The sequence below is a fragment of the Carassius carassius genome, chromosome 39, assembly GCF_963082965.1.
Source record: "Carassius carassius chromosome 39, fCarCar2.1, whole genome shotgun sequence".
NCBI classification, from domain to species: domain Eukaryota; kingdom Metazoa; phylum Chordata; class Actinopteri; order Cypriniformes; family Cyprinidae; genus Carassius; species Carassius carassius.
The window spans coordinates 25,882,452-26,026,630 of record NC_081793.1 but is presented as its reverse complement, the minus strand read 5'-3'; the positions used below and the strand labels follow the sequence as shown (position 1 = coordinate 26,026,630).

Sequence of the window (144,179 nt, the reverse complement as noted above, 5' to 3'; positions counted from 1 at the left end):
ATCCCCTCCTTTGACCCATGATTTATCTGTTTGTGTATCAGAGCCAGTGAGCAACGGACATTCATCATAATAAAAAACTGCGTTAACGCGAAATAAAATAATGAATACTTGCCCCAGTCCTAATATATATATATATATACAGGTCCTTCTCAAAAAATTAGCATATTGTGATAAAGTTCATTATTTTCCATAATGTAATGATAAAAATTAAGCTTTCATATATTTTAGATTCATTGCACACCAACTAAAATATTTCAGGTCTTTTATTGTTTTAATACTGATGATTTTGGCATACAGCTCATGAAAACCCAGAATTCCTATCTCAAAAAATTAGCATATCATGAAAAGGTTCTCTAAACAAGCTATTAACCTAATCATCTGAATCAACTAATTAACTCTAAACACCTGCAAAAGATTCCTGAGGCTTTTAAAAACTCCCAGCCTGGTTCATTACTCAAAACCGCAATCATGGGTAAGACTGCAGACCAGAAGGCCATCATTGACACCCTCAAGCAAGAGGGTAAGACACAGAAATACATTTCTGAACGAGCAGGCTGTTCCCAGAGTGCTGTATCAAGGCACCTCAGTGGGAAGTCTGTGGGAAGGAAAAGTGTGGCAAAAAACGGTGCACAACGAGAAGAGGTGACCGAACCCTGAGGAAGATTGTGGAGAAGGACCGATTCCAGACCTTGGGGGAGCTGCGGAAGCAGTGGACTGAGTCTGGAGTAGAAACATCCAGAGCCACCGTGCACAGGCATGTGCAGGAAATGGGCTACAGGTGCCGCATTCCCCAGGTCGAGCCACTTTTGTACCAGAAACAGTGGCAGAAGCGCCTGACCTGGGAAGCAGCACTGGACTTTTGGACAAATTTTGCATGTCATTCCGAAATCAAGGTGCCAGAGTCTGGAGGAAGACTGGGGAGAAGGAAATGCCAAAATACCTGAAGTCCAGTGTCAAGTACCCACAGTTTTATTTTATCAAGGGCAGGGTCAATGCAGCTAGCTATCAGGAGATTTTGGAGCACTTCATGCTTCCATCTGCTGAAAAGCTTTATGGAGATGAAGATTTCATTTTTCAGCACGACCTGGCACCTGCTCACAGTGCCAAAACCACTGGTAAATGGTTTACTGACCATGGTATTACTGTGCTCAATTGGCCTGCCAACTCTCCTGACCTGAACCCCATAGAGAATCTGTGGGATATTGTGAAGAGAAAGTTGAGAGACGCAAGACCCAACACTCTGGATGAGCTTAAGGCTGCTATCGAAGCATCCTGGGCCTCCATAATCAGAATCAGAATCAGAATCAGAAAGAGCTTTATTGCCAAGTATGCTTGCGCATACAAGGAATTTGTTTTAGTGACATAAGCTTCCAGTAAACAGACACACAACAACACACAGAAAAAAAAAAAAAATTTACGGGAGAATTACAAATTGGCAAATAAATAAGTGTATAAACGATAATGGAATAGGATTGAGTGAGATGCAGAAATGTTCTAGGATGGAGGGGTAACAAATAAATATAAGGATATTGCACATTTTTGCATAAGCATAAGTTTAAGTGGGAAACATTTAACTGTTCATGAGGTAGATTGCCTGGGGGAAGAAACTATTCTTGTGCCTTGCTGTTCTTGTATTTGCGGCTCTGAGGCGCCGGCCAGATGGCAAAAGTTCAAAGATGGGGTGACTTGGATGTGAGGGATCCAGAGTGATTTTCTGAGTCCTTTTCCTCACTCTGGATGTGTACAGTTCTTGGAGGGTGGGCAGGGGAGCACCAATAATCCTTTCAGCAGTCCGAACAGTTCTCTGTAGTCTTCTGATATCTGATTTTGTAGCTGAACCAAACCAGACAGTAATTGAAGTACACAGGACTGACTCAATGACGGCTGAGTAGAACTGTTTCAGCAGCTCCTGTGGCAGGTTAAACTTCCTCAGCTGGCGAAGGAAGTACAACAGGAAGTACAACCTTTGTTGGGCTTTTTTCACAATGGAGCCAATGTGATTGTCCCACTTCAGGTCCTGAGAGATGGTGGTTCCCAGGAATCTGAATGACTCCACTGCAGCCACAGTGCTGTTCATGATGGTGAGTGGGGAAAGTGCAGGGGGGTTTCTCCTAAAGTCCACAGTCATCTCCACTGTTTTGAGCGTGTTCAGCTCCAGGTTGTTAAGACTGCACCAGACAGCCAGCTGCTCAACCTCCTCCTGTCACCTCAGCAGTGCCACAGGCTGATTGCCTCCATGCCATGCCGCATTGAAGCAGTCATTTCTGCAAAAGGATTCCCGACCAAGTATTGAGTGCATAACTGAACATAATTATTTGAAGGTTGACTTTTTTTTAAAAACACTTTTCTTTTATTTTTCGGATGAAATATGCTAATTTTAAGAGACAAGCATTTTGGGTTTTCATGATCTGTATGCCAAAATCATCAGTATTAAAACAATAAAAGACCTGAAATATTTCAGTTGGTGTGCAATGAATCTAAAATATATGAAAGTTTAATTTTGACCATTACATTATGGAAAATAATGAACTTTATCACAATATGCTAATTTTTTGAGAAGGACCTGTATATATATATATATATATATATATGTTAACACCAAGCACGATAACTATATCAATAGTTTTCAAATTTGCTCTCAATTAAAAAAGAATAGCAGAGTCCACACCACAACTACTATGTAATGATACAGCGGAACAATATCATTGGACTCACTTTCAGAAATTTTAGATGATGAACAATAAAAACATTGACAACCAATCATAAACTATCCTGCTTTAAAGAGCTTAAGCATTTAGGAAAGCAAAAGGAAAGGTTCCATACTTGGAATTTGTGCTCTGCATTTAATCCATCCAAGTGCACACACACACACACACACACACACACACACACACAGTGAACATACACGCAGTGGGCAGCAAATACTGTGGCACCGGGGAGCATTTGGGGCTTCGGTGCCTTTCTCAGGGGTCTTACCTCAGTCGTGGTATTGAATGTATTTAAAGTGGCAGACCAGAAAACTGCAGGGTGAATTTATAAGAACAGAACATTATTGTGTGTTGGTTTGAATGGTAATTTAGTTTACATTTTGGGTGTGAATGGGCCTTTAATCTGCAAAATTGATACATTTGTCCACTTCTAAGTCCACAGTTTTCTAGATGCTGGTTTGTCTACTTGTCTAAATATAATTACTCTTAAAGATTTCTGACAATGTTTCCCATGCTAGCCATGTTTCCTGCTAGTACTGTATGTCTCTGAGCCCTACCTGAGAGGATAAAGGTACTCTAGAGGTGTTTAAGTGATATCTAGGTGACACAAATGGTATATTCCCCATTTATCTTTTCATAATAAAAGTGCCACAGTGTGTTAGTGTTGTCTTCTCGGGTTAGCGCTGTGGGAAACCCCTGAGGAACCAGCCTGAGGGAGGCCTTGGCAGGACAACACGCCTGGAAAACGTCCATGGCTAGAGTGTTGGTAGGCTTCGCACAACGCTGCCCTATTGAAACAACAATGACTGACAGGAGAGCCAACGTGATTGTTAATGTGGCATATGAGATTGCTAAGAGGAAGCTGAGGGGAGGCATTACACAAATCCAACAGTCATCTTAGCAAGACTTCTGAGAGCACGGGAGCAGGAGCTCACATCAACATGAATACAAATCATCTTTGCAAGAACAGTCAAATGAGTGGGAGATAAAGAGATAGAGGAGAAAAGACAAGAGAGGACGTCTGTAAGGTGGTTGGGGACAGAAGAGGAAGACAAGAATTAGGTGAGTGTTTGTTGAACAGTTTGTAGTCGGGATGGAACATGTGGTGCAGCCGGGGCTCAGCTCCCCTGAAATATAGAGAACAAAATATAGTTCTCTATATTTTCCGGGCACACTGCCCGGAAAATATAGAGAACTGAAGGATGAGACATGGAGTCCCTTTGGTTTGAGTAATTTTATAAAAAAAATAAATAAAGAACAGACTCCTGAACAGAAACCTGCCCACCAGTGAACACATTATATATTCTTTCTGTGTCCCAACTGCAAATGGCCCGCATATAGGCTAATGAATGATGTTACTTGATGGATGAATCAATTATTTTGATTATCAATGGTTTAATGATACTTGCTGGTTCCTTTGCACAGTTTTGTTGTTGTTTTGAATCAAATGTCCTTCAAAGTTAGTCATCATTTTATGTCATATTCATTCAAGTCAGTTTTTCTTAAATGTCATGAAATGTGGTTATGCAAAATATAATGATTATTGATTTTAAAATGTAAAATATTAACATTTGTATTTATGTTTATATAATATATTTTTAAATGATAAAATGCAATAATCCATATTTATTCATATAACATATCCATATTTTATCAATTTTCATTGGGATTTGAAATAGACTTAAAAGATAGTATACAAATGAGCTAAGATTACAATTTTATTTATTTTTTTTATTTTTTTTTGGAAACCATGGTTTATTTTTTGTGTAAGATGTTTTGCTGCTCATCTGGACAATTTCAGCAGCACTCTGATAGTGCTGGCATATAAAAATCTTCACACGTCACTAAACACAACCAAGATGAAACTGTCAGTGAGAAGATGTTAGAACTGTGTTAAACGTTGTTGACAAAGAGTGTTGTCTGTGTCAAATGATTCGCATTGATCTGAAACTCTAATGGAAGCAAGAGTATTTTGTGCCATGTACAGCACCCTTTCAGCATGCACTAGTTTAAGCTCTTTTGTACCATATAGGTTTTATTGTTCAGAATAGTATGCGGTATATGAGATTCATTAAGAGCCACTGTTTTTACACTAAGGGTTAGGGTTAGGGTTCTCCCTATTTTATTAAATAATGAAGCCCATAAATCATTGGATAGTTGATCATGTGGTTACCAGATCTGCAGTGAATTTAAAACTGAACAGATCAAGGCAGAAGTTAATTGTGCTATCTTCTTAAAAACACTTGCTTAAATAAAATATAAATTTACTCACTCTTTTGTTTACAACCAACACATATGCCAGCATATATTGTTGTTAATGACTCAAAAGTGATTAATTAAAATGACAGAATATTTAATAGTTTCCAGGAAATTCTCTTGACATGCAAACTCTCAAATATGCTCATAAACAGAACACTTTTGAAAACCTGTTTCCCATAAATTGGAAAGGCAGACACCTTTCCAAACTGTTGCATTATGGGAAAGGCATTAAGGGCTCCACAGAGCAAGCAGTGGCAGGAGTCCACCTTTGGTAATTGCCACAACAATTTTCAGCTATAATGATTTCAGCCGGATTGAATTTGCTTCTCCAAAGAATCTTCCATTACATTCAATGAGATTATTGAGCCAGTTTAGTTGTATTTTTGTTTTGTGAAAATGAATATGCTGCAAAACCACTGCATGCGAGACATTACGCCTGGAAGCAATTGTTGCCATGTTCTCTAATGTATGTGCATAGGGTAATGCAAACCACAAATCTATCCAATCAGCTTTTTTAAATATACCTTTTCAAAGGATAAGAGATGATACAATTTTAACAGGATTTTTAATGATTGGGTTTTTGGAAAACGTCCATATAACACCATTGTTGACATTCTTTATTGGCAGGTCTGTGTTTTTAAATCATATTGAAATTACTTTAATTTTTTTTTTTTTTTAAATGCTTGGTTATGTAGGGGTATATAGAATGTCAATAAAAAAAATACAGTAAGGAATACAATTTTAAAGCAGCCAGATTAATATAGACCACATGCAAGTTGTTGTGATTTTACAATTGTACTTATAGACTTTGAAGTTGTGCAGTATTCCCATGTGATGCTTTAATGGATAATAGTGTAAAATGTTTTTGAATCAAAGCATCTTGATGAGACATCTGTACACCTCTGACTTTATGAATAATTCAGTTTACAACCTTGAATGCAAATGAAGGTGAATGATACCAAGAGTTTCCATTTCATTGAATGTTCCATCTGGATGGGTTTTTGTTTCATTGCAGCTTTTAAATGTCATTACAAATAACCTTCCGTGCTGTTATTGAAAATGTAATGTGCATGAAATCCCTGAAAAATATTTGTCTAATTTTATCTAGCCAACAACTGTTGAGATTGTGATTCTTTGAAAGCATGCAGACCATCAGACGCAGTTCTTCATCTCCTGTTGATCTAATGGTCAATTACTGAGTCAGAATCTCCTCTTGGACTGTTTAAACTTGTCAGACTGAGGTCCAATTATTCAGTCCATCAGAAAACCGCTGTGAGGGGGCCTATTTCATTTAGAGCGGCTTTGAAGGTTCTTTTGATTATCCCATCATATTTTGGCAGAGATTAAAAACATTCAACGAGAATGTTCAGTTCAACTTTCTTCATGTGTTTCTTCACCCAAAAATTAAAAAAATCATCCAGTGTTGATTCATCTTGAAAGTCTTTCACTTTAAATTTAGATGCAAAGACAAGTTCCTTAAAGCTTCATGAAAGAGTTTTCCTGATTCAGAGAGTAATCTTAACTTCTATTGTGTGAGACATTGTGAATCTCACTGGGTAAGTAAACGTTACAATCTGTACAAAATATGATTTAAAATATGACCTTAAAATATGACCTGGTATAAACTTTGTTGTATAACCAACTGCAGAAACGTTAATTCATGTCATGTCATTGGTTTAATAGACATACAATGAGAATTGAGAGAGAGGAAATGAAATATTCATAATACAGTGGAGTGGTAATGTGTGTGTTTGCTTGTTCATATACAGTAGTTGGCATCTAAATAGTTTATTCAATATAGTTTATTGTATTGGACTTTCATTTTCATAATTATCACTAATGGTAAGCCATTTTTAAATGCTCCTTGTGAGTCTCGTGGTTTCATTTCTTGAATGAGTCTATGTTTTTGAACAAAACAATTAAGTGAAAGATGTTTGGGTGCATCATTTCAAATGCTTTGATTAACCTGTTCAAGTCTTAGTGTTTTTTTTTTTTTTTTGGGTGAACCAGGTTAAAATACTTTATATTAGATTTCTCTCTGGAATCTGGAGGGACCTGACATATCGTCTCCTACTAAACAAACTCCCAGTTTGTGACATAACACACTATAGCTGGAGAGTAAGCAGAATATTAATCAAGAAACTCAAACTAGCAGTCCATCCATCATAGCATGACAAATAACAGAGGGAGAGCACAGATGATAGATAGATAGATAGATAGATAGATAGATAGATAGATAGATAGATAGATAGATAGATAGATAGATAGATAGATAGATAGATAGATAGATAGATAGATAGATCTAGCAAAAGCAATTATTCTTTTATTTTCTTTTATTTTTCCTCAAGTGGCCACAAAAAATGGTGCTTGCAGTGTGTAATATTTGTATACTAGTGCTTTGTGGTAATTTTTTATTTTATATTGTTTTATTATTTTATATTATATATTTGTTATTCATTTATTTAGATTTTTTTTATCTGATTTGTAATTTTATTAGATTTTCATTTTTGAAAAGCATTTTGATAACTATGAACATTTGGTTTCTCTGAAAAAAACTGCATATATCCTCTTTAAGATCCGGGAATGTGTCATTTGAGAACCTCCCTAAAAATAAATGTCCTCTACAGTGGACAAATGGTAATTGTTGTTCGCAAGAGAATCAACACTTTCAACAGAAGTTGAGTCTAGATTGAATTGATATATATTTATGATAATAATATAAAGAGCTTCAGTGTAAAGCAGTGAATCAGTCTGTTTAGCAACAGCTCACAACAGTCTAGTTTTCTCCACCAGCTCATAAGCAGTCTAGTTTGTTTCCACCTCGAAGAGATCTGACTGAGGATGGTGGGAATAAACCGTGCCAGCCACTGTTTTGGCTGCTTGCACATTGTAAATTCATATACATTGCTGATGTTCAGTCGGATATATGAAGGAGCATGAGGTGGTTTTCGACTAACCAGTCCACTGGTTTTATGAACCTCATTACACACTGCTGTTTATGTCCCACTGAATAGAAATATTGTCAGTGTGAAAACGAGCACATCTGTGCCAGAGTAAATGCTTTCAATGGGATTTTCTCACGAGAGAAGCTGCTATCAGTTTTATCTTCGGCAAGAATACACTCGGAGCTAATAATAGCGTCTTCACTTGAAGTTAATAATAGTGTTTTCCGTGGTGCTGTCCTTGTATTTATTGACAAAGGTACACGGTTCAATATGCTTGCTCTTGTGTGCTGAGCATCATGGGAAATAAGCTACACAAACCAGACTTCAACACTGCAGATCTATTCCTGTGGAGCATTTTTTGAGCATTAGCACTTCCATTTATTTAGCATGTAACTATTTTATTTGTGAGGAACAATGTGGGTTTATATAATCTAATTTTAGGGATTTGTTTTCTCATCTAATATGATCTGCTCGGGGATAGAGCTAAAAGTAATTAGTAATGTAAACCAGTTTGCCTCTAGTTTTTAAAACCTAAAGTCCACATGCTAACCACCCAGGCAGAGAGCGACAGCTGGGCTGAGACAAGAGCTGAAAAAAACCTTTGAGGCCAAACAGATTGCCCACAGATAAATAATTACATCTTGTACAAATAATGAGCCCAGTAAACTGAGAAGCCGAGCTGCATCACCAATGACAAAAAGGAGAAATGAAACAGTGTTGTGTAGCTGCCTTTCTGGTAGGCAGGGAACCTTCAGAAACAGTAAGCAAAACACACAGTGTGACATTTCAGAAAACTGCATGCAAACAGTTTATAAAGTGCACTTTGGATGCCAAAAAATTGGCACATAATACCAGTGAGTAAAAACGTTTAACAGTTGGACAACCGTTCAACCCGTATTTGGACATCAGATCAAGCACGAGTAATGTCCCTTTACTTTGCGAAGATAATTTAGACATCATGTTGCAGCTCTTGAAGCTACCACAATAACAACATTTGCATGAAAGTAAAGACTTAATATTCTTTGATTCTCTGAACGCAAGAGTGAGTGCAGCCAAAGTAACCTGAATTTGCAAAGCTTCTGGTGTCATTCGCTTCCAGTTATATTTAGCTGTACAAAACGTCTCATGTTGGTTGATATTGAAACTGGAATTCTCATCATATTATTTTAATGTAATGTTGTAATTATTAACATGTAATGTTTGTAGCGCATATAGTTTTACTGTTTACTGCACTTTGTTATTCTTCTTACAGCTAGCAGCTAATTAAGTCTCGCACATAAAAAAAAAAAAAAATATTGCCATCAAATTGTTTTCTTTTACAATGATACAACTTTAAGTCAGATGGATAAAAAAAAAACATATTGGTTTTAATTAAAAGTAAGATGATTGTCTTTTAGCTAACTGCTATTTGGTCAGACAGTATAGTCTTAATATAATGACCGTTTACGCAACTGGCCCCAGGACTTTTGGAACTCTGTTTTATGTAGTAATTCAAATGTTATCAGTAGAGCTTGAATTTAATCTGGTACTGTACATTTCTACAAGATTATATTTATTATAATTTTTCTGTTACTTCAAATAAGCATGGTCAGCTGCAGCATTTCATTCTATAAATGCATATTCACTGTGGTGCAAGAAACACTATCTTGTTTTTGCAGAGTAACAGCAACATCTTTGCCTGATGTTCTCTGTATGATCCCAGTTGTCTTGCAGCCAGTGTCACCAAAACAACCTGAGCAAGAAAGATCTATTGCAGAGGAATGGGTTTATTATAACCTGAATGGAAATATTTTGCTGGAGGGTGTATCTTTTGGCTTATTTATCTTGGCATCTGCACAAATCAAATTAGTTTAAATAAAATTTGCCGCAGGCTGTGTGAGAGGCCAAATATGCTAATGCACTAGCATGAGCAAATTGTCTTTCTAAGGCAAACCAGAAATGGAATTACAATTCGACTTGACAGATTGGATTGGAGGACCATTTCACTTGCTATGGTTTCATCGGTTATTCAACCTTTAGCAATGGGACATGATCCAAACTGATATTTTAATTAAATATTAGATTCTGACCAATTGTCTACAGCGTGGGTGCCAACTGCATAATCCGTTCATAACATTTTCAAAGACGTGCAAGTAAAGGGAGCATTTCCTACCAGGGCTGTCACCAATATGCACAAGACGAAAATATTATGTGTAGGCTTCATCATAGATACACATTTAGTATATGTATATGAAATAATTAGGCAATAAAAATATGCATGCTCTACTGTTTGGGCTATAGGAACGCTCAAGAATATCTATATATATATATATATATATATATTTCTGTAGCCCAAACAGTAGCGCAAGCATGAACTTCTATAAAGTCTATTTCATATTTCATCATAATATTATTTTTATTTAAATTAAAAATTAAATTAAATTAATGCATTTAGTAGACACTTTTATCCAAAGCGACTTACAGTGCATTCAGGCTATCAATTTTTACCTATCATGTGTTCCCGGGGAATCGAACCCCCAACCTTGCACTTGATAACGCAATGCTCTACCAATTGAGCTAGAGGAACACTATTATTTAGTGTTAAATTACATTTTCATTTAATAATTATATACTGTATATCTATAATACATAGTGTATGATTAATGCAATTAATGACCAATAACATCTGTGCTCAAGGACAATGAAAGACATTAGCACAGATCTGAGAGAAGGGTCAGTATGCAGATGGTTAAGAGCTCTATTAGAGATTCCCAGCTGGATCACATATTCAAATTTCCCTCTACTCCAGAGAAAAATAGCAAATATATCATGATGCATTGAAACCGCCTGTCCAGCAGTAAAACATTTCTCTCCATATTGAATAGGTTGATATAACAAGGTTGTTGTTTTCATGTAATCTCAACAACTGCTTTGGCAATGACAAAATGAGAGTGAGGGCATGAGTTCTACCCTGACACTAAACGTCTTGTTAGACACAAAGATGGATTGTGCTGCTACCTTGCATGCTTTCTGAAATCCTCAAAGGTTACTGTAAGGTTGCTTTTATTAAAAACCTGCTTCTTGTATTATTATTTATTTTTATTTTTTTTTATTATTGAACAAACAACTGCTGTGTACTGCAAGGCAGTTTAGCTGCGTTGACCTTTTAAAAAAGTGGACACCTGAGGCTGCTGGATTGTGTTTATATGTAAGAGGTTTGGTATTAGGGCACACACACATGGTATTTTTACCATACATTTCTACATGCAGTCTCTTTTAAACTGTGTGTGTGTGTGTGTGTTATGCTCTTTTAACTTTTAATATGTAAATGTAATACACCAAGGACATAATGTATGTGCATCCATATCTTTTCATCACACAAATCTCTAATGATTTCAGAAGAATATAGTTTTGATATTTTATGATTCTTCAACTTCGTTATATTTACTTTGCTTTTGTGTTCTACAGAAGATATCAAGGCCTGCACAGGTTTGGAATAACATGAGGGTGAATAAATAATGACAATTTGTGGGTGAATTGCTGCTCTAAGATGCAAAGATGGAGCTCTTGGGACCAACATTATTTTTAAGATCTTGTTAAAGCATCACAAGCCTACTGTGAGTATTTACCCAAGACACTCTGTCCAACTGAGTTGATAGTGAAGTAAACAGCATGAAAACACATATGTTTGTTAAAAATGAATGATAATATTGATACAAATGGCTTTTTTGAATTGAAAATTAATTTTTTATTGTTTTATTTTTTTACTGTCCCTAAAAGTAATTCAGCATTATTTCTCTATATTTATCCCTCTTACCTTGGCTGAAGGTCATTTTGCAGTGCACCTGGAAGTCTGTGCTTTTATTTATTTTTTTACTGCGACAAGGAACATCTGTGAGACTCAGACTATCCCTACAGAAGTCTGTGGGTTGTCTTTGCTAACTAAATGCCTGTGGAAATCAAGTAATAAATAGTTAATTTTGTTGGTAGTGAAGGTTTATGCTGCAGGCAATTTGTAACTAAAGTGAAGAGCTCAGAGTGAATCATCCTGATCTGCAGCCGAGACTGACACAGAGCAGAAAAAACATGCCACATCTTTGCCAAACACCTTATCACCACGCTCCATCTCTCTGTTCTAACACTGAAGCATCAAAGAGAACGTGTGTATTATCATATTGGCTAACCCTAGACGAAGTTCTGTAAGATTTTCGTCCAGACTGTGGAACCATTGGTGTACATGTCTGTATGTTAGACACTGAACACTGTGGAAGGTCTACTTTACTTCTTGTATATTTATTATTATTATTTTTTTCTGTGTGTGTGTATTACTATGTATGTGTTTTGTATTGTAGTATGGATCCCTCTGGGTCTGGAAATAAAGTTTAAAGTAATTATGCTCTACTGGACAGAATACTGTTTTGTACATGTGTTCTGGCAGCTGTGGTCTTTCAAAACCTGATTTGAAAGATGCTCAAGTTGTTTGTTCTCAATATCTGGAGTCAGAAATGTTTGCATCCCAGAGTAAAGCTGAAGTGTGTCATGTCTGTGCCACTAGCAAAATAATTATGAGTGTTTTCACTCATAATATAGTTTTCCCAAACTATCTGCCTTTGTTTAGCCAAACAGATAGTCCCACCACAATGCCAGTGTTGTTGTGATGTTCTGGTAGTGGTGTTCGACTAACAGCATCACTTTTGCATATAGAATAAAATATGTTTACATAAAAAATTGCACACTTCAGCATATAAATGTAGGACAAAACTACTTTAAGGTTCAAACATTAAAGGGCTAATCAATGTGAGTACAAGGCTAAAAGCTGGACAAATGAACTTCACAGAATATTGTGAGAAGAAAGCTAATTGCCTCATCTCTGATTAGATTTCCAATTATTCTAAATTGTAATATTAGATGGCAGTCTTCTCTACAAACAAGCTGTCCACACTACAAATGAACAAACTTCACAAGTGTCACATTTTTGATCTTGTCAGTTTGAAAATGAGTGCCAAATTAAAACTCCTTTTTCCCAAACCCTATAGAAAACATCACCACCCATGCAGAGAACTAACGAAAGTTGTGTGGTGGGCAATGTTCACTTTAATTTTGTGGTTAAGATGGAGAATTCTGCCTTAATTTTACATAAATTCATTAGTGAATTTGGTGCTAAAGAAAATGCACACTATTCAGTCTTAGTGAATTTCCCTCTTTGTCTTTAGCAAAAATAAATAAATAAGGCTGAGCACATTAAGAAGGAATTCAACACCAGTAACCCCAGAAAATATCATTTAGTGTGTCTGTCTGCGCAGTTCACACCATTTCTGTTATCTGTCATGCTGTCCTGAAAAGAGCAATCTGGGCAAGCAAGTGTAACAGTGCTGGCAACAATCTGCCTTTTCTTGAGCAGGTAATTAGGAAGTACTATTTAGATCTCTTCTCTAGTGATCAGTCTGGCTCGGCTGACTGCCATTAGTCCAAACCTGGTCTTGCTCTAGAGCAGGGGCGTCATTAGGCCCTTTTTAGGCTCCTCCCCTTATCTGAGTCTGCTTGGATTTAGCGCATTTTTCAATCTGCAGGGGCGCCGAGCAGAGCGAACATCAGAGAGCACAAGGTGTGTGTCGTGTGTGCGTGCATTTATTGATAGATTGCTAATGCTATGATATTACATCTGCATCGGTGCAGTTCTTTGTCATAAATGCATTGCAGTTTACATAATGTAATGTTACTGGAGCATTGGGAGCACACGGGACGGCTCGGTTTCTCATCCAATACCAATACGTTTCGCTGCGTTCACCTTCAGCCCTTGTGTGATAGTTGTTTTTTATTCCTACAAAAATAAAGTGATTAACACCCATGAAAACATACTTTAGATTCAGAAAACGATCATGATTTATTTGCATTTACTTTTTAAAATTACAGACATATTATTATGTATTTTGACATTACATTATGCAGCCATGCACAGAAATGATTAAAGACACACATCATTGTCTGAAAGCACTAGATGGCCCAGAGAGAGAATGTGGAGTTATTTTGTTTTGTATTATTAAATAAAGTTTTGTATTAAGTAATAATGAATCAGGAGGAGTGTCATGATACATAAATTAGAGTAAACGTAGAGTAAAGGGATTTTTGATTTTCTTGATTTATGCTATTTATACTAGATTTGTACTTGATTTATAGAAGTGGCAAATTGATAATTCGTGTTGTTATTTTTAATAAATATAGAACAGATTAATCATATTGCCAATAGACAATTACATTAATACATGGTTTGTCTATATTCTTAATGAATATTAGCTGGTTAGTTAAAATACTTAAAATGACATCAATTTTCATGGGGTGACTTTATGAATATCCAACCGTATTGTTGATTATAAAAGCTAAAAAACAAAAATAATTTATATTTTTAATTGTAGATGGATATACGACATTTTTTCTTGTCGTGCGGGAGTAGGTCTGCAAATGAGCAACAGTCAGGTGAGAATAGAACGTAGACAGCCTCTCACACACACAATACCACTGTGTTCCCAAGATTCATTTCAGTCATTGAACCCTGACATTGTTTTAATTGTCTGCCAATTTCCCTGTACATTTTATAAGAAAAAGCAGTGGTATCGTCAAAGGAAAAAATTCCTATCTGAGGTTTGTATGTGAGCATAGAAATGCAAACAATAAAATGTTGTGTTTGTACTGGAAACATGTGTGCGTGTGTTTGTACAGTGAATGAATCAGGAGGTCTTCATTGTAAAAAAAAAAAAAATCGACATTCCCTATTTTCTAGTGGTCACATCCAATAATTATTTTTTTATTACAGTGTTGTATATGGCTCAGTCAGTACTCCTACTCCCATATATGAAATACAGGGAATACAATAGAATAGTGGATTGCAGTAAGGTTAGTAGCATACCACCCTACCCTAATAGTCAAATAATATTTTTTTAATCATACCCTTATTGGGGGCTGAGCCCCCCTAAAATCCTAGAATCGCCCCTGCTCTAGAGTTAAAGATGATAGAAAAAAAATCATTAATCATCTAGACTGAAGCATCATGCATCGTCCAGGGGACATACCCGAAGACTGAGGAGAGAAATGCTGCTTGTTAGGGAGTTCACACTCAAAACTTTTTTTTTTTTTTTTTTTTAGAAAGATTCTGATTGTTCGAATGTAAACAACTCCAAATCAGGGTTGTGCAAATTTATAATTTAAGAATTTGTTTACTTTCAATTAATGAGCATAAATTTAAACTGAATTGGCTAAACCCATATGAGTTTAAAATGGAATTTGAATGGTGGAAGCAGAAATGTACTGAATTGCCAAGAAATGTATCGCAGTCATACAACAGGAACTTCATTAGTCCAACACAAACTTAGCAACTAAATTTAATTACATTAAATAAAAATTACATTAATTTAAATGCTCATTACCATTCAAAAGTTAATAATACTTTTATTATAAAAAATATAATTAAAAATACTTTTATATAAATGGAGCTTTGGTTACCATAAGAGACTTTTTTTCAAAGACATAAAAAAAAAAAAAATCTCACCAACCCCAAACGTTTGTAATGTGTAGAAACCTGTTTTCTATCTAAATTCAAATTTAGGAATTTATTTCTGAATTGTGGACAAGCATGTTTTAAATCTTGTTGTCTTGTTTAACCTTTTATTTCAGAAGCACATTTTAAAGTCCTTCAAACTTTACAGCTTTGTCATTATAACCTCCTGTCCCCAAAGTGTCACATCTGTTCTTGGGAGTGACCTTTTCCTTTCAGACACAGAGCAAGTGATGGAACATTTCCCATAATGCCCCCATAGCTGCTGGACTGGATTTGGCAAGATCTGTTACAAATGAAAGTGGCCAGTGAACCCAAGAGCACAGAGGTGTGCAAGGTCACGATGCTGTGAGAGAGGGAGGGCAAACAGAGTTTATTATCTTTTGTCAACCTCAGAGGTGTTGTTTAAGCAATATCACACGAGCAAGAGTGCTGTTTGTTTACCGAGTGTCAGCAGCGCCAGTGATTCAGCCATCGATACAAGGTCGTAGTTCAATAAACAATCGATTAACTTAGGTTTCAGACAAAATTTGCCTTTAGTTCACCTTTTCTTTGCTAAACTAAATATATATTTTAATAATAAATAATAATAAATATTATAAAAGAAGAACGCCCTACTCTAGGCATTCCTGAATGAATCATTGTGTTTGAACAAATCAGATGAGCGAATGATTCAATGATTCTTTTAAATAGTTCCTGAATGAATCAGTTGCTGCTTTGCAATTCGCAATATCTGTCCTAAATAGTATTTGTAATTAGAATTAGCATGTCCCAAAGCTTGCCGGCTATTCTGCTACATACTCAAACGATTGTAATTTTTCTTCACAAAAAGAGTACATATTTTAGGACATAGTAGGCGAACTGGGATGTAGTAAGTGTGTTTGAACGAGTTGGTTGAATGAATGATTCACTCATAAGGACGATCACTTTTCGCCACCTACTGGTGTAAATATGTAACTTGCAGACAAAGTCGATGGAAAAATCCTTACTAACAATAATGATGTTGATAGAGGAACATAACTAATTGTTATAGCTATTCTGTAATCCCGACCAAAACCTGACGGAGACTAGCATAATCAAGGCATAATAGAGTTATCATTCATATATTATTCCCCCAAATACTGGTTTACGAGTGGTTATGAACGAATGATTGAAACGCATTTGTCCGTGTTTCATTCCGTCTCGAATCACGCTTGAGAAACAGTGTCTCTTCCACGACTCTATACACTTACCTTTTTTTTTTTTATCTCAATCAAGACTGTACGACTTTCAAATACACGGTTTGACTGCTTCTTACATAGAAAGGGCGACGGCACACCACACAAAAATTAATTATCATTCATGTTTTCATAACCGCTGACCAAATAAAAAAAAGAAACTAAAATTAAATCAGAGCAAGGGGGCCCCCTGGTGTTTCGGGGGCCCTACGCAGATTGCATATTTTGCATATAGAGAGGATAGGCTCTGGCTGAAAATATGTTCTTTACATGTTTCCCAGAATCCATATGAACCACATTGCAAGTGTCCTTTATGACTTTATGACTTATGTTCAATGTGAATTGTGCTTTAAGTTGTCTGATGCCATGTGAAAGTTTTGGGTGAGGAACAGACCAACATTCAGTATTTATACACTGAAAATCTACCTTTATAGTGGTGTTTTATAATTAATTAATGTATTTATTTATTTTTTTGGAGGTTGACAGTTCATTGTCATATAAAAAAAAGCTTGTATGGGTTTGGAACATTGTGAGAGAGAATTAATAATGACATAATTTTGATTTATCGGTAAAGTATTCCTTTAAACAGAGTTTCTTGATCTGGTGGATGAGAATATGAGTATTATTATTATTATTATTATTTTGACATGTTTGAAATGACAAGGTATAAAGTGGTGAGGACAGAAAGCCCTGGAGGCATCAGGTTGGTATCTCAATACTCTCAATGTACTGAGTGTTTCTGTCAGGTTTCTTTCTGAAATTCTGATTTAATACCATATATGCTAATACTACAGCAGCACATTGTGCAACGAGATGTTTCTAACAACATAACAACAGAAAAAATATTTAGCTGTACAGGATTGGAATGTGTTTCTAGTTACAGTACCCTGCAATCAACTTCATATATATTTAAAAATGAAGCTCTGATGAGGATTGTTTTCTAATTTTGCCCCTGGGATCATTCAACTACGGTTTTTCTATATGAGTGCATGACCTTCTGGTACCTTACATAGTTGAACAAAGGAACATTTTATCTTCCAGGCTGTCTAGCTGTAGATTTGTACAAATCAATACTAATGATGAATTCCTTTGGTGGTGCCAATATTTTTTCTCCGATCATTTGTCATCTAGTAGGTGATTTGAAAGATATGAGAACATAATAACACTGAGCATAAACGTTTATAAGGTTATTTTTCTTTCATGCATGTGAATCAAGTAGGCCGTTGTTGGATGTTAGACATTGATTCGACCATTAGTAAATTCAAAACATCAATTCGCCCTGATAGAACATTCTGCAGTGCAAGAAAATAAGGCAAGAGAGCAAGAAGGAGGCAGTGCATATGCAGAATGTGGGGAAATTTTATTCACTGTGTACAGGGCTTGTCATAAATATGTGGTTGAAGGACTGCGCTGTTACTGCGAATGTAAACATGCTCTCTTTTTTAATTATATTACGGAGAACATGATTTTTCTTGCTATTTTAAAGGAACTGTTCACCCAAAAATTTACTCATCATCAGGTAATCAGACGAGATTGTTTCTTCTTCGAAACAGTTTGGTGAAATTTAGCAGTACATCACTTCACCAATGGCTCCTCTGCAGTGAATGGGTGCCGTCCGAATGAAAGTTCAAACAGCTGATAAAAACATCACAATCCACAAGTAATCCACACCACTCCAGACCATCAATTTATATTTTGTAAAGTAAAATGATGCGTGTTTGTAAGAAAAAAGTCTATCGTTTGCTTTATAAATAAAAAATTATGTCCTGTCAGTCGAATATATATATATATATATATATATTTTTTTTTTACTAAATTTACAACATTAAATTGGCCTACCTTAACAGAGGTCATTTAAATATCTGTCACCTACCTCGACTAGTACTAAATGATGACTTCAGGGCTAAAAAAAAAAATACAAATGCAGGAAATACGTGTTGTGATAATTTCATTTTACTAAAAGTGACTGCATTTATGGTTGACTGCTGCAGTTGCACATCTTATTCAGTATGTATCTAATGTCTGAATATGTAACAATACCATGATGCTCTTTGGTCAGCTAATCCCTTTAATGTGTATTAGTCAAAGCCTTTAGTAATTAGTAATGCCCCTTATAAGACGTATCCTCTCTGTTTTAGGCTGAGATGTTGGTGCTGCGAGTTTGATGCTAAGAAACTGTCTGTCTGTCAGTTGAAAAACAAAACGAAAATTCTTTGATGAATGTACTATTAATTTGTTCACATGCAGTCATAGTTAACGGTGACTGGAGCTTTTAAACATCAAAAAAGGTCACATAAGCATCATAAAACTATTGTAAAAGTGCTCCATACAAGTCATTTGATAGCTTTGTATGAGGAGAAAGTACAAAATTGAAGTCATTAATCACCAAAAATGTTGACATCCACAATAGCTTGACATTCACCCTAGCTGCCTTAGTTGAGTCAGTTCTTTTAAATGAACAAATTGATTCATTTCACAAAAGTAGTCTGAATGATTCATTCACACAAATGGACAAAAACAGCTCACTGGAAGAGAAGGCTTCAATTGCAGTTTTTTTATTTTTTTTTATCGTATGGCTTCAGAAGAATTGAAATATAGTGCACGTCTTGTGGATTACCTTTTTTTTAATGGGGCTTTTATACCCTTTCTGAAGGTTGAATTATTTATTCACTGTAATTGTATAAAAAAAAAACTGTACATTCTTAAAATTCTGGCCTTTTGTGTTCAGAATGACATGGTGAGTGAAAATGAACAGTATTTCATTTTTCAGGACTGTTCCTTTAATTTTGTATGTTGTCATCTAATGAAAAAGTATATTCAGTATAGATACAAAAAAAAAAAAAGGAAAGAAGAAAAGCACTGTGATTAATTACCATCTCACTGAGGTTTGACAGTCTGGGTTATGTGACAAAAAGTTCTTGGCATGTTTTGTGTGAGACAACATTTCTTGGTCGTAGCCTGTTTTCTTCCCTCAATGATGTATGTATCCAAGATCATTGCAGGCTGATTTAAATTCCCAGCTTCCTCCAACACGGTTCCTCTTTGGATTAATTTCCATATTTTTCCTGCAGGGCCCCATATTGAAATCTGCCAAGCATCCTCTGAAGCAGTCTAGCTGAAAAAGACTTAATTATTTTCTGCACCATTCTGTCCAGAACCTTACAGCCTGCATCCAGCAGTCATTTATTCATCCATCTCCTAGTTTTTCATATAAGCTTGTTTATCTGTGTTCAAAAACAGCCCCCTATAAATTTGTACCTGATTAGAAACATCCTCAGATTCACAGTATGAAAACTCATATTTAATAGTAGAATTTGCTTTAATAGCCTGTGAAATCAAAGATAGAACAGTACTCCTGTATGGAGGTTGATTTATTTTCTGAAACATTCACAGGTTTTGGTAACAATTTTTTGCTTAACAATTTGTCATTTTGGCCTTAGTCAATCCTTAGAAATTATTTTAAAACAGTTATAGATGTCTCAATCATTTCTAGCACTATTGAATAGCTTTCATTTGTACACAGTGCTTTTATGAAAAGCTTTTTAATATCTGCTTATGATGCCGTTTGTGTGAATATATGTGTTTGCATTTGACGGTGAGCTTCTAAAAGCTCTACAATAAATGTAACCGCATTTTTCTCTTCTGACTGACTACACTTTCCTTCATGTCAAACAATATGCAGCGCATTTTTACCCTCTTGTTTCTGCACTGGTAATTATTATTGAACATCTCTGCCACAAAGGAAATGCATTTTGCTTTATGCCTCTGACATGAATTGCTACAACATGACAATTTTGCTGAGATGAAAAACATTCCAGTAGTTCCTCACACTATCAATCTTTGGATGTCACATCTACCTGAGAATAATGTATCTCTGTCTAGTCCTCTAAACTTGGTCAGTGAGGTGCATGAAGTCAGAATGATTACTTGCCAATGAGACATTGAATACGTTATAAACTTTGAATGCTTTCCGTTTGCATTTGAAAACATTCTCAGTAGCCTTTAGCAATGTATTTCACCTCAAAATATTTTTTTTTTACTTGTATAGAAAAGAGCCTCACGAAAATTTCCACACACACATAAAAAAAAAAAAAAAAAAAACAATGACAGCAACCTCATGTTTTGGAATGCTCCTTTAATGTAAGTTAAGTCCTTAGCAAGTTCAGGATTATCCAGTCTTACAGCACTCTCTGCCGCATTGTCAATCATTTACTGAGCAGCAGGCAAAATGTGCAGCATAAACATGGTGTACTAGTGCTCATTATGCACTTGATTTACTATTTTATAATTTTTTTTTTTTTTTGACTCACTGCTTTTGATAATGTGGCATTGAAAAGAAAGAGGTGCAGACACATAGCTAAAATAAACTGAATTATGCAAAGACAAAGTGATTGTTTTACATATTAAATGAGCAGTAAATAGTATTGCGGGACTGCAAAATCTGTTAATTTTACCGCTTTTAAAATCTGGTAATTTTACCGCTTTTTATTTTTTAGACTATTTTAAATTCCTACAGTGGCAAATATCACATCTTGCATGAATATTGGTATAAACTTGCATTTTAACATTGAAACAAATACAAATATATTTATTATATCTGGTTGTAAAGATGAAGAACTTCAGGTGACATGTTACCTAAGAAGAGCGACCACTTATAAGTAGCTGTGTATGTTTGAGAACCTGAATTTAAATGCAGTAATTATGTGACAGCTGATTGAGTTCCAGGTGCCTCATTCAATATTCACAATCCAAGCACCTTGCCATGATCAAAGAGCTCTAAATAAAACTTGCAGCAAGTGGATATATGCGTTTCCTATTTGCTCAGTTTATCTTCTCAGTGGAACTCACACTAGTCAATGTAGGACATGTCATGATTGAAGTGAATATTTGATAGAGCATCACAGAGCAAATCCAGAATGCATGTGATGTTCTGAACTGAACTTGCATAAGGAAATACATCTACAAGCGCAGAAAAAAAAAATCAGTTTGACTTACCTTGACTTAGTAATTTTTTACTTATTTCTTATTTTGTTTTTTATTTTTTTTAAGTAAACATTTACTTTTATTCAGCATGCATGAATTAAATAGATCATATATGCAGTAAAAACATTCATAATGTTACAAAATAATTTTATTTCAAATGAATGCTATTTTGAGTTTTCTATTCATCAAAATATTTTACAGTTTTTACTGTATTTTTTAATCAAATAAATGGTCTGACCAAATGCAGTATATTCTTTCTACTCACATTGTATGCCAATGATACATTTTACAATGAAATATTGTATTTAAAAATAAAATAGCATTTTCACTATAGTGTTCTCAGATATATTTAGCATTTTCTAGCAAACATAGCTGATAAATGTTTAAATAAATAAATGTATGACACAAGCTCTTTCTTTTAGTTCTTAAGGAGTCCCTTGAGAAAGCAGTTTATGGTCAGCCTTGTCCTTGTGCGAATCACCTGTAAATGATATATTAAACTAGCGTATGGAATACACATTTTACACATATTCCCTATAGACAGAAGATTACTTTTCCCCTCCACCTGAAAAAGTGCCAAGATTTGATTAATTAGTCATTGAAAGTGGCACATCTCCTGCTAGAGAGAGCAAAACCCCAGCCAAATCAGCCACTGACAAATGGGAGAGGTGACATGAAGCTTTAATTGGGGATGTGGTGAATATTTCAAGAGTCAGGGAGCCATTTGCCACCCTGCCAGATTGGCCATTACAGACCACAGCTAAGATATTCAGAGAAGCCAGAGTCTTTTTTACCTCAGACAAGCATACAGAAGGGGAAAAGTGAGGTCTACATGTTTAAAAGCATGGTTGCGTGTTCAGTGCTGCTGCAGATTTTGAGAGAGAAACCTGTGGTGCGCGCTGCAGGTTATAAGAGCTGTCAGTCATGCTGTGACCTCTCCTGTGCACTTATATAGCACTGATATCTAAAAGAGTGACATGGGTGTGATGTTGCATTTTTCTAAATATGTCATTCCACCCATGTGTTTTTGGGTGCTTTTGCTCTCTGGCTCTGTCTATTATTCATGATCGCTGTATCATGTGCCTGGGCTCTAAGTATTCTTAGTCAGTGTTCGTGGGTGAGTCATGTTCCCATTGCGGGAAGATGACCATCGCAGTGTTACAGTCGAGACTTGAGTACCTCAAACGAGGTGTAGTCCCTGATCTAGTTCCTCCTCCTTGAAGAGACTAATTTATCATGTGGCCAGGGTGACATGAGGATTACAATGAGGGCTTCCCAACCGAGCACGTCTCTGTGGGCCCCTCGGTTCTCTACTACATCTCAAGCTGTGGAGTTTTGGGATGAGGTTGCTGGTCCTTCTGAGGGTCTCTTTCGAGGCTTTGGAAGATGAAAGGATGTCAGTCACATTGGAGGGTCAACTAGGCTCTGAGAATGAAGACCCGTACCTCCAAGTAAGGTAGCATTTCCCTAGTCAGACCCAGAGCTGACTGCTATGCTTCCCCAGGCCACCAAAAGCGTCGGGCTTGAGTGGAAGCGTCCACCATCACCCTGACGCCTTGGGCTGGAGCTCACTCTTCTTGGAGTGTTGCTTCTTTCTGGGCTTTGATAACAGACATTTGTAGAGATGCGGGCTGGGTGACACCTAACACATTTGAGAGATTTTGCATTCTCTGTGTAGAGCTGATGTCCTTCCATGTACTTCAAGGTACTTTCGTTTGAGTGTTCCAACCTAAAGACCTTCTGCACCTATTCCAGGGCCACATCTGTGTTCAAGATTTTAGGACCCTTTGGTGATCCAGGCGATCAGCATCCTATACAGTTCTTCATGTTCAAGGCGGTTGAAATGGATTCCTACTCCTCTTCTAACTGCATTGTTACCAGCACAACCAGAGTCACAGGAAATGCTCACTCGACCACAGAGAATATAAATATCACTTATTTAAACCTTTTCCAGAGACCATGGCATTATTGCATATTATCAGTATATGATTTTCTAATTTACATTAGATGTTAAATAGCTGGTCAGTTAAATATTATTTTTATTTATTTGTTTGAGGCATAATAAGTTATTTTCATAAGTTTATCTTTTCATAAGATAACGTAACCCTGCTATAGCAATACCCAACTGAATCAGTTGCATTTTATCTTATGCACTTTATTCCTTTTTCATTTATGGCATTCACTGTGGGGCAGAATTGGACTTGTAACCCGAAGGTTGCAGGTTGGAGTCTCAGTGCCAGTAAGACTTGTAAGTGGGGGGAGTTAATGATCAGTGCTCTTCCGTCCTCAATACCCATGGCTGAAGTGCCCTTGAGTAAGAAGCTAAACCCCCAATTGCTCCCTGGGTGCTGGAGCAAATAGGTGCCCACTGCTCCGGGTGTGTGTTCCCTACTCACTGCTGGGTGTGTGCTCATGGTGTGTGTGTGTTCACTACTGTGTGTGTGCACTTGGATGGGTTAAATACAGAACACAAATTCTGAGTAGGGGTCACAATAGTTGGGCACACATCACTTTACTTCACTTTATCTTTCTTATCTGATGTACTCAGAGGCGTCGTGCCCATTCAAAGTGAGGGGGCACGTGCCCCCTCAGATTTCTGAGCCAAGTGGATTTTAAATGCAGCTTCCAAATGAAAAAAAAAAAAATTGCAGAATAATATTTTTTATATATTTGATACAATCACAGCGGTGTGATTAGATCGTTCAGTGCACAGCATCAGCTGCTAAATTCAAATCTGCGTTCGCTGGCTGGCGCTGAGCCAGAGACAGACGCGTTCGTACAACGCTTCATGATAACCAATCAGAAACTATTCTGTTGCGCTTATGGATGCAATGGCCAATGGGAGACGTCCAGAAGAGTCATCACTGAAACGCTGTGTTTTGTTCACTTGCTCGCTGACTGAATTATTTAGCGAATTCTCTCATCAGAAACAATTAAAAGTGCAGATGTGCGTACGAATGTAAGTAAGATATTCGTTTCATAATGTATAGTGCTTCAGTGATTTTAATGGGAGTTTTTGAGAGTGCCTGAACTCTGGCTAGACTGAATGAAAATGTTTTTTGATAATGTAAATGTTCTTTACTCTCTGTAAAATGAAAGTGTTAAAATAAGTATCTTACAATATTGTTATTAAAATTTACATTAAATGAAAATTCAGTCGTATTAAAAATATTTTATGGCATGATATGGCACTTAAGTAAAAAGTCAGGTTTTTATGTGTAGTTAATAGATTACACTACATTTCCATATATTGATCAAATAACAATCTATAAAGGTGCAAAACGCGTTTACCTACACATATTTGAGAAACGAGATATTTCCTGATATATTAAGCATGTTTGGAATTGTTTTGAATAAAGAGGAAAAAAAATAATAAAAAAATAAGCCTATATCAGTTATACAGTGCTTTCGTAGAATGACTTATACTCCCCCCCCCAAATGTGCCCCCTCAAAAATCATGAATGCATGACGCCCCTGGATGTACTGTACCTGTAACCACACCTTAAGTGACACGTGATCCAAAATTCACTCCACTACCCATCACTCCACTATGGCGAAAGCAAAATCACTACAATGCATATTTTTGGATTTTATTTTTTTTATGATTATAAACTAACATTTCTGGTTTTTAAAAAAAAAAAAAAAAAGAAACCAATACAGATTGTTCTCTAATGTTTCTTTTTAGTTTCTATTTTTATAAACACATATTAACCTTCCCAGAAAATTCAGAAAACCAGGCATTGAAATAACTTAAGGCAGTACATCTCTCACTCATTAATGATGTTCATATGCATTCATGTTGTGCATTACTAAATGTATTTTATAGGTTTAAATAGACAGTGTCTAACGATTCTAATCCAGTGAACATTCTGAATATGAATCGTTTTCATCAATGATTATTATGTTGCATTCATATATCTCTGAATATTTACAACAGTCTAAAAAAGAAGCCAAACCCCCCGCCTTCACAAGCCTCATTATACAGTGATAAATTAAAGACCTCCAACTTAGTGTCCCTTAAAATGAAGACGCTTTGTTGGGCTGACTGCTGTTATTATTCTAGCTGACAGTGCATTGGTCATTTAGCAGACTGAGTTTTTGCCAATTCACGTCTGTGTGCAACTCTTGCCAGTTGTCAATTCATCAGCCGACTATTTGCATATGCAGAGCAAGCAAGACAATCTGTCCCAGACCATTTTATAGTTGTAACAATAATGGTGAAACGCAGCTGCTAATGAAACACTATTCAATCTAATTTTATTAGTTCAAGAAAGAAGTCCAAATGAGACAATAGTGCACTTTGTGGAGTCATGGGGCTGTAGTCAGCACATGTGCTCCTGATCCATTACCCTGCTCCTGTTTCATGAATTTCTGTCATTTGAGGCTAAACACTGAAGTTGCATAACCCCAGCTGTTTTGAACGATTTTTCACTTTCTTCTTCCTTGGAGACCCTGTGGGAGTCTATGGTAGAGCATAGATTTGCATGCTGCAATGTGAAGTTTGGCACATTGATTGAACCCTTCAGTCTAGAAGCATTATTTTTCATGTAGAGTTCAGCAAAGTTGGGCACATATATAAAATCATTTATTTACTGGCCCAGTGTGTGTGTGCTACTTGAAGATCTTGTGCCATTCTCTCAGTAAAGCACACACAGTATGTAGGCTGACAAAACATTCATATAACCATTTGTTTTTCTATTACTGCTCACCTTAATGGACCTGAATTCCAGTCCTATGGGTGAACTAACAACTATATTTGCTGTCTACTGTCTGCGATGTCTATCTGCAGTCTGTAATGGTCCATAAAACACACTGTAAAAAAAATCTGTGACATTTACGGTAAAATACCAGCCGCTGTGGTTGCAAGAACCTAACCGTTAAAAACATGGTAGTAAATTTTTTTTTTACAGACTTAAACTTAAATTCACAATAAAATAATGTATTTCATTAACTGATGTAATGTCAATAAACCAGCATACTGAAGCAGTAATATCTATTTTGAACCAATGTAATAATGACAACCACCATGATGATGAGCAAGTTACATGATGAAAGCTCATCACAAACAGCTCTTCCACAAGAAGAGTGACAAGACTGCGATATATATATATATATATATATATATATATATATATATATATATATATATATATATATATATATATATATATATATATATATATATATATATATATATATATATATATATATATATATATATATATATATATATATATATATATATATATATATCCCCTCTTATCTTGTGGATATATATATATATAGTGACGAGTCAGCTGCCTCCTCCCTAATTGTCACCGGCACCCCGTCCTAAATCGCCGCCCTTCACCAGGCTCCCGACTGGAGTGGGTGTGTGAGAGGAGGGGCGCTGGACGAGTCAGGGCTGGCGGCGTGTGATGGGGCACACCTGAAGGAAATGGAGCCTCATCACCGCCGCTGTTTAAAAGCCCAACGCGCCTCTCCTCGAGAGACCGGTCTCTTCCCCGTGCATGCACACTGGTGTCCTCGTGGGTCCAGGAAGGGTGCGGTGAGGGACTCCCGCGCCACTGGAGATGTGAGCTGCCGGACCCGTGATCCGGATTGGAACCGCACCTGTTTGCACGGCCGACGGCGGGCCAGGATGCCGGGCCGTACATCCCCTGCCAGCGCCGCGGCCAACGAGAGAGATGCGGCCGCTAGAGGAAGCCGCCGCCCCTCGCGTCCCGGGCCGAAGAGGGGAGCGCGCGCGGCCGCCGGACTCCGCCCCTTACCTGGACCCTTCCTCTACGAACACTGCCCGACCCACACGAACCCCGCAGCACGACGAGGACACCAGATTCCCTGTTGCTTTGGACACTCTTCCCCCTTTGGCCACCTTTTACCCCTTGTTTCTTTTGATTTCTGTTAATAAAAGCCTCTCCGAGGCCTGACGCCACGCCCACTGTGTCTGTCTTGTGCTCCTCCCAGTGACAATATATATATATATTAGTGGAGGGCCGTTATCGGCGTTAACGTGCTGCGTTAACGTGAGACTCTTATCGGGCGATAAAAAAAATAAAATATCGCCGTTAATCTATTCTCAAAGTTGGGTTGGGAGCTGAGTCTATACTAAGCAAGCTATGATGACTTTCACCTAGATATTTTATATAAACGACTGGCTGAGGCCAGCCTAAAAAGATGCTCAGGACGGTTGACGGGCCACTGCTGCGCATCGTCACAAAAAATGATATTTTTCACATGTTTTTAAGCCTTACCGCTTGTCGATTTAAACATTAAAGCCTCCAAAAACAAGACGCGGAAAAGCTGAACAGAGTACAGAGTAGTGGTTACTCACGCGCTGTGTTCGGTGCGCACGAGAGAGATCGAGAGCCGTGTATCACGGACAGTGACACTGAACCGAGCTCTCTTCTGCGAAGTTCTCCTCGAAGTCCCTCCTGCACCTGAATGAACAAATATAAATCGCAGTGAACAAACAAAAAGATATGAAAGAGCCCAATTCAGTACCACGGTGTTCTGTTGTTCAGGGCTCACTAAGAGAAAGGTGTCTCAAAACGTTTGAACAGCGAATTTGTTTATTTTTGCTCTTGTGCTGACAAATTCATACAAAATATGTCAAAATATCCACCTTGGAAATTATGCTCGAAAAAACTGTCAGTTATTTCTTAAGTGAAAGTAAACAGTTGAGGACAAAAATGGGATGTGTATTATATTGGATGCGTTCATCGTCTCTTAAAGTGACGGCGCCTAATTTAGCTACTAGCTGCTGTAATGTTAATCCAAGAAAATGAAAGAAAATCACTCACTGCTCTTTACTGAATTACTTTGTAGTTTTAACTGTCAAACCAAAAATTATTCAGACACCAGATATAATTTTTGATATATATAGCAAAACTGTAATAATGTGAGAAGGTGAATGTGGCGAGTGGGGCGGGGCCGAGGGACGTGAGAACACGAGTGAGGCCGGCAGTGATTGGGCAAATCAGTGGCACCTCCGGCCCACCTCCGGTCTCGAGTCCCACGTAGGAGATGGAAGGATATAAAACTGGTAACGACGACAGTGAAGGACGAGAGAGGACCAGGCCTGGGCTTTTAGTTGTGTTTTGGTTTTTATTTGCACGCACCAGTCGTCCGTGAGGGGCTGGTGCACTGTTTTGTGTTTATTTTGTTATTAAAGTTTCATTTGATTGTCCGCCGGTTCCCGCCTCCTTCTTCCGGATGATTACGAAGGTTCTGTCATTACAGTGAAGGTGAAGGTGTCTGAATAAATGTAGGTTTGATTGTATATTTCATTTTTACATTGAAGACTATCCAGTGCTATTTTACATTTAATTATTTGGTTTCTGTACCTTTACACCTACAAACTTGAAAAAAACTTAAACATTGTGTAAATCGAACATACAAATTAAACAATTTCAAACAGGGCCCACTGGTACAACCTTCACCGGGTCCCCGCTGACCCGAGCTACAGCCCTACTCACGCCTGTTTCACACATACTCCGTCTGCAGTGCGTATGCAGTCCGTGTGCGTTACGCAGGTGGTGCAGCACGCCTGCAATGCAACTGGAATCCATTAACATGGGTGCGTAAAAAAATATGCAACGCATAAGCACTGCAGACGGAGTATGTGTGAAACAGGCGTAAGGTTGTTTGCACCTTGTGCAATGTGGAATTAGTTTACAACTTTTTCAAGCACTTTGTGATGCATTTTGGAATCAGAAGATGAGCCCCTTTTCTAATACACCACCTAGCTTGATAAACCCCTTCACAAAGACTTACTGTTTCGGCAGAATTCGAGTTTGCCATTTTAATCTAGATTAATCTAGATTAATTTCAAGATCACAGTGAGATTAATCTAGATTAAAAAAAATTAATCTATGCCCACCACAGAGATGGGCATATGTGGTGGGCATAGATTCATTTTTTTAATCTAGATTAATCTCACTGAATATATGTATATATGCCTGTTGTTTCTAATATTTTAGGGTCCCCTTTGGTATAAATCTCATTCTGCGTTCCCCACAGTAAAGAAGACACAGTCAGGGGGGTTCCTTGTTAGAACCCCCCCCCCCCCCCTGGGGTGCAACCTCTAATGCTGGGCCCTTGAAATTGTCCTAATCTTACCTCCCGTTACAGCGGCCCTGGTTGAAGGTTCCCTTCTCAAACTGTTCAACACATTTTCACTGCACAAATGTACACATCTCTTGTAATGAGACACATTACTAAAACATGTTTTTTTACCGAATCTGTAGTTTTCCACCAAAATAAAAGATCAGCTGGTTTCAGTCATAAAGGTACAAGGGTTTCTCTTGCAAGTGATTTGCATTTATATGCAAAAATACGCCAAATTATTTTACAAAAACCTTACAAATATTATTGTATTTGGATTGTTCTACTACATGTTTTTAACAATACATCCATGCATACTCTGCAAAATAAAGTTTGGAATTATTTTCATCTGTTTTATACAGTATGTTTCCAAAATAAAACTGCTGTTTTACAATTTTGCGCATGTGGTAGTTTAATAAAGTTGATTGTCAATCCATTGCTGCCAGTCATTTGATTTTTAGCCTTTACCATGTACTGTGTTGATCTAAATGCAAACTAGGATATAATTGAACATACAATTGTGTATTTATACAAGGTTTGACGGTGAAACAACGTCATGTTATCAACGTTGATTAACTTTAAAAAATCAACACCTCATTCAGCGTTAATCTAAACTCTCCAGAACGATCACAATTCACCCGCGATGGAGGTAAGATGGTGAAACAGCTTTGCGATTTCAACAGTGAATCAACGTCGCGATTTCAACGGTGAATCAACATTGTCATTTCAACTTTGATCCAATTTGCAAAATCGAGAGGTAATTCAATGTTGATTCAACCCTGGTACCTGACGTTGCCGGCTGGGAGGCCTTAGAAATATTTACTGTTTAATAACAATAGCATGAAAATGATCCTTTGTGTAAAGGTCTTCTTTTATTTTTTGATGAGTAGACTGTAGCCTAAGACTATTCAACATTTTGAAATTAACTGACTGTAAATGTTTTGTTATGTTTTTTAAAGATGTTACAATGTTATATCATAATGAAATTGTTGTTTTACTTCCTCATTTTATCTCATTTTATCCCTTTTCACCACCTGGCAGTAGTTTCGCGAATGATTTTAACACGCGACTGAATTACAGTTAACGCCGCGGCACCGTGGTGGCGGTAATCAATTTACGTTTTTTTTTCACTGTAAATTATACAATGACTTTTAATTTTTCACAAAAAAACTAAATTTTAACAGTATTTTACTATAAAATTGCATTAAATGTAATTATAGTTATTCATTGTATATAGTATGGAAACTTACTGTTAAAAAATGAATTAACATGTTTTTCTGTAGCATTTTTACAGTCTTTTACTGTTAAAATCACAATATTATTTTTTACAGTGCATCCCAATTCACCAAAGAGCATTTCCAAGCAGCAATTTCCCAAGATACATAAATGACACACCATGGACAAAGAGATACACAATGGATCAATGGACAGCAGCCCCTCTTTGCCGACAAATGGACATTCAGGAAGCTGTTAGACAGCAGGAAAATCTCTGGTAATTGAGTGAGAAAGAATCCAAGCAAGCAATGTACCACTGAAGATTCCTAACTGCCCTGTTACATGAGTTCTTACCAGAACAAGACAACACAGTACAACATATAGAGTGGGTTTTTTTACCATGCACTCTTACACTCTTAAAAGTAAAGTTTCCAAAGAAGAACCTTTATTATTAAGAGTGTGGTTGTTCTGTGTTGTTCTTCAAGTGGCGTATTGCCTTTATAAAAAATAATGAAGTTTAAAAACAAAAGATGTTAGCTTTAGAGTTGATAATATAGAGTTGAAATCACAATTAGACAATACTGTCTTCAGAATCATTCATACTTGTGAAAATCAGCTGAGAATTGAACAAATAATTATAAAGGAAGATGGGAATCATGCCTTAATGTCAGTTTATCTGGTCCTTAAGGGATACATAAGATAACTTCACTCCACAAATAGTTGTCAAAAGCACCTCAAAATTAGTAAGAAGCAAGTATTGAATTTCATTCAGTAAATATGATGCAGGGCCGCATAATCAGCATTCCACAATAACCTTAAAATGTGGCTCAACCAGTCAGAATCAAGAGTCAGAACTATCAATGATCATCTGTTAATAACTCAATAGGCTACTTAAGTCTATGAGTTACCTTAAGTAATATCAATGTAAATAGAGTAGAAAGAATTTCATGCCAGAACTGTTTGTTTCATAATCTAATGTACATTTTAAATGCCTCAAGTGAGTCCTTGAGAAATCTTAAGCTTTTCAGCCCTGTACTTTCATATCAGACATAAGCTCTTTTTATAAATAGTTTTTGTGTGCAGTTTATGATTCATATCTACTTTCTATAGAGAAAATTGTACTGTTATTTTTCCATAAGGCACTAAAACGTTTTTCTGCAGCTATTTGTGTTGATTCATCAGGAAATCATATACTGAGTTTTGAGAAATTAGTGGGGTTAAACAAAGGTTGCACTCACAAATTCGCCCAACTGAATGTTGTCTGGTAATCTTATGAAAGAATGTTTTGGTAACAGTACGCAGGGAACAGAGATATAACGTGACTTGTACCCAGAGGTGGGTAGTAACGAGTTACATTTACTTCGTTACATTTACTTGAGTAATTTTTTGGGGTAACGAATACTTTTCGGAGTATATTTAAAGATGGGTACTTTATACTCTTACTTGAGTAAATTTTTGGGGAAAAATCTGTACTTTTACTTCGTTACTGTGGGCGACGCTCCTCTCGTTACTTTATCTTAATGCAATAAATGTTATAATGCTTCAGTTTATTCCAAACGCGCCGTCTACTTTTCTCTGGGCAATGAGCGATGCCCATTCGCGAATGATTCATTCTTTTGAGTCAATTCTGTTCAAAGGCTTGATCAAACCAATTGGCAAACGAGTGAATTGGTTCATGAATCAGTTTGAATGAGTCGTTCAGTTCCCTGCCGCACGCGCTGAGCGTCTGAAGTGGTTCACTCGGAGTTGTAACTTTTAAGAACAGAAAGAGCGTTGAAAACATGGCTGGAACTGCACTGAATTGAAATCTGCAAAGGTTATTATTTGCTAGCGATGGAGATCCTTATTAGATGAACACCGCGTGAGCTGTCTACTGTTTAACAGGTAATAACTTGGGCTACATTCGATTACAGTACACGATACCACTGTGACATTAGTTTGTTGTACGTGTGTGGCTTATAACAGAGGGGAGTCAAGTTGAATGCAGCTTCCAAAAGACAAAAAATAGCCGATTAAGATTTTATTAATTTTAATACAATCACACTGGTGCAAGTACGTTCAGCGAGTCATATTATCAGCTGCTGAATTCAGATCTGTGATTGCTTGCTGGCGCTAGCCAGAGATAGATGCGTTTATACAGCGCTGCGCATTATAACAAATCACACATGATTCTTTTGAGCTTATTAAAGCATTGGCCAATCAGAGGTGTTCAGATGAGTCATCGCTGAAATGCCTGTGCTTCCTTCACTCGCTCACTGACTGAATACCTCTTTCTGGCGAATTCTCTCGCAGAAACAACAAAGTGCAGATGTGTGTACGAATCTTTAATTAAGATATTGATTTCACAGTGTTAACAGTTTCAGTGATTTTAATGGGAGTTTCTGAGAGTGATTGAAATCTAGACTGTCTGTGAAAATTATCTTTAATAATGTAAATGTTATTTGCTCTCTTTCTGAACAATGAACGATTAGTAGTAATATTTATATCACATTAACTTTCAATGTTAAATTCACATTTAATATAAAGTCAGTCGTATTAAAAATATGTTATGGCATGACACCTATGTCTGTTACTTAAGTAAACAGACAGGGTTTTATAATAAATTACATAAATTGGAGTAAAGGCTGATGAAATATATACATTTATACATGCACACATACATTACATACATTTTATCTATATATCTAAATAAAAATAGGCTCAGTATATATGACCCAAAGTAACTAGTAACTAACTACTTGAGTAGATTTTTTATCCGATACTCTTTTACTCTTACTCAAGTAACTATTCAAGACTAGTACTTTTACTTTTACTTGAGTAAATATTTCTAGAAGTACTTTTACTTTTACTTGAGTACAGTTTTTGGGTACTCTACCCACCTCTGCTTGTACCTGGAAATAGTCCCTCTCTGGATGGAAGAATCAGAACAAGGAGTGTCTGTTTGTAAAGTAAGTTTGAAGGTTTTCAGTTTTAAGTAGTTTTAAATGTTTAAATTTTTTTTGAAGGCAATACAGTCTATCAGAAGAACAGACATAGAAAAACAGATCACTAGGCTACCTAGGGTGGTTGCTAGGGTGTTTCTAGGCTACCTGGTGTAGTTGCTAAGGTATTGTTAAGTGGTTGTTAGGGTACTTGGGGTGGGTATTAAGCTGTCGCTCTGAAGTGGCTTATGTACCTGGGCTGGTTGCTAGGGTGCTGCTATGCGGTTGCTATGATGTTCAGTGTGGTTGTTAGGTTGTTGCTATGTGGTTGCTAGGGTAGCTGGGTTGGTTGCTAAGATGTTGTTAGGCGGTTGCTAGTCTACCTGGGTTGGATGCTTAGGTGTTGCTATGCGGTTGCTAGGGTATCCAAAGTGCTTGATAAAGTGTTGCTTCCTCCGCGCAGATAAAAACCAGCATGGTGTGGTTTAATTTCAGGCTGCAACACAGGTCAGATTGTCCAAACATACATTAAGTGTCACTCAATTTCTACCGATGCATTATTCACTTAACAAATCACAACCAGAATACCTTTGGCAATGTTACAGACACACAAGTCCAGACATGGTCTAAAATTATTGAACTGTCATGCTTGAATTCATTTGTCCATTAACAAGTTTGTGTAAGTTTGTGTAAGATGTTGCATCACACTTAGCTGTAACTGATTTCTCTGAATAAGTATAAGATTTTGTATAGGGATCAATCAATCAATCAATCAATCAATCAATCAATCAATCAAATGGAATGTTACACAGAGGTTAGCTTATAATCATAAAAACAACAATACAGGTTATCTAAAAGATTATTAGTTTATAAATAATAATAATAATAATAATAATTTACTTCCCTTGTGGATTTTTGTAAGTACAGTACGTATCACCATTCACTTTCTCTGGATAACAACATCTTGTATATTCTGCAGAAAGCGTTGGATTTTGTGTTTCATGGAAGATATGAAATAAAAAGAGGATTAAATGATGACAAAGTCCTCACACTGGTGATGTCAGCCACTGCTAAACAATGATTTTCTGTGAAAACCGGGTCATTTTTACCGGTATCAAATAAGTCATGTATTGTGCATCATGCTGTGTGCCCTGCCTGTTTTTAAGATAAGCTATAATGAGAGTTATTGCATTGGGATGTGTCATCTTTAGAAACCTATTGACATCGCAGTGATTGCTGTTCATTCAATACCATGTATTCTCTCTGATATTGATTAAAGTACTGAATGTTCACTAATTAGCATTAAGTAAACTAAAATTAGCCCAAACAGAGTCTGCTCTATCAAACAGCAATTTGCTAAAGATTTATCAGCATTCGGAAACACAGAACGAGCAGTTTGGATTGTTTGATTTGATGTTGAAGGAGCATAATTGTCCTCTTTAAAGTCGGCATGAAAAGTCTAGCAGTTCAAATGTGAATTGATCTCTTCCTGCTAGTTATAGCATGAAATACACATGAGTGAATATCAAAATGTATATTGTCTCAACAGTGGAAAGACATCAATACACCATTTTCAAGTACTTTCCCGTCTGGTTTGTATGTTGGACGAAACGGCGGATTCAGCATTGTCACATCTATCAAACTCCCAACAAAGTTGTCATTTTTTATTTCATGGTGACTTTAAGATCTATTTTACACACAAATCTTATTTGATTTGCAGATCTGAACTTTAAGACTATCTGCATGTAAAGTTTTAAATATAATATTTATTTATAATGTGTTTATAATATTTATTTGTTTCTGCTCAGACTACAAAAGCATTTTTAAATGCATGTTTGAGAAAAGCCTTTGTGGCATGGCAGAGAATCTGGAGAGAGCGGAGCTGCATTTGCACGTTAGAGGTCATGGATTCATGGTGCCACAGGGGTAAACTAGAGCTTTTTGTGACAGGCATCGGTATAAATGCGAGAGATATCAGTCTTCAAATGCTTCATAAGAATGGCCACAGGTGTATTTGTATCATGTATTTGCTCACAATCAATCTGACATTTCTAGAAGTAGAAACAAATGGTTGACCCTGAAGGTATGAAACACTGAAATCTAGTTTTTGCAGCAGCTTCTCATATATCACTTAGTTTATATGCCTATCTTGTGTCTCTCTCTATTACGAAGTCTTATACTGTATGTATAACTTATTTGTTACTTATTGCAAACAAGTTTAACTCTAAACTATTTGAGTATAATCCAATGAGAATTTGTCACTTATGTATCATATACATTTTACTTGATAATATTATGTTGAACTGACAAAAGTACAGCTCCTAAAATGTAATGCAGCTCAAATGTATAATTACAAATCTTGCTTTATTTGTTATGGTTTTATTATTGCACCATATTTACTGTATAAGTAAATTAATTAAGTATTATTTATTGAACGTTTGGAAAAGAGTTCATATTTTGTTTTGCTAATAATAACTGTATACAGTCAATGATGGCTGATGTGGTTCAGAGTTGAAAACCATTAATTATTATTCTAAAAGGGGCAGAAATGTCATGCGGGTGCGGAAAAATATAGGGTATTTTACTTATTGTTTTTACATATATACCCCCTTGGAAGAAAGAGCACATCAGATAGCACTGAGGGACACTTGCAGTCTTTATTGTCCTTATGCTGTGTGGATTTTTATAACAAAAAAGCAACGATGCATGCCAAAACTCCTGGAAGAACCTGTGCTCTCGTAAACCACAGCAGAGAGTTTCTTTAGTGGACGGAGCGACCACCAGGTGGTCCACAGCCTAAACACACCTGCTTGCCAAAATGAGATAATTCTCCCGTAGCCACTAACAAACGAGCGACTCTGCACTCTCAAGAATATTACATGGGTAATAGTTTTGGGATCACCACATGTACATAGTGCCAACATTTCTACTAGTTTTTCTGAATACGTTTGAATTTCACACTAATTAATGAATTCATATTATTTTTATTTTTTTAAATCACATTATTTTATTCATAATTTCACAATCTTATTATTCAAAGATGTTTATTTTTAGTGGTCCTTGCACAAAGCATCATTATTTTTGTACAAATATTACATCACCACTCTTTTCATTATTGATAGTCCTTACTAAGGAACAAATGGGAATAGTGCATCACATGTACAATAGATATTAAAGAGTAGTTCAAAAGTAGTTCAAAAATGAAATAAATTAATAAATATATATATAAAAATGTCCCAAAAATGAAAATTTGACCCCCTGGCCATCCAAGATGTAGATGAGTTTGTTTAGCATTACTTCACTCACCAATGGATCCTCTGCATTGAATGGGTGCCATCAGAATGAAATAAAATACATTTGTTTAGACCTTTTTTCAATTCTAAACTTTGTTTGATCTGTGCATATTTCTCAGCTGATTCATACGAGACAACATTTTTGCTGGAGAAAGAAATATCATGGATAGAGGACTCGTTTGAAGTTAAAAATGTCTGACTGACGGATTTGTAATTATAAACATTTATGAAGCTTTTCACTTCATAAAACGTTAACAGATTAACTGGAGTGGTGTGGATTACTTGTGGATTATTGTGATGTTTCTATCAGCTGTTTGGACTCTCATTCTGACGGAACCCATTCACTGCATTGGTCCACTGGTGAGCAAGTGATGTCATGCTGAATTCTTCAAATCTGTTCAGATTTCAGAGAAAAAGAAATCATCTTGGATGGCCTGAGGGTGAATATATTTTCAGCAAATGTTCTGTTTTGGGTGAACTACTGTATTCCTTCCATGATATCTCAGATCTGCATGTGTTTTGATGCAACTTGATTTACATTAAAACAGGTGAATATATATATATATATATATATATATATATATATATATATATATATGTATACATATATATATATCGCACCATTTTTTTCATTTAAATGTAAAAAGTGGCAAATTGAAAAAAGTGTCTGCATTTCCAGAATTCCTGTCATTCGTTAGTTTAGATGCCTGATTTCTGCATCTTGATCAATATTGATTGAGATACATTATCACAAGAGTGCTCAAACCAGTTTGCTCTCATTTGAACTTCTTTCTTTTGTCCTTTCTTCCCTTTCTGCATACCTTCAGATGGGTTTGATTCTAAAGCACTCATTTTCCTCTGTTTTCAAGAGATACACGCTTGCATCAGCACATTCGATGCCAAGTCTAATTAACCACCTGACTCTTCATTTCCTCCAGTGAGCCACACGTTTGAAATATTCTAAAGGAGGATTGTTTAGTTAGTGTTTGAGCTCAAGGATGTTTTAGTATGGATCATAAGATTTATGATCCAAAGTATGGATCATAAGATTTATTTTTATTTATATTTATATTTCAGTTAATAAGTCATTCTTTAGATTGTTATGACCATTTCCCACCCTATTTCTTGCCCTTAGAATTAGGCCTTTTTAGCTGCTGCTATACTCTCTCATCTTAAATGAGATATTTGCAGGCTGCAGGTTTGCCGTTTGATGTAATATGGAATTGATTTGTAATTTTCCATCCTACACTGATAGCCTCTTTGTAAAGGTTGCAAGGTTGGGTGTTCGATTCCCCGGGAACACATGATAGGTAAAAATTGATAGCCAGAATTCACTGTAAGTCGCTTTGGATAAAAGCGTCAGCTAAATGCATTAATATGGTAAACTTCTACAGCAATGCCCTTCCAGTCTGGTCGGGTACTGTATAGTGATCTCCCACCCTAAGCTTTCCCTCCCTGATCCCACAGTTTCATTAATGGATAGGAGTAGACACATGCTTGGAATGAAGCCAGAGAGCATGGATGTCCCGTAGAGCCATAATGGAGTTTACTCCCCCATAAAACAGTTTGCCAGCATACTGTCTGCTGTCCCTGTGCTTATTTATAGCTGTGTTTCAATGAGGTGACACTGATGGAGAAGGGCTGTTGACTTTTCCTCAACAGTGAGTCGGTTCAATCAGCCTGTGTGAGGCGCAGAGGGAATGCGGCACTACTGATGGCAAGAACACACTCCGGCTCCGTCACCCGGTAAATGAGCACTGGGCCTCAATGCCAGTAGCCAAATTCTCCATCATTCCCCATGTTTGGACCGCTCCACTGCTGTGAGAGACATAAGTCAGAGAGAAATACATTTATTTGGTTGAAATTTATACAAGGGCATTTTTTTCATGGGTTCAACACTTTTTGATTTGACAGTTTAAGAGGAAATAATTTTACAATATATTTTGAATATTGATGGTTGATAATATTTTACTGCGAAAAAAAATTTATTAGGAACAAAAAAGTGTTTACTTATTTATTATTAAAATACAAAACTAAGCGATGAAAAAATCTACTATATATAAAATATAGTAAAATACATTCTAAGTTGGTTTTTAGTTGTATAAGATTTTTGGATGTTAATGTTTTTGAAAGAAGTGTCTTATGCTCACCACGTTTGAATTTATTTGATGAAAAACAGTGAAAGAAGTAATACTCTGAAATAATATTACAATTTAAATTCACTGTTTTTAAAAAAGTTATGTATTCCTTTATTTTAACATTAACATTCTAGAATGCTTATTGATGCTCATGAAACATTACTTATTATCAACGATGAAAACAGTTGTGCTGCATAAAAATAATAATAATGATAAAATAAATAAATAAATAAAAAAACAATTGTGGAAACTCTGATACTTTTATTCAGAATTATTTGAAGAATAGAACAGCATTTATTTTAAATAAAATATTTTGTATTATAAAATTTTGATCATGATGCTTGGTGAATAAAATGATTTATTATTAGTATTATATTGAACACTATAAATAAAAGACAAAATGGAGAAATTTCTAGATGACCAATCATTAATCTTTATCTCTAAATCATTAAATTTAAATACAGAGCTTTGAGGCTTAATGTTTTTTTGTGGAAACCGATACATTTTTAGAAATATAAATATGTAGCTGCAGACTACAGTACATTGTCTTTTTATGAAAGTACATGATTCTCTTGATCCCATCCATCCAAGACAGGCTGAACAGTGACCGAATATATAAAGTTGTCTCTCCAGCATTTCTACTGCATGAAAAAGGTTTCAAATAACCACTGGGATATGGATAAAAAAATGCACGTTTATTTTCAGCCTTATTATCATGTTCATTAAGTATTCAAAAATATTTTTTTATATATGTTAATAAATGTTTTTTTTTTTTTTTCTAGTATTAAAATAATGAGGGTGCTGCTGATGAAGCAAACACAGTGCTTGTTGTTGGTTATTTGAGCTTTGCGGGAAATAAAGCTGAAAACAGGCCACAGCATTAAACCAAAGAGCTTCACAAAAGATGCCCAATGTCCTTTCCCAAATCCAGCATGAAGATACCAGTCCAAACAACATGAATTTAAGAAAAGTCTATATTCAAAAGAGTGATCATTTTAATTATGCTTATGCTTAATTATGACTGAGAAATAGTTTGTGTTAATGTGTCAATTGCTGACGAATGTCACTGCAACAAATGAAAATGTATCAACATTTAATTAGTCGCATCACATCCTAATTATGGCTTAAACTTCTAGGAACACAAATTAAATTGAACATGTTCAGCCTACATTTTCTTCTAGCGTGTCAACGTTAATGAAGAAACTGGATAAAAATAACATGTTTTCTGTTGGCAGGGAGATTGTGAGATGATTGGCTAGAGGTTGTGTATAATACATGTACAGTAAATTTTCAGAAATGTATTTAATTGGAAATCACTTTTATTTACTTTCCCACAATCTATGTTTCAATATCAAAAAGCAAAAAACAAACAAACAAAAATTGCAGATTGAAAGACCTTAATGGAGGTATTACAGTAAAAAAAAAAGACATAAAAGAAAACTAAAAATTTAAAACAAACATGAAAACATACATACTTTTTACATGCTAACAATATAGATTATGGCCCCAGGTTCAGAGTAGTCACTTTCCTTTTTGGTTGATGCTCCGTTGTACATACAGTATGTCTTACATCCAAAAATCATGTATTTTCATACATTTGAAATATCTTGGATGTTTTGAATGTTGTTCATTTATCTGATTTCAATATCACCAAAGTAATCTCTCTGGTTAAAATAAATTATTTATTGAAACTGCATGAAATATTTTTCAGTGATCTTATGATTATAATCATATTTTTGCATGGTATGCCATGTATGCTATGGAAATAAAAAGGAAAATGACTTTTTATTTCACAATTTGGACTTTATTTCAGAAATGCAAGATATGATCTCAGAATTGTGTTTTCATTTATTTATTTATTTATTTATTTATTTATTATTGCAGTTCCTAGTTTACATCTTGCAATTTCTAAGTTTACAATACAATTCATTATTATTATTATTATTATTATTATTATTATTATTATTATTATTATTATTATTGTCATGGAATAAAAATGGAGAAAAAAAGGGTCATAGCAATGTTTTAGCTCACAGTTCTTATTTTTTCTTGTAACTGTGAGTTAAAGTCTTGCAATAATAACTTTCTTTTTTTTCTTAGAAGTGTTTATATCTCACAATTCTGACTTGAATTCAGAATTGTAAGATAAAAAGGTAATTGCTGACTTATCTTATTTTGCAAGCAAAATAATGTTTAAACTCAATATTGCTGAGCCATGAATATGGTTTTTAGTGTATATAAAAGCTTACAGAAAATGTAAAATTGCATTTCAACCAGAATAAATAAAATAAAACAATTTATTTAATCATACTTAAAAACAGCTACATGAATTGAATGCAGCCAAGACATCTAAACAGTCATTCCAATTAAATTTACTGTAAACAGAATCCAATTGCTCTAACTTAGAAATAGAAATAGTTCACCCTAAAATGAAAATTTGTCAAATATATAGGCCATCCAACATGTAGATGAGTTTGTTTATTCATCGCAACAGATTTGAAGAAATTTAGCATTACATCACTTGCTCACCAATGGCTCCTCTGCAGTGAATGGGTGCCAATGGGGTCCAAACAGCTGATAAAGATCTCATAATAATCCACAAGTCTCTTACAAACATGCAGCTTTTTGCTTCAGTACATTAATTAATGGACTGGAGTGATGTGGATTACTTGTGGATTATTATGATTTGACTGATGTTTTCATCAGCTGTTTGGACTTCCATTCTGACGGCACCCATTCACTGCAGAGGAGCCACTGGTGAGCAAGTGATGTAATGCTAAATGTCTCTAAATCTGTTCTGATATAGAAACAAACTCATCTACATTTGGGATGGCTCGCGGTTGAATAACTTGTAAGCAAAATTTTATTTTCGGGGAAACTATTCCACCCAAATATTACAGCACTTCACAGAGCTGTACATAAATTTTCTGTAAAAAGTATGACTTTAAATTTTTACGATATTGTGACAAATTTAATGACTATAAACCTTTAGACGACATTTGAAAAATTAAATCGATACACAACACCACTTACTGATTCGCACAGATGCTGTGTAGAATCTGTCTTACTCTGACAAAATGGTTTCACTTCTACGGTCACTTTTAACACAGCGCCAGGCAAGTCAACACTTATTTACAATTATTAGAAAAAAAACATTTTCCACCTGTGTGCACAGGTCAATGGCTTTAGATACTTCCAGTGAGTCAACCTCTGTCTTTGTGTTCAGAGTTGCGATTTAGTAACCTCGTTATACTCAAATCAGGGAATACTAGCTTCAATATGAAACAGATTCATATACAGATTTCATTCCCAAACCGCTGCTCAGATTCTGCTGGTTCAGTATGGTTCCATTTGTTTGAAAGTCAGTCATTGAAAAGCAAACTGCCCTTTTGGTTTGGTCATATAAATGGGCAGGTGGTATCACTGTATACGCTGTGATAAACAGTCACAGGAAATCAGTTCATAGTACTGTGGAGAGTTCATAGCCATGTCAGCAAACACTCATCTCATCTTCCTCAGACGAATTCTGTTCTCTTTGTCCCGCTTCTTTAACGTGCCAATGAACTGGGTGAAAAACAGCTCCTGGTCTTTCCTCTTCAGTACCTGTTTAAACCGTGGATCGTTTCCATACTTTTCTGAAAACTCTTTGAATGTCGACCTACGAAAGAGGACATCAGAATGAGATCCTTGATAATCATCAGTTCCACTATTTTTCAGCTGTAAAATGTCTGATTGCAGCTGTTTTCATGGGAAGACTTTGAAAGCTTTCTCAAAAGGTGAGACCCTGCATGTCTTCAGTCTGAAGTGCAGGTGAAAACACATTTTCCCGCCCAGAGCATTAAAGCATTAAAGCACAATTTCAACAAGAAACACTCTCATTTTGATGCATTTGTTATCTTCTGAAATCTTTAACTAAAACCTTTTTCTAGGGGATTGCAAACTGGTTGCTATGACTTATGTAAGATGTTCTAAACACTTATCTATATGGTTGCAAGGGTGTTCTGGCTGGTTGCCATGGAATTGCAAAAGTGTTCTAAGAAGTAGTTGACTGGAGCAAGTTGAGTTGCTAGCATTAGAGGTTAAGGGTATTGCAAGTTTAATATTAGCATTAGGGGGTTTCAAAAATCTTGCACACGTGATGTCACGAGGCACACTAGCAGAATATGCTAAAGGATACAGTCTTTAGTGTCCATGTTAGTTTTAGGAAATGCCAGTTCAAGTCCTGCTTGGGGTGAGTGGGCGGGTTACATTGGTGCCATGACCCGGATATAGGGGGGTGAGTATAATTGTAGCCAGCTAGTAAGAGATGTGCAGGTAAACTTTACCTCCTGATATCAAGAGGCACAATAGAGACTGATGCTTTAGGCTTTGATCTTTAGTGTCCTTGTTAGTGTGCCCAGTCTGAGGTCACATGGAGTGAGCGTGGCGTGGCGTAGCGTGGAGTAAAGCAACATTTTGAACAAAAAGCGGAGAAAAATACTTTTTTTGTCATACTAAATCTGGATCAGATTCAGAGTGATGATCAAAACATAGACGGAAAAAATCGATTTCATCAACGACCCAAGTTTGCACAGTCCTAGACCAATTCCTGAGACTGCATTTTATTTAGGCAGTTTTGATTTATATGCTTCGTAATGCCCCAATGATCTTGTTATTTTACACATGCATCTGCTTTCATATGCAATCCCTTGTTTTGGTTTCTTCTTCACTGTGTTTTGATCCAGAAATTCAATACTCTTTTCAGAAGATGTGTATAGCGCTTCTTACTGCATATCATTAAAAACACGGAAAGCCAGAAAATTACGGCAATGGTGGGGGAAGAAGTTAATGCCAACATATACATATATGTATATCATATTTCCAACTTCTCATAGTCAAATATTTAAGATGATCTCTTCTTAAAAATATATTGCTTTGTTTCAATTACAGGAGCTGCGAATGTGGTAATATAAGTGCATTGATTCACTTCTCTTCAGTTCCTTTCACTATAAATGAATCAGGTACAGAACAGAGTAAAAATGAAAGACGTGTTCTGCTAAACCTGCAAAGAAGAAACTTCAAGAGTGTTAATCCCTGTGGCATGTTTGAATTCACTTCTGTGTGAGACCTTTAACAAGAAACAAGGTGAAACAAATACACAAAACCAAAGAAATGAGGACCCAAACTGCAAAGACCATCAGTTATTAACACCTTTGCTGAATAAATAATCCACTCTAGAGATGGATTTTATTAATGCATCAGCAAAAGCAGTCACACTTACGTAATGTAAACTCACCTGGATGTGATTTTTGATTCCTCAAGCAGTTTTCTGTACTCTTCTTTCGCTTGCTGGAGTTTGCACTTTTTCTCCTTGTGCTCCTCTTTCATTCTTGCTTTGACAAACTGATCATAAATCTGAGGAGAAAAAAAGTAGTATTGTCAACTAGTACAGATTTTTCTATGTGTGTGTGTCTGTGTGTGTGTGTGTGTGTACAGGTGCCACACTGAATTGAGGCTTTCCTCCATGCCACACTGAATTGTGGCAGTAATTTAAGCAAAATGAGCCCATACCAAGTATTGAGTACATGTACAGTAAATGAACATACTTTCCAGAAGGCCAACAATTCACTAAAAATGTATTATTATTAATATTTTTTTTTTAGATTATTTAATTATTATTATTTTTCTTATGAAATATTCTAATTTATGAATTGGTGCGTTTTTGTTAAATGTGAGCCAAAATCATCACAATTATAAGAACCAAAGACTTAAACTACTACACAGTCTGTGTGCACTGAATTTAATATGCAAGTTTCACAATTTGAGCTGAATTACTGAAATAAATGAACATTTCCACGACATTCAAATTGATTGAGATGCACCTGTATATATATTCATATGTAATTTATTATTTATAATATCAATTATTTAATAAATGTATAAACTGGGGCTGATAATTTAACACATTAATTAGATTAATTATGGAGAAAAATAATGTGTTAAAATTATAAAAATTATTATTAATGCTTGCCTCACCCCAGACCTATGTGGATCATCTGCCATTTCATACAGTCGATTGATGACTAATATGAGGCAGGGCAACTAATTACTGTATGATGGAGCCTAGAAAATGTTAAAATTCAAGATATGGGGCAAAACACCCGTTTGAGATTGTGTCTCTCATATTTACATCACATAGTTAAGAAATATCACAGGAGCTGTAGGCTAAGTGCAATATCACACTAGTGCAAATGTGATACTCATCTTATACAACAGTTCATTAAGAAGTTAATATTGTGTTATTCTAGACACAATGTTGTCTGTTTTGTCTAATTTTGCCAACCAAAATATTAAGACAAATCAGAACTGTTCAACCCCGAGCAACCCACAGCGGCATTTCATTTCCACGTTTCGAACGAATCTGGTGAACCATTTGGCATGTTGAACCATTCGTCTATGCGTTGGCTTTGAAGTGGCGCTGCACAGACCGATCCATGTATGACATCAAAGCGAGAGCAATTCAAAAGCGCAAGGAGTCGTCTGCTCATAAGCTCTTGCGGTTCTTTGATGTCACACACCGTTCGTTCTGATGGTGATGATTGGCTTCAAGTCGAACAAACCTAATGATTCAATGAACCATTCATAAAGAACCATTTACCTCACTCCTAAATGAATCAGACATTTTGAACAAATCAAATGAATGAATAAATGACTCAATGACATAACCATTAAGTCATTACCACCACCTACTGGCAGTTTTATTATTTAGAGTATCATTCCATTAAAGAATTTCATATTTTCACAGTAATAATAATACAATTAATAAAATAATTTATTAAAGTTATAGTTCACCCAACCAAAAATGACAATTATGTCATCATTTACTCACATGGTCCAAAAGAGTATATGTAATACATTTTATCAAACAAAATATTTCTTGCTGAACCTACTTTTTGTAATCTCTGTTTGATGCTTTGGACAACAATGACTTTAAATTATCTTATAATAATTTAAGTAAGTAATTTATCCAAATTTGATGTGCAATTAATTAGATTAATTAATCACCACATCATGTAATTAATTAGGTTTTTTTTTAATTGCTTACCAGCCCTATAAATACATATTTTTAAGATATTATTTTTAATTTCAATATTTAATAAATACATATTAAATATTTAATAAATATTAAAAATTTACAATATATAAATTTTCAGTGTGCAAGTCATCCTCGATACAAGACATTTGGTCTTACCACCATCTATTAGTACTTTCAAAACCATAGTAGGTTTGTCAGTGGAAATGTAGAGTTAATGAAGTTTGAAGTTCTGTTAATAATTGAGGTTGATTGAGGCTGATGTGAAACCTTTGTGTCATACCTGCTTTCGTTCTTCTGGACTCAGCAGCAGGTACCGTGGATCAAATACAATTTTGTGCAATTCTTTCTCCCAGGTGGAGAATGCAGACACCTGTTCAAAATACACAGGATGAATGATCCTCATCTAGAACAAACACGTCAGTTATGCCACTTCATTTCAAGATTCACAGTGTGTACAAATATACATAGTCTGTGCTACTTTGTTTTTAATTTTTAGTTTAGGATGAATGGTTGCATTAGCTTTTATATCCTTTTTTTTCTTTTTCATTATCATCACTGGATTTCTCACCCCTCTTTCCAGAAGCATGTCTCTGAAGTGGCCGATCCGGAGCTCCAGCGGCACAACCATCTGAAGAGATGAGCCGTTTTTTCCTTCACACTCAGCAGGATGGTCCAGTCTTTAAAGGAATGGAAACACAACAGCTCTGATGTGTAGTTCTGTAAATATTTTGTCCAATACACAAAAAAAAATGATGTAGAAACTAAATTGATGTTTTCAAAAACAATTGCAAAAAACAGCAAGTAACAAATTGAATTAAACATGACAATTTTAAGAAGAAGAAAAAATAAAGATTTTGTTGTACTCCAATAATCTTCAGATATTACAGATATTTTTTTACTACATTGATTCTGCACAGACTATTACGATAGTTAGTTTATAACTCACTAAAAAATCTTCAAATATTTTGAATCAAATATTGTGTGAACTAAATATTCATGGCATTTCAGCAATTCTTACCGTGCCTCGTTGCTATCATAACTTTTTATCATACACTGCAAAGTTTGGACATACTTTGTTTGTTTTCATCATCGAAACTTTTTGATCTAAAGGCTTATGACTAAATGCTTGAAGTATTGATGAAAAGCATTAATCTATCTATCTATCTATCTATATATATATCTATATATATATATATATATATATATATATATATATATATAAAATGTAAAGTGTTTTCTTGTCTCCACAGACATTTGGGAGTATTTCAAACACCCAACTGTTCAATTTAAATGATCTCCAAGTATGCCAAGTATCTCTTGATACAAGATCCTCCTCATCAGTTAAAGCAGATTAAGATTTGCTGTCATATTTTACATGGGCCGATTCAACTTACTTGTAGCGCTTGTTCTTTGAACTACCTTCCTCTTCATCATTGTCATCATCGTCAGCATTTGAGCCATCGTCTGTTGATGGAACAGAACATGCTGTAGAGCAGTACTGTATAAATCCAGGCACTTTACTAGGATTTAACATTGTAAACAGATTATCAAAACAAACAAGTGATTAATTAGTAAAAACACGTAACAAGTTTGAAAAGTTTTATTTTTGCACATAACTCCAGCTTTTCTGTATTGATATGCCTGGCTCGTGCCAGATTGTTAATCCGAAAAGCACAATAAGAACTAATTTACTCGAACAGACATTTTTAAACTTTAGACGCTGAATAGATTAAGGTCATCAATAGATAACCTCCATGAAACAGCTATGAAACTAAATCAATAAAGATGAAAAGCCTTCTGGGAAATCAAGTCAACCGTATAATAACTTCCAGACAAGATCCAGACTAATTCAATATTTGCAGAGCCGCTTCATTGGATTACTCCTTTTAGTTAATCCACGAGAACACCAGTTCTGTAGTTGGTGGGTGTATTAAACTTTTGCTTGAGCATCATTATCACACTGTAAGGATTAGACTTTCAGCCAAGTTCATCACTTTACAGACTGTGCTCCTGTATTTCATATCATAAAGTCGTGAGTTACACTTCACTGATTCAGCAACTTAATCTGAACATAAATGGGTCTTTCCTCGAGGCTACAGACGGGCTTTCCATCCTGATCTCATTAGTATTTGCAGGTATGCTACTGTTCAAAAGTTTGGGGTCAGTAAGTTTGAATACTTTTATTGAGAAAGGATTCATAAAATTGATCAAAAATGACTGTAAAAGAAGAACTTTCTGTTCATCAAATAATCCTGAAAATAATTATTTCCACAAACATATTAAGCTGCACAACCGTTTAATAATAAATATTAAATGTTCCTTGAGCAAATAACCAGAATGATTTCTGAATGATCATGAGACACTGAAGACTGCTGAAAATTTAGCTTTTCCATCACCGTAACAATTACATAGTAATTCCTGTTTATTTACATATATTTTATATTTACAAATAAAATGGAAAACAGTTATTTTAAATTGTAAAAAAAAAAAAAAAAAAAAAAAAAAACATAATATTATGTTTATACTGTATTTTGTCAAACAAATTCTTGGACAAAGAGACTTCTTTCAAACAATGCGAGTCAATCAATCAATAAATCAAACTTTTGATGGGTATGGTGTACAGTATATATATATAAATAATTTGTTTTAGTAGATGTATATATTTATTTATGTTTAAGTGCATTTACATTTTTATACATTTGGATGCATACAAAAACAAACAATGTGAACATATGCAAAGCATCTGAAAAGTAAACTCTTTTACCGTACAACAGTTTCATGGAATATGCAATTTAATCACAGGTTGATTTGTTTTCATGAGACTGAATTAGATTTTTTTTTTTTTTTTTTTTTTTTACACAGTTTACACATTTACTGAACCTTCCATAACAGTTTTTGTGTGATTTCTAAATACGTTGATGTTTCAATTATAATTCATACTTGCGGAACTTTTAATTAAATTCAGCTATATAAAGACTTTGTCTGTGCCATCTGGATTTCATTTATAAATAAATTTGCAATTAAACGGATCAGAAAACACATTGCCTGCATACCAATTTGTATATTATTCATTCTAAATGCTATCTAAAATTTTAGCAAATTGTATATTTAAGAGTGTGTTAAATATGCCTGAATGGTCTACTATTTCTGGACAGAGTCTCACCTAAAGAGTCTTTCTTGCGTTTATGTGGCGGGTCCTCGATGATTCGATTGAGGTCTCCACGGTCTTTCAGATCCACTGGTTTCTCCCATACTGACAAATGCATGGTGGGATTGAAGAAAAACACCCTGTCATCGCCTGTCCATACTACACACCTACAGAAAAGAGAGAGATGCTGTCATGCATTTATATAGTCACATACATGCAGGAACACAATCCGACAGACTGTTCTCACAATGACTAAGAAATCCTGATGATGAAAAACAGTCCCAGCACGACTAGAGAGACCCAGAGAGAGGATTTTGGGTCACAAATGGCAGCTGAGAAAGACTAGATGGGCTGAATTTGACCATTTGATTCAGAATTTGATGTATTTTTTTGTCTTCACCAGCTCTTTTTTTTTTTTTTTTTTTTTTAGGTCGTAATCATCCAGGAGTTACACAAGATTTTTAATGGATAAAATCCACAATACAAGCCTACAAGCCTATTATACATTTAAGCTTTATGTCATAAATCCAAAAGTAGCCAATATTTCAGACTTTTCGCACTAGATATTCTTTCCTTACAGTGATAATTTAAGACCCATTTCAGGCTTCATTCAGGGCATGTCGGATAAAGTATTCATGGATTTTGCCATGGTCTGTGAGGTAATTTGATACAACCTCATGCCAACCATGACAAACCAATCCTGACATTTCATTTTGCAACCCCATCGCATCAGGGAGATCGGCAGTGCCTTCCTGTTCCATAAAACTGACCCAATGATATAAATTAATAAAAATCTTTGAAACGGATCATCCGCTTTACTCATATGCATTTATTCATAGTGCAAACATATGGCTGGCACTACACTCATGCTTCATTTGTCTTTCCATTTATATTGCAGGGATTCTTGTGTTTTAAAATCATTTCCATGCAACCTCCATATAAAACAATAACTACAAAATTAAGTTTAGAGGCAAAAGCTCTACCCAAAGGACCATTTTATTGCTTAGAGATTGTTCTTTTTTTGCTTTGGAGATGCAAAATATATATATATATATATATATATATATATATATATATATATATATATATATATATATATTTTCCTTCTATTCAGACTTACAGTACTACGCTGAACAACTATAAGGTATCTGTATGTCAATTGCCCCCAAAAATGCAAAACATCATCATTTTGTGCCATTTCTGTCCACCTTTAAGTTTATCTTGAAGTTAATACCACAAAAAAACAAAGTAAGAGAGAGAGAGAGAGAGAGAGGGGGAGAGAAATAATAAATTTGTGACCATGGACCACAAAACTTAAAGTCTTAAGTAGATGGGTTTTATTTGTAGCAATAGCCAAAAATGCATTGTATGGGTCAAAATCATTGATTTTTCTTTTATACCAAAAATCATTAGGATATTAAGTAAGGATCATGTCCCATGAAGATGTTTTGTAAATCCCCTACTGTAAATATATCAAAACTTAATTTTTGATTAGTAATATGCATTGCTAAGAACTTCATTTGGGCAACTTTAAAGTTGATTTTCTCAATATTTCTCAGATTCCAGATTTTCAAATAGTTGTATCTCAACCAAATATTGTGCTAACAAACCATACATCAATGAAAAGCTTACTCATTCAGCTTTCAGGTGATGTACAAATCTCAGTTTAGAAAAATTGACCCTTATGACTGGTTTCGTGGCCCAGAGTCACATTTGAAAAGTGAAAAGAGATGTTACCTGTGTTTACAGGCAGTGTACTATGAAATATATATATATATATATATATACACATATATATATATATATATATATATATATATATATATATATATATATATATATATATATATATACCACACAAAAAAACAAAACAATAATTTATTATTATTATTTATTTTCTTATTATTATTTTGTTTGTTTTATTTAGTTGTCTGCATGTGCTGTGCAGATCATAAACAAGCTGCATGAACAGGGTAGTCTGATTCGCAAACATATAAGTCTCATGAAATGTTACTTGTGAGTGAATCAGAAACATACAGCCCAACAAACCTAGTTCGATTCTCAAGCATTTGACTTTTATGAAACGGTACTTTTAAGTGAATCAAAAACAAAAACATACAGCACAACCAGCGCTGTCCAGATCACAAGTTAATATACTTAATCAAGAACACACTTCAGCGTAATCAGTCTAGTTCGATATGTGATGGCTCTTATGACCCAGTGTTATTTAGGGAATAAAATCATATAGAACAACCAGTGCAGAACTACTTGATCAAAACATACAGCACCTCCAGTTCAATTCCGTTCACGAACAAATGGCTCTTATTTTATTGGCAAATTACTCTTTATTTTATTTATAAAATCAAGATTTTTGCAATATACCAAGGCTCCTTGTGCAATTTACAAGATTAGCTAAGTAAACAAACATTTATAATTGGGCTATGCCTATATTAATCAGAATTGACTTGAACATTTGAATGCACAAGTCCTGACTGTGATGAAAGTTGAGGACAGAGGAGGGTCATTTGCTCCTTTATTTACCACAGGAAACTAACCAACATCCCTATCTGGATAATCACACAACAGCTCCAATTCTGGTGTCATCAACCATCAGCCAGTTTGTGTGAGTCAACAAAAGCTGAATGCGAGAAGCCATGACGCCTGCTGGGCTTCAAAAATGTGTGTGTGTGTGTGTTTTGCAGTGAAAAAAAGCCCACACTGCTTTGGCAGAGAACAAAAAAGTAAGTCTTGCACAACACGTCGCCCTTATGCAGGTTTTCGATTGGGTGTCAGTGTATCTGTTTAGCTCTGGAGGTTTGCCATGTGCACTTCTGTATTTTATTCAAGCATTACTGTCATCAAGCAGTTATAGAGTGGCATGCATCTTTTAAATAGTGCTAAAGCTGCTGACATTTATGACAGACTAAGAGGAGATAAAACAAACAACTTTGTCAATATATATGAACAATCTGGCTATTAAACTATTCCAAAACACATGAGAAAATAGCACATTTACAACAGTAGTATTTGAAAGTGTAGGTTGACACAGACAATTGCAAAAAACACAATCGATCGGTCATTATCTTGCTTGCAGAGAGTCATTTATTAGCAATAAAAATGCATGAAATTGATGGTAAGCCATACAATCATATTTGCGCAGACAAAACGGATAGTTACCATGGTGACCCAGGTATAGGCGTGGATGCAACTGGCCGCTTGTCTTTGAACGAGCTGTCCTCATCCATACTGACTTTAAAAGGCTCATCCTGGACACACATACACACACACACACACACATACAGAAATGATGTGTCAGCTTGACATGAGGGCATATAATGTTGTCTGAGTGGTCTTGTGAGTTTTTATACGGGATTCAGGCCAGATTCATGACCAGAACAAGAGTCAGGGCCAAAAGCATCAAACAGCGTTCACAATTGAATGAGTAAAACAGAATGTTTTAAGGAATTTTTTAAAAGTTTTTATTCTTATTCTTATCATTATTATTATTATTATTATTATTATTATTATTATTGTTATTGTTATTATTATTATTTCAGATGTGTGTGTGCTGTTAGTTAAAAAGAAAATATTTTTTGATGGTATTAAGTATTTTATGTATAAAGTAAAATATTAGATGAAAAACACAAAACTTCTAAATTTGCGCGCACACACACACACACACAAACATACATATATTATACATAAAATAAAACAATACCATCAAAGGTTATACATTAAGGAAATCAAGAAATTATTTTCTAATCCTGTAATTCTGACCAATCCACAGTTTTACAACAGTACAAGCAATAAGAAACTTAAAGGTTTCAGTAAAAATAGCTCTAATAATCAAATATAGTTTGTTTTAGTCAATACTTGTGTGATTTATGCATTTTCATGCTTATCAGAGTATCATATTTTTATCTTAGTAATATATGCAGATTGTTTGAAATCACTTCTGAAATCAAGTCAGTTGATTCAGTTTGGCAGCAGACAGTGAGTCTTTAAAATAGAGCGCATATGTTTTTTTTTTTCTACTCTGTAATCATTCAGGCAAAGTGAATCTCAATTATCTCACCCTAAACATGGGTTACAAGGCTAATGATAAAATATAGTGCTGATTATCCACCTGATAAATGATGTAGATATGCTCAGTCTTGAACACACACTCAGAAAACAACCAATTACCCAGTCCCTGCATGACCGAATGATGCAAATGACTGATTCTCTGAATAAGGTCAGGCAGCAGGCTTGCGGTCAAATGAATTACGGTTCTGGGGGAATTTTGTTAATTAATCTGGCTGAGAAGATTTTAAAAGCCGTCACCTACAGGGACTCTATGGCAAAGCACACTTCAACAAAAGCGATTATTAACTCAAACTTAATTGGACTCCAAATCTGATTGTGCCCACAGTCTGACCTTTTTTCACAAATCATTTTGATATTCTTTCTGCCTCTAAGACAATCCAAAACAATTTTCATGAGGACCAAAGTCTGGCAACGGACAAACAGAATGGCAATTTATGTTGATGTAGCCGATATCATGTTTTTAAAAATCAACTACAGCTAATAAGAGAAAGATAAGGATTACAAACCTCAGCTTTTGCCTTTGGGTTTGGATCACGGTGGAGCACCAAGGCGTCTGTGCAGGATGGCTTCCTCAATTCCAAAATCTTATCTGAGGACAGATAAATGCTCAATATCCCCTGATTACAAAATTCACATTATTTATTCAAACAATCAGTGCCTCATTAATAGTAAATTTAATTCAAGTAAAACATTAATAGGAAATTCATGTTCACTTCATCTACAATATTAATCAAATGGTTCTGGCATCCAAATTAATCAATGAATTCCCATAATGAAAACATTGCAAATCAGGTTAGTGAGATTTTCATTTTTCATTTTGTCTTCTGTTTTAAGCTGAGCTATCATCAAGGAAAGAGGGGTGCCTTCATTTGCATGTATGAATATAGGCTGTGTGTTCAGTTATAAGTATGCTGATTTGTGTAAATTACAGTATTCTTCACTGATTGACTGCTATTCTTTAGCTTTCTGGTACTACTAGTGAAAAAGCTTTTGTTTTGTATTTTTCTAATTTAATAATAATCCTTTTTAACTACACACACACACACACACACACACACACACATACACACATACATATACAACCGAATTCCGGAAAAGTTGGGACGTTTTTTAAATTTTAATAAAATGAAAACTAAAGGAATTTCAAATCACATGAGCCAATATTTTATCACAATAGAACATAGATAACGTAGCAAATGTTTAAACTGAGAAATGTTACACTTTTATCCACTTAATTAGCTCATTTAAAATTTAATCCCTGCTACAGGTCTCAAAAAAGTTGGCACGGGGGCAACAAATGGCGAAAAAAGCAAGCAGTTTTGAAAAGATTCAGCTGGGAGAACATCTAGTGATTAATTAAGTTAATTGATATAAGGTCTGTAACATGATTAGCTATAAAAGCTTTGTCTTAGAGAAGCAGAGTCTCTCAGAAGTAAAGATGGGCAGAGGCTCTCCAATCTGTGAAAGACTGCGTAAAAAAATTGTGGAAAACTTTAAAAACAATGTTCCTCAACGTCAAATTGCAAAGGCTTTGCAAATCTCATCATCTACAGTTCATAACATCATCAAAAGATTCAGAGAAACTGGAGAAATCTCTGTGCGTAAGGGACAAGGCCGGAGACCTTTATTGGATGCCCGTGGTCTTCGGGCTCTCAGACGACACTGCATCACTCATCGGCATGATTGTGTCAATGACATTACTAAATGGGCCCAGGAATACTTTCAGAAACCACTGTCGGTAAACACAATCCGCCGTCCCATCAGCAGATGCCAACTAAAGCTCTATCATGCAAAAAGGAAGCCATATGTGAACATGGTCCAGAAGCGCCGTCGTGTCCTGTGGGCCAAGGTTCATTTAAAATGGACTATTTCAAAGTGGAATAGTGTTTTATGGTCAGACGAGTCCAAATTTGACATTCTTGTCGGAAATCACGGATGCCGTGTCCTCCGGGCTAAAGAGGAGGGAGACCTTCCAGCATGTTATCAGCGTTCAGTTCAAAAGCCAGCATCTCTGATGGTATGGGGGTGCATAAGTGCATACGGTATGGGCAGCTTGCATGTTTTGGAAGGCTCTGTGAATGCTGAAAGGTATATAAAGGTTTTAGAGCAACATATGCTTCCCTCCAAACAACGTCTATTTCAGGGAAGGCCTTGTTTATTTCAGCAGGACAATGCAAAACCACATACTGCAGCTATAACAACAGCATGGCTTCGTCGTAGAAGAGTCCGGGTGCTAACCTGGCCTGCCTGCAGTCCAGATCTTTCACCTATAGAGAACATTTGGCGCATCATTAAACGAAAAATACGTCAAAGACGACCACGAACTCTTCAGCAGCTGGAAATCTATATGAGGCAAGAATGGGACCAAATTCCAACAGCAAAACTCCAGCAACTCATAGCCTCAATGCCCAGACGTCTTCAAACTGTTTTGAAAAGAAAAGGAGATGCTACACCATGGTAAACATGCCCCGTCCCAACTATTTTGAGACCTGTAGCAGAAATCAAAATTGAAATGAGCTCATTTTGTTCATAAAATTGTAAACTTTCTCAGTTTAAACATTTGCTATGTTATCTATGTTCTATTGTGAATAAAATATTGGCTCATGTGATTTGAAAGTCTTTTAGTTTTCATTTTATTAAAATTTAAAAAACGTCCCAACTTTTCCGGAATTCGGGTTGTATATATGATATGAACACAGAAATAAATTATATAGAAAGCAATTATTTTAAGATGTAATAACATTTCACAATATTACTGGTTTAACAAAATTTTTGATTAAATAAATACAGCCTTGGGCAGCATATAAGAGACTTTGTTCAGAAACACTGAAGATCTTACTGATCCCAAACTTCTGACAAAGTTCTAAATAAAATAAATAGTACATTTTGCAAAAAAATAAAAATAAAAATAAAACTATCTCAGTCCTTCTACTTCAACATTTAATGTTTAATTCAATGTGTTATTTGCTGTTTCTTTGTAATTAATTGTGAAACTTACTAGCAATTTCTGAGTGAGAACTGTTTCTACCCCCACCCCACCCCCCCATACACACAAAAACACATTGTACTTCATTGAGTACAAACAATGATGTATGCATTGCTCTTTATGAATATTGACAGAACATTCAGAAAATCTATAATGCACAAAAAAAGAAAAAATAATCACATTACAAGCAACATCTAAAAGTTATCAAAAGACATTGCAACACATTCAGAACCTCTAATGATAAGAGTAAAACCTTCTAACAACAACCACATAACAGCTGGCAGGCAAATCAATGAGAAAGCAACACACTGAGACTGTCATTAATGGTAGAAACCATTATACACTATGCCATCACTACTACTAAATACATAGTTTGAACACACTCAAACTCAGTCTAGCCCAAAGTAATTTTCACTTTATCTCCATGGAAGGGTATGAAATTAGATGTGGCAAGCATAAGGTGGAGTGGAAATCAAATGCACTGCTTGATCTTTTGTCCTGCATGAAATTAAACTCAAACAGGCAGCATACTGAATTCAGCAGCTTTGGATAGAACAAAAAAAAAAAAATAATAAAGAAAAATAAAGAAACATCAGGGAGAAAAGCTCATGTTCAGAGGTAGGAAAGGGATTTGCTCAAGATTTTTTTGATTCTACATATTTACTGTTAAGTATATGGCATGCAAACAATTAATTGTAAGAGGAAATACAAGTGGTTAACTTGAATATACATTTGATAACTGCAAATGAGGTTTGCCTCAATTTCAGTCTTTTCCTCACACACAGCAGCCAAATGACTTCAGAGGACTTGAATATAGTGATACATTGTACGTATATGGCTGATCTCGGCTTTTTAAAGGACCTCTAATAATTTGTTAAAACATGCCAACAATATGGTAAAACATGCCATCAACGTGCTAAATTGTGCTAAAAACATAAAACATGTAATGTTAGCAACTGGTTAAAATATTGTAGAAACATGCCAGCAATGTAAAACATCCTAGCAACTTGTTTAAATACTAGCAACTTACTAAAACATGTTAGCCATGTATGCTAGCAACTTGTTGAATATTTAGAAATATACCAAAACATGCTAGCCTTGTGTTAAAACATGCAGCTTGCTGCAACAAACTGCCAACATGTTAAATAGAAATGTTGACAGTTTGCTAGAACATAGAGCCAACAATTTGATAAAATATGCTACCAACATGTGAAATCATTCTAACAAAACTTAAGAAATTCCTAGCATGTCTTTTAAAGGTCTGTTTTTGTGGTTTAGCAGTCTGAGGAGGTCTAATAGGGTTTTAAGTAGTCTATGGTCTGAGTTTTCATTGGCCTGTCTGACTTTTTCAGACTGAGTATAACCTCCAAACTTTAAGCTTCTAATAGTTATTTTAAACTTTCAGACAAGCCAATATCAAAGTGTGTCAACAAACTTGACCCAGTTTCTTCAAAAAACAAAACAAAACAAAAAAACCTTGTGAACAGTAGTGTATGTATACAGTTAAAGTGGGCATAGGGGGAAAAGCTAGTAATGGATTACTTATAGAACAACTAGCACTGACACATCCTGATTAAAGTTGGATGAAACTGTTCTGGCCCCATAGCAACTCTTTGTATTACAAGAAGCAACTGATTTGCAATAAACGCTGAATGAAGATTCTGTTTGATTTATATCAGTCATCATCACAGAGCTAGAAGCACTGATGGGAAACCTTTTCAACCACGCCTACACAAACCATTCATCTGTTTCTGTCAGCGCAGATACTTCCGTGCCACACTTCCACTATAAAGTCTTAGGTTGATGGAAGACAATGGAGAAGAATATCTGTGTGGCGACCAGTTGAATCACAAGCTGCTTATGGTGCGATAAACACAAGGCTGCTGTCCAAAATATGTCACACAGGGAATACAGACCATAATGTAGAAGGAAAGAATATGATTGGTTGAACATTGCTTGACATGTTAAATCTGGTCAGTTTTGTTGGCTAGAGTGTGCAGACTCAGATCTGTGTTGTAGAAAATGCAATGAATTCCATGAAGATGGGAAAAGCAGGTGATGAATACCTGTCTATAGGCTATATAGTAAATGTAATTTAATTAAAGTCTCCTTTAGAAGTGCCTGCAAGGTTGGGATTTTTGCAATAAACATGTCAGGAAAAAAAATTACGCAATTTAGAAAAAATCTCTCACTTCAGAGATGTGCAATAACTTTTTTTTTTTAAATAAAAGTGGCCTAGGCTGGGATAAAACTATGATTTCAAGAGAAAAAAAAAATTCAAAACAGATTTTTAATTAAAGAAATATAACTTGTTGATAGCTCTGTCCATTGTTACTAGACAGGTAGAATAAAGTTTAAAACGTTTCTATCAGATGATCTAATTTATAGGTATTTTTACCTTAAGAGAACACATATACACCAAGGCTGCATTTGTTCAATTAAAAATACAGCAAAAACAGCAATATTATGAAATATTATTATAATTTAAAATAGCTATTTTTATATTAATATATTTTGAAACAATTTATTCCTGTGATCAAAGCCAAATTTGCATACACTACAAAAGCAATTGTGGAAAGGCTACTTAAAATTGAATTATATTATGTGTTTTCTCACCTGTTGCTCTTTGCTTCTTCCAGTTTCCAGTAAGTAGGGTCACCCCAGGAGCAGAGAGTGATGTTACTGCAGTTATCTGAGAGGGCAGGATGGGTCCCAGTAAGCCTTCCCAGCTGCTCCGTGTTCCTGTATTCCACAAAGGGAACATGGAAGAGCATTTTATTATGCACAAAGCATGGAAACAGAGAATGACAGACTTGTAAGGCATAAATAAATTTTATGTATATATACACTTTTCAAATTCATCAGGACCACCTTAAGATGAAATAAGCTTTATATATATATATATATATATATATATATATATATATATATATATTAGTACAGACCAAAAGTTTGGAAGCATTACTATTTTTGATGTTTTTGAAAGAAGTTTCTTCTGCTCATCAAGCCTGCATTTATTTGATCAAAAATACAGAAAAAAAATGTAATATTGTGATATATTATTACAATTTAAAAATAATTGTTTTTAAATTTATTCTACTTTAAATTATCATTTATTTCTGTGATGCAAAGCTGAATTTTTAGGATCATTATTACATGATCATTTAGAAATCATTCTAATATTATGATTCATTATCAAATTTGGAAACAGTTCTGCTGCTTAATATTTTTTTCAGAACATGTGATACTTTTTTAGGATACTTTGATGAATAAAAAGTAAAACAAAAAAAAGAAAAAAAAGAAAAAGAAGCTATGTTTTTAAAATATAAATATTGTGTAATAACAACATACTGGTCAGTAATTTGGGGTCAGTAATTTTTTTTCTTTCTTTTTTTTTATAAAATCAATACTTTTATTCAGCAAGGATGTGTTAAATTGATAAAAAGTGATAGTAAAGAAAATATATTATTAGAATAAATGCAGTTCTTTTTGACCTTTTATTGATCAAATATATTAGACAGCAGAACTGTTTCCAACACTCATAATAAATCAGAATATTAGAATGATTTCTAAATGATCATGTGATAGACTGAATGTTACATGTGACACTGAAGGCTGGAGTAATGATGCTGAAAATTCAGCTTTGCATCACAGGAATACAAATTTTTTTTCTGTATTTTTGATCAAATAAATGCAGGCTTGATGAGCAGAAGAAACTTCTTTCAAAAACATTAAAAATAGTAATGTTTCCAAACTTTTGGTCTTTACTGTGTGTGTGTGTATATATATATATATATATATATATACATACAGTACAGACCAAGAGTTTGGACACACCTTCTCATTCAGAGTTTTCTTTATTTTCATGACTATGAAAATTGTAGATTCACACACAAGATTCACAAAACAAGAACCCCCATAAGGAACCATACCGCCAAAGATAAATTGTGTTCAATAAACTCAAGTAAACTTGCCAAAGTGGTTCCTGTCTGAAATGCACAAACATTATGCAGTATAAGTCAGTCTGGCTATCCATTTTCTACTAGCCAATAAGGCTATGGATTAAATTCACAAATCTCAAACCCTGCATTGACAAACCTACAAGAGGACAGTCAGCAATATAACTCTCTAGATCAAAATAAATGTTGCTTTCATCATTGGGATTCAAAACAGCATTTCATTTTACTCTCTAAACTTAATAAACTGATTAAAGCTTCAGTCAAAAGTTCGTCTGACTGTTTAAACACTGAAAATGTTGGAAGAGGAGGCTTTTTCTCATCAACTGGGCCATATTTAACCTTTAATTTTCTAGCGTCTGTCCCAGTTCTGCTCAACAGATTCTGCTTGTTCATAAAGGTTAATTACATTTGGCTTCAGCACTGGGCTGGGCATTGCTGAAATCCAGAGGGGTTGACAGATTGTCAGGTTGAATATGTATGTGCAATTTCCACAATGCTCTGTTGTGATGTTCTGCTTCAGAAACCTTTTAAACCACAAAATAAAAAAGATGTTAAATGTTGTAAATTGAAAGAAATTATACTAAAAAGTTAATATTAAAATAAATATATACAATAAAATAGTAAATTTACACAATAACAATAAATAAATAAAATAATATATAATAAATTATATTATATATAAAATAAAACAAAAATATTTTCTCAATACAGTCGCAGGCAGTGCTATTTTAGTACAATTGAGACACTAGTTAATACATCTATTCTATTTTAATTGCTAAAATGTAAATTATTAGTATAATATATATATATATATATATATATATATATATATATATATATATATATATATATATATATATATATATATATATATATACAGTACAGACCAAAAGTTTGGACACACCTTCTCATTCAAAGAGTTTTCTTTATTTTCATGACTATGAAAATTCTAGAGTCACACTGAAGGCATCAAGGGCTATTTGACCAAGAAGGAGAGTGATGGGGTGCTGCGCCAGATGACCTGGCCTCCACAGTCACCGGACCTGAACCCAATCGAGATGGTTTAGGGGTGAGCTAAAGGCAAAAGGGCCAACAAGTGCTAAGCATCTCTCGGGGAACTCCTTCAAGACTGTTGGAAGACCATTTCAGGTGACTACCTCTTGAAGCTCATCAAGAGAATGCCAAGAGTGTGCAAAGCAGTAATCAAAGCAAAAGGTATATATATATATATATATATATATATATATATATATATGTCAAATAATACATTTATTTGAAAATATGGATTATTTGTAGCTAGACAAAAATATATTTTAGTTTAGTTTATGTTATGTATAAAATGTGGAAGACATTTTTTATTATTTCTGACTCCTCATATTATTTCTGACTTCAGTTCAACCTCAGTTCATTATGAAAGAATATCAGTCACTGTTGTGTCCTGTCAGTTACTTTTTTGAAAAGATGTATTGTGCATTATGGGAGTTAAATGAAGAGGGAGATGATGAGATCTGCTCATTAAAACATTTAATGATGCATGAACTCATGATTTTCATCTGTTCACTGAAAAAAAAAATATGGCTGTTCTTGCCATTACTTTCTGATCTGGGAGACACATAGACAGAAAGAAACACACACACACGCACACACAAATGTTGGATTGATAACCTTGGGCAGCTTATAGATCATGTTTTTCACTTCATGATATATGGCTTGTCTTTAGGTTACTAGCTTTCATTTATTTTGCTCAAAGTTACATATGTTGTGAGGCCTGAGCTGTTTGAGGACTCTTCTTGAACATATCTCATCATTCTTGAATTAGCTGCTTGTCTAACGCATAAAAATATGAGATCATTTAATCAGATCAGGTACACAGGTCTCAGTAAAAAGATGTCTTCCAGCCTTGTCATTAAATAATTAAAAGCGCATGATCAAAAACCTACCAAATTAAAGCTACCAAAATCAACAACGAGAGCGTCGCACTCAATGTCTTTGCTCTAATGCCACTTTTCCCGTGGCTAATTTATGAAATGGGCTGGAGCAAATAATCTCAATTTTCATTTTTGGGTGAGCTGTCCCTTATTTCTTCTCACTTTGAGGATAAAAAGGGATGAATTTGCTCATAAAGGTTTAGAGGCGTTCCTGTATAAACTTGTCTTCGCCCTGAACCAAGCGAATCAAAACAGGGTCGATCAGTTGATATTATTCTTGTGAAGGTTAAGAGACTTGGATGTGTTTTGATGTCAGGACTGATGGGACAGAGGGTGACAAGAGGACATTATCTGTAATCTGTTGTTATGAAGGCATCAGACAGAGGCAGTGAAAGCTTTTGGAAATACCTGTAAGAGACAAATGGTTGCTAGGGGTGAGAGACAGAGACCTTCATAGTCAACATGATGCATGGTGAATGTTTGAGGTTAAACTGCGAGATCTGTGCATTTTCTGATGTTTTCTGCTCATTATTTGGGTTGAAGTTTTAGCCTAATGCATTCGGCTAAGCTAAGGATCTGTTCAATACAAAGTTGACTGCAGCCTGTATAGGCAGCATCCAAACAGAAATTAAACCTCAAGAGTGATTGATTTCGAGTGTTCTACATAGGCAGCAATTCTGACCAATACAATTAGTAAATTTGTAAAAACATTTTGTGATGTCAGAATGTGGCCATGGATTATATCGTTTAAACCTATGTTTGGCTTTTTAATTCTGCCAATTATATTTAGGATTCAAAATTCATAAAAAATTTTGTGAAGATTATCTTGATGCAAAAAATATACAAGCAATTTTGCTTTTACACATTGTTCCAAAGTCAGTGGTTTTTGGGGATTGTATTTTATTTTATTTTGTAAATGCCTGAAATCAGTGGTTAACACTAGTATATTTTCATGTTTTATTTAAAGACATATAATAGACTAGTGATACCAGACTCATGAATGATTGATTTTATTATTATTATTATTATTATTATTATTATTATTATTATTATTTATTTTTTTATGTATCTTGAAAATTGTTAAATGGGGCTACGGAGGTTGCCTGGAACAATAAACATAATCAACTTCTTTTTTTATAATATTGTATTGTATTTAAATAAATACAAATGTATATATATATATATATATATATATATATATATATATATATATATATATATATATACAGTACAGACCAAAAGTTTGGACACACCTTCTCATTCAAAGAGTTTTCTTTATTGTCATGACTATGAAAATTGTAGATTCACACTGAAGGCATCAAAACTATGAATTAACACATGTGGAATTATATATGGAATTATATGCATAACAAAAAAGTGTGAAACAACTGCAAATATGTCATATTGTAGGTTCTTCAAAGTAGCCACCTTTTGCCTTGATTACTGCTTTGCACACTCTTGGCATTCTCTTGATGAGCTTCAAGAGGTAGTCACCTGAAATGGTCTTCCAACATTCTTGAAGGAGTTCCCCGAGAGATGCTTAGCACTTGTTGGCCCTTTTGCCTTCTGTGTGCGGTCCAGCTCACCCCTAAACCATCTCGATTGGGTTCAGGTCCGGTGACTGTGGAGGCCAGGTCATCTGGCGCAGCACCCCATCACTCTCCTTCTTGGTCAAATAGCCCTTGATGCCTTCAGTGTGACTCTACAATTTTCATAGTCATGAAAATAAAGAAAACTCTTTGAATGAGAAGGTGTGTCCAAACTTTTGGTCTGTACTGTATATATATATATATATATATATATATATATATATATATATATATATATATATTTACAATGCTATCTTATATATGCTAAAAGAGAATTTTCTAAGGCAACATTAAGTAAAAATTTTGAGATTGTTATTCTATGCAACTGTCAGAATATCTTCCAAGAAAAGGTGTCTTCAGAAAGAGGAAGAGTCCAGGTAGTTTCATCCTTGCTGTGAGTGACTGCCAAAATAATGTGTGAAGAGTATTCAGCATATTGCAGGGAGGATCTGTAGCAACACCAGCTTCCAGACATGCCAGCCTACGAGTTACAGATACGTTTGTGTATAGATTTCAAAATATTAGCATAGTCTATTTACGAACAGTCTGTGTCTTTTATAAGATGCATTTGTCATAAAGAAAGAGGTGAATTGTGATGCACCCAATGTGTATCATGGCAATTTGTATCAGTTTACAATTCCTGTCATGCTCATGCAGCCGAGAGAATATTAAATGTTTATTTATTTGGGAAGCAGAACAGCCTCTTCATTATGAATGAGAATGTATTGCTTCTGCTGACACTGGGCCTTGACTGAAGCCCCTTACCTGATGGTATCTGCTCACAGAGGCGATTCATTGGCCTTACCATCAGACACGCTTCTGTAACTTTTGATTATATTCATTCAGAGCTGGGTAGCTGGCCAATTTTTACGGATCTTTTATCACATCACCAGTCCTTTTAAAGATCACCACCATGAGGGTGCTTACTAATAATCTTCAAAGTGATTTAATAAATCTAACTCAGAAGTTATAAGGGAAAAAAACATGCATCATATTATTGTAAATACTCATTATGTTATGAAATTTACTGAAAACAGCACATTTGTAGCATTCTGGTTATTCTGTATTTATTTAACTACTATAGACAAAAAAAGTGAACAAACCTGAAACTATTTGCATCTTGAAATCAAAGTATAATCTTTAAAAGTAGTTTCATCATCCGGGACCCAAGAATCTTGAGTAAACCACAAAACTATTTGGAAATGTGAGCAAATATACTAATTTTCTCCATTCTTTCATCATACAGTGAACTATGTAGTGAGAGCAAAAAAAGAGTGAAAAAGTCAACAACACATTGAAATATAATAATATACATGAACAATTCCCAATCAGTGCCCCCCCCCCCCCCACTCTCTCTCAAAACAAAAAAAAAACACAGAATAGAACACAGGATCATTTTCATAAACAAAATGTGTAACTGTGTGAAAAGTTTCTTATGCTCACCAAGGTTGCATTTTAAAATATTATAAAAACTAGTATTGTGAAATATTATTTCGCAAGGCTCAGTACTTGGACCACTTCTCTTCTCCATGTACATGACGTCATTAGGATCTGTCATTCAGAAGCATGGCTTTTCTTGCCACTGCTACGCTGATGACACCCAACTCTACTTCTCATTCCAACCAGACAACCCGACGGTAGCAGCTCGCATTTCAGCCTGTCTGAGTGACATTTCTAGCTGGATGAATGACCATCACCTTCAGCTTAACCTTACAAAGACAGAACTCCTGGTGATTCCAGCTAACCCATTGCTTCATCACAACTTCTCTGTACAGCTGTGTTCGTCAACTATTACTCCTTCGAGGACAGCCAGAAACCTAGGAGTTGTGATGGATCATCACCAACATACCTTAACTCACTGGTTAAATCTTATGTGCCCTCCAGAAGTTTGCGCTCTGCAAGTGAACGACGCCTTGTGGTGCCATCCCAAAGAAGTTCAAAATCACTCTCACTGACCTTTTCCTGGACTGTGCCCAGCTGGTGGAATGACCTCCCAATCTCAATTCGTACAGCTGAGTCTTTACTCATTTTCAAGAAACATCTAAAGACTCATCTTTTTCGACAGCACTTAACCAACTAATACTAGCACTTTTCCTTTTCTTGTCTTGTCATTTATTAAAAAAAAAAAACCTGGCTATGTGTTCTATATTAGACTAACTGAGACTTGTCATGGCACTTGTATACTGTTGTTGTTTTCTTGTTGATCTGACTGCTTCTATTGTTCTCATTTGTAAGTCGCTTTGGATAAAAGCGTCTGCTAAATGATTAAATGTAAATGTAAATATTAATTATTTTTTAAATATTATCAATATATATTATTCATATGATATATAATAGTAAAATAGTATTCAATTATATATATATATATATATATATATATATATATATATATATATATATATATATATATATAAAGATGATAGATAGATTATTATCTAGTATTGTTAGTTATTGTAGTATTGAATAGAGAATTTAATCTGAATTAAAGGAAACTATTTTGAATTTTGAATTAACCAAAATTCTCAATGGTCCAGTTGTTTTTTCTCAACAGAACATGACAACACTTCTCAGGTTCCTTGATTTTAAAGTTTTCTGGACTCAAAACACCTTTTTGGTCATCTGAACTTCTAGTTCTGATATCAGTGCAGTTTTTATAAGTATTGATGTGCTGCAAGGCACAGCCATAAACCATATAAATCACCTTTCTGCTTCTCACTTTCTCAAAATCTAGGGAACAATGATGCTGCTTTTATGGATGTATAATGTGTAATAATATCACAAGCATCAACATAATTAAACCTACAGCTTGAAAACTCTGTGCTTCATAATCCATTTAATGAGTCATTTTATTTACGACAAACTCAGAGTCTCTGAGCACTAACTGCCTCTCCCTTCCATTTCAAACCATGCCCTGCCAAAATGTCTCGTATCAAAGAAACAAAGGAATAAAATGTGACCTAGTTGAGTCCCACGGCACATCAACCGCACATCAGAATCAATGAGCGAAGACTGCATGCATGTGCCAAGAATCACGAGCATTTCAACTCCGGAGACTCCTGTTGGCCTTAAAACGCAACCAAAACCAAGGCTTCCATTGTGGAGTCATCAAGAACTCCCTCTTTTGAGCTAAACGCAGTGGCCCAAGGGCGAGAGTGTTTTGGGAGAGATGAGTTGAATGTTAAAAGCTGTGCTTAAACTCTTCCTTTAATTAATTCTGGGTATAATTATGAAAAGCCCAGTGTGGGTTCGAGTTTAGTGCCTGAGAGATTTAGGTTATCTGGGTGAAAACCCGCTAAAAACTAAATGAATTTTATATTTAACAACATCAGCCTATGATCCTTTGATTGGATAATGGGTTTCACTGTGAAGATATATTGCAATCATTATTGTTGCCAAAACTAATCCCAGTTATAATATCCATGAAATTGATATACGCTATCAGATACAGCTTCTAAAGGCTTCTAAGATTTGTACTCTCTGAAGTTGTGGAGATGTAACCAATACTGTCAGTCTTTGGATCCAAATATCTAGTTTAACATGGCTGCCAAAAGTGAGGCTCTTAACCCTTTTAGCCTGTCATGTCTCCAAAACTTTGAAGATGAGTTCCTGTTTGTAATATTGCCCTGTCGTATAAAAATGACAATGCAATTTCACAAGCTCTCATCATTGCAGCACTTCGGCATGGCCTGTGCTCGATATCTCTCCCCTGTAATTTTCTCATCGAGCGGCACTTTAATCAGTCTTTTTTTCTATATTTAGGAAAACTGATTGAAATACTGTTTTATACAATCACAATAAGCACATGATTGCATACGTACCACAGACTTGTCGACCTATGCATTCTGATACTGATCTACCGTTCTCTGTTCTTGAAGGATGTCATGCCTCAGCAGTGCATTGTGGGAGGCCAATCAGACCTGCAGAGCCAAGGTTACCACCCCTGGCTTTGCTAATCTCCCCGAAAAGATCCATCTAAAGATCAAGTAAACAAAAAGCCTCAGATGCGTGACTTTAATTTGGAAATTACACGGATCAGCAGGATTGCTCAAACCCACCGAGACAAGAACAGTGCGGAACTCAACAAAATGTAGGCAGAATATCAACCTTTGAGTTCCACATTAACAAAAGCTTTAATTCAAAATATCAAGATGTCCACATTCAACCATTTCCTCCTGCTTTAGGAGGTGATATTTCACCCAAAAATTTAAATTCACTGATGTCTAATGTTGTTTTTAGACTTTCATTATAGTAAAAGTGTGAGTAAATGATGTCAGAATTAAACATTTGGGGTGAATTACCCTTTAACGATGGTGTCATCGATGCATTTGTTCAGATAGACTGGCGTTAGCTTTGTTCAGATCAAACAAAGTATACCAACCAACCATCAACTTAATGGACAGATACATTAAATGCATACTGGAGGATGTGCAAGAGACAAACTGGCCTTTTTGGAGTCAGCAGTTTAAGTAAAAGAGGGCAGGATAAAGGACATCAAATTCTACAAGAAACACAAATCAATAACTACCGTTTGATTCTGAAAACCCACTAAAACAAAACTGCAAGTGTCATTAGGAAACTTCACTTCTGGGGCAGTAACGGGCAAACCAGCTCAGACTTTAGAAACAAGGAAGCTCAATGCTTCAAAAGACAATTTATAAAAAAAGGCATTAGCTGAAAGGAGCAATAGGCCTAGTAAGTGCATCAAAACAACAGTAAGAGCAGGGGAACAACACATCGTTATCTCATTGTTGGTCAAGTGCCAGAATTTCATACTGACCAAATATTATTCGCCCAAACACAACACACAATTAAGCTTATATAATAAATGCAGTTTAATGGAACAAAGGAGGTGCAGATTATATATCAAATAATCAGCACAGAAGGTACTGTAAACACGGAAATGGGTATAGTAATTTTAGTGTATGAACAATTAGAAAATTCACAAAGAATATTGTACTTTATTCAAATTAATAATAATAAATTAATAATAATAATGATAATGATAGCAAGCAGTGATTACCGGGTTTCAAACATTTAAAGGAAATTTATTTCAAAACATTTAAAACAAGATTTTGACAGCATATATGAAAATGTGTTCCTCCCTGCTTTTAGGCTGTTAATCAAGTCACTAACATGAATTTAAAACAAATGAGATCCTGCTCCTGTTGATACATTCACTGGCATATATTTGCAAACTTACTTGATTACTCGATTTATTAAAAAAGGGGGAAAAACATTTATTCCAGCATGGGAATCGAACCCAGGCTGCTCTGCATAGAAAGTAGCACTCCTAGCTCTGGCCCAGCTACACACTGCATAAATCTAAGGGTGCATAAGAACTTTTCTTAAATATTTTTAGGGGTTATATGATAATGACGTTTTAAAGGAAGGTTTTTTTTTTTGTTTTGTTACTTGATACACACTTCATGTATTCACTGACAATGGCACAGGGTGCTTAAGGAACCCCATAAGCTCTGACACGGTTCAAATACTGATGCTCGCAACTCCTACAAAGATTCCCAGTCTTTGTGACTGTAAAGAGGTTTAACTTCTGGGAAATCCTGGAACAATTAGAGTTTAGCCAGAAATCTGAGAGGAGGCAATCCCTGACTGTTTTTGTAAATTGTTGTACAGAAAAGGGCAAAGAGGTACAAGTAAAACATGGAAAATGTTAATGCTAGTGCTACAATGTGGTCAGGACAACTCTTTATATATATATATATATATATATATATATATATATATATATATATATATATATATATATATATTAGGGGTGGAACGGTATGCAAAAATCACGGTTCGGTACGTACCTCGGTTTTAAAGTCACGGCTCGGTTCATTTTCGGTACAGCAAGGGGAAGAAATGCAAACATTAAACTACAGGTTGTTTATTACTATAAACTTTTTTAATAATTTGTTTACACTTTTTTAAAATACTTTTTAATAAAATATATATAAAATAAAAAAAAGAATAATAAAATACTGCTGCAAAGTTCTCCACTAAATAAAATACTCTCAGTATCAAACCAATATCATATAATAAAATATAATGAAAAATATAAATAAATAACTATGATTACATATATATATATATATATATATATATATATATATATATATATATAACTTTTCCAAAGTGTAAAGTGCAGCATCAACAGTTTCAGTTTCTAGACCTGCTCAGATTTCGTTATTGCGTTGGACCGATCGGAATTAAGAGCAAAGGTCTGTTTAAATGCCGACGGGAGCTGCGTTTGAATTACAATCGTTTTTTTCCCAGTTGTAGTGATGTTCACACTCGCGTGATGCCTTTTGAAAACCTTAGGCCAGTGACACACTGGCACTGTTGGGAACGTTACTTTAAAAAAGTTATTAGTTATAGTTACTCACTACTTGTTCCAAAATGTAACTGAGTTAGTAACTGAATTACTCTATAATAAAAGTAACTCGTTACCAGGGAAAGTAACTATTTGCGTTACTATATAAAAAAAAAATGTTATATGTCAAAGAATTTGTATTTTTTTTTAGCAGTATTCACAAGTCAGTTGAAATGAGTAGAACAGACAGGTGTTCGTACATAACTTTCGATATTTATTGCACGTCAACAGACAGCAAGAGTTTTATCCTGCACTTCAAGTATTATCAAAGTGTTTTTGGCCACTAGCTTTGTAGATGCGTGTGTCACACATTACATGTACACATTACATGCACGTTCTTGCCTTTGACCACAATGAATTTGAAGTAGTGCTCATATCTCCACCTTGAAAATGCCAACTTTTCATCGGATTGCTCCTGACTCGCCATTTCTGCTGCTGCTGCGAATCTGTAGCTGTTGCGTTTGTTTGTGTGTGTTTGGCGCCGCTGGCGTGTGTGCCTGCATGTGTCGGCATGTGTGTAAAAACAATGGCTCTGATTGGCTACCATGAAACACATGACTCTGCCTTAGCCAATCATAATCGATTATCTCGCTGTGAGCCAGGGGTGTGTTCGGATTGCATAGTTTATTAAATCAATTCATAGTAACGCACCGCATTTAACGTTCAGTAATGTTAACGGCGTTGTAACGACGGGAAAGTAATTAGTTAAATTACCCCGTTAGGCTACTGAAAAAATAACGTCGTTACCTAAAGCCGTTCTTTTAAACGCCGTTATTCCAAACACTGCACACTGGCATATTGCACCTGTCAAACATAGTCTATTTTGCCGTCAATACTGTTGATGGTGTCCTTTATCAGTTTATGCTCAACATGACGTATAGATATTGTTACCAATCCCAGCTTGTAGGCCTGCTCATATTTAAAAAATATATATATAACTTTTCCAAAGTGTAAAGTGCAGCATCAACAGTTTCAGTTTTAGACCTGCTCAGATTTCGTTATTGCGTTGGACCGATCGGAATTAAGAGCAAAGGTCTGTTTAAATGCCGACGGGAGCTGCGTTTGAATTACAATCGTTTTTTTCCTAGTTGTAGTGATGTTCACACTTGCGAATCATAATCGATTATCTCGTTATTAACCCACCTGCTCACTCGCTGTGAGTCAGGGGTGCGTTCGATTGCATATTTTATTAAATCAATGCATAGTAATGCACCGCATTTAACGTTCAGTAATGTTAAATGCGTTGTAACGACGGGAAAAGTAATTAGTTATATTACCCCATTAGGCTACTGAAAAAATAACGTCGTTGACCTATGTTTATGCTCAACATGACGTATAGATCCTGGTCTGTCGGCCGCCTCCCTCTATGTCACCCACGCGAAGCAGCCCTCACGCAACTGCCACACAGCCAGTGGCCGGTGACACACTGGATGCGTGGCGCAAGCGTCTCAGCTGCGTGGCGTGTTTGTTTTTAATTCGGCTCCCATGGTAACAGGTTAGAGCTTGCAGACTGCCTGCGTGAGATGCGTGTCTCAGGCGTGGCTCGAGCGGAAAACACGTGCATGCTAGAAATAGAACCGACGCCTATTTTTCACGTGACATGCGCGCGTGTTGGAAGCGTTTCCAGGCAAAATATAATAGTAAAATATGTTTATATGTCATTTTGTACACAAATACATATTAATTCATGACATTTTGATATTTGAAAGTCTATAGGTTGACATAAATTCAGATATAAATGTAATTTAAAAAATAAATAAATAATTATCGATTTTCAAATATTGCACCTGTCAAACATAGTCTATTTTGCCGTCAATACTGTTGACGGTGTCCTTTATAAGTAGGCGTAGGTGTAGGTGTGTAAAAAAAAGTTGATATTGTTGTCATGAAGACAAGAGCCTGGTCTGTCGGCGGCCTCCCTCTATGTCACCTACAGCAGCAGCAGCGCGCCAGCGCCGCGTAAGGCACGGTTCTGGTGTGTAAAGACACAAAAAACGCGAGGCAGCCATGCAGCCAGTGTGTCACCGGCCTTAGAATCAGAAGCAGGGCAGGATTTGCGCTGAACGCAGAGACTTCCGCCACTTAATATGTTCATGTGGAAACACGAAAATGTACAAATGTACAAAATATTGCATTCGGTCATTCGGTACACACGTGCACCGTACCGAAAGCCCTGTACCGAAACGGTCCGGTACGAATACACATACCGTTACACCCCTAATATATTTATATATGTGATATTGCTGTTTGCTTAGTCTATATTATGTGCCCTGTTCTGTTTGTTCTAATGAATTTGCATTTAATTTGAAAATCTAGATAAGAGTACATGGATGTACTCCGGTCCCTCTGAAGTGCTGGGTCAACAGAGATTACAAGAGTGAAGCAAGTCAATTATACTAAATGCCAACCATTTTCCAACTGTGAAGAACATTTCCTGCTTTAAAGGTCACTTAAGATCTTTAGACAGATGTTCAATCTTTCTCCTGGACATCTACGTTCCTGGGTTTATGTGTAATAGAAAGTTACAAGCCCACCTAAACACTGAAAAACAACAACAATGCTGACTACAAATAAATGCAATCAACCATATAATCATACATACAGAGGTTAGGTTTCCATCTTTTAAAAGGAATTTTTTAAAAGGATTTTAAGATTTGCATTCAACATGCTGTCACATGTTTAAAACTAAACAAAAATCAGACATTACATCCAAATGCAACAAAGATGGGCCATAATGCGAAATATGGGCCATAATGAGTTCTGTGCAGTGAATTACTGGCATAAGCAAGTGATTTTTTTTTTACTTAGAATTGTGAGAAATAAATTCGGAAATTGTGAAAAGCAAGGTATGAATTTTGAGAGTTGCAGTTACCTTTCTTTTATTCTATTATTCCATGGCAAAAATGTGCCACTATAGAAAACAGCTTATTTAAAGATGGCCAAAAATTGAATGTTAAGTTAATGAGTTTCTGGTCAGTGAGGCAGCTGGTTAATACAATTTTTATAAGGATCCAACAGACACACCAACCTGGAAGTTGTGTAGAAGTTTGTGTCGGTCTGAGCTGGTCCTTTTAGCATGAGCTGACACTTTAAACACATTTTACTTTGTTGGCTTTCTAAGCACTCAACCGGGCTCAAGAATTCAAAAGTACTTTGCAGAAAATTTCACAAGTGTTAATCATTTAGTGACGGATACAGAGGTTAAATGAACACACTACTGAGTTAGTACCGATTCTGTTGCCTGCAACGCTGGTCTTGATTCTAAACACATATTCCACTTAAATTAAATGTGAACAAAGACTGAGTGAGAGAGAGATTTCCTGAAGAGCATCTGAAGTACCGTTCTCAGAGATGAGTGGAAAATTAAATCAAAGAGACTGTGATCAGGATACTTTCATGATGTAATACTTTGTAAGGTTTACATGTTGAGAAAACAAACATCCTTCATTAATGTGTTCATTAACCCTTAGGGTACTAAGCCCTTTTTGGTCCGTTTTCTCTATTTTTACATTTCGGCTTATAAACCATATGTAATGATGATGGACCACCATGTATTTGGTATCGATGGATTCAGAAGACCCTAAGCTACCATAAGCATGCATGCAATGTGTTTATAAAAGGAAGTATGAGTGAAAAATTGTACAATAAACTAGAGAATTTCAAAAACGAAAATTAGATTTTTTTTTGTCATTTATTACTGAAAAACACACAATATAGAACAGTTTTTGAAAAAAAAATTTTTTTTCAAACTCTTTGCTTGACAGAAATGTGTTATTGTTTAATCAAATGTGTAAAGAACAATTAAATAATTAACTTTTTTTACAAACAGTCCTAGGCATGCCAGTGAGCAAAGCAAGGCCAGGAGGTCTTGTTGTACACTTTGCTTGCCTTGCAGTGCTCACAGTACTTTCTGACATCTGCAGGCTTGTGTGCAGGGTTTGCTGGGTCCAAGGGACAATGGGTAGGGGTGTGCGGCGAGTTGTCCTGTCTGCATCCTGCATCAGAGCAAATACACAATCAAACTGGAAGCTTTTTTTGTGTCAAAATTCAATGTAGAAAAAATAACTCCTATAAACTCATGTAACCCTATGAAACTCCACTGTACACTAAAAACACATTTCACCTCTCTTGACCTGAGCAGTTTACTTAGTTGAGTAAGTCAGTCTATTGAAACAAATTGCACACCACTCTTGAACTGAGTTTACAGGGAAAGAGTAGTATGGTACACTAAAACAAATATTTCATGCCTCAATCGCTATCTGACTAAAAATCCAAAACATATACATACTCAAGATGTATGATATAATAAATTATAATGATAAAGAGGTTATTTGAAGTTACATACCAGTCCTCAAATGGATCTTCCCCATCCTGGTAAAATACTTCGTCATCTGTGTAAAAGCTGTCTGCTCCAGATTTCCCCTCGTCACTTTCCAGTAATTGTTCCAGAGCTTGTTCTGCCCTAGATCTTTTACTGCTTGCAATTTTGATAAAACAATTCTGTAATAATGCTATATCTCTCTTGAATTTATCTCTTTGTGCTCGCTAATACTCCGATCGTTCTCTGTAACACTCCGATCGCTTTCTGCTTTCTCCACCTCATGCTGATTCTCCGATCGGTTATTGATTACACCTGGTTGGAGGTCGTTTTACTATAGTCCAGCCCAGCTTTAACAAGGCTACAGCAGAGCTACAGAGTCCTCTGAATGGCTAGAATAAATCATGGTAACCTTCCTCTGATTGGGTTAGAAAAATATTCCTCCCAGCGGTTTTTACATTGGTTGTTGCGTGTTGAATCTGCCTAACATAATAGTTTTCATTGGCCTGTTTACGCAGTGGAATTGCGCAATAAGGGAAGCGTGTTTAATATACAATATACTGGATACCGCTGTTTTCAGTGGAATCTGAGGAAGACGGCAAAAAAAACCGCATCTCTCTAGCATTAATAGTTTTTGAGATAACTACACATTTGTAAAAGTATGCCATTTTGGGCGGTACCGCCCAATCCGTCCCCAGAGGGTTAAGTGATGTAGTGCCAGCGTGCAAGATACTGGCAATACTGACACACTCTTTCAGATCATAACAAAGAAATGCATACTTCTAACAGAGTGCCAGATCATCATCGCTAACTTAAAAACTTCTTGAAATGGCTTGACTGGAACAGTTTTCCTTTTAAATAGCAGATGGACATTAGTTTACGTCTGCTGTGAATTATGAGTTGCTACTTGCAAAACATGCTTAATTTTATTGAATATGCACTTGAAAGTAAAACAAATATTAAAAGTTAAGTTTTTTTAAAAAAACGGTTCTTGCAGATAAAAAAAAAAAAAACTAAATTCTAATACAAGGCCAATGAAGTGTACTTAAAAATGTTTCTTGAGTTCACCTAAAAATGAATAATGTCAAAATAAAAGTTTACTTTACAGCACATTTTAAATCATTGTGTTCTTTAAAATCTTTTGCCCTGCTTTTCAAACAACCACTCTTATTTTGATGTGTTGTATCATTTTAACTGTAGTGTGACATTAAATATTACATTTTAATTTAATAAAGTGCAAATTTCATCATTACAAATGTGCAAATTACAAAGGAAACTGATGTATATTTTAGTTTACTATACTGTAAATACTTGTGATTATATTTGGCAGTACACTTGTTCCAAAGACACTAGAAATTATTAGGAAATTACATAAAAAATATGAACTTTAGTCCCACTTAAAAGTTTAATATAAATGTATTACTTACAATACAAATTAATTTGATTTCTATTAACATGCAATTAGGTGCCTGAAACCAGTTTGCACAGTATATTGTTTTTTAAGTATGTTATTTATGCAATAAACGTCTCAAGGTTACGTATGTAACCCTAGTTCCTTGAAGGAACGAGACGCTGCGTCGAAACGCTTTTGGGGAACGTCCCTGACGAGACCGACTCTGAATATCGTGTGCAATCAGTCCATCGGAAAGGCGTGACGTCACGGGCGGGGTGACGTAGCGACCAGGAAGCTATAAAAGCACGTGCCGTGCAGCTGGCTTCAGCTTCGAGTAGGGAAGCAAGCGCCGGCAGGGGTGCCGGGAGTATGGCTCTGCGACGCAGCGTCTCGTTCCTTCAAGGAACTAGGGTTACATACGTAACCTTGAGACGTTCCTTTTCAGGAACTCGAGCTGCGTCGAAACGCTTTTGGGGAACGCTGTGCCCACGCTACCAGACTTCCAAATCCCTGCCTAGTGTGTAGTCAAAAGAGCACAGCTAAGACGAGAGAACAGAAGAGCCCGGCGTGGCTCGCATGTCAAGATCGTAAAATCGGACAAATGTGGAGGGCGTGGACCACCCCGCAGCGTTGCAGATGTCCAAGAGGGATACACCTGCTGAGAAGGCCTTGGAGGCCGCCATACCCCGAGTAGAGTGAGCCTTGGCCCCCAAAGGAGGGGGAAGACCAGAGGACTCATAGGAGACGTTGATAGCCTCGACTATCCAACGACTAAGGGTCTGCTTGGTGGCAGGAGAACCCTTGTTAGAAGGACCGTAGCAAACAAGCAATTGGTCTGATTTTCTCCACAGGGCAGCTCTGTGGACGTATGCGTCCAGTGCTCGCACTGGACACATACAGTTTAGCTTCTCTTGGTCTGGCTCCCGAAAGGGAGGAGGACAGAAGGCCTGCAGTACGATAGGTTGTGGTGTAACAGAGGGAACCTTCGGAACATAACCCGCTCGAGGGTATAAGAATGCTTTGGCCATACCAGGGGCAAAGTCTAAGTAAGTAGGGGCCACCGAAAGGGCCTGAAGATCTCCAACTCTCTTTAGTGAGGTGATTGCCAGTAACAGGGCAGTTTTAAGTGTCAGATGTCTATCTGAGATATCTTGTATAGGCTCGAATGGAGCTTTACAAAGAGCCTCTAGAACCACAACCAAATCCCAGGGGGGAACACGGGATCGTACTGGAGGTCTCAGCCTCAGCGCACCGCGGAGAAAACGTGTAACTAGGGGGTGTCTACCCACTGACTGACCATTGAAAGGGACATGGAAAGCAGCTATGGCCGCCACGTAAACCTTTAAGGTGGAGTGGGATAACCCCGCAGAGAGCCTGGCTTGCAAAAACTCCAGAACTGTACCAACTGGGCAGTCTGCTGGGTCAAGCTGGCGGTCTCTGCACCATGAAGTGAAGAGCTTCCACTTCAGGGTGTACAGTTTCCTCGTAGAGGGAGCTCTGGATTGGAGTAGGGTCTCAACAACCTCGGTTGAGAGACCAGCTGCTAACAGCTGTGCCCCCTCAGGGGCCACACCCACAGCTTCCACAACTCCGGGCGAGGGTGAATTATCGTGCCCTGCGCCTGTGAGAGTAGGTCTGTCCTGATCGGTATCTCCCACGGAGAGCCGTCGAGGAGCGAGACTAGATCTGAGAACCATACTCGGCCCGGCCAGAACGGGGCTACTAGTAGTAGACTCTCGCCAGAACTCCCGGGAGCAGAGCGATAGGGGGAAAAGCGTACAGACGAAGCCTCGGCCAGGTCTGTACCATAGCGTCCAGTCCCAGAGGAGCTGGATGAACTAGAGAGAACCAGAGGGGACATTGCGATGTCTCCTGAGTCGCAAAGAGGTCCACCTGGGCTGTGCCAAATACTCTCCATATCTGCTTCACCACCTCGGGGTGAAGCATCCATTCCCCGGGCCTCGGCCCCTGTCTCGACAGTATGTCTGCTCCCACATTCAATCTCCCAGGAATATACACTGCTCTGATCGAGAGGAGTTTGCCCTGGGACCACAGAAGGATCTGGTGTGCCAGCTTGTACAAGGGGCGCGAACACAGACCCCCCTGGTGATTGATATAAGAGACCACTGATGTGTTGTCGGTGCGCACCAACACATGGTGACCTCTCAGGTCTGGGAGGAAATATTTCAATGCTCGATAGACCGCTAGTATCTCTAAGCAATTGATGTGCCATGTTAGATGGCGACCACTCCACAGACCGCGGGCAGGGTGGCCACTCATGACCGCACCCCGACCGGTGAGGGACGCATCTGTCGCTAGCGTTACACGGCGACAAGGAACTCCCAGCACCGGGCCCTGATTCAAGAACCAAGGTTTCCTCCACATGTCTAAGGCACGAAGGCACCGCCGCGTGACCTTGATAACTCGAAGTGGATTTCCCCTCGGGGAAAAGCCCTTGGACTTGAGCCACCACTGTAGGGGTCTCATGTGCAGCAGGCCAAAAGGTATTGGACGCAGCTGCCATCAGCCCTAACAATCTCTGAAATTGTTTGACAGTGAGTGACTGGCCTTCTTTGACTCTCTCGACTGATGTGAGGATCGACTCGATCCGAGCAGGAGACAAGCGTGCCTGCATCGTGGTCGAATTCCACACTACGCCTAGATAGGTGGTTCTCTGAACTGGAGAAAGTACACTCTTCTTGGCGTTTAGTCTCAAACCCAGCTCCCCCATGTGTGCGAGGACGACATCTCGATGTCGAACCGCCATCTGCTCTGATTGAGCTAGAATCAACCAATCGTCGATATAGTTCAGAATGCGGATGCCCTGCATATGGAGGGATACCAGAGCCGCATCTACACATTTCGTGAACGTGCGGGGTGAGAGTGCGAGGCCAAAGGGAAGTACTCAGTATTGGTAGGCTTTGCCCCCAAAAGCGAACCTCAGAAACTTCCTGTGTTGTGGAAGGATGGATATGGAAGTATGCGTCTTGAGATCTATTGTGACAAACCAGTCCTCGGATCTGATTTGAGCTACAATCTGTTTGACAGTGAGCATTTTGAACTTCAGTGACATTACTGAGAGGTTTAGATGACATAAGTCTAAGATCGAACGCAACTCCCCATCCTTCTTTGGAACTATGAAATACCGGCTATAAAACCCGGACTCCCTGACTAGAGGAGGGACCACCTCGATGGCCTCCTTCCTAAAAAGGGTATTCACTTTTTTGTTCCATAACCAGAGCCTGCAGGAGGCCGACTATTGTCTTTCCACTGTGCGCAGGACCCATTGAGATACATTGGCAGTAGTTTCCACGCTGCTAGCTAATGTACTAAGGGAATCAGTCTCTCGAGACTGATCTCTGGAGTAAGAGGCCCCCGAAGGGGAGGCGAGCATCCCAGCTCCGCTACGCTCACGGGCGGAAATAACTGAGTAGTGCTCGCTGGAGGCCGCTGCACCCTGAAACTCCGGCAGGGTTGGCAGACCCACCTCCCGAGGGCACTGAGGTGAGACGGGCACCGTGTAATGAGGTGGACACCGCTCTACCCCAGTAGGGGCTGCCCTCTGTAGTCGTGACTGTTTGTACGCGGAGGGGGCTGCTCCCGCCCAGCAGTCCCTCCAGTACATCTAACTTCATGAGTCAAATAACGGTCATTATATTCCTCAGAATTTAATGAAATCAAACAATCAGACAAGTAAATACGGTCTGGATTGTGATACAATACACATTGAAGTGATATATTGAACTTCTCGAAGTTAGATAACAGTCATTAGATTCCTCAGAATCTAATGCAATCCAAATTCCTCAGAATTTAGTGAAATCAAACAATCAGACAAGTAAACACGGTCTAGATTGTGATAAAGTACACATATAGTGATATATTGACTTCTCAGAGTCATATTCCTCAGAATTTAAAAATAATCAAACAATCAGACAAGTAAACACGGTCTAGGTTGTGATAAAGTACACATTGAAGTGATAGAACCAACTCCTGCTTATTAAATGGAGTTAAAATAACCAGACACGCGGTCGGGTATGGAAAAATTCACATCAAAACTGAAAATGATGTAATACACGCGTTGCCTCGACAGCGCGCGAATAGCTTAGTCACACAAACAATATTAATCCCCTCGGAGATTAAATAGCTGCTCACTTACGCTGCCCGTATAATGACACTGTTTGTTTTATACTGTGCTTATGCAACTTTGTTTGTGCAACTACAAGCTCGCCGACGCCCTCCGTGTCAATCTCCTCGGAGACAGAAAGGCAGAGCGTCAAGCCCGACGCTCGGGGGGAAGAGCCGAAGCTCGGGCTTCCAAACCCCGGAATCAGACAGATCTGGTGGGAACGTAGGAGATAAGGACGGGCCCGTCTCCATACCTTCCAGCAGATCGATCTGCGAACCCAACGAATGCCGGCGCGGCTTCGCCTCGGCGAAAGCGGAACCGGCATCGCGAGGAACGCTTGCGAAGGCTCACTTCTCGAAGAGAGCCCTGCGGGATCGAAGCGTCCGCATTGGCATTCGTTCACAATGCGGGCAGTCGGCCCCCTCGAGAGCCGACTCAGCGTGCTTCGATCCCAGGCAAGCCACGCACAAACTGTGTGTATCCCCACTCGTAATGTAGCGAGGGCAGGGAGGAACACACAATCTATAACGTGGCTTGGAATCGCCCTTCATATGTTAGGTCTTTTGCTTTTGTTTTGGCATATTAAGCTGTTTTAGCGATCTTTTAATGGCTAAGGGACAGACAACAATAAATAGGACCAACAGGACAGACTTTGACATGCACACACAGAGCGCTTGCTGACAGATTCGAAGCTGAAGCCAGCTGCACGGCACGTGCTTTTATAGCTTCCTGGTCGCTACGTCACCCCACCTGTGACGTCATGCCTTTCCGATGGACTGATTGCACACGATATTCAGAGTCGGTCTCGTCAGGGACGTTCCCCAAAAGCGTTTCGACGCAGCTCGAGTTCCTGAAAAGGAACACTCTTTTTTTAAAGTATGCTAAAGTGTCCTTCATTTTCACAAGGAAATGCTCAGATATTAGTGATACTGGGAAGTCTTTTTCATATTTCTCAAATTTGTTTCAAATTTACAGCAAGATCAACATTAATATTTTCTGGTTTCTCTTCCTGTGAATTTTAATGGTATTTACCTGCACTATATCTGCACAACCTTTATACTGCACTAGTAAACATATGACCTTAAAGCTAATACATGTGCACAAAAATAGACACATTCTGAATGCTTGGGGTCTTTAAGATTATGGTAAGTCTAGTTTAAAATCACTATATACTGTTTTATCATACTGAAGTTTTTAATGCTTGAATTTGCACAATATTCACTATGATAAAGCAACATAATTTCTCTTAGCAATGGCTTGTCTATGGAGGAGGACTTGCATTATTGGTCAGATGCTGTATCTTCATAATCAATAGTCCTTAGTGTCTTGTCCTTGAAATCACTGCACTCCACAAACTTCTTGAAAAGCAACTTTTAAGCTCTAGGAGTTTGCTGTATTGAAAGATTGCCAGCGACACATTTCATCAGAGCTCTTGGCTGGGTAACAATGCTCAGTATGTGTGAATATATGTGCTCCGGGTGTGTGCTCACAGTGTGTGTGTGTGTGTGTGTTCACTGCTCTGTGTGTGTGCATTTCGGATGGGTTAAATGCAGAGCACAAATTCTGAGTATGGGTCACCATACTTGGCTGAATGTCACTTCACTTCACTTCATATAAATCGATCTGGATGAAACTGGGGTTGATAAAAATTAGGTATTAAAATTAATTTCTTATATACAATATACAATAGGACTGATATGGGTCCTAAAACTTTTAATTTAAAGAAAATACAATTGTTTAAACAGAACACCCACTTAGGAGACTTTCTGAAAGTATTTCCAGAATTTTTAAAGTAAAAAAAGAAATGAATGAGCCCGAGAAAAAAAAACAATAATTATTCAGTTAGAAACACTGATATAATATAATTAAACAACAACATACATTTAAATGATTCATTTGACATAATGGCAATATATATATTTTTTTTTTATTATAATATTATAATATGCATTTAGCAGACTGTTTTATCCAAAGCAACTTTAAAAGAGGAACAAAATATTAAATAATAAAACGTTCTAACTGAATATTTTACTAAATAAATTAATAAATAATTGACACTATTTACTCTCATATCTATGGAAGCTTGTTTCTGCCACAGGATAAAAAAAAATACAAATAAAAATAAAAATGAAACTGTAATTGCAAAATTATAAGGCAATATATAAACAAAGAATGGTGAAAATTGAGAGCTACATGATTCATACTTTTTTTTTCTTCAGATTTTACATTTCGCTATTCTATTTTTTATCTGCAATAAAAAAAATTAAAATAAAATAAAATATTTAAACTTAAACTTTTTACCTCATGGTTCTGACATTTTATATCTCACAATTGCTTATAAAGTTATAAACATGATTTATTTATCAACATTAACTTTATTTTCTTACGATTCCAAGTTTACACTTTGCAAATCTCACAAAAGTACAGTAGACACGATAAAAGCAGTTTATATGATGAATGGACGTATTCTTATGAAATAATATAATAGATTTGTGTGAGATAAAGGCCACACTTTTATTCACTGAAAATCTCCCCACTACAGCTCTCAGTTCAGACATCTTAGTGACCATTAGCAAATATATTTAGCTTGACACATTAATGCCTCTTTGAGTCTACCTGACATACATGCTGAAAAATCCTCTTTCAAACAGTGACCAGGTGAAGCCTCAGACTAAAGTCTTGATTTATCTAAAGGCCAAACTGACATCTCTGAAGGCCTAATTACTTTGCATCAGCCTCACCGTTCAACCTGCCTTGAGCCGTACATTAACATGCTTGACACAAACTCATCAACTCACATAAGACTCATCAAGAAAAAAAAAACAAGGAAGTGTATGTGCATGTTTCACAGAGCATTTACATGCAGAACAGACAGAAAAAAGCATGTTGGAGACGCTTAACAAAGGCCATTTTATCCATATGCATTTTATCCACTATGATCCATAAGAACCTTTTTTGGTTTCCTAAAAGACCTTTCAGTGAACAGTTCTTAAAAATAGCCCTTTTTCTTAGTATGAAGAACTAAGAAAAAGAAAATTTGTGAAGAAAATTTTTTCTATTATAAGGAACCTTTTTGCAATGAAAAGTTTCTATTGGTGTCAAAACGAACAATACAGCTACCAATAAAGAACCTTTATTTTTAAGGGTACAGTAACTACAACACAGGAAAAAAATGAACCCGGCCCTAAACAACACATCAAAACGATTAGTGCTTGGTCACTTTACATGTCAACAGACATCATGTGGGTGTTTCTAGGCTGAAATAAGATGCATTCAGAATGAGTCAGGATCTGGAAAGCCAATAAATTAACGTGATCTCATGAGAATACGTGTGTATTTTTACGTTAAATGTGGTTCTACCACACGTACATTTACTTACGTTTTCAAGCATATATAAACGTACAACTTAGACGTATTTATAGCAGCAAAACGTACAAATACTTACGTGTTAGCAGCTAAAAAAACATAAATAATCTAACGTAAAGTGTGAATTTATATGAATTCCCATGTATTAATATTAAAATCGTGGCTTTACTGATTTAAATCTGTTGTATTTAATTGTCATATCAATAAATGTTTTTATTGAATTTATTGAAAGCAGTTTACTCATCTAACGTTACTTAATAGGAAATAACATTTCTGTGCATGCTGCAAATCATAGATACACAAAAGCACAGCATAAAATTACAAATCACATCCATTTTATTTGTTTGCTGTACTCCATATCTTTAGAATCCAGATGTTTGCAAGGAACATATCCATATCAATCGATCCTCATCTTCATTCTCAGCAACAGCGTCCGTCACAGTCAAAGCCCGCGCTCGTTATGATTCGAATTTGAAAATAGCGCCAGTCCACCACAGGAACGTTACGACATGGTTTACGGCACTAATATCGAACTCTCATTGGTTCTCACATAATTCGTCACAGATTGCGACATGTCGTGTTTCAGTTGATAGACATTTGAAATCAGTACTGCTACTGCGCCAGTGCACCTTCACGGAGAGAAGACAGATTCATAATTTCACGGATTAATAAATTAAATTCTGCTCTGTACCCTATAAAAACTATTACCTCCAGAGAGGACTGAGACTGGAACTCATTGGGCCCTATTTTAACGATCTGAAACGCAAGTGTCAAAGCGCAAAGCGCAAGTAACTTTGTGGGCGGGTCTCGGCGCTGTTGCTATTTTCCCGGCGGGATAAACGGCTCTTGCGCCAGGCGCAAATCTAAAGTGGGTTGGTCTGAAGTAGCTTCATTATTCATAGGTGTGGTTTGGGCGTTACGTGAAATAATCCAATCAGAGCATCATCTCACATTCCCTTTAAGAGCAGGCGCGCTTGTTCTAAAGCGGATTCCTATTATAACGGCGGATTTGCCAGACGCGCGCCAGGAGCGGTTCACAGCCAAGGAGAGCAACGCTCTCGTCAGGGACGTTGGGGATGGAGAAACCCACCCAAAATAACTTTTTTTAAATTATTATTATTTTTTTAAATCTATCTATCTATCTATCTATCTATCTATCTATCTATCTATCTATCTATCTATCTATCTATCTATCGTAATAATGTATGATTTGCAAAAATGATAACTGCTGCTTCTGTGTAGATGAGAGAATTGTGCGCGTTGTGCACACGCTACATTGATTAGGCTATGGCCAAGCATGCGCCCTTAAAATAGCATATGAATAACATGCGCAACGCGCCACTGACTTTAAACTATTTTTTCCTGGTTAGTGGCGCAATTGTTTTCTAAACCTGCAAAATAGCATGAAGGAACGCGCCGGAACACGCCTCCTTTTTTGCGCTGAACCGCCCAGGGAGCGCAAGTTCATTCCCTAGTTTAGCGACGTGCTTCTGTGGAGGGAAAAGCGTGCTTTGCCCGGGTGCAAAATAGGAATGACACATGCGTCGGTGTACAAAGTCAATTGCGCTGGGTGCAAGATAGGGCCCATTATCATTTGAACTACTTTTGGTACCACTTTTGATATTTTTTCGCAAAAAATAAATGATTAACATTGTTTGTTTGTCTGTTATTTGTTTATTTATAACAGTAACGTTATGTAGTTTTAAGAAATGGTTATGGGTAGGTTTAGGGGTGTAAGATTAACGTTAGTGGCTCAAAATAACGTTTTAATGTTATATTTTTACTAAAATTGTGTTTTATTATGTTTTTTTTCTTTTAACATTCTGTATAAAATGGGTAGGTTTAGGTTCGGGTGAGGTATAGGGATCTTACATTTATCAAAAAAAAAATTATAAAAAGGGAAAATATACATAAATATTTAAAAAATTAATCCAATACACATTGAAAAGCAGCTTCATGAGCAAATTTATATGGATAACTGACTGGTCAGAGAACACGTTCTATCTGTACGTATTTGAGGTTGTTTTTACGTACATTTCGATACATATCGAACCTGTAATTACGTCCAGATAATACGTAAATGACACTGTAAATACGTAAAGGCACATACGTATTGGACAGTTTTAATTTACGTCTAAATATGTACGTTTTGATTGTGAGATCAGGCTGAATAAATACATCCTCCAATGCAAATAAAACAACTTCATGCGGGCATGTGATGTTTGTGGTGATGGGTGCTATTTAGACACTGGCTGTGATGTAGAATCATTTACATAAATGTCAAGCACATTGTACACATAGTCATTTTCTCCCAAATAGCGTGGGTGTATTTTGACTTTCTGACTTAGAAAAAGTTATACACAACGCCTGTAAAAAAAAAAAAAAAATGTGATTCCACCTATTCTGTTTATTATATACAGACTTTTTAATGTTCCAAACTGACAGTTTCATAAGCTAGTATTTACATTTGACTTGATTTAGCCAGAAAAAACATAATGCTATAAAAAGAATAATAATAATGATAACACACTCTAAAATCTTTACAGTACATTATATGCAGAAGCCACTTATGCTCACCAAGATTGTGTTTTTCTGATAAAAAATACAGTTAAATCTGTAATATTGTAAAATAATATTACAGTTTGAAATAACCATTCTCTTTTTAATATATTTTAAAATGTGATTTATTCCTGTAATGCAAAGCTGATTTGTCAGCAGCCATTACTCCAATCTTTAGTGTCACATTATAATTGTCTTTACTGTCGCTTTTTATCAATATCTTTACTCATATCTTTACACTGCATCCTTACTGAATTAAAGTATTATTTTCTTCCTTTTTCTTATTCTTATTCAAAACTTTTGAACAGTTACAACTGAAAAAAAAGAAGCTTAAACTGATTTTTTTGATAATGATTCATGCAGGAAAAAACAAAACAAGTGATCTTATATATGAATGATTCACTAAATCATTTACTCAACTGAATCATACTCTTTGATTTTCTGAGATCCACAATGGTTCATTTTACCTGTTTATTTTGGAATTACTTATTTTGGCAGAGCAAAATAAACAAAATTACTGGAGGGAAAAGCTAAGTTATTCAATATAAACCTGTTGTATATTGAATAATCGTTGTATATTTTTTGTTGTTGGTCTGAATGCTTTAAGATGGAATCCTATGTATCCTATATAAAGTACAGAGTATTTGCACAAACAGCACAATTTTGAGTGTGATATTGCTTAAATATAGGGTCTATTAGACTCCAAAAGCACACTGATCAAACACTATTCTAAACATTTTCTATAAAACATGGTGGAATTAACTGGATAAAAAAATCAGTTTAGAAGCCCTCTATGGGGAATCATCTATAAACATTTTCAACCACAGATGCTTCTGATATGAAGTACATAAGGAGTAGCAGAGTGAAGAAGAGCAGAGAGATGAGCAGTTTGAGGAGGAAAGAGTGTGATAATTTACAGTACAGTATAGTATAGAGTGAAATCGAGAGAGAAACTGTTGGAAAATGAGGTCTAATAATATGTATGAAGAGACAGGATGGAGAGAGAGGTCAAGATACAGTGAGAGAGAGAGTTTGTGTAGCACTGGGGTAAATGTGGGAGTATTCAAGAGCTACGAGAGAAACAGGCTTCATGGTGAGAGTACAGGAGTGCCAGGATTCATTAAAAATGAAAGCAGGAACTTTCTGCTGTGGGTCTCTGTGGAATCTAAGAAAGGCAGCAGTGGAATCAAGAGATGAGAGAAGACAGAAAACAGCTCTGTTCCAACACCTAGTCAGCTGCTTACCTAAACAGTATTTTAAGGCATCATAAGCAAGGTCATATTTTATATAAACACTACCATTCAAAAGTTTTTGGGGTGGGTAAGACCAGGGGTGGCATTTCCATGTGGCTGAGTATGGCAGTCGCCATACCCTAGCCTCTGCGTCATACCCTAGGCAATCATCCCCTGTGACCCCGGAATGCGATTTTAACTGTGTGACCTCCCCCCAGAACCTCAGGGTGGAAATGTCCTTTACTTTGTGACATTGACTGTCACTTTTGATTTATTTTATTCATCCCTGCTGGATAAAAATATTACAAAAGATGTTGTAACAGAAACTATGGACTCTCTCTTATCTAGCACTTTAGATATGGTCACTCCTTTACACTTAAAGGAGATCAAGGAAAACAGTTAGACACTATGGTATAATAAGCTCATTTGAGCCTTAAAGAGAGCAGCAGCTGGAAGAAAACAAAACTAGAGGTATTTCATATTGCATGGAGGGAAAGTATTTCCTCCTACAGAAAAACATTAAAAACTATCAGATCTGCTTACTCAACGAAAAATAAAGCATCAACAGACAAACATTTTCCAACAGCACAGCAGTAATGACTTAATGAACTTCTTGACTTCCAAAATCAATTCTACTAGAGATAAAATTATAACAATGTAGCCATCAGCTATGCAGTGGCACATCAGATATAGATAGCACTATAGATCCCCTGAGGAATAATTCCACTCATTCTCTGCTATAGGAGAGTAAGAATTGTATAAACTTCCTCTTAAATCATCTAAACCATGTTAAACCTTAGGAGGGGGTGATCCTTTTTCCAACTCACACTCTCAGAAATAAAGGTACAAAAACTGTCACTGGGGTGGTACCTTTTAAAAAGGTACAAGTTTGTCCATTTTGGTACCTTAAACGTACATATTAGTGCTTAAAGTGTACATATTAGAGCTTAATAGGTATTTTCTATACCCACTGTACATACAAAATAAAGAAAAGGTCGGCAATAACATGACATTGACTGACAGAAAATATTTGAAGTAGCTGTTCCAGTAATTTGTGCTCATGGGAAAAGTTGCAGTTTCACAACCCGATTTCCAGACTTCCCTTTGTCTAAATGTTTTCATTTTGGTCCTGGCCTTACAAACCATATTCAATCATTATAGCTTCATCTAATTACTGAAGTAACAGCCTCAGGTGTGTTCAGGTGGAGTTGAAACAAAAGTGTTTTGTCAGAGCCACTAGGCTAATAGCATTAGGGCTTCTACGCTCACATTTGATAGAGGCTGCCTATTGGAGAGCATGACGGGTGAAGTTTAGGGGATGTCTGTTTGTTTGAGTTAGGCTGTCATATTAATGGTTGAATTAGGAAGCTTTAGTCACTCTAATGCAGAGACACAGCCATTGTTATAGATGATGGAGAAGAGGCAGAACAGATGCATATGCATTTCCATTTGAAAAGAGCCTGAAGAGGGTCTGAATAAAACCATGACACTAGTGTTAAATAGTTGCATCAATTCAGGACATTATGCAGCGACATTTCATTAATCTCCTCTCATTTGTCTTCTTAAGAGTACTGCTGTATCAAGGAGATTTTAGCATATTTCCATTTTGTATATCGGAAAGCTCAGATGTGATAAGGTCATGTATTTTGTCCCAGCCTGAAAAGTCTGTACCAGGTCAAAGCTTGGTGAAATTTACCTCTAAAAACAAGGAAAAGGCTTTGGCAGGCTTTGCAATTCAATGTCACAGTGCCTTCGCTTCAGAGCAAATTTTAGAATCTCTTTCACAATAACAAATTATTCAAATCTGTCCTCTTTCAACCTCCTGCTATTACTGTCTCTCGATTCCTCTCTCTCTCTCTGTGTCTCTTATAGGATTTCATGTGATGCTGGCATTGGTCCTGAGCAGAAAACAGATCAGCTTCAAGCAAGTGTCAGCCTGTCGAATGGCTTTTTACTCAGAAAGGATCCTTATCCATTCCAGAAATGCAATATATCTCAAATCAGTCAAAAAAAAAAAAAACACTTGCCTTCGGTTCTCATCTAGACTTCTGTGAGTGGGAGTGTCCGTCAAGCACAGTTAAACCATAATCTAGATCTGAAGGAGAATAGAACGAACTGAGATAGATACATATACCTGTCATTTACATGCAGGCTGACAGGCAGCCATATACTGTGGTTTCTGAGGGAATATTTTTTTTATACTTTTGCAGTTAGTTAGGGTTAGGGATTTTTGTATGCTGGGGTTATAACCGTAAACATGATATAAAAAAATACCCCATTTACAGTTTTAATTCATTCTAAACAGAAACAGAATAATAATAATAAAATAATAATAATAATAATAATAATAATAATAATAATAAATAAATCTACTCACCTTTGACAGTCCTTAGCAAAAGAGTGCTAATAAAATTCTAGGTTTAAATATATTTAATTCTTAATACACCTTTTCAAAAGTTATTTTCAGAAAACTCACAAAAATACATAGATTTAATAAGTAAATATATATATAGTCTTTTTTTTTTCGCACAAAGATAATCTTTGTAGCTTCGTATTATTGCGGATGAACCACTGATGTCACATGGATTAATTCAAAGATCTCCTTGCTACGTTCCTGGATTTTTCAGTTGCGTTGCAGTCTATGCAGGGTAAGACAGTTCTCAGATTTCATCAAAAAAAAAAAAATGTAATTAATTTGTGTTCTAAAGATGAACAAAGGTCTTAAGGGTTTGAAACAACATGAGGGTGAGTAATTGATATAATTTTCATTTTTGAGTGAACTAACTCTTTAAGCATGATAGTGCATCCCTTTAATTCATTCACTCCAAAAAGCTCTGCTCTCTGCTTACTAAAATACATCCAGTCCACACTGTCTTTCTATGCCTCCTGCTTTTCTACCACTAGTGAAATTTTGATGTTATTTACCCAGTGCTTTGCAGAGAATGCAATAAAACAGAATAAGTTCTTCCTCTCTTGGAAATGACACTCCATTGTTTGAAAAAAATGTCATGAAAAATGAGCCGGAGATGCCTGAACTCTCTGCAATGAAAGCTCACAGCACATATTCAATATATGGAGTGCAATCTGTGCACAGAGCCCCTAGTGACTGCTAATTTCCCCACACTCAAACCTCAGCTAGTAATCAGCTTCCCATCTAAACAAACAATGGCGTGATAAAGATGTTTGTTCCAGTGTAATTAAATTTTTATAACCAATCAGATTTAAGAGCACAGGAGGCTTGTTCCCACATGTGGCGCCATTAAAAGGACCACATTTCTGTCGACTGCATCAAAAAAAAAAAAAAAACTTTTACAAAATAATACATTATTTACCTGAGGTCTACAGAATAATGCTGTGTTGCAGGAACAAGTAAGAAACTTTCTCGATGGGAGATGGAAGTATCAAAAAAAAATTTGGTATTAAGGTGTAGGAAAGAAGTATTGATTTTACATACACACAATGCTTTTCTTAATAGAATAGTTAATCTAACTTAAAATTCTGTCATCATTTAGTTTAGAGCCTTCAAACCTATATAACTTTCTTTCTTCCATGATGGGACACCATGAGATATGCACAACGACATTTTTTTACCAACTCTCAAATGTTAAGTGTTATTGAAAGTTTTTAGTTGTACTGTCTTTTATTTATTTACACTTATACTTGCATCACAATAATCATTATTTGTTGCCATAAAAAAACATCACCACATGAACAAAATATTAATTATAATTAATACAAAAATAAAAAACTTTTTTAGTAAGATATTACCTGAAATGTGTTTATTCTCTCTCTCTCTCTCTCTCTCTCTCTCTCTATAAATATATATATATATATATATATATATATATATATATATATAATCATTACCAAGTCTTCTGAAGCCATATTATATCTTTGTATGGGGATCAAACCAAAGAAGAAGAAGAAGAAAAAAAAAAAACTACATAAATGTTTTGAGTAATTCATGTCAGAATTACCCTTTCTTTAGGTAAACTATCCCTTTAAGAACAGTTTGTTCACACTGTATCTGCCTCTAAGAATGTACTGTGTATTCTTAGATGAGTTCTCACTCTTCATCTTACATAATGCAGCAACATTTGATAAACAATGTATTTTACTTGAGGGCTGTATGCCAATTATGTACTCACATCCTGTAGGTTGATAACAGATTTACATGGTTTCAGTGTGGTTAAGTCAATCCATGACTGTTTGAAATGGAATACTAGTGCACTTCTGAATCTTGTTGAAGTAAATCATCTGGGTATTTTTAGTATACTGTTTTATGAATACTATGAATTCAGACATGCTATTTAGTTCGCATACTGTTTTTCACTTACTGTAAAGACATATTTGGACATAGGGTAAGCATTTCAAACAGTTGTATGGTACATTGTAGTTTGCACGACTTGGCTATTTTGCATGTTAAATAATCAGTAGTGTCCAATTTAATTATATACATATTCCAATTTTGAGCCAAATTGATCAGATAATAACTAAAAAAGTATCCATTCACCAAATGGAAGGTGAATTCAGGTGCACTGAATTGTGAGATACAGTATTCAACAAAGTGTATTATGCATTGTATTGTAGTATGGCAGTGTCTTTATAGAATGAAACTTAAAGTTAAGTTAATCTAATTCTTCCTGCAAAAAGTCTCATTCTCCTTCAGAATTTCAACCAAGCGCATCAGCTGTGCCATATGAGCCCCCTAAGCTTTCATTTCATGGCACACTTCCACGGCCTAATGCTAACACTAACCCGTTTTAAAATCCTGAGCGTTTTGTCTGAATTATAGCATCTGTGCTAAATCAGCCCAGTACTGGCAGTGATTCAAAAGGAAGATTCTGCAATATTCAACAATATAATGCAACAATGGCCCTATTATATGCAACAATAAGCCCTAAAGCCCAGTCCATCCTGACCTTAAACCATCATTCAAACTCTATCATGGACCGATGACTGGCAATGTGGCTCTCTTGACATACTCATCCATCTGCGGTCGGGCTAACAGAGCAGTGATGGGTCGTTCTTGAACGATTTGTTCATTTTGAACAAATCTTTAATGTGACTCGGGAAGAACGAGTCATCTTGGGTAGTGATTCATTAAGTAGTGCATGCTCAACATTCTATACCGGAATTAGTCTAGTAGTTTACCTCTTTCAGTTAATGCAGTCTTGAGCCGTAAAGAGAATTGATTAGATCATCTCAAAAGTTTTCGGGATTTTTGAGTCGTTCATTCTTCATGTGACAGACCCATAAGCTTTAACCTATGCAGTCTGAACCTGAAAGAGACTTAATAATAATAATAATAATAATAACCAACTCTTTATTACCTTTCTTACAGCATTCAATGTATGGAAAATAACCACCATGACAGATATTCACACATTTATAAACTTTTATAAAGAAGTAAAAAGCTACAATTTGTTACCCTGGCAACAATTCAATCGTAAACTAAAGCAATGAATAAATCTTTTGTGTTTCTTATAGCATTATAGTTTTGTATTGTTTGTAGTGTGATCAACGTTTGTGTAAGTACTAGCAGGCCATACAGTGTTTTGAGTCCACTGTGAGGCTTGTTTTATGAAAGCATAGAGAACTATAATGTAACTGTACATGACAGAATTTCATCTGTAATGACAAGATGTCTATGTAAAAGCCTGTTAATCTACTCATGATTTTATTAGATGGTACATGGTAGTCAGGCCTCTTAACGATATAGCTAGACCAACAGTTACCAGAATAAACCAGCTAACATGGAACTATATTCTGATCCTAGCTCAGTTTTTCACCATCACTCTATAGATGTACTTTGAGTTGCAACATTAACCACTTCAGCTGTTATTTTGATTTTTTGAGAATTAGGCATATGCAATATTGGACCCACCGGTGGGTCCCCAGAGTTGATGTGGTTAAAGAAATAGTACACTCAAGTGATATTCTGTTTGGGAAGATTTTCAAAAAATGACAAGCTACATTTTGGCCTGTTCTTCACACAAAGCTATTGAATGGCTTCTGAAGGCTTGGAATATAGCGCATGATTCATCCGGCTACTTTCATGAAGCTTTTATGGAGTTGGTCCTTTTTGGAGCTTGACAGCTGCGAAAAGAGCTGCATGGAGATTCTTCCACAGAAAAAAAACAACAACAAAAGAAGCCGGGATGACATGAGGGTGAGTAAATAATGACAGAGTGTTCATTTCTGGCAGTTTTAGCAAGTATTTTGAGTGTCTTGTTCATCATATTTGTTTTTGTATAAAAGCAACAAAACTGAAATTATAGCCGCGACACAGTGCATGAGTGTGAATAATGCAATATCCGCCTTTGATCTCGTATAGGTGTGCTTTCTACTGTCCATCTTGACTACATTTATTTTACTCCTCCTCTCCCTGCAGCCGCCTACTCTAACCTAAATTTCAGGCGAGGCTTGTTGCATCTCAAACGAGCCTAATGACTCTCTGTATGACTCAGTGTGTTGTTTACGGATTCAAATAATTCATTCAAAATCATAGTTTCATTCAGAAAATGGACGTTACTGCCAGCTGTATTCAAACAAGTGAATATATAAAAATATAAGTGAATATACACATATATCCAGACATATATCCAGGCTCAGCATCACAGTAACAAACTAATAACATTTCACAATTACTGTTTTTTTTTTTTTTTTTTTTAAATCAATTAATCCTTAAATCTACAAGCTATTCAAGCCAGTGCAGGCATATTGTAGCAATGAGTCAAAAGGTCAGTTGAGGTTGTTTCCCTCCAAATGAACGCAGATTTGTAAATGACCTTTTCATAATGCACCTGGGACGGCGTTTCTGCACCGTGACTCAATGCTCTCTTTTTGACGCACTCCAGTGTATGCCATGTAAGCCTCTTTGTTTGGCTGTGATTTTCCTCACGTCTCTCTATCGTTCTTCCATTCACACTTAAATGTAAAAAAAAAGAGCTCTTCCCAGCACAAGTCTAAAAACAGCTGTCGCTTCAGAGAATAGCAGAGCTGTCATTCACCTGGCCAACTAAAGAAGCACTCACAGCGAGCAGATACAAATCAGGACATCCTGTCTGATACAGAGCTGGGGGTTTGCATGGGTTCAGAAGCACATACACATAGTGCTGTTTGTCAGAGTCCACAAAACCCTATCTCTTCAGAACAACACTATAACAGTCTTCTCTGGTTCAGCATATAGACCTTTGTAGAACAGATTGATCGGATGCATAACACACAGCAATTTGTAATACAGCTTTTTCTGTGCATACCACTGAATACCCATTTATTAGAGCCGCAGGACTTCACCAGCACTTTTGAGACTTACAATAGGCTTACCAGAAATGCTGTGATAAATTTGGTATCAAAACAGAATTCGGTGGGAGCACTATCTCAGCACTTTGTGTTTGACTGCCCCGTGAATTAAACATCAGACGGATATTGGCACATAACCGTAGGCTGCTCCATTCACAAGAGTGAGAAGAAATAGCTTCTAAAAACAGACAAAATAAAAACAGCAAACTGACTCTTGGGACCAAACTACATATGAATGAGTATTGCTTTTTACAAAGAGCATAAAAAGGATTTGATGGACACTGCTTGCTTTCAACCTCTGTCAGGAAAAGAACCTTAGTAGATAAAAACACAAAGCAGTTAAATGTTGCATAAAACTGAATTGCATTTCAAATTTGGCCTATTATTGACCTTATTAAAGTAAAATGTATTTACTAATTTACTTCTGTTTGGGGTCAGGAATGTTTTTTTGTTTTTTTTGTGAAGTGTTTTTATTCATTAGTGATGCATTAAATGGATCAAAGGAAGACATTTAACAATAAAGACATTTATAATGTTAGAAAAGATTTATATGGCAAATAAATGCTGTTATTTATTTGTAATTGTTTTACAAAAAAAAAAAAATATATATATATATATATAATGCAGCACAACTGCTTTCAACATTGATAATATTTAATTGATAATTATTTAAAGATAGGAGTGAAGACATTTATAATGTTACATAATAACACGTGACACATAAGACTGGAGTTGTGACTGCTTTGCAATCAAATGAATCATTACAATTTTAAATATATATTGAAACAGAACTGTTCTTTTAAATTGTAACATTATTTTACAACATTAATTTTTTTTTTTTTTTTTTTTTTTTGTATTTTAATCAAATAAATTCGGCCTTGGAAAGGATAAGTGACTCCTTTTAAGAATTCGCACACTTCGATCACAATATGATGCATCTCATTGCTGTTCATCTCCTAATAATTTGTCTTATTCTCATTTTTCACATCATGCAATGCATCTGTATGTATAGTTTCAGTGTATAAAGCACTGAATAAACATAATAAAAATGACACATTCTCCCAAATTGTTACCTACTTGGGTAAAAAGTTGCTAAAATACTGATATTTAAAGACACAAACATACTGCAGTTTGTTCACAATGATGCAATATCAGAAGAAACCAACCAACGAGGACAGACTACAATGCTGAAAGAAATGTGTTCTGCTTTACTAACTTCCACCAGTTTGAGTGACATGTCAGATTTCAGAAGCGCCCAAAATGATTCAACCAGCAGTAAGTGTTTCTAATTGGCTAAAAAGCGTGGGCTGCTCCCCTGAATCTTCTTTTAGCTGTTAACAAAGTCTGGTTCTGTCACAGAGAAAAGTGGGATTTCTCGGGACACCTACATCAGTGATATCTGTCAGCTATAAGGACATTTTATGTGTAGTATTGCAAAAAAGTCTCTTACAGCCAGCGGTAAGAATGACCCAGAATGACACTCATAAATCGAATGTCATTGAGTCGCTCAGCCATCATTTCTTGCCGAGGGCACCAGAATCATCATCATTTCAAAAGTCTTTAACTAGTCAAGTTTGGTTCTGATCCAGCACCGACCTGCATAAGCAAGCATGGAAATTGAAGATAGCCTTTTTCACTGAGAGATCATCGCCACAGCGAGTGTCCTGTCTGTCATAATCAGCGCACCCAAGCTACTTATCAAGTACACTGAAACAAATATTAAAGTATAAAAATTATGACATATTACATAATTAAAATTAATATAATTAGTCTCTATTCAGATCCCCAATTAATTGCACAGAACTAGGGTGAGGGTTGAAGCTAATGAGGTGAGGAAAATCTAGCTTGATTTAAATGACATCTGACATCTGAATCTGATTGCATTTGAGTTTATTTATATAAATATATATATACTATTCATGCTCTGGTTGCATGATATTTCATATTCACCATCAGCACAGTACATAGACTCCTCGTGAGAACACAAGCTTCCAAAGCCATGTGTGTAAGTTCCTTCTAGAGTATGGCATTCATGTAATGCAATATTCAACACTTCCGCATCCTTCTACTTGATCACAGTAGTGTTTTGTGGTGCTATTTCTGAATACAATGATTTACTGCTTCACAAATCTACACATTATGTAAACATAAAGGTCTGTTCCTGAATATGACATCTACTCTGCAATTGACTCCACCTTTTTCTGTGCCTGCTTGTTTTTATTCATGATTCTACCTTACAATATATATGAGCACAGGATATAGCCAGGTATAAACACATATACAGTAGGATCCAAAAAGCTTGATACCACAAATGAGAAAACCTGTTGCTGTTTTGGCTGTTTTGCGCCATGCTTGTCATGTGACACAACGCAGACACAGTAGATCTGTGCAACACATGGATCTCTTTTATTTAGTTTTTCCTGTTTCATTCAAAATATTCACAAAAATGCTCACTATATTATGAAATATTGGATATTCCGATTCTGAAATATGTGCAAGTAAACCTATTTGGTAGTTTAAACACTTTTATATCGACTGTGTTAGTTGATATTGGTGCCATGTTAGTTCACATTGAATCCAAGCTGTGGGATTTATAACATGCAACTTCATCCTCTCCAACATGTTACCTCTCTGTTAAAGTAGGTCTCCAGAAACTGGGAGAAGAGCAAAGTGAACTGAATATTTATGATAATGTGACAATTGCGCAGAGCGTCCGATCTGGCTCCATGACAGCCAAAGCATGAAAGCATATTTAAATTCAGCAGTTGATGACATGACAGACTGAAATTTCTAATCACACCAGTGTGATCGTATGCTTCATGCGACAGCCAAGACTGATCACAACGGTATAATCGCACACGTTAAAGTGTTAAAGGGATATTTCCCTCAAAAATCTTGTGCTGAATGCAAAATAAGATATTTTGGGTAACCAAACAGCTGCTTGTCCCCATTAACTTTTGCAAGTCACTGGTGACCTGCAATTGTTTGCATTCTTCAAAATAACTTTTATGTTCAGCAGAAGAAAGAAACTCAACATATTGAGAGTGAGTAAATCATGACAGTATTTTCATTTTTGCAGAATTTTTAGAAGTTTGGACATGAATGAAATGAACCTGCACATAACCCTTTCACAGGCATTTTATTTTCATAGAAGATATCGTGATGTATCATTAAAGGATTGTCTAGCAATATATCAATTATCGCAGAATTGCTGTATCATGATTTTATCGGTATATATTACTCATTGATTGCTCATTCAGGGGACTTTCTCTAAGATGTTTCACCTCAAATTCCTTATGTGACAATATAAAAAAATATAAAAAACAATCAGAAATGTGTCATATTGAAATATTTGGCATTTTATTACGTGCTACAAAGAGATCTTTTGTAAAACTGAAGGAGAAAAATCAGAAGACCTAATCAGGAGACCCATGGCTATCTAGGACAAACAGATTTGTTTAAACAAATACCATTCTTGGCTTAACTTTCCTATTGTCCATGACACGGTGTGCTCAAGACTCTCCTTGAAGCAGACGTGAGTATATTCCACTGAGGAACCCAAGTGAAAGATATTAAGACATCACCCACAGAGATTAGACACTCATCTACTCTGACAACCATTCAGAAGCACAGCTTGAAGACTTGAGGTTTTTTTCCCTACCTTTTGATGATAAAACTTTGAAAGGGAATTTTAATGTAGAAGATTATAAAGGGACAGATACAGAGGAAAGGATTGACCCTCTCCAAATTCTTAAAGAAGAGTGAAGATGGAACCACTGATAATAGCTTTCTTTTCTCCATCCAAACGATAAGATACTGGTGGAGTTCACTCATTTTAGAAACTGTAGGGTCATCTATCCAGATAAGATACGACACCGCATTGAAACATGGAGACAGTATGAACAGAGAAATGATAAGAGTTTTATTTGGCCGGTCAGAGAAGCGGGGAGCTTGACAGGCTAAATTGATTTCGGTGTTGGTGAGTAATTGAAGGTGCTATGGGAAACTGGTTTGCAGAGAGTAAATCTGTGAAGTCTCCAACTGTTCAACATAACAATGTGAGAATCAATGTCCCGGTGATCTACAGGAGGGCTTTCTAAAATTGTCATTTAAGCAATAAAATATTCCTAGAGAAAATGGTAATTATCGGCTTCGTTGGAAGACAATCTGGCACTGTGCTTACAAAATAACATAACATCTACAATGATGACCAGCAGATCCAAACATGTCAATGACCAAAATCTAATACCATGGTATGAGTCATTTATGAAAAATTCTATATAATAAAAATGAATATTTATATACGTATATGTAATAATTTTCAAAAAATAATCGTACATTTTCTGAAAAAAAAAAATATTACATTTTTACTTATAAACATTACATGAAAAACTGAAACTTACATTTACTTCCCCCCCCCCCCCCCCCCCCCCAAAAAAAAAACCCCGACTGGTTTAATGACAAAATACAGAAGTTAGTTTTGCTTGAAAATTTAATTCGATTTTTTTTTTTTTTCATTATTAAATAACCATACAAGGATGCCTGTTTCTTTGGATAATCCACTAAATTAAAACTTCACACATGAAAGGACCTAAGTTTACTTCATCTCATTTGATTGTTTTGGATGCAAACCATAGGATATATCCAATGATTCATATTCACGGCATTAGTGCAAAAACAGTTTTGTAACAATTTCAAAACTGCTAAACAGATTTTATATTTATTTATTTATATGAAGACTATCACATAATCACACTATCACGGTACTGATAGTTATACTAACTAGTCTTTTTGCAGTACATGCACTGCCCTGGAATAAGAACGGATCCTGTTTGGCAAGCTGAATAGAGCTAATGATGAAGATTTAATAAATCAAAAGCTCAGTGACATAAATCTTGTGAAAAGAGTCTGCAAACACGTCAGATACTGGCTTTTACAGTTTTTTCTGAATGCTTAAGCGCTAATCGTGATTCTTGTAGCACAATTTCAAAAACTATTAATACGTATAGCAAAACCACTCACTGAGTTTGCAAAACAAAAAGCACAAACACTGCTTTGCACTCAGTTTGCAATTTTGTAACACACACTTTGCAAAACTGTAGGCACATTTCACTGCACAACACTCTTTTTGCAGAACTTTAAACACAACTCACTGCTTACACTCAATTACCAAATTTCCAACACACTCCTATCAAAATTACACACATGTATGGCTATCATTAACACTATTTTGCCAACTGTCTGGCACATTTTCACATGTGAAAACTGTTTTAGATAATTAGTTCACTTTGCAATCAGCCTAAGCACTAAGTCACAGGTAAGCTGTCTGTGTGAAGTACAATGGAAGGAGCAGTAAGAGTGAGAAGAGTGAGAATCAGAGGAGGCCGACGAGGCAGAGGGAGAGAACGTGGAGGTGAAGAAGTTGGAGGAAGAGGACGTGGAGGTGAAGAAGCGAGAGGGTTAGAGGAAGTTAGAGGAAGAGAACAAGGAGGAGCAAGAAGAGGACGAGGAGCGGAAAGAGGGAGGGTAAGAAGAGTAAGAAATAGAATAACTGATGACATACAGATGACAACAGCAGCGCATAATTGATAATGACACCATCTTTCAAAATATACACAGTGTAAGCATTTCTGCACTAAGTCGTGTACTTGCGCACCACAGAATAAGAATAAAGCAAATTTACAGAGTTCCTTTCGAGAGAAACACAGAATGTGTAAAGCAACTGCGATATGACTATGTGCAGGTAAGCTATAGTGGGCCTGGATACGGCATTCAAGGAGATATTTTCCCCGGTGCCTTGGACTGGAGGATATCGCATGCGATGTGGACGAAATTTTGTGGCCGGACCCAGAAAGACGACATGATGTAGGCTGATTGTCTTTTTTTTTTTTTGTGAAATTACTATTTTGTGTTCTGACTTTGTCTTGGTTTTGATGAGTTTGAATAAACACCAATACTTGAAGTTTGGATCCTTGTATTTTTACATGACACTATGACACAAGTATGACCTCAAATTGACATCTGTACACGGAGAAAGCAAAAGCCAGATGTGTTTTGTATTCATACCATCAGTGTGTAGTTGGCACATTGTGTGCTTAGTAGACGATGGCTTGTGTTTACTGTTTGATACGAAAACACCATTTTTACAAAGGTTTGAAGAGTTAATCTAGCTGTGTTTTCGCTTTTGCAAGATAACTACAATGTTTTGATAATTGGGTGAAAGGTTTTCTTATTTGTGTGTAGAGTTTTGCAAAAATAGCCAATAGTTACAAAAAATGTGCTTAAGCAATCAGAAAAAACTGTAATAGGACCGCAAACCAGGGCTTGGATGATTAGTGTACCAATTCTAGTCATGATTGTGAAATACATACCAAAAGGACATCCCAAATTTGTGTAACGGATTCAATACTTCATCTGTCTGTGTTCATTCTTGTCAACTGAATCACATTACCTGTGAAATTAGGAATGCAATCCAGTCTTTCATTATTAATAAAATGCAAAATGTGTTGAAACGAGAGCTCCGCTGACACTAATGTGCAGTTGCTCAGAAACAAATGACCGCTAATGTAGCTGTGCACGTGTGTGATGCCAAAATACCAAAATGAGACTGAGCGACACGTCTGTGATTCACAGTGAAAAACTGACTGGCACACATTCACATTCTGGTGATGAGTGATGCTCACGCTGTCAATAATCTGTTGTAAAAAAAAAAATAATGAATATGAAACGCATATGCTCCTTTGGACCCTTACCATTCGCATACCATTGTCTCAGATATACTAACAATATATAATTTGATAGACAACAGTATACTGGTGCATTGCAGTATTTAAGCATGAAAATCATTGCAATGCCACATTATTCTTCAATAATAATAAAAAAAAACATATATATATATATATATAATCAATCAACATACAGCTTTCCCTTGCTTCACGTCAATTACAAACAAATTTCTCATTTATAATAATAATAATAATAATAACAAATATTATTATTACTATTATTATTGAGAACAACAACTTAATGATATGCATAGCAACATTTTACTACATTAGTTTACTACTACAACTAATAATAATCATAATAATAATTAAAAAAAATTATAATTATTAAGAAAATTGCTACTACTACTAATAAAAGAACAAGAAAAACAACAACAAATTATATCTAAAATAATCAATAATAACAACAACATAATATTTAGTTTATTATTATTATTTATTAGATATTATCAATTGAGAAAAAAACAGCTTTAAGATATACAGTAACATATTTGTAGCAAAAATTGTTCTATTATTATTTTGAGAATATTACAATCAAATGTTGTACAATCAAATGCTGATTTTACATCTATATATATATATATATATATATATATATATATATATATACGTACCTATATTGTTCAATACACATGTATGTGCGTATGTATATGTGTATGTCTGTGTATATATATATATATATATATATATACATATTTTTGTCTGTCTGTGTGTGTGTGTGTGTGTGTGTGTGTGTGTGTGTGTGTGTGTGTGTGTGTGTGTGTGTGTGTGTGTGTGTGTGTGTGTGTGTGTGTAAAGAATTCCCAGGGGGCAAACGCTCATCTAAGCGTAGTACCAAATTCATAGTGAGTGTCCTCAGAGTCATTAGTGAATCTCTCTTAGTCCAGCCTGAGTGCGTAATATTCATGAAAGCTTTGCTAGAGACCTTTCCACTGTAATCATCCTCATCTCTCTCACTCTTTATCACTCTCCAGTGACCTTTTCAATCAATTAAAGCTTTAAGGCTGACCTGATCAGTGTGAACATGATAAGTACAAGCTGTCCACGAGTCCATGAGCTGGAAGAGCTGAGAGCTCAGAGCTGCGGCCAGTGCTAACATATGACATCAAGATACATATACCATTCAAAAGTTTGGAGTCACTAGATTTTCTTTGGATTTTTTTAAAATAAGTATCTCAGTAATAATGTCAACTATTATAACAATTTAAAATAACTGTTTTTAATATATTTAAAAATGTAAATTATTCCTGTGATAGTAAAGCTGAATTTTCAGCATCACTACTCAAGTGTCACTTCATCCTTCAGTAATCTTTATAATATGCCGATTTGCTGCTCAAGAAACATTTGCATTGCTTAAAAAGTATTTACTGACACTTGTGACTTGTTGAATTAATGCTTCTGGCTGAATAAAATTATCTATTACATTTACACAAAATTTAGCTGACAACAAACTTCTGATGTGTATTAAAGGAAATTGCATCAAATTAAATTAATAAATCTGATAAAATGTTGAATATTTAGGGGGCACATTTGACTGGTTTAATTTTAGGCATACCCTGAATATATATAAAAACAATAATAATAATTACATTTATTTATTTAGCAGACTCTTTTATTCAAAATATAAGTCCATGCCACACTTTAAGTGCCTTGCTTCTTTGTAGTAATATAATATGACATGATATAATATAATATAATATAATATAATATAATATAATATAATATAATATAATATAATATAATATAATATAATATAATATAATATAATATAATATAATATACACACATTTTGTCAGAATGCTGTAGTTATGTTATATAACCAGCTTGACCCTCTGGACTGAGATAAGTTCATAATTAGGAAAATTAGCAGGAGTTCTCAAGAGACAGAGAGAATGAGAGAGAGAGAATAGACTCCTCCCCTCTATCTCTGTCCTTCACAATAAAGATTTTTCAGTTTTTTTTTTTTCAGTTAAGTTTTCAGAAAACTCCAAATTAATCGCTAAATTGTTATCTCTATGCCCAAGCAGTGAAGACACTTCTTATGTAAATCATGACCTACTAATGCTGCTGTTATCAGACATAATGTAATTTGCATAATTGTCCCCTCATTCAGCAGCCCAGCTTGTTTAAATTTCAACCTTTGGCTTTTGGTGGGTCACACCTTGTATAAGTAATGTAAACTCCATGAGTGGGATTTGCATAAGACAAACTCAAACCTCAAACCATCCACTTTTCTAAGTCAGAGATAGAATTAGATTATCATTTAAATCTTTTCAAGATTGTTAATTTGTTAAAATAAATCTCTTAGGCTCATCAAGACAGCATTTTATTTGATCAAGAATCCAGTAAATATTGTGAAATATTATTTCAATTTAAAATAAATATTTTCTATTTCAATATATTTTAAAATGTCATATATTCCTGTGATGCAAAGCTGAATTTTCAGCATCATTATTCTGGTCTTCAGTGTCACATGATCCTTCAGAAATCATTCTAATATGCTGATTTGTTTTCAGAATATTTGTTATATAGACATTTTAAAAGAACACCATTTGTTTGAATCAGAAATCATTATAAAACTGTAACTTTTGATCAACTGAATACAGCCTTAATTAATAAAAAATAATAATAATCCTACTGACTCCAAATTCCAAATTATACTCGTCATAATAATGTGATTTCACCTGTAAATCATATATATGATATAATGTGCTGTAAATATGTCTCAGATATTTGCGGTTATGTTTCTTTTCATTTTTATTACAGCAAAAAAAAGAAAAAAAACGTCATATAAACACCACAGAGTATAGTATCTTCACTCACAAGAGTACTGAGCATGTCAATCTTTAGGAAGCGAGAAAAACACATCTTTATGTTTGAACCAAAAACAACTTCTCCAACATCAGTACGAGGCATCTAGACATCATGAGCTTTGGGAATTTGGCAGACAACATATTAGTTCAACTTTTTGGCAACTATGGCATCACATTCAAGGCATTGGCTGAACGCCTAATCTCTCAACACAGATGTGTAGGACTCCTATAATTCAAGCATTTGAAGAGAGCTCAAAATCTCCTCCATTGGCATTTAAGTGCTGGCACTAACAGAGGACATGGCAAAATAAAAAAATAAAAAACTCAACTCGTGCACATTGATATAATGTTAACATCTGCTTTCAAAAACATGCATCCATTACAACTGGCAGAGCTCAGCATCAGAAAACTCATTGACTCTGTTTCAGAACCTAGTGAACTGCTTACGTAGGCAGCATCTAAAGGCATTATTGACACCTTCCTTTCATGTAGGTTGTTCCAAAAGGTATAGGCATGCATAATTATTCTAAAATACTTTCTATTTGGCTTTTAAAGTTAGCATCGCATAAAAAGCATGCACAGTGCTTGCCATCTAGAATGAAAAAAAGAGCATTTTAGTTGACAGACAAAGCAAGATGTAAATGTGTAGCATTATGTGTATATACTTATAATTTATACTGAAAAGATTTAATACAATTCACCTTAAAATAATAAAAAATAGACTTTTTACATTATATTTGTCTGTGCTGTGTATATTTATGCATCACACTGTTAGAATAGTAACTTGTTAACAACAAATATTTTTTTATACACACACACGTGTGTGTGTGTGTGTGTGTGTGTGTGTGTGTGTGTGTGTGTGTGTGTGTGTGTGTGTGTGTGGCAGAATCGTTTTTTTTTATTATATAATATTAAAATAATAATAGTTCACACACACATAAAAATGTCAATTTATTCTGATCACTGTGCCACTTAAATACTTTATTGATATTTGATTATAATATAAATTATCACTGTGCAATGGTATTTCAGGATTAATGAATAAGACCCGTTCCGTTTTGTATCTTACATAAATCCTAAAATCCTGCATCCAGAGAGAGCTACACACCTCCATTATCTTCCCTCACACAAACTGTATGACAATCATTCCTGCCTTAAGTATTAGATCGCAATCAGAATGAATTGCATCGTCATTACAGTTCAAATGCAGTGGGCTGATGTTGCCAGACACCAAGAGTTATCCAGTTACCACAGCATCAGACAAACATGCATATACATCGTTAGAGCTAAATTAAAAGCCCGTCGGGGTTTGTTGGCCTGTTTGCTTTAATGTTGCTTTTGAGGCCTGGCTAAAAGGAAGTAATTCCAGGGGAGGATTCCTGTCATCCATACAGGGCATGTTGACAACCACTGCCTCATTTCCTATTGATTCACAGCAGAGAATTCATCCCTCACACCCACATACAAGACCGGAGCTGAAAAATACATACATTTGCTGATAAAATATATAGACCTGCACTCAGACTCATGTACACACTCCTATTGACACACACACACACATGTTTTTTCACCAAAGGCAATCCACCCGCAAGAGTTCACTGAACAACAGTGGAAGGAAACAGTTAATCAATATGCATGAAGGCAGAGAAAGAGAGAAAAAAAAAAAAAGAAAGACTGTTTCACAGACAAGACTGTTTGTTTCACCAAATGAACTTCCATTCAGTTCAGTCATTTATGCACTGACCCTTGATTTACATCCGTCCACTTCAGCAAAGTGAAACTCTTACTTCTTCAAGATAAATGGTACCAACACAGTAAGAACAATATCAAAACAAACTCAGCAAGAAGATGGGTGCTCAAGCAACAACATTTCTTGTAATTTCTTAGGGAAGTCCAAACTGACAACCATAAAACCCTAACATTTCCTCTAAAACTCTCCATCAAAGTACCAAATGCAAACACACTAATTTTTTACCAAAATGCACTGTGTAACCTTTCTTTGCATGCATGCTGAGTCTAAAGTGAAGGAAAAAGAAAATGTACAGACTATTTTTGACAAGTCAGCACTAAAAAGCTGTGGCATTAGCATAACCAAAGACATTTGCAATTACAATTGACCAATTAGGCCATCAGAAGCTTTTTGAGAAAGCAGGCCCTCATTATGAACCCAAGATTCATAGCAAGTGGGTCAGACTAAACAACACAAAGCTGGTTGGTTTAAACCTGAGCCAGAAGAGAGAGAAAAAAGACTGAAGCAATGATGAGGAGAGAAGTGTACTGGTAAATTCTAACGCACACCAATATCCCAAAAATATCTATATATATATATATATATATATATATATATATATATATATATATATATATATATATATATATATATATATATATATCCCAAAACCGCAGCTAGGATAGAATCCTTTGGGACAGTGTTGGGATTTTTTTCAATATCATAAGCATTTTCTTTGTAGTCCTACCTGCGTGAGGTGCCGTCAGAAAGGGAAGCTTGATGGGTGAGAGTGAGAGCAGGTGGATAGGGTGAGCAGAAGAGATGGATGGTCCCTGTGTCATGTCAGAATCCATCGCCATCATGGCTGCTGCTGCCAGAGCGATTCGTTTAGAACTTCCTACTTGCTTAATGGCCACAGGACAACCTGAAAAGAGAAATAAAGTTGGATAAAAGAAGTGAATTACTGTGCTTCGTCAAATAATACCATGGATATAACAGTATTTTTGCTTTGCAATTTTCTAACAAAGTATGTGCTCCAAAATATTTATTTTGAACAAGGATCGGGAAATGGTCCTAGTAAATTCAGTAATGTGAGTCTGTGTCGATTTTTATTCCATTAAGCTGTCTATTTAAAGTCACCATTAAATCAGAGTAGATTTTTTTATAGAATATTGCAGTGTTTATTATTTATCTGTGCACATGATTATTCTTTTTTTTATTCATGTGTCTTTATAAATTTTAATGAACTGATACTACAGCATAATCACAATTACTAAACAGTAAGTTCCCAATTAGTCTCAGCCTCAGACGTCACGCCCACAGACTGTTGGCTAAATGTCTGATGCATATAGGACACAAAAGTGGAAATACTTCAGGAGTGTCGAAGTCGTCAACGGATTGGAGGAATTATACAGGATTTTCAGGAGACGTGCGTGTTGCATTCTTTAACGTTCCGCCTGGAAACAAAGGTGCCATGACGCCAGACCCCCTCACGAAAGAAGAAAGCCATAGTGTTTACAAATGTGACGAAAAGCGCTTATCAGGATCAACTAAACGCTGGGTTTTCAAAAGTATGTGAAATATTTAAAGTTTGCGGCATAGAATACGTATAAGAGTTTTACACACCGGTCTGTTTATTGTGACGACATTTCTACACCCCGAAACGTGACGCTGAATGAAATGAACTGTGATTGGTTGACATGTCATTCAAACAGCCTCATGGGTAGGCATTGGCCAATGAAAGCTGCCATGGATTCCAGACCTTCAGCCATAAGTCTAGCCAGAGACTAGTTCCCAATAGACAAAATCAAGTGCCGCCGTGTATCTTTTCTCATTCAAGAGGTAAATTCACAGTATGCATCATAAGAGGGAAGATGATCATAACCAGTGGTGTAGTGCAGGGTATAGACAGCTGTATGGCGTATACCCACTTCTTTATCAGTCGGCATTGTGTATACCTATGTCTGAATTCCCTCTGATGCGCTTCATCCTGTAGTGTCCTGCATTAGCCAAATCAAGACAGTCCAGCATATGAGTAGCCAATCTAATCGCAAGTGAACAAATGCAAATATTCCCTAAAAACACTCAGGACTGAGGTGTAAACACATTCATGCAGGCTATGTTTCATTCATACTGGAAGCTGGAGGGTGCACTCACACAGAAAGTCCAAAACAGACTCGTAAAAGTAATAATTTATACCAGGAAATCCCTAATATGGATAAAGGAATTATATCTATTATATTAATTATATTTGATTATTATTATATTTGACATTTATGTCCACCTCACATCTGAAATGATGGCTACAACCCAATGCCAGGGCTTGAAATTGACTGTATTCCATGGGAGAAACAGTCAGTCACACACAGGAGTAGAGCTGTTGAACAATTCTGGAATCACAATTTTTATTTAATTTTATTTAATTTTATTTAAATTTATTTTATTTTTATTTAAAATAATAATAATAATAATAATTTTAATAGAGATCATGATTCTCCCACATTTGTATACAGTCAGCTAAACAAAATAGCATGTAATTTACAAGAGGTTCTGAAAAAATGCTAATTGTTGCAGTCGATATTGTATTTATTTTATTTTATTTTAATTGAATAATTTATTGCAAAATCTGCACCTCTTCCGTGGCTAGACTCTCAGAAAAAAAGGTACAGAAGCTGTCACTGAGGCTTTTCAAAAGGCTCACTCCATATTGGTACCTTAAAAATACAAGTACCTAACGTGTAAATATAAGTACGTAAAAGAGATTATATATATATATATATATAATCTCTTTTACGTACTTATATTATATATATTATATATATATATATATATATATATATATATATTGAAAAGGTACAGCCCCAGTGACAGCTTTTGTACCTTTTGTTCTGAGAGTGTAATATTTATTTCAGAATGATCCTTACTCCATGAAGTCAAACAGCAGAAGTTAAGTGACAGTGTGCAAATGCTATTGGCTCATTTTGGGGTGAACTAAATATGCAAGACTAGTTTTATATGTCGCTGTTTATAACAACGGATATTCATAATTGCTACTTAAAAAATATTGGGGACATAAATTAAGAGAATACCCACTTCTCAAGGCACCACTACACCACTGATCATAACTTCCGTTTAACGCTGAATTTAAGTGCACAATGTTTTGGAGATGTTAATGTTATGTATTATTGTGTTTTTTATCATTTTTTTATCACTTTAATCATTTTCTAGTCACTTTTATCACCATCTATAATCTGCCTAAAAACATAACATGAACACACAATCCCTCAGATACACTAATATCTTCGATATGTGAGTGCATGAACAACTCCATAACTGCACATTGAAAGAGATTTGGTATGTAACTGAGTTGTGTTATAAACACCAGGCAAGCGAAATCAATTTTATGCATTCATGCGTTTGACAGATCCTTTTTGTAGCAAATGCATAAGGTGGAAGAAGTTGCATGGCATTCCGGCTATACGTTTTATCAGTATATGCACTTCCTGGTAATCAAACCCACAAATTACAAAGTTTACAGCAAGCTCTGTCAAATCCTTATGTCCTAATTTCCATAGCATTTCATTCAAAATTTGTTTCTACCATTTTAGTGCATAGTTCTGTGAAAGCCAGAAGTAAAATGTTTTTTTTTTTTTAATTTATAAATATATGCACTAAACTTCACTGTGTTGTCTTCACTGTGTTGTCAAAACTATGATGATGATCCATTATGAGTCACCTGGGTGAGCTTACACACATGTGCATGTCTCATCTCCCCCGTTTACAGCGCCTGTCTCCTTCGCTGAGTGAGGGAAATGATATTTAACGAAACCTTGAAGAGATTTTGGAGTGAGCAGGCGTGGTGTTTCTTCCACGCTGAGCAGCTGAAACACTTTATCTAATGGTACTGAGTGGGCGGATCAGAGCCAACCAGAGCAGTTAGCATGCACATGTACCACACTGGAAATCAGGCCACCGGGGAATATATCATATGGAACAGCTCCAGCACATCGACTCTCCCATACTGCGAGAACGCTTAAGAATGTGGAAAAACAACTGAGGGTTGCAGGGAGGAATACTCTGTCATCTGACAGCCCAAGCAAAGGGTATGTGACTGCGGATTAAACTCTACTAACCTTTCAGCTTGATAATGATAAATGTGGATCTAATAACTTCACTTAAACACCTAGCCGCTGGAGATGAAGTGACATGTTCACAGATCACATAAACAATGCATCGTTCATCAAGAGACACTCTCCATGGACCTAGAAACCTTGAATTATACATCCACCTTCCCTTGAAAGCCAGCCCAGCATGCCATGTGACTTACACAGAGGTAAATCCTCAAAAGGAACATGGTGTTCAGAAACAGCACTCATGATATATAAACATCTTTTCTTTATCTTTATTATATAAATCTAGACTCAAGACTCATCTGTTTAGCTGTGCATTTATTAAATGAGCACTGTGCAATGTCCGAACTGATTGCACTGTATTTTACGTATTCACTGTATTTTATGTCAAATCAATTTATATTTTAAAAATGTTTTAAATCCTTTTAATTAAGTATTTTTTTTAAATCTTTTTCAAAGTTTTTAAATTGCTTGTTTTATGTTTCTTCATTATTAATTTACTTTCTTTTATGTAAAGCACTTTGAATTACCATTGTGTCTGATATTAGCTATATACTGTAAATAAACTTGCCTTGCCTTTATTTTGGTTCTGGATGATGCCTCTTGACTGGTTTAACACCATAAATACTGCGGTGGCCAAAGGCTGCAGGAATGAGGCCATTTTTTTTTCCAGTCTCCAGGGGAGCAATTATTGCTGTGCTCCTTTAAGTGTCCTCAAACCTACCTAAAATAAATCCTACTATTTATTCTTATGTTTGAACCACAGCCAATGATAGTTTTGACATCTCCCTATGATAATATACAGTATATATATATATATATATATATATATATATATATATATATATATATATATATATATATATAGTGATCCTTCAAGCTACAGTACGAGTTTCCCAGAAATGTGAAATTTTTGACACATTAAAAATAAAATGTAAACTTTACCTTGTTTGCTAATTTTATTATATTATATATGAAAACTAAGATTTAGTTTCCAGACACTTTGACAGAGGTAATATATACCATATATATAATTCATCGCCATATATATATATATATATATATACAGTAGGTGGCCAGCCTATCTGGGCCTTACCGCCTCGCGTACCGCCGCCGCCGCGGTGCCGCAGCAGTAACTGTAATTCAGTTGCATGTTAAAATCATTCGCGAAACTACCGCCAGGTGGCGCAAAGGGACGGATTGCGAAATGAATGTAATTGTAAAATGAGATAAAAGAAGGAAGTAAAACAACAATAACATTATGATATAACATTGTAACATTTAAAAAAAATGTATTAACAATTTGTTAATTTTTAAAATGTAGGATAGTCTTAGGCTACAGTCTACTAAACAAGAATTAAAAGAAGACCTTTACACAAAGGATGATATGCATGCTATTTTTATTAAACAGTAAATAAATATAAGGCCTATGTATATATATATATATATATATATATATATATATATATATATATATATATATATATGAGCTAAATGTTTTAATTTCATTTTCATTTCGGTTCATTCTTGGTTTAAAAAAATCTTCAGGTTCCATATGCAGAGCGAAATGGGAACGGTCCAGCATTTAGCAATAATTAGTATTAACTCTGTTATTATTCTTGATTTTTCAAACTACCAACACTTTTCATTTTTGAATTATGCCTTATGTGTGACCAAAAATTAAGTATTATTTGTTTCAGCTGTTTGATCGCGACGGTGCCTCGCGCACATATTCACTGGAAACAGCAGTCGTTCACCAGACATTTGGCGTGAGCACTTTGACATATTGTTAATTATGATTTTTTTTTCCATCGATACTGAAACGCACACAGCCTATTTACCTCATGAATAATAGTTAATCTTCAAATGGGCAACATCACGAATATGGAAACGTTTGAATTGATTAAGCCCAACCTATGCTTAGCTTTAAATTATTATTATTATTCTTTTTTTTTATTAAGCCTATATTATTATATACTGCAATTATATTTATCCATTAGAATTATATATTTTTAATTATTGCTTTGTTCTGATACATTTGTTAAATTTAAAGTGTTTGTTGTAAAATATTTTCTTATAGCCTATTTTTTTCCTCTCACAAATTCTGATTTATTTTTTAGCGTGTAAAAAAAAAAAAAAAACATGCAGCAAACGAAAATAGGTGATTAATATGTTAAAATGAAACCTATACACGACTCATATATTTTTTTCCTCTGACAAACTTAATTTATTTTTTAGCGTGTTTAAAAAATAAAAAATAAAGAAAACATTCAGCAAATGAAAATAGGCGATTAATCCGTTAACATTTGTTACTCTTGGTTAACAGTAATTATAATTATTTTACTTCAGAACAGAGCCTGGGGCTAATCTAGGCTATCCAGGTTTTTTTTTTTTTTTTTTTTTTTTCATTGCATCTGAAAATGACTGTTCATTACATTCACTTCACGCGCTCTGGCGCAGATCAGCCTCCCGCGATGCTCAGCTGTGGACGATTTAAAAATGTTTGATATAAAGCAGTGGTTCTCAACCCATGGCCCGTCAGGAATTCAAATGCGGCCCGCACCACATGCTGAATAAAATTTTAAAAAAAAACTTTATCAGTTTGTAAAAGTTTATTTTTTACATCAATTAAAAAAATATATTCTTCATATATTATTTTCAGACATGAGCAGACCTAATGGCATAAGCATTTAAAGAACACGCAAGCGCGCACTTTGGCAGAATTCATTTCAAATAGTCATCAACAGCCATTAGGTAAATTGCCTTTAAGGTAAAATTGCGCATCAGAATGGACAAATTTGTTTTTTAAGGGAGAAAAAAAAGAAATTTAAAAAATGCCAGCGAATGAACATGTACAAACTGTGAATAGTCGCAGTATCAGTATTGAAGGAGAAGTGCTTTATTTTTTCGGGGTTTTTTTGTCGCGCAACTCACTTGAAGAAGTTCAGGCAAATAGAAACACCATACACTATGTAGCAATCCTTAATTGAAGAAATGTGGCAAAACATCTCTGGAGAGAACCTCATATTATTAAATTCAAAAGTGCTTTCCATTTTTGGATCAAAATAGGCTACATTTGTGAACGCACATTTTCTGAAATGTTGCGCGTCAGGTCATGCAATCCTGCATCTTAAAGCCTCTGTCAAATTTTTCTGCTTCCGCGAGTACACTATGGACCGCTAGGTAGGCGTGACGTAAAAATCGTCATTGGAGAGTGTGTGCCGAGGCTCTGAGCAGACGACCGCGCGGACAGGTGCCTGTGGTCAGTAGGCTTCAAAAGCAAAATTGCACATGTGCAGGCAGAGTGAAGAAGCTCATTGCTACTCGAACCTGTGCAATCCGTCAATAAAAGAATATAAAGTCAGTCAGATGTGCAATACTTGCAGAGCGGACCATCAGTCTGCGCATTCAGAAGTATAAATTGAAGAAGTCTGCGTCCGCGCTGGCCGTGTAAATTGGTCAGCTCCCGACAGCATCAGGTGTTTTATTTATGGGGAGTAGAATTGTTTATTTCAATGAATGTAATAGATTATATATCATAATAGTTAGGCTATAATATTATAAATCAGATTGGTTTGTATTGCTGACGTAATATGTAAATTATATGCGACTTGCACTTAGACCATAGTGTGGCCCGCTGGGAAAAAAGGTTGAGAACCACTAGGTTGCTGTCCCATTTTATACAGGAATTGTTCATTTTAAAAAAATCGAATTATATTGTTCTAATTATATTGTTAACACAAGTTCATTTAGAACTTTTTTTTACTTATAAACTCCTTGAGAATTTAAAGTTAGTTTAATAGTATTTAAATTCAAGTTAAAAAATTTATAATATTTTATATATAATATTATAAAATATAATATTATAATATTTATAATAGGATTATTATTTTTATTAATTAATAATATGTTATCATGTTTATTCTTGTAAAAAATACGTGTTTATTCTTTAGTCTCTCTCTCTCTCTCTCTCTCTCTCTCTCTCTAACAGCATTAGCTCAATGAAATACGTCTTCCTTCCGTTAGAATGAATGTTTTCCTGCCTTGCTAAATGTTGGGCTCATGATCAATAAGTTGTATTCGCCTCAATCTAATTTAGTAAAGTCAAACCGCAGACAGTGAAGCCTCATCACTGAGCGCAAGTCCTGCGCTGTGAGGTGGGAACAGAGGATTCCGCTTGGTCTTAAAGCCTTCCGCAAACATCCCCGATCACAAATATCAATGATTTTCATAAAATAATGATTAATTATTCATTGATTATTTGTTATTATCATTATGGTCTTGTGAAAATAATAATCTGGGCTGCGAGAAAATTATGAATACAAAGATAGTGCTGCTGAGTGCAGGCAAGTTTCAGCCCAGTAACACACCATTCCTCAGAGCCAAAACACAGACCGAATTCTGTTCAGCTGGAGGGGGTTGGGTTTTGGGTAGTTATTCATGGCTTGTGGGGGTCGAGATAAAGGTGTGAATTGCTCTTTCATATGCACAGTGTCTTATGAGGCTTTCACTTGCTGAACGGGTTTATATAGGACTGTTGTTTTGGTTATATTCACAGTGCTGGCTCTCTCTGATGAGAGAAATGCAACATTCACAGATTACACAATTCGTTTTCGTTTAAAAAACATTTCAAGCTCTCTGTAGATATATTTTTAATGTATGTGAGACACCACAATATTATGTTAATTAAAAAATTATAAATTCATTATCATGAAAAAATTAAGGTGATGAGATGGCGCCTCCCTGTCATTAATGCACATTAATAATTTTTGCACAAACACTTGAATATGAGCTTTGTGGTTTTGACCTGCTCCAAGAGCGCTCCATCACGAGTAGCCTACAATTCATGCCAACAGCCATATAACTGCATATTCAGCAAGAATTCATGTTAAACATATTTAGCTTGATCAGAAGGTTACAATGACTGCAAGAGTCCAGCGGGATGTTAAGAGTTTGTCTGTTTCTTTTACTGATTATTTTCGGGTTAAAGCATGATTTAAACAGATTCACACTCAATCGCTTTTGCAATAATGCGTTCAAACAAATGTAATCTTACAGTGCTACTACATTATCAGCATGCTATCTGATTTTGAAATCTTGAAGAAGTTAAACGATCTGTTTAGATAAAATAACTGACAAAAATGTACTGTTATTTTCATCACAAACAAAATTTTCACAGCAGAAAGCAGCAATTAAATATGTAATGCTTACAATGTTATTAGTTTGGCATGTGATATAGGGAAAAAAGTTTACACATAGCTTAAGCCACTTTGAAACTCTCCTGTTATTATTTTTTTTTTAATATAATTATTATTTTATATGCTATGTTATGAACATAAAATTTCAAACATACTGAAATACTTTATTCACGGAGTGAAGGCGGAGCGTGTTTCTATCAGTGCGCGCAGAGGGGAAGTTGTTGCTGCTCACAGACTCTGCTGCGAGTGAGAGAGATGTTTCACCCGACGAAATGAAGACGACCGCGGCTGTACAAGCACAGCACATCCGCCAAAAATCTACCTGCAGCAATGCTCGTTGATCGACTCGCCAAGCTTTACTTTTGTAGGTCGCATGGCAGTAAATAATTCGATAATATGACCATGCAGTCAATACAGTTATTTAATAAAAACATTAAAACAAGCAGGGCTGTAAAATAAAACAATAAAAAACACACGCCAGGTCTACACCGGACACAAGTGGAACGATCCAACAAAAGACAGCAGAACCCAGTGATGGATACACTGGACACTATCCCCATCAGTGAACTTATGCTCGTTCAGATGATTTGACACTATAGTGTGATGTCATCAAGTTTAGACAAGTTTTTTGCTGTGGGGCACAGATGACAACTTTCGCGTCCAGTGTAGACACACAGAAAGTCGCTGCTCTATTTACAAATAAGTTCTAAAAAAAAAAAAAAACTAAACCAGCGGCATAACGAGATGGAAATATAGACTAGAAAATATATTAACAGGTTCTCCGTCCATGACACTGACTCACTGCGGAGCTGGCAGTTTTAATCTGAACAGCTCTTAACGCTGAGTGGATGTTAGATGCATGATGGGCTAGTATTAAAAAATAAATAAAAAAATAATAATAAATAAAGGTCTTTCCAGCATTAAGGTAATAACAGTACTGTTTTTTTTTTTAATCATCTTGTTGCAGTTATAAATTTGACTGCTAAATGAATGATACAGAACTATATTAAAACTTGTTTTGTAAAATTTCTTCGTCATTTGAATATTGATTTAAAAATCGGTTTAAATCATAAATCAGATTTTTTTTTTTTCTAAAATAAAAAAAAACTGGGATTTTTTTTTAGGCCATATGATATTACCCTACTTTAAAGGCAAGTAAAGAAGGTTCCCTTTAAAATCACTTAAGTTGTCAATTAATAAAGCTTTTTTTTTACATCGTGTGAATGTTGTTGATTATACTGAGAGAACTTGAGTTTAATCGTGAGGACGTTTTATAAATTTTTTAGAGTTTCAAAGATTTAATCGTGCCGGTTTAATTTTATTCGTTTATTGTTTTAGGCAAATTAGGCCTAAATAATGGGAACGAAATTATACAGTGCTTCACATTTAAACATGCAACAAATTCTTTATCAGTTTACAGGCAAATGTCTTTTTCCCAATAAGTTATGTCAAAATAAAGGACAGGTAACGAATAACAAAAATGCATGTTGTTTTATTAAAGGAAAAATATATTTATATTTAAAATATAAATTAAAATATAGGCATAATATATTAAAATATTGACATTTTGCATATTAATCCATGTAGCCTACCCCCCTAAAATAGGCTACCACTTTTAATGCTCCGATGCAAAGTAAACCACAATTTCTTTTGATTAATATATCGCATAATTAATATAATATAGATAATACTGCACACCTTTTAAATGTGTCAAATCTAAAATATGGTTTAATACCATGTAGCTTAGAAAATATAAGCACAGACTCAGGCACAGGCTTGACATTTATCCTGCTTGAATTCGTTCTAAGAAATGCACATAACTTAATAAATACCAAACTTTCATCTGTGAATATTAAATATTAAATATATTAAATATTTAAACTATAGTGTTTTTCTTTCATTTTCCGTGACTGAAGCAGTCAAATCTTACACATCAGTGAGGCAAAACTGACGTCTATTTGCGAAAATTAGCTTTGATACGCTTGTTTGATAACTTGTGGTTAAAGCGCCACTCAGCGGTCAAAAGCTGCAAATGCAGTTTACACATGCCGCGGCGGCGGTACCCGCGGCGGTAAAACAGGCGTTTACGATTTCTACTTAGTGTATATATATATATATATATATACTGCATATTAAAAAGTGTTTCTGTAAATTGAAATAAACCTGAAATATAATCAAATATAAATATTTAATGAAAAACTTGTTGAAATGCTGCCTTGGCAAAAGTTGAAGTTGTAGTTCTAAAATCACTGAAATTAATCATTAATATTATACATAGATGGATGGACGGACGGACGGACGGACGGACGGACGGGCAGACAGACAGATAGATAGATAGATAGATAGATAGATAGATAGATAGATAGATAGATAGATAGATAGATAGATTAAAATGAAATGAAATATAAAAATATAAGCTAATTCAGAATATTAATAAATACTAAAATAATATATTAATAATCATAACACTGTGATGACACTGTAGCAAAAAAAAAAAATACAGAATTCGACTGTTATAGATGTATTGTATATACTATAGTTTAATTTTTCTACTAACAAAGTCCAACAGAGTAAACTAGAGAGTTTAAAAAGTGTTTTAAGAAAAAACAACAAACTTTTAAGATGTTATTATCTAAAAGTCCACAGGGCCTGTGTGTGTGTATGTGTGTGTGTTCATGTCTGAGTGTGATATGTTTCTAGCAATTTCTATCTCTCAAATCTCTCTCAGGGGGTCTTGTTTCAGAGAAATTGAGCAGAAAGATTCAGGCCAAGACGAGGGAAAATGTAGGGGGAGCCCACAGTGCTCTAGAGCTGTCCGTCCTGCGGAGCAGAAATGGCGAGTGATTGCACTTATGAGACTTTCGGCCACTTATGTGTGCTTCAGACTATACACTGCCATCATCTTGATTCACAAAGAGGCTCAGTGTTGGAGTCTCTGTCTCTCTCTTACTATGCTGTCCTCCCAACTGTTCCCTCATTTACCTGGTTAACAAAGCACCTACGTCATACCCTCTCCATAAAAACATCTTACTTTGCTGAATTATGCTACCTGTCTCCCTGGACTCCTACTGCAGCACAAAGGCTAGATGATAATGCTGAGCACCTCTTTTCAGTGTAAAAATGGATCGACGGTAAACTGCCTGAATAAGGGGCTTTCAACAGTCATTTGTATAGTTAGTTGAGTAAGAAGTCTGGTGGAAGCACAACAATTTTAGTAAACATGGTTTTGAAGTCAACATGAAATCAAAAAGCAGTCTATTTACTTAATAGTTCACCCAAACATGCAAATCTGTCATTTACTCACTCTTAACTGACGTGTCTGAACCCGTATGGATGCAAAATCACCATAAAATCACCATATTTCTGCTTTTGCATTGATCATAGGTTTATTAACTTTATTAACTTATGAACCAACATGGCCAAGTTTATTCGCAAATGCTATAGCTTTTTTTCAGATAGTTCCAAAAAAATAAAAAATAAAATAATAATAATACAAAACCTGTGCTAATTTAAAGAAACCAAGTTGATTTTCAGACAACACAAGGGCTAAAGTGAATCAGAAACAACATGACAAATAAATCAGCATAATTACTGGTTTATCAGCACATGACAAAAGGCAGGAGAAAGTCTCTGCTTTTCAGATTTTTCCAACCCAGTCTCTAGCTCATGTAGACTGTATCTAAAGCACAAATTCAGTGATTTCTGGCACTGCAGTTTCTTTTGAGATATTTAAAATTAAAAACAAGGCAGGCTTAAGGGTCTTGGCTGAGGGAAAATGCATTGCTGCAATACGAACAGGTGCCAATATGTATTGATTTGAAATTGTGTCGGTTGGCTGATTTGTCTTAATGGAGGGCAGAAGTATCGCTGCATGCTCTGCATACATATTGACAACCAATGAAAGCTATTGCATGAATTTTGTTCATATTATGCATGCAAATAGTGACTTGTGGCATATAAATTTCAGGTCAAATGAAACTGTGTTTTGAAATGTACTGACCATAAAACAGGTTGGATTCTCAACCCACGCCCACTGGAAATGCTCAATGTGTTTCTGTCAACATGTCTGCAAAAGTACAAAACATACCTTCTGTATACATACTGTACAATTCACTGCTGATTCCAGGTCAAATTAACTCTAGAGGTAGTACATTTATCGATGAACAAAGGTTTATTTTGTATGCAAAATGCTATGATATGACCTCGAAACACTTTTACCATATATAGCACAAGATTTTTGCTCTATACTTCTCTGACGTCAAGCATTTCTTCTACACACAACTTAATAAGACATTGTCACAATCACGTTTAACTGCTTCAGAGAAAATGAAACATACTATTTAGAGCCAAACCCACATCTGCAATGGAGAAAGTGTGATATAGTTTATAGTGTCTTGTGATCTGAAAAGTGCAGCAGAATTTTCCAAAGGTTTTGGTATTTTAGGTTTTACAGAAATGTAGGCAGTCATGTATTTCCAATGAGCCTGGGTTGTGGAGAGACTAAATGAACTCAGTAATCTCAAATTCATCTCATATAAAAGCCACGTAATAACATCTCTCACATTAAGGTCACAAATGTCCACTCAGAACTCAACCATTTACCATTAAATTATTTCATATATATCAACAATTGTCCCATCTGTGTCTAATTTTACTTCCAAGTAATTTTAAGGGAAACATCTGTTGAGATACTTAATTAAACATCATAAAGACCTCCATTATATCTAATGAATAACAAAATGGAAAACTATTAATACAATTCCTATGGGTTTGGTGTGCAATATGGTTCGCCAATATGGGTTGCTTAAGACACCACTCAACAGATTGTGCCCTTGAAAATGGCAAAAACACTTTTGGAGACATTCTTTCATTCACAGTCATTATTTCATTCACATCCTGGAATACACCAATAAAGTTGTGGAGTTTCACAGTGTATAATTAGTATTCACACGTAGTCTGCAGTGAAAGTGTGTCAGACAAATCAATGTTTCTTATTTCAGAAGTATTTTGTTTGAACTAGCTGGAGTCATATGCGAAGGAGCGTATGACTGTTGCACTGCGGTGGATTCTTCTGGCACAACTAAAGTAAACAGAGTTTCTTTTTATTTTGTACACATTTTTATGTGCTAGCATGGATGGCATGTTATTGATTTCATCCTTTATCTCTAATGAAATCAAAGTATTTCTCAAATTTTAAGTCTTGGTTATGAATCTCACTGTGGCACAAAATAAATGCATGTTCCACGTGAAGGTGTTTAAACCCTCATTAAATTTCCCATGAGAGTTTCGACGTGATCCATTCAAGGTGGGCCAAAATGCTTCAGTGCACACTTCTAAATCGCCTACTCAACTTTTAAACTCTATTTTCCAGAAGCCCCGTATTTCTTGACAAGGCAACCAGAGTGACTTTTCACGTTCCATTAGGTCCTGTCAATAAGACCAGGCTAAATTTGTGAAGATGAAAAATTAGATTTCAGAGCAGGTCTGCAAAGCAGAGGAATGGTGAGTTAATCTAAAAATGACTTTTTGGCTTAGAAACCACACTGTAGATCCTGAAAATATACACAACAGAATGAGTCCTTCTCAGGAAAGCCCTCAGGAAGCATTTGCAATGCTTCCAACCATTAGATGATAAATGAATGACTGTGAGCGAGCTAAAATAAAGCCTGAACTATTTCGGTTGGATAAATCACCGTTATTTGGAGGCATTTTTTCCATCTCCAATTTTAAATTCATGAACTGTTGCAAAACTCACATCATTACTAATTCCTAAGTTTCATACTGATTTTATTTTATTTTTTTATTTTTCTTATAGGATACTTGAACCAATCATTTTCAACAGATATATCTTCTGTATACCTTCAGAAGAGGGAGTTTAATGGCCCCTAGGGTTGAAACTGCACTGAAGATGGAAATATACATCTGAGCTGTTACACCTTCTATTTTGTACTTTGTACTATTTTGTACTATTTCCTTTGGTTAGATGTAAACACTGTAGAACACAGATTATTAATGCTGGACCCGGAATGCACGGCTGGCGGCAGATTCTGTGTTGAGTAGATGAAGAATGTCGGAATCTCAGGAAGTTATTTGCTTCAGATATTGATTTGCTCTGGTTTCATTATCCCACGATTGTATGTTAGAGTTTCAGGCTTGCAACTTCACCAGTCATTTTTCGAAACATACTCAGATCTAAATGCATTTTAATTTGGTCTTGCATTTTTGAAAGGTATAATTTATATGACATACAAGTCAATATGTGTCCCTCCAATGACATGTGTATGGAAGTCCTAAAAGGCCATAGATGATTATGATTTTTCTTACTTGTTTTCTCGTAAACACAACTTAATTTTCTCATAATCTCCATATGATGAAAGTTGATTTCTCTTTAGCAGGCCTTAATATTATCTTGATCTTCCCGGCATAACAAAAGTAACTAACAGTTGGCAGTATAGAACTGAATATAACTGATGGGGTGTTATATACTTACACTCACACTTGCTGTACACATACTGTACACATACTTCTTTGTGATCACTATAATTTGTGTAGTATTGTTCAGTAATGACAATTACCTTATAAATGTTAAATGCTTGAATATGATTATTTTGCTTGTACTTCGCTTAATATGATAATTATCTGTTATCATTACGTTGTTACTGCTAGATGACTCATCACAGTTTCACAACCGCAATAGTGTTCGGTGTGATACTAAACTTACTGCTTATTAAAAAAACAATGTTGACATCACTGTATAGTATTCTCTGTGCACCTATATCTTTATTTGTGCATCTTTGAAGTACATGATTGAGAGTTAATAAGCGAGGATTATTTTGTGTTTATCTAGGACGCACTTCAACAATGTATTTGTAATGTGCGTCTTTGTTCTTATTTTTAATTTTAATTGTTAATCGTTTTAATTGTTAATCGTTGTATTTCTACATTTCTTTGTAGGAAACCACATACACACTCACACATAAATACTCTTCTCAAACAGCATTGAAAAGCTCATGACACACGTATCAGTATCAGCCTATCCTTCATTACTAATAAAAATTACAAAACAATTATATATAATTTTATTTCAAACAATGAGGAAAATAAAGTGAGTTGAATCCAAGCAGTCCTAAAAGATTTTAGAATAGTTTTCCGCATGCTTTGTTGTTAGACAGTATAGTATATTACACAATAGACAATTGTTAATTAATATAAATAAAATGTTAGTGTGCTGGGGGGGGGGGTCAACAGTGATTTAATATCCTATATTTATTTATTTAATGTAGACAAAATATGCTGAGATATACCCAACACACAGTAGCGCACGGTTTATCTTTCGATCAGAAGCACTTTAAAGTTGCATTCGTTACTATAGCAACAGTAGGTTCACGTTGCATTGTGTTTTAGCACATTGAAGTTCATAACAAAAACATGTCATTCTTACTGTTGCCACAAGAGATGTTAAAGAGTAAAGTGTCATCTTCTATATTTAAACATTTGGCAGATGCTTTTATCCAAATTGGACTTATTTAGTTTTTAACCAAGGCAACAAAAGAAAATTCAATAAAGTTCATGCATCCTCAGGGAATTGAACCTATGACCTTAGTATATGGCTAAGACCATGCTCTATACTTTGAGCTACAGGAAAGTATAAGTCTCCATAGATAAGTGTCTCTTTCATCTGAACTTTCAGGTGAAAAATATAAGCCAATTATATCTTTCAAGTAAATTTCCAGGTGCAAAATCTGCCATCTTCGGGTGAAGTTTGAGTTGAAAAATCTACCATTTATCTCTTTCCGGTGAATTTTCAGGTGAGACATCTTACAGTTGTCTCTCTCAGCTAAAAATCCACCAACCATCTCTTTCAGATGAGAATAAAAAAGTCTTAAAGTCTTAACGAGCAAGTACAGAATGATCATATCTGAACAGTAATACCAGAACATACACTTACAACATACACAGCTAAGTATCTTTAAAAAATAATATCTTTGCAAAATGTGATGCCACTAACCACTGAAACTTGTAAATCCAGTGATTAGTTCTTCTTCAGAGCGCTCATATCCACCCAGTACCAGACAGCGAATAGTAACTTCCGATTATATCATATTTGGCAGTTTTGTGTGCAACGTGCAACAGAAGATCTGTTAAAGAACTGTGGGCGTGACATGTGAGGCTAAGACTGTAGATGCAGGCTTATTAAAATCGAAAAAGTTGAGGAAAACACCACATTATGACAGACATCAGCACTATCACAGAAAAAAAAACAGTCCTTTTTTAGACAGGCAAATGCTATGAGTGCTGCATCAGTTTATCTTGAGAATATTTAGTGCCCCTAATAAAGCAATCTGTTTCCTGAGGGAAAAGCTCTTAAACTGCTGCTGACCTGTGTGGATGTGTTTGCAGACATCGAGAACTTCCTTCTCCCTGCGGTAAGGAAGTGTGACTACGAAGACACAAATTGGACTTCCTCACAGAGTTCGATTGTGAGAGTGCCACACACCCCCTGGCAACAATTACTGCCTCGGCTAACGCTCATCAACAGCTCCAGCCCGTGAGGATGACTTTGTAAGAACAACTCTTAATTCAATTCCACAGCTGATTCCCGGACACAGACATCTAACTTCTGAACCTCAGATTTTCCCCAAAGGTTTGTTGTGCTGAGGGTGAATAACTGAAAAACTTATCGCTTTATAACTGACGCCGAAGTGTGTTCAAAAAAATGGTTTGATCCATTCAGCTTTATGCCGAGCTAAGCTCATCAAAGGTGAAGACAAAGATCAAGTAGATTTTGTACTTCTCCAGATCAAAGATAAACTTTTTAATTCTCAGGCAATGCCTGTGGCCTAAAAAAACTGACAGGCAACAGAAGGGTTGAATGCTTATTTTATGCCCCAAAAGAGTTATAAAAGGAACGTTTTGCATATTTAAGAACAGTTTTGAATGGCCAATACAACCTGTCCTTCAACCAATACGCTCATATAGATCATTTGTCCAAATCCCTGAAATATGACCCATCAGAGCATATACTACAATTGTGCCCCTATCTGCAATAGGACGTTTTCGTATTAATGTTTTGTACTCTTTTATTTGCGCTATAATTCTGGTTTTGTGTAGCTCAGTTGGTAGAGTATATTGTGTTATATGACTATATGTAATAATGTGATCATGGGATCGATCCCAAAGAACACACGTGCTCATTAAATGTATATGCTCTATAAATCAAAATTTTGCATGATTTCTGTGAAGGGTAGGTTTAGGGGTGGGAATAGATGGGGTCATTCAAGCGAATAAGCCACGTAGTAAAATATGTGCAAATTACTGTTTGATCCGTGTAAAAAAAAAGTCCACACATTCCATTTAAATAAACGCACATAAGGTAATTGCGATTTATCTCAGAAAAATTGCAATTCTGTTTATGTCTATATATAAATTCAGAATTGCAAGATATAAACTATATATAGAAAGAAATGTAAAAAGAATTCTGAGAAAAAAGTCATGATTCTGAGATGTAAATGGACTGCATTTATATAGCGCTTTCAACAGACCACATGGCCATCCAAAGCGCTTTACAATTTGCCTCACATTCACCCATTCAAACACTCATTCACACACCGACTGCGGTGTCAGCCATTCAAGGCGCCATCCAGCTCGTCGGGAGCAGCTGGGGTTAGGTGTCTTGCTCAAGGACACCTCGACACTTGGTCAGGTGGAGCCAGGGATTGAACCACCAACCTTCCAGTTTGTAGACAACCTACATGAATCACTGAGCCACTGCTGCCCCATAGTAAAATGTAAAATGTCAGAATGGTGAGATACAAACTCGGAATGCAAGAAAAGAAGTCAGATGTGTGACATAAAAAGTCCTAAGTACAACAAAACAATACAACAATTTTGAGGTTTTATCTCACAATTTTGACTTTTTTTTTTTGTGAGACTCATAATTGTGAAATAGAAACATGCAGTTGAAAGAAAAAAGTCATAATTATGAATTATATAATTATTTATATTTTTAGATTCTGTGTAAATAAATAAAATAAAATAAAACAACATAATTTGAACAGTTTGATTCTGACTTTTGCCAAACTCACTCTTCTTCCTCTTTTCATCACATATCTCATTGGATGCTACTTACAATAAGTAGATTCTCGTAATTTAATGAGTTTATTCTCAAGATTTTTTTTTTGTCTTTTTTCTCAAAATTGAAAGATTTTTCTCGATAACACAACTTTTTTCTTGTAATTTAATGAGTTTATTCTCAACATTTAATTTTGACTTCTTTTTTTTATTTAACAAGTCTCTTCTCGAAAACAATTTTTGTTCTCATAATTTATTGTGTTTATTCTCAGCATTTTATTTGGACTTTCTTCTCGAAATTTTACAAGTTTAATCTAGCATTACAATGACTTTAATCTAGACATGGTTTTATTTTGTTTATTATTGCTTGGCCCTATTCCTCTTCCATAAAATGTAAACTCAGTATTGTGACAAATAAAATCATAATTGTGAGATAAATGTGGCAGTAACCTTTATTTTTTTTTTTTTTATTCTGTGGTGGAAACTGTCTCAGGTTATGTATTTAACCATAGTTCCCTGAGTAGGGAACAAGACACTGCGTCTTCTAGGGGTTGCTTTGGGGAACACCTCGTCGTGACCCGTGTCTGAAGCATACATTGAAAAAACACCAACTTGTTGGCCGGCGACAGCCTCCGACATCACTACCGGTGCGACTATAAATAAGCACTGGGAGAGCACGTCATTATCTTCTTCGTCTGAAGCTTGTGTCCGAAGCATGGCAGGGAGCTAGAGGACGCAGTGTCTCGTTCACTACTCTGGGAACTATGGTTACATACGTAACCTAAGACAGTTCCCTTTCGAGGGAACTTCGAACTGCGTCCTCTAGGGGTCACCTTGGGGAACAATATACCCACGCCGCCATGCTGAGGGGAGTGCAAACCAGAATCATAGTGAACACTAAGTACCAACTCTACCATTTCCATGGGAGTTGCCCCTGGGACGTTTAGACGGCTGTCTGTGACAGTACCCCTTACGGCCAAAAGGCCTAAGCTACATACCCAACTTAATTGTTAGGGCCTCGGCCCAGGGTAGAGCTGAAGGCTTGGAATCAGGAAAGATTCCTTTAAAGGGATACGGCTAAGAACCTAGCATTTCTACCAAGTCTTGCCTGTCACACAGGGGCTACCGCTAGCTTACGCATAAGCTTGCTGAAAGAGCTGTCTCGACAGTTCTTTAGTAACAACACCCTGTTTAGATAGGTATCCGAGGATACATAGGTGGAGTGGCGCCCAAGATGAACGGGGCTTTTACCAATTCAAGAAAGGGCACGAAGCAACCGCGCGAAGCCCTCACCATATAGGATTTTAGAAAGAACGCAGAATACTAGCGTGCGAACTTACCACAGTGTGGATTTCAGAAAGTTTGCAAAGACTTCACGTGCACACTTACCATAGCATGGATTTTCAAATACTGTTCTAAGGATAGGCTCTCTTGGCACTCTGAAAGAGCAGCTCATAGATGGAATGTTGCATCTCAAAACAGTATGATTGAGAGTCATCAACTCGATCTATGGAAACAATACTGGAGCGCTCTGGGGAAAAAACAGTGAACTCAGTCTCATATGAGAGGAGAACTCCGAGCTCAGAGTAGCGCGCTCATATGCGACCCTTTTTTTTTTTTTTTTTGCAAAAAGGGGAGCGCTGCTAAATAACCATGAGAATCACCTAAATAGCCCCTCATGTTGAGGGAATCGATGCTTGAGGTGTATAAACAAATACACACTGGCTGAATGGAGCCCAAGGAACCAAGGTCTAATCATCTCAAGAAAGGGAACGAAACGGATCGCGTAACCCTTATTGTACAAGATTTCAGAAATTTTGCAAAGTCTTGCGTGCAAACTTACCACTCGTGGATTTTTAGAAAGTGCGCAAAGTGTTCACGTGCACACTGACCACCATGTGGTTTTGAGAAAGTACACAAAGCTTAGCATGTGTACTTAAAGGTTCCTAAGCATCGCAGAGGTGCTGAATCTCACAGGAGAGGAAAGCTCAATTTTACAAACCTCGGGCAAGGGGAGCATCACCTGAGGCAGCATATACAAGAAGACTTCTGTAACTGCCACCTCCACTTCCTGCTAGATGCGACAGCACCTCTAAGCGGCCAGGAGACCCCTCAGGGGTGACATGGCCGGACATCCATGAAATTCCCTGCAGTGCTGTGCCAGGCCTGATGATCAAGGAGGCTCCCTCAGACACCTGTGATCTCAGCCGCCTAATACCGGAACATGAAGCCGGATGGCTGGTGCTGGCAAGTGTTTAGTAAACACTGTAACTGAGCACTGCAAAGGAAACTCACAGAGTTTATTAATAGACACGTAACCACCAGCAATTAAATACACATAAATATATACAGAGAGGGTTACATTTACTCACCCACCCTCCTGCGCTGGAGCCCCGCTCAAGGGGTGCCTCCTTTTAGTCTCGACCATCAGTCAGGTGGTTGCTATGGACATAGAACCATAAAAACATTATAGGTCCAGCATAGGAGACTGTTATGCGAGAGGTTTCCACCTAACCTCGATCAGGTGGAGAGCTGGTGGTTACAGGGGAATTAGGAAGGGGAGGATAAAAGCAGAAGTTAACCCTTTGAAGTCGATTAACGCATATACGCGTTTTGAGGCTATTTTCTCCTGATAACCTCTTAGACTCCAGAGGGTTAAAAATCCCCAAAGGGAACGAGTAGATACCTCGGTATCACTCCGATTCGGACGAGAACGCTGCCTCGTCTAGATCATACCCCTTAGGTTCTGCTTACCTCCTCATGACCCATGGTTCCTCTAACCCCTGCCCGCAGGTGGGGGAGGAGCGTGAGTTGCAACACTAGCCTTCTGTGCCCGTCTTTGATCCTCAGATCGAGACAGGCCAGGACCCCTATGTTGTTTGGGCTCTTTTTTTCCTTTTCTTTCAGGAGAGAGACGAACGAGAGCGGAGCTTTTTCCATTGAAAAAATGCTCACAATGTACGCACATTGCCTCTCCGCTCTTCACCCAAACAAATGACGCAAAGATCGCGTGTGTCATCGGGTGTCAAATAACGCAGACACGGATGCACACATTGTCTAAGCGCTTGCTAGTTGTCACCATGATAAACAGAGAAAGATCGCCCTTACCGGTTCTTTCAGATGCATGCTTCAAACAAAACAGTCAGTGAAGATGAAGAAGATAATGACGTGCTCTCCCGGTGCTTATTTATAGTCGCACCGGTAGTGACGTCGGAGGCTGTCACCGGCCAACAAGTTGGTGTTTTTTCAATGTATGCTTCAGACACGTGTCACGACGAGTGTTCCCCAAAGCAACCCCTAGAGGACGCATTTTGAAGTTCCCTCAAAAGGGAACAGGCTTCCATACATTTCAATCACACTGCATGTTAAACTCAAAACCTATTCCTGCTTGTATAATAATAGTTTATGGGCTTCCAGAAATATTTCCATTCCATTATTTACAAGTTTAAAATATTAAATTGTTTCCTCATTTGTGACCTTCACAGCATGCAAGAATGTAACATTAATCTTAAACCTCACTTTAAATATACCTCAATTTTTAGCGCAGTAGACACAGCTCTAAATAAGATGCTAAGGATACATCACAAAAACATCAGTCACAACAAACTGATTTGCATCGATATATGCATGAGAAACAAATCATTTTCAAAAATGTTTAGCCACAGAAACAGGCTTCTGCTGCTTTTTGGTTTACCGGGTGTAGAGATATGATTTTGGGGTTATGAAGCATACAGATGCAACCACAAACCGTAGAAGTGTTTGACAGATGGCAGCAGACTTTACTTCCACACCCACATCTGTTATTTCCATCATTTATTTTTTTTTCACCTTAACCTCAATAGGTAGGTTAAGTGCATACTACAAGACTGAAGCTCCAAAACCTGTTCATGTATAGAGATTCACAATCTCTTGCCCGGCGTGTTGTTGCTGTTATGGTACAAACTTAAAGCAACAAGCCTACTCGAAATTGAAATTATATCATAAATTGATTAAAAGTGATAGCAAAGACATTTACAAAAGATTTCTGTTTCAAATAAATGCTGTTCTTTTGCCATTTCTATTCATCAAATAATACTAATATATATCCCACAAAAATATTAAGCAGCAAATCTGTTTTCTAGATTTCATAATAATAGTAAATGTTTCTTGAGCAGCAAATCAGAATGATTTTTGAAGGATCATGTGACACTGTAAGAGTAGGACTGGAGTAATGATGGTGAACATTTTGAAATATATTACAATATTTTAAATTGCAATAATATTTCAGAATATTTCTATATTTACTGTATTTTAAATTTTTAAATTTCAAATTTTATTATAAATATATAAACACAGTATCAACCCCAAACTTTTGAATGTGTACAGTAATGATTTTATGATAATCGGTAGCTCTACTGAAGCACTGAAATCACATTTGCGTCCATATTCAAATTCAAATTCATTAAAGATTGACACCAGTTGTTCAGTGAATTAACCCAATATGATTCTAAATAGACAAAAAATAAAGAATGAAATTTGAGATATTTTCAGTGTATAACAACTTTTTTTTGGCATATTCCTCACATAACGGAATTTTCACACTGGTACATTGCTCCTTTGAAACACGCAATGACTATACATACTGTATATGGACATATATTGTACTAAAGTACAGTAAGTTTCTAATAAAAAAAAATGTATATTGCCCATGACTCTCATGACCCTAGCCTTTGCTTGCCTATATGAACTTTATTTATTTATTTATTTATTTTAATAGAGCTATATTGGATACAGTTGGGTAGACTAAACACTCACATATACTCACATACTCAATAGTTCAACCGTTCTTACCTAAACTGCAAGTTAAGACATCAAAGGCACATTTACAGCACAAAGTTTTTAACCACAAGAAAACATACTGCTAATTTAATTGCGTCTCAAATGGCAAGAAAAAAAAAACAAGCTGCTCAGAGATAGAGAAAATACGACAGCTCTTTTCACAGACAGTATAACTCACCCTGACACGTCTGCAGGAGAACATCGTGACAACCTTGAGTGACTGACTTTCTCACCAGAAGACAAAACAGAACATGACATATCTTTAGAATGGATTCTGAACAGATATCACTGCAGTCGTAAAAGCTAAATTGAAATACATTAAATTGAAATAGGCCAGATGAATAAAGTTTCAATATAATATTAATAATCATTGCATGTTCACTCATAAAATGTTTGTTTACTTTTTTATTCTGGTTATATAACACTCTTTTTAAACATTTATCACATTTATCCTAAAAGAAAACTCAATACATAAATTAAAAAAAATATTTAAATTGAATTCTGTATTAAGTAATTAAACAAGTATTCTGTAATAATGTATTTGTTTTATTAATATTGTTATTGTTTTATTTTATTTTTCAATTTAATGTATTTAATTTGTAACTTACATAATACTATTTTAGATATAATATGCAATCTCAAAAATCAATATACTTATAATTAAGTAATACTATTTATTATAATATTTTATCATATGAATTGTATAATACTATTTTCTGCAGTCGTTATACATTTATTATTATTATCATTATTATTTGTTCCATCTGCATAACAGGCCTAAATCACGTCTGGACAGAACATTAAACATTTATATATACATTTGAAATATATCATAAAAATAAAAAGAGTCATCTTTTATCTCAGTTGCATACTGCAAACATACATACTCAGTTGTCATTAATTTGCTAAATAATTGTATGGGCATTAAGTTGTCAGAAATCCTTTACATCAAGTAGTATTAAGTATGTTTATCCTGCTTACAAGTACAAGAAGTCGAGCTTCTCAAGTGATATTGATCATAGCTCTGAAGTCAAGATGAACTGAAGCGTACCAGAACATTTACATTGTTCAAAATATTTAATGGCTTTATTAATACTTTTCAAACCTTTGCTCTATTCTAAAGAACACTTTAAGTGTTAAACTTGTAAAAGTGTAGTCACAAAGGTCAAATCCTTATCAGCAGAGAGCTTGTGCAGAATCTGTGCTGCTAAGATATTCTATTCACTTCCTCTCATTATAGACTTTGCCGTCCGAAAGACAGAAACCCCTCTACAGGAGTGAACTTTTCATCTCTCAAGGACTAATCTTTGAACGGCACATGAGTGCATCTGCAATCTAATAAATCACTGTCTACCTGAAAGCGTCTACAGCTAAGGAATTATGATCAGGGACGAGCACAGGGGTAACACACTGGCTCTCTGCTGGAGGGCAAGAGCGTTTGGAATTAAATGCAGCGCTATATGATACACCGCTCAGCTGCATCTGAATCCCTGGTCTGTTTTCAATTTAACTTGTTCACTGTGAGTAAATTTGATATATTAAGGAGTCACTTCATGCGTTTTGACCAATTGGATCGCTGGGTGTGTGTTTCACACTAGGTCACATAAATTTGTCTCCACAAAATGGATCTGATCTAGTATTCCCGTGCTACAGCTCGCTCATTTTCAGAATGCAGAGCTTCCAAACTTCTGCATGCTGATGTTTCTTTAAAAGGTCTAACCGTAAGTTTACTATAGAAAAAAAAATAGCTAAGCAAAGTTGTCATTAAGAAGAACAACATTTTTACATAGTTACATGGAGAAAGCTTTGAATTGCTACTGCTGCCTGAAAGATTGCTTGAGTATTTAATTAAACAGAATGAATCCTTTCCAAATTGGTCATCGCTATTTTGATCATAAACAGCTGACAAATTTCCCACTTCTGAACACATTACTGTAAATCACACATCACTGTCACCAAAAGATGTCAATGATTTAACGAGAACATCTTGTGTTTTAATGCCAATTATGGCGAGAAAACAAAATTCTTTCATTTGCAATAAAAACTTTTTAATGTGAAAACGAGTACTGTATCTTTAAACAACAGAACTGAACTTTATGTCTTTCTGTACTAGTCATTCGCCGCCATCTTTGTGAATTATGTTTCTCATTGAGGTTCGAGTTTCGCTGACCTGTTTGGGCAATTCATTAAAAAGAATGATTCCTTTCTCAATCTGGCTTCACGATGTTTTAAATTATCAGCCAACTGCACAAATACCAGAGCTGAAACTTCCCACTTCTGAACTCAAGGTGCTCCAGTAAGTCACACATTATTGTTATTGTGTTTTTATGCCAGTTTTGGCCAAAATATAATTCAAATGCAAGCATTTTCATACATCACATTATAAACTTTTTGTTGCACTTTAATTGTCAGTAGCCACCATCTTTGCGAATTATGTAAATGCTTTTTTCTCGCTAAATTTAAGCATGAAGGTTCACCCCCCAAAAAATTAAATAAAAATAATAATAGAATAATAAGGTATAAAACGAATGATGAATAAAATCGTACAATTTCATAAAGATTCCAAAAATGTAATATAGTTATAAATTGCCATGAGATTGTGTTGGTCAATCACTGAACAATTAATCTTAGTTCTATATTTCCATTCTCTTCATTTTCTGGTCATTGTGTAAATAAATTTGTTAAATCACATGTAAGTGTATTTTTCTGCACTATGGAAATGTCTTAAAATTTATTTAGAATGCATAATAACAGACAAAGAGGGATAAAATGGACAGCTATGCTCATTTATAGAAACGCTTCAGTTTAACATGCATAATTCATTATTTAAAAGGTACAGAGTTCAAAAGATACTGCAAAACAGGAATGGCCATAAGAAGCATGGTGTACAGTATAAAGTGTGTATACATTTGTCAGGTTACCAGAATCAAATAGCATAATTAGTTTTACTGCATACTCATTATGGGTCTTCATTTACGCCTTCTTAAGCAGCCTTCAGTGCACAATCTAGTTGATTAAACCACACTATGATTGAAAATGAGCTGAAATGTGAAGTCATTTTGGGTTCATTTCATAAGCACAAATCAAACCGCCTCTCTTCCCACACACAAACACACAGACAGAGGGAGTGACAGCCTCGCTTCGGGTATTTGCTCCGTAAAATCTCAGCTGACAATCCTCTGATATTATTACATCAAGTTAAATAAGAAGATTGAAGTTACAAAGGAAAAGCTGTTTTAAAAAGAACCTAGAAGATGAGCCTGAAAGAGTCTAGAGAGTAAATAGAAAACAGGATGCGTTTTTATAAAGCCCTCTGATGAATGTTAGCCAAACAGCGAGCCAGAATCACAAAGGTAGGAAAATGGGTGCTGGGATCATAAATTCTTCCTCCTACCTGAAATGCGCCTGGGTGTCAGCAGTAGAGTGTGGATATTCCTGGAGGCTGCAGCTGGCCTACATATGCTCAACGCCGTTTGATTTGTTCTCAGCAGTGGCTTTTCCTGAAGCTGGAAAATTCCCATTTCCTCTGGACTGATCCAGGTGGTCTCAAGAGCTAAAGTGTTGTTTAGATAAAACTGCAAATGAGAAAACCGAAATCAATTACAGGATGATGAAAACTCAAAATTTCCCCAGAACAGTTGTTCTTACATGCCCACTGCCACAAAGGGGATATGAGTTTACACCAGAACTGCATTTACAATGAATGGGAAGTTATTAAGTTGCATTGATGCTTTTGCAAACATTCCTACATTGGTTAATCACATCTCAGAAAAAAAAAACAATCTGATAAAAATAAGAAAGTTGCCTATACATGTGCCTTCTTGCATTCGTTTATATTATATTATATTATATTATATATATATACAGTACAGACCAAAAGTTTGGACACACCTTCTCATTCAAAGAGTTTTCTTTATTTTCATGACTATGAAAATTGTAGAGTCACACTGAAGGCATCAAGGGCTATTTGACCAAGAAGGAGAGTGATGGGGTGCTGCACCAGATGACCTGGCCTCCACAGTCACCGGACCTGAACCCAATCCAGATGGTTTAGGGGTGAGCTGGACCGCAGACAGAAGGCAAAAGGGCCAACAAGTGCTAAGCATCTCTTGGGGAACTCCTTCAAGACTGTTGGAAGACCATTTCAGGTGACTACCTCTTGAAGCTCATCAAGAGAATGCCAAGAGTGTGCAAAGCAGTAATCAAAGCAAAAGGTGGCTACTTTAAAGAACCTACAATATGACATATTTTCAGTTGTTTCACACTTTTTTGTTATGTATATAATTCCATATATAATTCCACATGTTAATTCATAGTTTTAATGCCTTCAGTGTGAATCTACAATTTTCATAGTCATGAAAATAAAGAAAACTCTTTGAATGAGAAGGTGTGTCCAAACTTTTGGTCTGTACTATATATATATATATATACAACCCGAATTCCGGAAAAGTTGGGACGTTTTTTAAATTTTAATAAAATGAAAACTAAAAGACTTTCAAATCACATGAGCCAATATTTTATTCACAATAGAACATAGATAACATAGCAAATGTTTAAACTGAGAAAGTTTACAATTTTATGCACAAAATGAGCTCATTTCAATTTTGATTTCTGCTACAGGTCTCAAAATAGTTGGGACGGGGCATGTTTACCATGGTGTAGCATCTCCTTTTCTTTTCAAAACAGTTTGAAGACGTCTGGGCATTGAGGCTATGAGTTGCTGGAGTTTTGCTGTTGGAATTTGGTCCCATTCTTGCCTTATATAGATTTCCAGCTGCTGAAAAGTTTGTGGTTGTCTTTGACGTATTTTTCATTTAATGATGCGCCAAATGTTCTCTATAGGTGAAAGATCTGGACTGCAGGCAGGCCAGGTTAGCACCCGGACTCTTCTACGACGAAGCCATGCTGTTGTTATAGCTGCAGTATGTGGTTTTGCATTGTCCTGCTGAAATAAACAAGGCCTTCCCTGAAATAGACGTTGTTTGGAGGGAAGCATATGTTGCTCTAAAACCTTTATATACCTTTCAGCATTCACAGAGCCTTCCAAAACATGCAAGCTGCCCATACCGTATGCACTTATGCACCCCCATACCATCAGAGATGCTGGCTTTTGAACTGAACGCTGATAACATGCTGGAAGGTCTCCCTCCTCTTTAGCCCGGAGGACACGGCGTCCGTGATTTCCAACAAGAATGTCAAATTTGGACTCGTCTGACCATAAAACACTATTCCACTTTGAAATAGTCCATTTTAAATGAGCCTTGGCCCACAGGACACGACGGCGCTTCTGGACCATGTTCACATATGGCTTCCTTTTTGCATGATAGAGCTTTAGTTGGCATCTGCTGATGGCAAGGCGGATTGTGTTTACCGACAGTGGTTTCTGAAAGTATTCCTGGGCCCATTTAGTAATGTCATTGACACAATCATGCCGATGAGTGATGCAGTGTCGTCTGAGAGCCCGAAGACCACGGGCATCCAACAAAGTTCTCCGGCCTTGTCCCTTACGCACAGAGATTTCTCCAGTTTCTCTGAATCTTTTGATGATGTTATGCACTGTAGATGATGAGATTTGCAAAGCCTTTGCAATTTGACGTTGAGGAACATTGTTTTTAAAGTTTTCCACAATTTTTTTATGCAGTCTTTCACAGATTGGAGAGCCTCTGCCCATCTTTACTTCTGAGAGACTCTGCTTCTCTAAGACAAAGCTTTTATAGCTAATCATGTTACAGACCTGATATCAATTAACTTAATTAATCACTAGATGTTCTCCCAGCTGAATCTTTTCAAAACTGCTTGCTTTTTTAGCCATTTGTTGCCCCCGTGCCAACTTTTTTGAGACCTGTAGCAGGCATTAAATTTTAAATGAGCTAATTAAGTGGATAAAAGTGTAAAATTTCTTAGTTTAAAAATTTGCTACGTTATCTATGTTCTATTGTGAATAAAATATTGGCTCATGTGATTTGAAATTCCTTTAGTTTTCATTTTATTAAAATTTAAAAAACGTCCCAACTTTTCCGGAATTCGGGTTGTATATATTTTTTTTTATTTTTTTTTTTTTTTATTTTGAGATGAACTATGGCATTCTTTACAGGTTTTTTGATATTTACACCCCAGAACTAAATATAATCAAATACCATGAATGCTTCCTTTACCTTGTAGTCAGGCACACGTTTTTCCACCCAGCCCTTGTTGTAGTGTTGAGGCAGGACCGTCCGGTATACTTGAGGAAACACTGGAAGTAAATCCACACTTGCAGAAGGTTGGAAACCCAACACATGAGGCCTGGCCGGCATCTCCCACTGGGACAGACAAGCAGAAGAGATGTTTCTGAGATTACCACTGAGATCTTTTCAGATCCATCTCATTAAGAAGAAGTGAAGAACTGAATCAGACCTGGGTGGGATGGAAAGCTGTCGAGAAAGCATTTTAGTTACAGGGAATTTATGGGAAAGTTATGGAAGTCTTTTTGGCATAATAGATGCTGTTCTTCGGCTATTCCACCATCTGTTGATTCCCAACTATCAACACAAAACATTAGATGTTTTTCCTCATAACACTGATGACAGCAGATATTTCTGGAACAGGGAAGGTTTAATTATTACAGTTTTACATGATGACCACAATCACAGTCATGTCGGTAACTTTTTTTGTATCTCATTCAATAACTACAGAGAAACCACTTGTTAGTGGATCTGTACTGTGAATGATTGGGAAATTGACTTCTTTTACTGTAACATCCATGAAGACTTTTCTTTGAATTCTTTATAGTGGAAAAACACTTTTTTTAAGTTCTAAAAAGGAATTTTAAAAAAGTTATTCACTTCTCTCTCTCACACACACACAGATTTAGGAACTTTATTCTTAATAGTGAAATACTATCAGTGTTTGGGTTTGTTGTATCACCAGCGTAACAATTTGGGCTGCAACGGCCATCTTTTATTTTCATAAATGTAAAAATATGATGACCTGAAGGCCATGTAAGATCATATTGATTGTTGGATGTTGTTTTTTTGGCTATCCTTTAAACTTACTATAAGCACACAACAAGTCAATATGAAATCAAAACTGGCCTTTTTAAAAACCCATTCCTGATCCAAACCACCTTTCAGTACTTTAATATAATTTTCAGTATCACTCAAAAACACATCATATTACAAAGGACAAATGGGTTTTGGACATCATTACATGTCGACTTTGAAGCTAGGAAAGTTCTCTGCTGATTACTCTCAATATCTGTTTCTTCTGCGTTCAGAATAACATCCTGTTTTATCATGCTCAGTTCTGCGTCAATGCCTCTCTGCAGTAGCAGTCAATCAAAGGCTTCTGAAGGCTGTCTGCAACTCAAAGTCTCTGTTTAAATAATATACTCTTTCCTCCCACTGTTTCTGTCTCTAACTCTCTCTCTATCTCTCTGGTTCCAGTGCAGTGCGACTTGAGTTCATGCTTGCTGGCTCCTCTGAACGGCACTTTAATGATGTGAAAGCACAAAGTTCTCAATGCCAGGGCTGTGGAGCAATGGTGATCATGCCTCTGCCTGGCACAAAGATTAAATGTCACGCTGAGTTTGAGTCGTGAGGGGGAAGAAACCGAAGATGTGAGGGTCATCTTGAGCACAGTGCCTCTAGTGATGAAGCAGCGGAGCTGATGGGAGGTAATGCATAGAATTTAGATTTTCTGCTTTAACAGTGGCATAAGTTCTCCAAAAGTGATGTTGATAAAATGTAATCAACATCAGATATTGTCCTGCACATTTCAGTCCTTACTGGCCCCATTATTAGGCATATTCTAGCAGCTGCCAGTCCTTTAAATAAAATCGTTTCAAGATTTAATCAAGACCTTGAATCATTGTATTAGAAAGACACCTTCACTTGGCTAATTCATTATCACAGCAAGTAAAAATGCTCAGACGAAGAGTTTTGTGTGTGTGTGTGTGTGTGTGTGTGTGTGTGTGTGTGTGTGTGTGTGTGCCAGTGATTTAAAACTGAACTTAGTGATGTGAACTAATCTTAGTTCTGTTATTTACAGCATATTTGTATTTACTGCACAAATGGTAGCTGCATATCATGCACAAAGTACTATAGGATCACTGGCTAATACTACAAAAGCTAATATTTTTTATTTAAAAAAACATTTTGGGGTTATGACCTTTGACCTTTGGCCAAAAAGAAAACCATTCATGCTGCCTTTTTCTGCCTCTCAAGTCATATTTACAACTGGGAAGACATAATGTTGATATCCAAATTGGGCAAAACATATGCTTTCACTACAAGAACTATTGCTCTAGTGATTTTAGTTTTGTATTTTATCCCCACAACATATACATTGATTTTTCTTGACATTACAGTCATATGTATTTACTGTATTTAAATGGCCATTTGATACATTTTGTTTGTATTTTATACAATGAAAACAGCACTTATTTGACTGAAACTTGATGACTAGATAACTGTCTAGATGTGAATGTGTACAATGGAGTGGGTAATGTTTGTATGTTTGTCAAGGAAAGGGATGAAACTTTTTTTTTTTTATCCTTTGGATATTAAATATGTTTAATACATATTGGCTTTAATAAGATTTCCCCAAGAAATTGGCAAGAATGAACCTAGTGTCCTCCACGATTTCTATTGTCTCCAACAAGAAAGCATTTGAACATGACAAACTCATAATAGTGACTTCAGAAGTGGGAAATAATACATTATAATACAATAAAACAATATTATACAATAACTTTTCACTTATCCAAATCATCAACAGGGTACTGAGTAAAACGTTGAATTGAACTGTATCTAAACATTCTACGTATTCAGATAAATTATCTAGCAATAATTAATTATTTTCAGGACATTTGCAGCCAGAACTTAGATTAAAGGCAAAAACTATATTATGGACACAATCTTATCCTTAATGACAATTGTAATGCATTTTAATTGCATTATGTAACTCTGTAGAGAAATGTCCTAAAGCCTAACCCTTAGTAAAAGTCCAAAACAATTTTTTTTTTTTTTTTTTTTTTGACAAAACTTTCATATTGAAAAACTTTTCAAAGTCATAGTGAAAGGAAGCCCCTAGGAGTTTTCCATTTGATTTGGTAGAAGCAAATGTTTTGGATGCATGTGATTTATTATACATAGACTTTCATGTTGTCATGCACACCATATCAAATATCTACATAAATTCTGAAATCCTCATTCAAATTAATAATAGAAGACATTAGTCTTTGAAAAGTAACGATGATCTCCCAAAACATTGGGACTGAACATCTAAGTCTATATTCTATATATTGCTATCTTTGTTATCATATTCATTATAGCTGCTATTATATATTTATCAGTTCGGTACCTTTACAGAAACAGAGCCTTAATATACACAGTAAACAAACCAAAAGCAACTGTGGCAACAAGGAGATGAGAAAGAAACCTTTATGAAACAAGACTTGGTCTTTGTAGGCTATATTTCAGTAATGGGTCATCCATTAATTCATTCATTAATTGTAAGAAATGGCTCTTTTAAACTCTTTAAAATGTTCAGTAGAAAGTGGGTTTTTTTATTTGCATGTGAAGCCCTGTTACCTGAACACTGGGCAGACTGAACTGATTGATGTTCGCGGGTTCCGCGGCGGCAGCGCGCATCACGGGCACAAACGGATCGCAAGACATCTGCCATCCCGAGACCGTCTGAATCACCGGTGGAGGGCGAGAGGAGATGAGCACGGGAGGAACAGAACCCACCCTACACATTCCGGAGGTGGTCGGGACCATCCATAGCCACGGAGGAGCTTCGGCGCTCACGTGCCACAGCTGAGGCTGAGCTTTAACGCGCTGGACCGGGATCATTCCTGCTGCATCCTATACAGATCAAAAGAAGGATGGATGAAGAGTGAAGAAGCTGTCTGTGGAGTGATACTGGGGGGAAAAAAGCTGATAGATAGATAGATAGATAGATAGATAGATAGATAGATAGATAGATAGATAGATAGATAGATAGATAGATAGATAGATAGATAGATAGATAGATAGATAGATAGATAGATAGATAGATAGATAGATAGATAGATAGATAGATAGATAGATAGATAGCGCATATTTATCCGCGTCTCCGATTTAAAAAAAATAATGATTTTATCATACTGGGCCACTGTCTGTACATATTCCGTGATTTATGCATGCATGAATTATTATTATTATTATTATTATTATTATTATTATTATTATTATTATTATTTAAAAAAAACTAATAGTAAGCTATGTGTAAGCGAATGTGTTCATTGGGTACAGACAATCTTGCTGTAAACATACAAAACTCATTATGTTAGGGTACTTTGATAATCAGAATATGTACAAAAAATACGCCCACTGAAACATAATAAAGAGCCTCCCCTCCCAAATTCTGCAGCACATGCATGCGCATGGGCTAAAACAGGTGGATGCAATACACAAAAATGTATATATAAATATATGTGTACAAAATAATAATAATAAATAAAAAAAAATTATTTGTAATTTAAATGGAAAAAGTTATTCAGACTCGTTCACTAAAATAACAAGTCTGCGCCTATGAAACTTCTAAAAATAATGTTTTTTTTTTTGTTTTTTTTTAACTGCACTGTCCAAAAGTCTCTGAAAGTTTATGGATATTTTAGCACATATTACAAAAGCACAAAAACGTATATGCATAAATTATATTACATGCATAACCAGAACTCAAACATCACCACAAGACAATTCTTACATTAGCCTGTTTTCTCCACGCAGATAATCCTAAACCTGCTACCACGAGAATCAGAATCTGATAATAAAATATATATATATATATATATATATATATATATATATATATATATATAATTATCTAAACAGGCTCCCTTCCCAAAAGCTCATGCTTCGATTTACACAGAAGCAAGGCTCTTATCAAGGGCTTTTCTGTGTAACTTAAACGGAAAAGTTAATTTGTGTGTGTGTGTGTTTTTATTTGTAAGATACACCAAATATTAGATCCAAACTCACCTACTGTATGAGGGGTTTGAAGAATCCCTTTAGTTCAACATAACTTATGTCTGTTAGTGTTTCGTTGGAAATCGATAAGTAACGCAAAATACAAGCAGATTAATTAAAAATGAAACTGTATTTGCAGACGAAGATTTTTAAGAATATCCGGTAAGAATGGTGTCCAAAGCGCAGAGAATACACGGATCTCCGTGCGTGCGTTCACGCGCCGTGGATCGCGCTCTCCATGTGCACGATCACACCGGCGGGTTGTTCATTTCGCTCACAAGAGCTCCGTGGGAATCTCGTGGAAACCTGTTCACTGTCAAGCCGACGATTCGTCAACCTCCCGCAGTGGTGACTCGGAAAGCATCGCAAAACCCATCCCTAATCACATTATAATCCTCTATTTCTCATTCATGCTTGTAGAACTTGTGTTTGTTATGTAGACAATCGTCGTGGATGAACAGATAGCCTAACAGATATGCTCTGTTGAAAGTCCTCCAGCTGGCAGTCCAGACCGGGTGCATTTGCTTTCTGAGCGGATCTGATGGCGCCGTGCGCAGCACAACACAAAGTGCGTCAGGACGCGCAAAGACGCACAACCGCACTCTGATGAGCTGGGATGATTAGAATAGTGTGACAACTGTTTTAAACTGAAGAGAATACAGTAAAATCGTGTAACCAGTGACACGATTTACCTTGTTTAAAACCTACATGATAGTTTATTTAACCCTAGTGTTCTGTTTGGGACCCCAGGTATATTTATTTTTATTTTACATTTTTTAATTATTATTATTTTCATCTGAAATTTGCATGGCGTATAGAGGCTTTAATATTCAAATTAATTATACAAAAATAATAATAATCTGCCAGTTTGTGATCAGATCAGAACATTAGAATATAAAATAATAATCTATTTAAAAAAAATTACCTTCAGTATTTTACTTGATTAAAATGGAAGAAAAAAAACATGCTAAACTTCTGAAATCATAGTTATTTATTTTAATCTAGCCTATTGTTACTTCTGTTCATAAAACGGGTTAGGGTTAGGGTTAGGGTTAGCTTTGTCATCATTACAGCAGTTGTACCAGAGGAAATATCTTAGTCTACATGGGGAGCCTTCCAGTATTGCCTTGGCCACTGGGGGGCTGGAAGGCAAACAGCTTTTCTTTTCTTTTCTTTTCTTTTCTTTTCTTTTCTTTTCTTTTCTTTTCTTTTCTTTTCTTTCGTCTACGGTGACTTTGAAGCACAAGTCATCATATTTTTCTTATACCACCAGGGGGATGTTTGTACAGCCAAATAGAGGGAAACCCGACTGGGTGTCTCCCGGTGTGAGTGGATTAACCATCCTGTGAATGTCATAAAAGGCTGTGTGCAAACAATAATGATAAATAAGTGGATTTGACATCCCAGTCTGTGTTCGGAGTCTGGTGACAGGTGTGAATGGTGTTGTGGCTCAGGGCTGGTGACTGTTCCCACAAGGGATTTCCATTATTCCACATTATTTCCATTGTGTCCTTGAAGTATGTACATGACATAACCCTATGTTTCTATGGATTGTCTTTGTAAGAAAGCAAAAAAAAAAAAATGTTATCGTTGATCAATTAATTTGGCACAAGGTTTGGCTCTGTGTAGTAACAGCTGCTCTATGTGAAATCACACACCTGATGGAATTTGCCACCTATTAGAGAACCTTTACTGATGAGATGTGCATTAATTATCGGCCGATATTTATCGTTCACCCCATTGCTATTTTTTTTCTTATTTTCTTTTATATAAAGCACTTTGAATTACCATTGTGTATGAAATGTGCTATATAAATAGACTTGCCTTGTCTTGCCTTAAGTATATGTACATCATTACTTGTATGTCCCAATCTTCTGCAATATGTGTGCATTTAAGAAAGAATGCCAATGCTGTTTCCAAATGTTCTTTATTGTCAGTTGTATTACACAGAGGAGATTCTACATAAAGTTCATTGTGGGGAAACCTTGTGGTTTAATTTTTGCCACCCTTTTTCAGTGGGGCAACAATATCAGCAAAAAAGCTATTCAAAAAAGTATCTTATGCTCACAAAATTAGGCTGCATGTATTTGTTTAAAAACACAGTAAAAACTGAAATATTATAACATTTTTTTATATTTATTTAATACAATTTATATATATATTTAAATTACAACTTCCCCCCTTGCTGAATAAAAGTATTAACTTATTTCAAACAAAGTAAAATAAATGAATAAATAAAAAAATAAAAATAAAACAACTTACAGACACCAAACTATTGAACAGTAGTTGAACTGTAGCAGTAAACAAAGACTTTTGATAGCTAACTTTTGCTAGTTTCATAAAACTTTCATTGTAACTTCTGTGTGCTTTGCCAAAAGTCTGGTTCTTTGTTGTGCTTTTGTGAATTATTTATCATTAACGGTGATAAGCGGTCCAAATCAATTTCTTACTAAGGTAGGATTCTCAAGGTCTTGGAGTGGGTGATAACTCAACAATTTGACTTGACATTGAGGGAAGCCCAAGGCCAAGACTTCTTAATTTTCTCCAACAAAAATCTTGATTTTCATAGCTGTGTGATCTTACTCCCCTGGCTCTCCAGCAGTTCTGTTTCATGTCCTTTAAAAAATAGATCTCTGTTCATAATTAGGGACTGTTGCCCCTTCCATCCGTCCTCCTAAATTGGTTGGAGAAAATGGCTGGATACCAGCGGCTGTCCATGGTACAGAATATGGCCCTGCCAGTGCTGTGGCGATAGAGATTATTTGACTTGGGCTGTTCTGTTGTGATATTCCAGTTTTGGGTTCTGCCGTAGGAGTTGTTTGGATCATCCGCTGCTGTATCTCTGAAGGGAAAATCTGGATGCAGAAATGAAATTTCTCAAC

General features: G+C 35.9%; 1 protein-coding gene across 2 annotated transcripts; it reads right to left on the bottom strand.

Moving 5' to 3' along the window:
• Positions 1 to 42,180: 42,180 nt before the first annotated feature.
• LOC132121688 (transcription elongation regulator 1-like protein) lies at positions 42,181 to 141,817 on the bottom strand. Of its 2 annotated transcripts, none has more exons than XM_059531381.1 (14): positions 141,310 to 141,817; positions 139,876 to 140,208; positions 136,459 to 136,605; positions 133,698 to 133,878; positions 106,835 to 107,011; positions 59,225 to 59,350; positions 54,129 to 54,211; positions 52,714 to 52,802; positions 49,552 to 49,703; positions 47,783 to 47,852; positions 46,957 to 47,065; positions 46,669 to 46,758; positions 44,589 to 44,707; positions 42,181 to 42,971 (listed from the first exon to the last, which is right to left on the bottom strand). In XM_059531381.1, the coding sequence occupies exons 2-14, from the start codon at positions 140,137 to 140,139 to the stop codon at positions 42,815 to 42,817; spliced, it is 1,764 nt and encodes a 587-aa protein (XP_059387364.1). In that variant the 5' UTR covers positions 140,140 to 140,208; positions 141,310 to 141,817; the 3' UTR covers positions 42,181 to 42,814. The 2 variants fall into 2 exon arrangements, with proteins under 2 accessions (XP_059387364.1, XP_059387363.1); XM_059531380.1 differs by having other exon boundaries at positions 139,876 to 140,151.
• Between the last annotated feature and the right edge of the window lie 2,362 nt (positions 141,818 to 144,179).

Bases quoted from the DNA above. Each gene is read 5' to 3' on its own strand.
- LOC132121688 (XM_059531381.1), bottom strand. From the start codon at position 140,139: ATGATCCCGGTCCAGCGCGTTAAAGCTCAGCCTCAGCTGTGGCACGTG. The intron at 59,351-106,834 runs GTAGGACTACAA...TGTGGAATACAG, and splicing joins TCTGACGGCACCTCACGCAG to GAACACGGAGCAGCTGGGAA. The intron at 42,972-44,588 runs GTGAGTTTACAT...CCTCTTTCGTAG, and splicing joins GAATCAAAAATCACATCCAG to GTCGACATTCAAAGAGTTTT.